At 36.5% G+C, this 133,556-nt stretch overlaps 3 protein-coding genes across 6 annotated transcripts; 2 read left to right on the top strand and 1 right to left on the bottom strand.

The window, feature by feature from the left end:
- The first annotated feature begins 11,924 nt into the window (after window positions 1-11,924).
- LOC140160006 (uncharacterized) lies at window positions 11,925-14,117 on the top strand. The gene is made up of 3 exons (XM_072183273.1): window positions 11,925-12,040; window positions 12,359-12,466; window positions 12,997-14,117. Exons 1-3 carry the CDS (start codon window positions 11,932-11,934, stop codon window positions 14,115-14,117), a joined length of 1,338 nt encoding a protein of 445 aa, XP_072039374.1. The 5' UTR covers window positions 11,925-11,931.
- Window positions 14,118-45,613: 31,496 nt separating this feature from the next.
- On the bottom strand, window positions 45,614-94,297 carry LOC140160721 (exosome complex component RRP45-like). Of its 2 annotated transcripts, XM_072184018.1 has the most exons (13): window positions 94,149-94,297; window positions 72,887-72,981; window positions 69,843-69,962; window positions 69,177-69,279; window positions 68,153-68,290; window positions 61,446-61,528; window positions 59,727-59,859; window positions 58,192-58,280; window positions 56,975-57,121; window positions 52,985-53,169; window positions 51,795-51,879; window positions 48,779-48,906; window positions 45,614-48,748 (listed from the first exon to the last, which is right to left on the bottom strand). In XM_072184018.1, coding segments are annotated over exons 1-13 (1,374 nt in total). In that variant the 5' UTR covers window positions 94,215-94,297; the 3' UTR covers window positions 45,614-48,746. The 2 variants fall into 2 exon arrangements, with proteins under 2 accessions (XP_072040119.1, XP_072040118.1); XM_072184017.1 differs by having other exon boundaries at window positions 45,614-48,906.
- Window positions 94,298-94,562: 265 nt separating this feature from the next.
- On the top strand, window positions 94,563-115,232 carry LOC140160719 (5-hydroxyisourate hydrolase-like). Of its 3 annotated transcripts, none has more exons than XM_072184014.1 (4): window positions 94,563-94,721; window positions 109,501-109,667; window positions 110,348-110,483; window positions 112,481-115,232. In XM_072184014.1, the coding sequence occupies exons 1-4, from the start codon at window positions 94,668-94,670 to the stop codon at window positions 112,568-112,570; spliced, it is 447 nt and encodes a 148-aa protein (XP_072040115.1). In that variant the 5' UTR covers window positions 94,563-94,667; the 3' UTR covers window positions 112,571-115,232. The 3 variants fall into 3 exon arrangements, with proteins under 3 accessions (XP_072040115.1, XP_072040117.1, XP_072040116.1); XM_072184016.1 differs by lacking the exon at window positions 94,563-94,721 and adding an exon at window positions 106,545-106,645; XM_072184015.1 differs by lacking the exon at window positions 94,563-94,721 and adding an exon at window positions 107,651-107,770.
- Window positions 115,233-133,556: the final 18,324 nt, after the last annotated feature.

Genomic DNA, 133,556 nt, shown 5'->3' with positions numbered 1-133,556 from the left:
CGGTATAACAGAAGAGTAATACCAGCGCATGTGGTGATGAAGATCGGGGATACATTTCCAGAAGAGAGCAATGACAGCTATGTGTCGTACAGAGATGTGGATGAGGATTCAGGGCCTATACATACTGGATCCCCAGTGCCTCTAGAGGGCGGTATAGTAGAAGAGTAATACCAGTACGTGTGGTGATGAAGATCAGGGATACATTTCCAGAATAGAGCAATGACAGCTATGTGTCGTACAGAGATGTGGATGAGGATTCAGGGCCTATATATACTGGATCCACCAGCGCCTAGAGTGGCATAACAGAAGAGTAATACCAATACGTGTGTGCACCCTTCTCAGTGCACATTCCTGTTTGCTGCCTTGGTTCCTTCCTTTTGCTTATGATCTCCAAGCTGTCTACTTTGCTTAATGGTAACTTGGTCCTTGGGGTTTATTGATTGGCCAAAGTTTTGAAAATGACTTAATTTTCAATTTCAAGTAATCAATAAAAAGATTTTTTTTGAAGTTATACCGATTGATTGATCTGAAATTTATTTTATGTCAATTCAAATTTATTGAATCATTATATATTAGCGTGAGGTAGAAACATAACAAATGTCACTCATCTTACATGTCAATGTCAATGCTCGTATTTAGATCATGGATGTGAAAACGTCTAGCAATGATCGCTCATCCACACAGCACTGGACATTGCGCACGGTTCAACCTCATCCGAATCATCCAGTCCAACTACAAGATTAACTAGGCCTACACCAATGGCCACATCAACCCCAAGAAGAAGTCAGCAAATTTGAAGTAGACCTAAGCATGTGGCGAGCTCAAGTCAAACAACACCTTCGCTCCGCCAAAGAGTGCGGGCGTTGACTTTTGTTGACATTAATGCGAAGAAAGGGACTGGAAGCAAAGTGGTGAAGGTAATGTAGAAATTGTGGACAGCCATGACTACAACATGTTTGCTAGGCTGAAGAAGGCACTTGAATATGCTAAAAATATTTGGCCCTTAAGAGTTCTCTTTGCAGAAATCATAGAACCACCAGTAGTTCCTCCTACCCCTGTCCCTGCTACAGCAAAGAAAACAACAGTCGTTCATATCAGTCATTGGTGGAGTTCATAGAAAACTGCAGCAGAGTAGAAAGGAAACCACTGGAGACAAAAGACTCTTATCAGCAGTGTGGACCTATGTTACAAAGCTTAACATATTTCAGTCACATTAGCCCAACTGGTGGGTCAAGCAAAGTTGTTACTGAAGAGTTGATAGCATACCTGGATGAAAAAAATGTTGACAAGAATGCTATAAAAGCTGTTGGTTGTGATGGTACAGCCGTCAATACAGGATAACGAGGTGGCATAATTAGATTACTCGAAGTGACCCTACATAGACTACTACAGTGGTTCGTATGCCAGCTCCATGCCAACGAGTTACCGTTGAGACATCTGTTCCAACATCTCGATGGGCCTACCACCGGTCCACACAAATTTTCCAGTCCTATCGGAAAGTCACTTCCGAAATGTGAGAAGCTTCCAATCGTGGATTTTGAACCGCTAAATTGTGTTCTACCGCCAGGTATCAATTCTGACAACTAAATGGCTAGCTGAAGAATAAGTTTGCCTACTTAGGTGGTCATCATCAGTCGGCTGCGGAGCAGGCGACTACAAGCTTTCTCCTACTAATGCGATCTTGGGCAAGCGAAACAATTTTGTTTGGCTGCAGCATCTTAGGTGGTAGCGGAATGCAATGTGATTGTTGCATGCTACATCCTTTTCAACATCAACAAGGATGACTACATACATGTATAGAAGGCTTATGATGATTTTAGAGCTCATAAAAGAACTAGAATTCTGATTGAACAACTAAATGGCCAGCTGAAGAATAAGTTTGCCTGCTTAGGAGGTACCTGCCCTACAGTAAAAACACCCAATGCGGAATGCAATGTGATTGTTGCATGCTACATCCTTTTCAACATCAACAAGGATGACTACATACAGGAGGCTTATGATGATTTTAGAGCTCATAAAAGAACTTGAGTTCTGATTGAACAACTAAATGGCCAGCTGAAGTATAAGTTTGCCTGCTTAAGGTGGTACCTGCCCTACGGTAAAAACACATGCTACTGCTTGCTATATAATTGTTGCATGCTGCGTCCTATTCAACATCAGCAAGGATAACTACATACAGGAGGCTTATGATGATGTCATCCAACCAGACAATGATGGTGCCGGTGATCTGGAAGCCCCTGATGCTAATGAATTACTTGGAATTTATATCAACAATGAGGAGATCTAGGACCAGGGATGAAGATACTGTGGACAAGCGGCTACAGGATGCCAGGTAACCTCGGTATTTTCTTGTCAACCTAACCCTAACCCCCCAATTAGATGTCGATTGACAGAATAGCAGTCAACGGATTACTGCTTACTGTGTAACAACAATAGGTTACCTGGCGTCCACGTAGCCACTTCTTACTGTGGTGGTGCCAAACATCAATTTCGTCCCAGCTATTTGCTATCACACCGTTTTGCACATTATCAACATGCCAGAATTTGTTCAAAGTTCAGACAATGTCAAAAGAATTGACAAGGACATTAAGGACAAATTTCAGTGGAGGTGGCTGGAGGAGAAGGATGCAAACAAAGACTATTATAGCTGCTACGTGCAAAAGGTAAAAAAAACAGGTGAGTAAAAGCTTCCGAATTTGACTAACAGGGCATAGTTTAGTGTCATAATTTTGCATAGCAAATAATTACTGTAAATCAACTTAATTTCGCGTGATATTTAATTTCGCGAATTTCGCGAGGAGGCAAAATTCGCGAAATTAAATATCACGCGAACAGGCATTGAGTTTTGCAATGTGACAGGTGTGCTGTAAATCGCACGCCTGGATAACCCGAGGTGTGCTTTTAGGTGTGCTGCAAATCGCACACCTAAATAAACCAAGGTGTACTTTTGTCAAAACTGGTGTATGACTATGATTTCATTTTCAGCTAAAACTTAGCAATTGTGACAACATACATGTACTTTTTTAAATGGCCATGGTAAAAGCTCTGGGGTAATGAATGGTGTATACTGCATAGATGTCCCTGGACTTTGGACTTATTGCTAGTGTCATTTGTAATTTTTTTTTTTTTTAATTAGTTTTTTTTTGGATTTAGAATGTCCCTAGAATGTCCCTGGAACTTTAGAATGTCCCTGGAATTTTTTTTAATTTAAAAAAAAAAATTACAAAAAAGATTTTAAAAATTATAAATTCTTGTTTAAAATAGGCAAATTTGTAAATTATGTTCACATAATAATCTATGAATGATTTTAAAATGCATTTGTTTTGTATGCTTCTTTACTTCATAAATAGGTTGTAATGTGAACATCAATTATAAATTTGCCTATTTTGAACATAATTTATAATTTTTTAAATCTTTGTAATTTTTTTTCAAGTTTAAAAAAAATTAAAAAATATTTCCAGGGACATTTTTAAGTTCAGGGACATTCTAAATAAAAATAAAAACTTAAAAAAAAAAAAAAAAAATTTTTTTTTTTTTTTTTTTTTTAGGTGTGCTGAAAAATCGCACCTCGGCATATTTTCAGGCGTGCGGCGCGTGCGAATCGCACTCGCACGCCTTAAAACTCAATCCCTGCGCGAATTTGAAATAGCGTTTGAAATCATGCCGACTAGCCCATAGTGCATGAAGCTTCCAACGTCTCACACAGTTCACAATACAGCCACGATCGTGCAATGGAAGTTGTTTAGCTGCACGAGCATCGACTCTCTGTAAAAATATTAAACTTTACTGCCCAATTTATATAGTATTTCATGTCAATAAAGTATTTTCTATTGTAATATTGACAAAATTTTACCTTAGTTATTAATTTTGGTGCATATTGATGGCATATTTTATGCAAGGTTTCTGTCCGACCATATCTGTGACATCGTTTGCCATGTAGCGAAGGCCACAGAAAAGTCACAACATGTTTGCTAGTCTTGATCCCAGATGTCAACCTGATGTCTTTTATTTCCCTATTCTAATTCTGTTATATTTTTTTTTCTTCCTTTTCTTTCCTCTCCATCTTTCAATTTCTTTATAACTTCTGTAGGCAAATTATTAAACATTTTCCTTTCACCAAGTAATAGAATTTGTTCAAACTTTACTGCCTCACCAGCATCTGATCCCCCGACCCGATCTATGCGTGCCAATTAAAGTGTCAGTAAAGTGAGATTTAGAATAAGACTACGAGCACATCCGGGCTAGCTCACAAAACATGTGCTCAGCTCAGGCCCTGGCTCAGCTCATCGAATTGATTGAACACACCACTCGTGCCATTCTTCTTGGACTTGTGTTACTATAATAAAGAATTGATCTGCTTTCCTATTTTGTGACTATAAAATGAAGAGCCGTTTAGGGAATTCAGAAGTACTAATGAATTTGCAACAGTGGTGTAGCTGTCAGCTGTCAACACGATCAAAACATCGCCGAAAAAAAAATGATCAGAAGAGCAATTTTTACGATCACCAGCTAATTCATGGAATCATTATTCAGCCTTGTGATGGAATATATTACTAGTAGTAGGCCTACTCAAACCATGGAACTGCATGTTTTATAGACCCAGTACAGCATGCTCCCATTAAGGTATTTTTGTAATATTATTGGCGTGGAAATTGAAAATTAAAATGCATAAGCTTACTGACTTCAAAATTCGGAAGACTAAGATTCATGTCAAAATTTTGAATTCGCGAAATTAAATCTCCGCGAAAATGTTGACAATCCCCAATTCGCGAAATAAAGTATCCGCGAAATTAAGTTGATTTACAGTATGTATATAGCAATGATGTTAGTTTGTGTGATTGCATAGCGATTTGGCTAGATTGTGTAGCAAAATGCGATACCGGTTATATTATGTCCTGGTGACTAATAGTATGCACTACAGAGCAATGACGGTAAAAAAAGCCAAAATCACACAGCAATTGCAACAGAAGAAACAGGCTAAAAAACTATGAGATAAGGCAAAGCGGCAGAACTAAAGGTAAGCAACTCATATGCTTGAATGGGATTCAACCTGATAGTGAAGTATCACTCTTGGATTTTTGAGATATATGCACTGTAAGAGTTACATACCATTGTATAAAGCTTTGTGGATTAAAAATTGAATAAGCATCAAGTACATGTTTGTAATAATCATGACATCCATATGATTTTGTTTTTGATTAAAATTATCCCTTTTCTGGTTGCAGACTCGAGAACTGTTTAATTTGTCTATGAGTTTGTAACCAGAAATTGGTGTTTTCTGTTGAACAGGGGGTAAAGAGGCCAATGTATGTCAAAATGATGGGCAGGGGAGGTTCATGGAGGATGGAAATATTGGGGTAGCGGATGACATACCGTATTGTTTGTAATAAACGCCCCGGGGGCGTTGCATTTTTCCAAAAGGGGGGCGTTTATTGGAAGTGAATTGTCAGTGAAAAAGCTTAAAAATCGTGTTCAATTTCCCGATGGTGCTCCTATTAAAAGGAAGGATTTCCACTATACATGATGGCGGCGCCCACGGAAAATGATATTTTCGTGGGGAATACAACAAAATTACACCTGTAAGTGCATGGAATTAGTGAAATTCTACCATAATTAGGCAATCAAATGGATGGGAGTTGAGTCATAATAGGTTTTGTCCATTCAATTTAGCGATCGTGACTGACATGATGCAAGTTTTAAGCTTACCTACACGATATGTCATGGAAATGTTAGCATTTTTGTCAATTTTCACAGACAAATTGGAGGGGGGGGGGGCATTTATTAGAGGGGGAGCGTTTATTACAAACAATACGGTATGTGCTCTTGGAGCCATCAACCACAGACCTGCCAGTAGAAGAGGTAACAGCACAAGAGAAAGCAGGACCGTTTGGACCTAAATTTGGGAGGCATTGGTTGCAGCTCCAACCTTTCTACCAATGCCGATACAAATTCATTCAATGTGATCAATTTCATTTGTATTATCAATTTTAATAATATTAAGAATTTGTACTGCTCAGATATTAATTAATGAGACAAATCATATTTTATAGCTTATATATTTCATTAATCTTCTCTTCCAGATTAAGCCTCTAACCTTGGTCAAATCACTGTCAATGGCATAGTCCCTCAAAAGAATGAAGTTCAACTTAAAATTTTATTTATTTATTTATATTTATTTCTTATTCAACCTGGGGTGACCAATCAATGCACTGGCACTGTTCTCCCTTGGTTCCCAGGTGGAAAATACTCAACTGGCAATATCACTAAGTGTTGGGGGGGGGGGGATACAACAGACTTGACTTCAAAGTTATCTATAGGAGACAAAATTTCAAAGAGCTACCTGTAGATGATTTTGCAATGCTTTTGCAGCAATTTTATTGAGGTACGTCCCTAAAACAAATGTAGAACCATATTCAAAATCAAGTCTTATATAACATTATAGGTCAGGCATCTAGAGACATATTTCATCTCAACATCATGCATCATGTATAATGAACAATTCAACAATGCCAATAACGTCTTTGATGGATCGCTTAAAATAATGAAAAGAGAGGGGAACGATGTCACATGCAGCAATTTCTGAAGACCTGGACAAGCTCTTCGCAGCTGACACCCTGTCAACAAAAACTCCATTACCGATACAGCATCTGGTCTTCTTCAGCCTGCAATTTATGTTTTTTAGCGAGGCAGGGAGGGCCTGCGGGATTTGAGCAAAGGGCAGATGGATCAGGCAATGAATATCTGACACCAACATGTAACGAGCACAAGAAAAACCACCCAGCCACACTGAATATCAATGTAAGAAAAAAAAAAATGCAACAAATGATGAGCAATGTCCAGTACAGGCCTATAAATTGCAAAACTTCATCCAAAGTGCCACTACCAACATCCCAAGAAGCATGTAAATTCACATGATCAAATATGGTATAATAATTGCCCTCTAGGTGCAATACCATCGGTAACATCATGAAGGAAATATCACTTGACTTAAAGCTGTCCCAAATGTACACAAATCACTCCATACGAGCAACAGCCATCAGGGTCTTGATTAAAAGAATCAATAACAATTACGTCCCATACAGAGGGCAGTGTTTTAATGAATATTCATGATGATGCAATACATCACATCTGTTTTGCGTAATCTCTGATATTTCATTCACTCTTTCTATAGCTGCTTTTGAAACCAGCATGTATAACTCCATAAAAACTTGTGTCTACTGTATAAATGAGGAAAGTTTAAATTTTGTTTTGTTTGTGGAAAAACAGTTACTAAGAAAGGTGTTTTTGAAAAACATCTGAAACTGTGCTGGGAAAAGTTTGGCAAGGTGAAAGTCCATTTAGTTCATCGGTTATTTTTTCTCTTATCATTAAAACTTGTTTAAGGCCAATATCGTTGCATCCAAGAACTCAAAAAGTGTTCCTTCTCGGTCCACTCAACCCAATCCTTATGAAAAGGATACATCTCCCACATTAAATGAGATTGACGGCGAACATTCAAGTCCAAAAGATTAAATACAAGAAAGTGAAGTGTCCACAGTGTGCATCATCAATAACTTAATCTAATCTTACAAGGCACTTGCCGACCCTGTTGAATCCATCTTTATGGTTCAACAGAATTTGAGAGGAAAACACACGAGAGCCGAGTTGGGAATCTTGTTCACTCAACCGGTACGAAGCAGGCTGTCGGTGATTTGCAGACAGCTGTTATTTACCACGGGAAATAAAAAACCGAGTACCAAACTCACGCATGCGCATATCGCTTCGGCGCTGATTCTAAAAATAACCCGGGGAAAAGTCGCCATTTTAAATTGTAATATTTTGAGTCGGCCGTGTTTTTAATAGCAATAATTTCATTTTATTGCGATCGGAGTATAATTTAATAATAAGGAATTCAAGCATTATGTAGCGGACTTATTTCTTCACTGTGATGTGAGTTCTGTTTGAATTATGTAGGCCTACGAGGCCGGTTTGAGAGTCGAAACTGTTGCTCATTGCTTTCGAACTTCGTTTTCGTGTGTACAGTGCATGCAGTATCATAGTATGTAAACACGTTAACGTCACGTACCATATCGCATTTGCGTTCGCTGTTTTTGAATCATAAGCTTCCTTATAGAACACAAACATGGGGTTAACAATCAAGCACGTGTAAGACATGTTGTATATGCGGGAATTCTGTGTCAAAGAAGAAAGCGAGAAAAGAGATTTTATCAACATGGCGGCCATCCAAAACATACGAGAAGGACTTTGAATTATGCTTTGGAGCTGCAGCAGAAAACAGAACTGGGGATTTATGCCCATCGTGCAAAAAGCAAAAGTAACGCGATACCGTGGAGACCGCGAAAAGACCTTCGCAGATGCTTTAGATAGCAACGTATCATCCAACAAAAAGTTGATGGGCAGCAGCAGCAAAACACTCTCACTTTCCATTGATTCACCGACAACTGCAACTCTCACACCAACTTCAACATGTTCAAGTAAGCTTACTACAAGTACAAGATCCTTTGGTGATATAACCAATACAATTCATCATCATGAACTTGTGCGTACTGAACATGATTATGCACAGCCACATTTACCGACAAGTACACCATCAAACCAGGATTTTGTGAATACAACTTCTCTGACACAGTCGCCATCTTCTTCGGTACCATCAATGACAATGCCTGCATCACCAACAAGTCCAAAGAAAAGGCTTCGAGATGAAAGTCCACCACCTAGTCGGTCCACTCGACCAAAAAATATGCCTTCAACTTCCCCGTCTACAAGCAACCAACACAAGCACATGAGTTATTTGCCAGTGTTGTTTTTGGGATGTAAGTTACCTGGTACGGTAGTGGATAACATTTTTTCATTTTTGGATGACCATGATATTGTGATGCTAACTGTGAATTTTATATTGCCTGATATGCAAAATAATATGGCAAATATGGAACGGCAAAGGAGGAAGGATATGTCCGAGTTGAATAATGTATCCGATGGTGAACTAACTAGACCACAAAAACAGCTACTCGGAAAGCTCATCAAAAATAGAGAAAAGAATGTAGACTGTGATGGGTGCATAGTGATTCCACAGGTTGGAGCAGGCAAAGGAAAACGCTTCTTAAAAATACCGAAAGTGCAATGTGGAAGTGGAAGTGCGGGAAAAGAACAAAAATAAAGCGATCTCAAATAATTGAAAAAGTAGAAAAAATCGTATCAACACCTTCAATCAATACCGGCAACAAAAAAGATTCAATTCACCCCCAGCGAGTTAACACAATCGCCAGAGACCGAGAAGGGTATGCCTTGGCAGCTGAAGAAGCTGGGTTGAAGGTTGTGGGCAAATTCAACAAAGACACTGTACTTGCTCTTGAGGTGTTATGACACCGCGCATGTGGCGGGTATTGAAGCGGGTGTTTAAATCAGAAGTGGGGTGGGATGTGTTCGGCAGTGTGGACAAGATGCAAAAAGAACTAAAGACTATAGAATACCAATACGAGTGTGGTACTGTGACATCGTCAACTGGTGACATTGTTCACTACGTAAGAGTTGCAGATATTTCCGAAGTCGTGACGCAAATTGTTGGTGAATTGTATCGTGCAAATGAGCTAATTTACTTGGACAATCTACAAGCCAACAAATTATGGCTTCATGTTGCTGCAGATAAGGGGGGGAAAACAACTAAACTAATACTTCAAGTTATCAACCAGAAGGACCGTCATAGTATTGACTTTGCTAAGCTTATAGGGTACTTCGAGGGGAAAGATAATCGGGCCAACTTGGAAGCCGTATTTGGCCCAGTACTTACAGCCTTGCAGGAGTGTGTTGACAACATTGCCGAGTTAAACTTGCAGCGGCCTTTACCAGACCAACCAACAGAAGCATGTTGCAAGGATTATGTCAGTAAATGTGATGGTGAGTAAAATTTTACATTTTATGATGCATTCTATTATCTCATGAAGGCCAAATATTACGAAAAAAGGTTTGTCTCAGAAACAACGTATAAAGTTTTTACACTCAAATTGTTGTGCCACAAATCTATTGCATGAAGTTTTTTAAGAAAGCTCAAATCGTATAGCAATTTATAATTTGAGACCAACCTTTTTTTGCCTGATTGTAACTGTACTTATCATGTTGAAATTAAGGCAGTGACTCAAGCCGGATATTTGGGTACCGCCCGTTTTTCCCTACCGGATTACCCGAATTAAATTTTTTTTTTTTCGGCTATGTGGTGTCCCAGGACCTAGAGCTAAATGCTAGGATCATTCATTGTTAACTTATAAAAAAAAAAAAATTTTAATTGTGCTCATGTCATACTCTTTTAATGATTTCAAAATGCATTGAATTTGTATCCATTTTGAAATCATTAATAGAGTAGGACTTGATTTATTCAGAACACATAGGCCTACAATTTTTTTTTTTGAATAAGTCAACCATGAATGATCCTAGCGTTTAGCTCTAGGTCCAGGGACACTACAAAGCCCCGATTTTTTTTTTGATTTTTTAAACGTTTGATACAGGTACCCGGTTACCTGCCTGAAATTTACCTCGGGTACCCAAATACGTCATTACCCGATAGGTCACAGCCTTAGTTGAAATGTAACTGCGCTGAATTTTTTGTCAATGAAACCTTGTTCTTGTTATACAATTCAAAATTTCAAATAATACAAAGGTGTGCAATTTTTTTTTCCTGAATACAGACACCATAAAGTGGAAGCCTCTTCAACCATTCAACCAAGCCAATGCAACTCAGGCGAAGACTGCAACTACTGTGCGAAGAAGTGCTGTTCATCAATTGAAGACAGAAGATCCATGGCAAATTCATCCCCTATGGACTGTAGCCCTCTGCATAGACCAAGTGCCCCTGCAGGTTGGTTGGTTTGTTTTGTTGAATTTTGATTACTTGTAAGCAAAAAATAGGTTTCAATTGACTCGCAGTAATTACTGAATTCCTATATATGTTTAATAAATCTCTGGCATCCGCATGATATACGATTGTAAACTACAACCGAAAAAAGCTAAAGAAAAACAACAAAAGTATGATGTTAGGTTTTTACTAAGCAGCTGTTACTAAGCTTGAAGCTCCTGCAAAATATGCACACATATTTTACACAGTGCTTGGTAAGTACATGTATTTGTATGTGAAAAAAGAGAACATATTTTGTAATAAAAGATTGCATTTTTTTTTTTCACAGATGTGATGATTCCAAGCCAGCTACAGCCTGCACATACATGTAGTAGTACATGTACTGCCCATTCACCAGACTCCAACTCTCCTGTATTGCTTGTAGACCATACAAGTCCAGTCTCTCCCAAACCCCAGTCAACCCCTTCACCAAATTGGAATTTAACGCCATGTAAGTAAAATCAGTGTTTATTGTTGAAATTGTTTTTTAATATTGTGTGCATGTGTAGTTTTTTTTTTTCTTTGTCATTGATTGTTTTCATCTAGTCAATTTGCCATCAATTAATTGAGCACTGTGAGAAAAAAATTCTCCCACCTGCCACCCAACTATGATGTAAAATTTGATCAATTGAGTCCATATTTATTGGTCGAGCTTACTATGAGTTTTAAAATATTGGACGAGTCCAGTCCAATATTTTAAAATTCATACCGAGACCAATAAATATTGGGCATAAAAATCCAATTTTATCATTATTATGTTTTGGATCATTATTCACACACTTGGATTCATCAAAACATCAACAAAAAAATGCTGGCTTTGGCGGTGAAAAAAGGAAGCTCTGCTTGCACATATACATGTGTAGGCCTATTAACAAAAATACAATGTATGCATTTCCCAATCCCACATATCTTGAAATCTGCCTGCAGCGCTTCTTGTTTTAATTAATTAATACTAACAAGCATTAAACACTGTTTTAAATATACATGTAATTTCTTGATTATGCTTAACAGGTCACACTGAAAGAGCGTTGATGCCAAATCTGCCAATGCCTCAATCCAGTCCACCAAGCCTGACAAATGATGAAAACCAGTCATCTTTGAAAACTAATCATCCATCTTCAAAGCCATCAGAAGTCCAGTCCAAACCACCTACATGTAAGCTGATTTCTGAACTGACATTTTTAATACAATTCAAATAACCTTACATGGACTGTTTTAAATTGCTTTTAAATTTGCAATCTTAAGCTTCCATGCTGTGTACTATAAACAAAAGGAATATTTTCTCACATTGCTTGAAAGCATAAAAAGCGAAAATAAATGCAGCATAAAAATTTCCACATTTACAATATTCATAGGCTTTACTAAGTAGCTGTTTGATGAATGAAACCGCAAAATTGAACAGAAAAATTAAATACCGCTGAAATATCCTGCTACACAGTACCATTAATTGCATGTAATATTTCTTGCCTTCAGGTCTGGAAACCCCACAGCGACACCATTCCAACTCATGTAGACTTCAGCCTCGCAACCTTCTGTCCCAGTTGAACTCCACCAAGGAACCACCATCACCTCAAAAAAGTGGTAAGTTTTGTTTTGATGAACCATACTTCAAAGCTTGATTATTTGTATTTGATTGCAATCAACCAGTGATATGCATGGTCGGACAGGAGGGTCTCGGATACTTTAGTTTGTTTTGACATCAACACTGCATTATTATACATCGGCCTACATGCACTGTATGCAAATATTTTCATGTGTGTGCACTACACATGTATGTGAAGCAGTGTGGCTGTTTGTACATGTACACAGCTCTCAAGCCTATACAGCTGCACATGCACAAACAGCTGTATGTGGCATATGGAATGTATCTAGTCACACAAAAATAATGTAAAAGTGGAAATAAATACCGAAATTTATTTATTTTATTTTATTTTGGCACAATTTTATTTCACACTTTTTTCTCTTTCAATAATGAAGTTTAAAAGCACATAGCGCAAAAATAAATAAGGGTAGTGTGAAAATTCCCACTTAGTTTACATGTATGACATACATGTAGGCCTACTTTATGAAACATTGGAACACTTTTTTTTTTTTTTTTTTTTTTTTTCCAGATTGCAACCTGTTCTACACTGCCTGCTGTCTGACCACGGGAGGTGATTGGGAAGGGCTAGCCAAATTTGTTGGGCTCTCTGGACCTAATGGAAAGTTTTTCTGCAACCACTGTTTGGCGACGCTTGATCAGGTACCCAAAGGAATGCCACATGCTGCCCACATTTTGCCTAAGTATAACCAGTATGCTCAGGAGTGTGAATATACGTTGCGGACGTTTGACGGGTGCAAAGAGAAGAGCACAGAGTATGAGGCTGCTCTTGAAGCTGCAGAAACAGGAAGTAGAACAAAATCCTCAGTAAAAGCAATGAACTTTGAAAACTGTGTAAATTCCCCATTGCTTACCGGTGGCAATGTAATAGATACAGTGAGCACAACACCACTGCACATCAGTTTAGGCTTAGGTTTGCATATCCTTAACATAATTGAAGGCGAGGCGATAAAGTTAGATAAAGAAATTAAAGATAGCGAAGGACATTATGATGCATTTAATGTAGTGTATGAACGCAAGAAAGAAATCCTTCTTGGCTGCCAGGAACAGAAACTCAAAATTGAGGAAGTTGAGGAAGAGATCAACCAAGTCAACGAGAGGAAGCGCAACATAATCAAAGAAAGAGCAATCTTCTTCAAGCCTGACAAAAAGGGTAGACTAAACAATTCAGATATAGCAGTTGGTGTAAGAGAAAGATTCGCACAGCTGGGCAAAGAGAAGGATGCACTACTCAAAGAGAAGGAAAAGTTAGAAAAGAGTCTGAAAGCTCAAGAAAACAAACTTTCAAAGGTGCTTGCTGAACTTGATAACATTAAAGGTCCATTTAAAACCAGAGTTGATGACTTGTTAGACAGCATGAAATTAAAGAGAGCTGCATACCACAGTGGGGCCTTAATAGGACCCGATGTAAAGAAACTTATTGAGAATACCAACATACTAAAGTTCAGCAAGGTATTTGAGCCAATAGAGTTAAAGGTACATAAACATTTGTACTCAAAATCAATCAGAGCAGAGGAAGAATTTGAAGTGTTACACAGATTTGGAAGTGAACAATTACAAGTCAAATTGGTGGCTCTCCTGAAAAAGTTCAGTCAGTGTTACAAACTGTACACAGCCAACAGACCTTTTTAATGTCGACACGAAATAGAAATCCTTAGCGCCCGATGTGCCAGTTTGGGAAACTGGTTTCCTGTTAATTTTCCGAATGAAAATCTGAAACGGAAATTCCACTTGTTGACAGTTGACGTACCAAAACAAGCGAGGCGATTGAGAACAGTTGGCATGATCACGGAGCAAACCATCGAGAGCATTCACCCTTACATTAATGAATTAGACAGACGGTTTGCCAAAGTATCTGACAAGACACAAAAAGGTTTGATTATATGCAAGCAGCAGAACATGTACAGTCAGCCAAAGTGGAATGCTGTTAAAAGGCGTGGACTTGGAAAGAAGGTGTCTAGTTCTTAAACTATTTTGATGTTTGTTTTGGCACTTACTGGTCATGTGTACAATTAACAATTTTCAGGTGTTATGTCCCCAATATTTTAATGTTGGGCAACCTGTTGTAGATTTTTCTACATTGATAAATAATGATTCAAATGCTCAGTACACTGTAACACTGCAAGTTGTTTATTGAATTGAAAGAAAACATTTACATCAGGAAAAATTGCTTCCCATGTGTCATGTTCAAATTCAAAATTACCGTACTGACAATTATTTTGTTGTGAAACCTTATGTAAAATGTTTTGTAAATAACTATTTGAAATGGCTCTGTCTATCTTTGGAGAAAGGCATCCTTGGAGGGTACAACTTGAATCATTCTTGCTTGCTTGTCTTTCTATCTTGAGAAATCTTGCCATTTCAAAATGGGGATCCTGAAAAAAGGAAACACAGCACAAAGTAGTGGATAAGTTACATAAGATTTTATTTTTATACCAAGAATAGCATTGAAATAGGCGGGTCATGTTTTGCCAAACAAATTTGGACTTGCAAATTTTTTAGACCAAATTGCATGCAAAGCTGCTGAATTCGCAGCTATTTGCTAAAATTCAGAAAAAAATATATGCAAGTCCAATTTTTTTTTTTCGTAAGATTTTATTTTTGTACCAATGGAGTAGCATTGCAATAGTCGGGGCATGTTTTGGAAGAAAAAATTGGACTCGCTAAAATTTTAGATCAAATTTCGTCCAAAGCTGCTGAATTCGCAGCCATTTGCCAAAATTCAGAAAAAATATGAAAGTCCAATTTTTTTTTTTTTTTTTCGTAAGATTTTATTTTTGTACTAATGGAGTACATTGCAATAGTCGGGGCATGTTTTGCAAGAAAAAAAATTGGACTTGTAAAATTTTTAGACCAAATTGCATGCAAAGCTGCTGAATTCGAAACCATTTGCCAAAATTCAGAAAAAAATATGCAAGTCCAATTTTTTTTTTTCGTAAGATTTTATTTTTGTACCAATGGAGTAGCATTGCAAGTCGGGGCATGTTTTGGAAGAAAAAAATTGGACTCACTAAAATTAAATTTAAGATCAAATTTCGTGCAAAGCTGCTGAATTCGCAGCCATTTGCCAAAATTCAGAAAAAATATGCAAGTCCAAATTTTATTTTTTTTTCGTAAGATTTTATTTTTGTACTAATGGAGTACATTGCAATAGTTGAGGCATGTTTTGCAAGAAAAAAAATTGGACTTGTAAAATTTTTAGACCAAATTGCATGCAAAGCTGCTGAATTCGCAACCATTTGCCAAAATTCAGAAAAAAATATGCAAGTCCAATTTTTTTTTCGTAAGATTTTATTTTTGTACCAATGGAGTAGCATTGCAATAGTCGAGGCATGTTTTGGAAGAAAAAAAATTGGACCCGCTAAAATTTTAGATCAAATTTCGTCCAAAGCTGCTGAATTCGCAGCCATTTGCCAAAATTCAGAAAAAAATATGAAGCGTCCAAATTTTTTTTTTTTTTCGTAAGATTTTATTTTTGTACTAATGGAGTAGCATTGAAATAGGCGGGTCATGTTTTGCGATAAAAAATTTGGACTTGTAAAATTTTAAGACCAAATTGCATGCAAAGCTGCTGAATTCGCAACCATTTGCCAAAATTCAGAAAAAAATATGCAAGTCAATTTTTTTTCGTAAGATTTTATTTTTGTACTAATGGAGTACTTTGCAATAGTCAAGGCATGTTTTGGAAGAAAAAAAATTGGGACTCGCTAAAATTTTAGATCAAATTTCGTCCAAAGCTGCTGAATTCGCAGCCATTTGCCAAAATTCAGAAAAAAATATGCAAGTCCAAATTTTTTTTTTTTTTTTTTTTCGTAAGATTTTATTTTTGTACTAATGGAGTAGCATTGAAATAGGCGGGTCATGTTTTGCAAAAAAAAAAAATTTGGACTTGTAAAATTTCAAGACCAAATTGCATGCAAAGCTGCTGAATTCGCAACCATTTGCCAAAATTCAGAAAAAATATGCAAGTCAAATTTTTTTTTTTTTTCAGTAACATTTTATTTTTTATACCAGCGGAGTAGCATTGAAATATGCGGGTCATGTTTTGCGAAAAAAAATAGAGGACTTGTGAAATTTTTAGACCAAATTTACCAAAATTCAGAAAAAAAATATGCAAGTTCAATTTTTTTTTTTCGCAAGATTTCATTTTTATACTAATGGAGTAGCAATTTTTTTTTAATTGGTAAAAATGTAAATACACATAGTTGAGAATAAATGGTGCTCCATATTGAAAGAATGTTGGTATTGGCACATCGACTCGTATTTTAACTGGGGAATATCTTTTTATGATTATTATTAAATGTTCATGTGTTATTGTGAAATAAACATTTAAATTTACCTACATGTTGTCATGTGACATGCTGTTATTGTGTGATCTACTATCATCTACAAATGTAGTGTTATTAAACAAGTTATTAAAAACAATTTTTGTTGAATCTTGTTTGACATGTTCCCGTTATATTGAGGATTTGTTTAGTATGTTTAAGCCCAATTAGGCCTGCCTGCCATTACATTTGACCTTGAGTGAACTCATTTTGATTTTGTTCATGCTCCCGTGATATGGAGATGATTACTTTCACCAAACCTAATCGAGTGAAGTTTAAAATTATTTAAGCCCTGGATGACTTCTGACCTTGATGTAATTTTTTCACGTTCTGAAATGAAAGATTCCACCCACAAAGTTTAAGCCCAATCGGGTGAACTTTAAATTTAGCCAGTATCCGAAGTATTGGCTCAGAGTGTCGAACCACAGCGGAATGCATAGCTGGACAGACAGACAGAGGTCATTATTTTATCAGTATAGTTAGCTAAACATGTATCAGTCCAGCTCCATTCAGAATGCTTGTATGCCAATTATGAAAAATGCACCCTATTTCTAATTTTTTAAATGAGCACAAAATATTATTTTTTCATATTGACCAGGCAGTGACGTCAATGTGTCGCAATGTACATGTACCTGTTTCATGTGCGCATCCATGTGGCGTAATTAAATGTGTACATCAGAATTTTCAGCGAACATGGCGTCAATTGATGTGCGCACTGACGCTACTGCTTTGAGACGTCACTGCGACAAGGTGCAAAACATTCGCTCCAGCATCTTTTAATATGTGTGTGTGTTAAACGCTGCGTCCAGTGATATGCGCACTGACGTCACTGCAGTGTCAAGGTGAGAAATAGTATATAAATTATAATGAATTCTAATTTCTAAAAATGTTTTGTATCAATAAAAACTACAGGCCCCAGCATATTCAAATTAAATTGAACCTGTTAAATAGGATTCATTTCACAGACTATTCTTGACTCCATTCATGCGTCGTGAAACTTCATACCTGCAGTTTTCCGATTGAAGTGTTGAAGTGGGTCATTTTGTTTAAAATCAAAAATGAATTATTTTTCGATTTTTCTACTCTTTGAAAGAAAAGTTATTTAAAATCAAATTTAGCTTTGTATGCAAATCACATTATCACAAGGATACTAGACTGAGTGATTGTAAACTAGTATAGGAAGTTGCTTTTTTTGACAAATAAGTTTACTCCCCCCATCTACGAAACTTTCTTCCAAATGTCATGAATTTATTCCTTTGCCTACAAACTCGCAAAACACGAACAACGGCGTTCATATGCTATAATACAGGCGCACTGTACTCCCGGGACTGTACAATGGGCACCGTGCGTCTAGTCCATCACACGCAAAGTGATCAAAATTCGGCAGTGTTGCAACGTTCTATTCGCCAAAATCCTTTCTTGGAGGACTTGATTTTGATTGCAAAGTACACATCTTTCCTCCCCACAGCCCCATACAGCGTTTCTAATATTAGAAAAAGAAAGGCCACAGCCATTTAATGGCGAATAAAAAAGTCCGGTTCATCACTGGTAAAAGCCATTTTTTCGCCGTCAAAACTGATCAAAAATCGGACATTTTGGTACAAATTCACGCTAAAATTCTTGTTCACAAAATTGCACGTATCTTGGTTAAAAATTGATGTTTTTTATTCGGGTTTTCGGTATTTTTTGGGAATCAATTTAATAAAAAACGATTTAGAAACTATGCATCTCTATCAGCCTCATAATGCAGTAAAAGTCCATTTCTTTGCTGTTTTACCAGGCCGATGACGTCATCATGGGGTCGAGAAAAAATACTGCCCCCGCACGGTGATTCACGGAGAAACTGTAATGTCAAAGGTTAAGTGTGTTTGGATTCGCTCTGCCGGTCACGAATAAGAGTGCACAGCGAGATAGGAAATCGGCCTTCGTGAACAAAGCCCTATCCATGTTCAGAAAAACATTCACAGAATAACTACAAGGTTGCATATGAATCAGCCTAATTTAGGTGGTATTTGAGTAATATTCCACATTATTTTTTATCATTATTTACTATAAAGATTTGTTACAGATCTTGAATGGTAAATGAACAGAAGTCCTGTAAATTAATTTGTACAAAAATTTACCAAAAAAAATATTGTCATTTATTTCTTCATTTCAACGATGTTCTTCTTTCAGAAAGCAGGAATTGATGGCCCAGAAAATCATTGTGCCTATCCACCAAATTTCTGGAATTTGTAAGGAATGCGAAGGGGGATTGGGTATTTTATTTTTCATTATATAATTAATATTTTTCATTATTATAATGATGTGCGCCTGAAGACGTTCAAGAACCATAAAATACAGCTGGTCTTGGAGGATGCCATATTTCATAATGTGGCTCTACTCGCGATGCATCTGACCCATCATAAATTCAAAGAACAGCAACCTCTTCTTCCTGAGTCGGGAAGGAACGATGATCAAAACTTCAGACACCCTGACCAGACACTGGCAGGGTGTCACTGGGTCTAGCAAGAAGAAGTTCATCCTTACACTAAGCCAATGCCAAATTGTAAGATTAAAATTTATACATTTAGACCATTTATTTCTGGAAAGTCAAAAAAGGTAATGGTTTGGAAGTCAACGGCTGGCATCTGTTATCTGTATTCAAAACTCTACCAACATGCTGCTGGACCGAAAAAGTCAAGAATTTAATTTTTCGAAGAAAAATCTTACCTGGTTGACTATTTTATAAGAACTTAAATACTTGCATAGCAATTTTATGTGATGCATATACTAACTACATGCATGATGCACTAGTAAATATTTGCTCTAATTATAAAAACAAAGTAGCAATAAAGGTACTCGCCTGCTAACTACGCGGACTGACCAAGCCGACTACGCGTTCAACAAGGCTTGCACACGAACGCGTTGAAGTGGAATTATTAATTTGTTATGATGGATGCAATTGCTTGTTACACAATGCAGTTTTTCCGTACGCCGGCGACAGTGTTATTAATCCCGTTGTTCTTTTGTTTTCTGTTTGTTCCATTATGAAAATAACACTTTAATTTGTTAATGATACCAAATTACGCTCATCATTGTTATTTTCAATGTTTTAATAATACCGTAATTAAAATGTTACTTAGGCCTATGTTATGTGAAGATCTTTCAGCCTTGTTCCAAAACCTGAAGATTATATTATTTATTTTCTTGTGTTTTGACATGTAGTCCAACATGTTTGTTTACTTTGTTCTCTTGTCTTTGCTTGTTGTTATAACCTGCAGGCTTATTGAAGGTCTTTCCAAGGTAAAGGTGCTGGAATTTATACGAACAAATGTGGATGAATTCAGGAAGGTACTCGTTTACTATCCACAGCCTTTGACTGCCAGTGATATACTGGATTTGTTTGAGATCCAATATTCCCCACGTCAGGCAATGGAGGAGCGCAATAGGCTAGAAAGAGATGTTTTTACAAATCTCATCAACTTAAAGAATGAGTTGGAAGGTAAGTAAAATAAGAATCAGAATGGATCCATGGCAGAACATTCCAAAATGAGGTGATTCACAATGAATTATTATTCTTAACTTCTCTGAAGCATGGAAAGAGATGTTCAAGGCCATTCAAGGATTCAATACACTTTGAAATCAAAGAAACCCCAAATTATGCTTTACACATTAGTGTCCAAGCAGCTTCTGGGTTGCAATACCTTCATAAAAGGCACATAGAGACCTGAAGCCAAGTAACGTGTTAGCAAGCAATCAGCACTATGCAACCAGCACTATGGAGCTTCGTGAGAACTTTTGAGAAAGACCCAATAAAGGTAAAACTAGCAGACATTGGGGGAGTCTCGATCTTTTCTGTATCATAAAAGTACCCACATACAGACATGAACCCATAATTTTGGTAGAGGTACACTACCCTGCATGGCACCTGAAGTTCAGGAAGTTTTGCATATCCTGCATAGTGGAGCAACGGTTCAGGATCTGTGTTTTATATTATTTATTTTCTTGTGCTTTGACATGTAGTCCAACATGTTTGTTTACTTTGTTCTCTTGTCTTTGCTTGTTGTTATAACCTGCAGGTTTATTGAAGGTCTTTCCAAGGTAAAAGTACTGGAATTCATCAGAGCAAATGTGGATGAATTCAGGAAGGTATTTGTTTACTATCCACAGCCTTTGACTGCCAGTGATATACTGGATTTGTTTGAGATCCAATATTCTCCACGTCAGGCAATGGAGGAGCGCAATAGGCTAGAAAGAGATGTTTTTACAAATCTCATCAACTTAAAGAATGAGTTGGAAGGTAAGTAAAATAAGAATCAGAATGGATCCATGGCAGAACATTTTAAAATGAGATGATTCACAATGAATTATTATTCTTAACTTCTCTGGAGAAGCATGGAAAGAGATGATCACGGCGATCAAGGCTTCAATACACTTTGAAATTAAAGTGCCATAAGAAACCCCAAATTATGCTTTACACTTTTTTTTTAATAGCCCAATATTTGTGAGATGTCTTGCACCTGCCCTGGCCACTAGGGTCTGGTGGCCGACATAGGGACTCGAGTCGAGAGTAGCAGCGCTGCTAGCCTGCTACTCTCATGAGAATCCTGTAGTGTACATGTAGTCAAACATGTTTGTTTACTTTGTTCTCTTGTCTTTGCTTGTTGTTATAACCTGCAGGCTTATTGAAGGTCTTTCCAAGGTAAAGGTGCTGGAATTTATCAGAACAAATGTGGATGAATTCAGGAAGGTACTCGTTTACTATCCACAGCCTTTGACTGCCAGTGATATACTGGATTTGTTTGAGATCCAATATTCCCCACGTCAGGCAATGGAGGAGCGCAATAGGCTAGAAAGAGATGTTTTTACAAATCTCATCAACTTCGTTATTGCGTTGGAAGGTAAGTAAAATAAGAATCAGAATAGATCCATGGCAGAACATTCCAAAATGAGATGATTCACAATGAATTATTATTCTTAACTTTTCTGGAGCACCATAGAAAGAGATGATCAAGGCGATTCAAGGCTTCAATACACTTTGAAATTAAAGCGCCATAAGAAACCCCAAATTATGCTTTACACATTTTTTTTAATAGCCATGTAGTTGCCTGATGAGGACCATACTTATTATTACGAAGTACAAACACAACTCTTTGTTACTATACACCATATTGTGATTTTATAGTTTGGATGCCAAATGGGCTCAGAGTGGACAGAATTTTGCGTAAGGAGGAAGACTTTTACAAGCACTTTGAAAAGGTGTCAGATTTCTTTAAGTACTCAATTCTGCCGGAGCTTGTAGGCAACCAACTTCGAGAAAGACCCAATAAAGGTAAAACTAGCAGACTTTGGGGAGTCTTATCTGTATCATACAAGTACGCACATACAGACAAGAACCCATAATTTTGGTAGAGGTGCACTACCCTTCATGGCACCTGAAGTTCAGGAAGATTTGCATATCCTGCATGGTGGAGCAACGGTTCAGGATCTGTGCACTAAGTAAAATAAGAATCAGAATAGATGCATGGCAGAACATTCCAAAATGAGGTGATTCAAAATGAATTATTATTCTTAACTTCTCTGAAGAAGTATGGAATGAGATGATCAAGGCGATTCAAGGCTTCAATACACTTTGAAATCAAAGCGCCATAAGAAACCCCAAATTATGCTTTACACATTTTTTTTAATAGCCCAATATTTATGAGATGTCTTGCACCTGATTGATTATATAAAGTACTCAAAGTGGTGGCTTAATCTCTTTTCAAATTTGAATGTTCCTTAATTTTCCTCACAAACATTTAGCATGAAGAAAGATGTGAATGGGGTAGTGCTACTATTGACCATGCACCGTTGATTATGAAAGAGATGAAAACACACAAGCTTAATTATTCCAATGAAAAAAGAGATTCTTCTTGCTCTTTCTCACATTAATCAGCACATATTTTCAGGTTATAGTTAATGATCTTTGCACTCTTTCTCTCTCTCTCCAGAGTTGGGGAAGATCCTGGAGTTCCTGATCTTTGTGACAGGCCTAGCCACCCCTCCAGTGATTGGGTTTGACATCATAAGAGTCTCGTTTGGCCACCCAGAGACACTGTGCATAGATGCCTTACACACAAAGGAGTTTCCTGTGGCCAACACATGTGGATTCACCCTGAGAATACCCGTCATCGAAGACTATGAGCTTTTTAAGGAGCAGATGATGGCTGCCATCTCCCTTTAATTATCGTTGCACTCTCTCTCTCTCTCTCTCCAGGGTTGGGGAAGATCCTGGAGTTCCTGATCTTTGTGACAGGCCTAGCCACCCCTCCAGTGATTGGGTTTGACAACATAAGAGTCTCGTTTGGCCACCCAGAGACACTGTGCATAGATGACTTACACACAAAGGAGTTTCCTGTGGCCAACACATGTGGATTCACCCTGAGAATACCCGTCATCGAAGACTATGAGCTTTTTAAGGAGCAGATGATGGCTGCCATCTCCCTTTATTTATCGTTGCACTCTTTCTCTCTCTCTCCAGGGTTGGGGAAGATCCAGGAATTCCTGATCTTTGTGACAGGCCTAGCCACCCCTCCAGTGATTGGGTTTGACAACATAAGAGTCTCGTTTGGCCACCCAGAGACACTGTGCATAGATGACTTACACACAAAGGAGTTTCCTGTGGCCAACACATGTGGATTCACCCTGAGAGTACCCGTCATCGAAGACTATGAGCTTTTTAAGGAGCAGATGATGGCTGCCATCTCCCTTTAATTATTGTTGCATTCTTTCTCTCTCTCTCTCCATGGTTGGGGAAGATCCTGGAGTTCCTGATCTTTGTGACAGGCCTAGCCACCCCTCCAGTGATTGGGTTTGACAACATAAGAGTCTTGTTTGGCCACCCAGAGACACTGTGCATAGATGACTTGCACACAAAGGAGTTTCCTGTGGCCAACACATGTGGATTCACCCTGAGAATACCCGTCATCGAAGACTATGAGCTTTTTAAGGAGCAGATGATGGCTGCCATCTCCCTTTAATTATTGTTGCATTCTTTCTCTCTCTCTCTCCATGGTTGGGGAAGATCCTGGAGTTCCTGATCTTTGTGACAGGCCTAGCCACCCCTCCAGTGATTGGGTTTGACAACATAAAGAGTCTTGTTTGGCCACCCAGAGACACTGTGCATAGATGACTTGCACACAAAGGAGTTTCCTGTGGCCAACACATGTGGATTCACCCTGAGAATACCCGTCATCGAAGACTATGAGCTTTTAAGGAGCGGATGATGGCTGCCATCTCCCTTAATTATTTTTTAACGCAGTGAAATACATGTACATTTTTTTGTATAACTGGTTGCAAGTGGTTGGATTTTGTGGTCTTGACATACACAGGGATGTCAGTTCAACATGTGTCATTTGACACACAGTGTTGGGGTAATATAGTGCAACAAACAACAGACTTTTATTTCAAGCACTGTACATGAGAAAGATGCAGCCAGCGCATATGGATAGGAATTGGACATCAAATGGGTATGCTCAGTTCTGGGACATCACAAGATTGCTTAGAAGTTTATTTTTCAAAGATTAGACTATAAAGAGGCGGCTGAACAGCAATCCAACCACACTGCAATCTACATATACTATACGTAAGACGCTTATAGCACAGGAGAACACTGAGGCTAAGAAGTTTTGCATGAGCTTAGTTGGTAACCAGTGGAAACTGGATGAGGACCATACTTATTATTATCAAGTACAAACACAACTTTTTGTTACTAATATACCATATTGTGATTTTATAGTTTGGATGCCAAATGGGCTCAGAGTGGACAGAATTTTGCGTTAAGGAGGAAGACTTTTACAAGCACTTTGAAAAGGTGTCAGATTTCTTTAAGTACTCAATTCTGCCGGAGCTTGTAGGCAAATGGCTCACGCGACAACCAATAATCAATGAGGACAGCATTGTATATGATTGGTGTGTGTTTTTAGCCATAAGTGGGAAACTTCCAGTTCTGCCAAACATCGGCCAGGACGACCTGAAGAATAGACAGGGAATATCAAAACTAATAGCAGATTTGCTGGAAAAGACCAATGAGAACATCATAGGAAATGGCAATATGAAGCCGCCTGATGAGGACCATACTTATTATTACCAAGTACAAACACAACTCTTTGTTACTAATACAACATATTATGATTTTATAGTAGTTTGGATGCCAAATGGGCTCAGAGTGGACAGAATTTTGCGTAAGGAGGAAGACTTTTACAAGCACTTTGAAAAGGTGTCAGATTTCTTTAAGTACTCAATTCTTCCGGAGCTCGTAGGCAAATAGCTCACGCGACGACCAGTAATCAATGAGGATGGCATTGTATTAGAACCTGCACCAGCACCAGAAGATGTCCAGAGCACCAGCGAGCAAACGGACAGTGTACGTACACGGGAAGAGCCCATGTGATGACAAAACATCACAAACCAAGACAAAGTGGTCAACAAGAAAGCGTCAACTCCTGACAGCATGAAACCTGGGACGGCGGATGTGGCGGCACTCGTTCTGAACAGCATGGCCGATATACAGGAACCTGTGGCACCATTAGAGGAGGATGAAGAGCCAGATGTAGTGATCTTATTTACAAATATGGCTACTCAGACAGAACTAGAGGAAAATAAATCGCCTCAACCCCCTACAAATTAAAAGGGATTGTTTTTGCTGACCTCATAGCACAGGCACTATGCCTTTTATTGGATGATAATTAAATGTATTGCCACACATACAGAATTTTGGTAAAGTGAAAAATAGTGAGTAATTTCTTTTAAATTTCTTTTATATATATATATATATATTATTATTAGTGAAATTACCACATCGTAATACAAATTTGTTTCAGTATGGATGGTTTCACCCATCCACACTCGTCAGTTGCAATGTGTAAAATGACAAAGAATATGTCTTGAGTTTTGATGCGCAAGAAGAGGAATTAACGCAACCGCGTATCTTAAAGTTGGCGCAACACAACACTGGCGTCTTAAGTGCGTATCCATGTCTGGGCCTACTTATTGCTAAACATGCTAAAAGAGCGACTTATTTATAGTTACACAGTAAATGTTTTTTTCTATGCCTGCAGCCACTTGCTAGTTCGTTTCTGTGGTTCAAGGTTGACATTTGTGGTTTAGTTATAATAAAGTATTTCTCAGTAATGCATAGATTGCATTTTTGCTGCTGGTAGAGTACGATTTACTTGAGCAATAATTCTCCATTTGATGGAATATGATACTTTCTTATCATTAAGGTTCCAGATGTAGTTGCTCAGAGCGGTGGCGTATCTTTGATTTACATTTTTGAAGGTACTGTTATGGACATTGAATCTTGTTTTAAATGGGCCTTCTGTAAGTCCAACATATGTCTCTTCCTTGCGGTTGTCTGCCCTTGTAACCGTCGCTTGATATATTACTCCCGATATCAGGCAATTTCCATCAAGAGGGCACAATTTGTTTTTGCAGTTGCAATTAGTGGTGGTTTGTGTCGAAGCCAAAGATGTTTTCGCAGATTGCATCACATATTTGTTGTGTCCTGATATAAGTTGCTGCATGTTGGGCATGCAACTATAACTTATCTTTACGGTGTTTCTATTTAGAATCTTGTTGAGCTGGTGATCTGGAGGGAAACATTTATCTAGTAGGCTGAGAAACTTCTTTCCAACATTGGTAGAAACGGTTTCGCTGTACAGCGGATTGAACCATGTAATGTTCTGTTTACGTCTGCGTTTATTTGTTTGCTGATTGCTATTTTGGCCAGCAGGGTTGTATTTCAGTTCGTAATTGTATCCACTCTTCTTTAAGGCTTCCTGGTATGGTGGAGTTGCGGCGTTAAAGATATCTTCGGTGGACGATATATTTGACAATCTTTTGCTGATGCTTTCGGGGATATTCCTTATTACGATGTGGTAATTTCACTAATAATAATATATTTCGCTCCTATATTTTATAGTTGAGCACTTTATCTAGTGATGGTTTCACTATAATTTCTTACTATATATATATATATATATATTTTAATTCTTGCATAATTTAATTTAATCCATCACACATATATCAAATTTCACTACTCATTGAGAACTACTCTTAGCATCATAACATATCATCCCATTAACAGCATGGTTGTGAAAACATTGCAGAGTAATTTTAAATTACTTCAGGAATGCAGAGATACCAAATAAGTCTTCAAAGACTTAATACTTATTGCCTACTATCAAGACAAAACCCTATCAAACATCTTAGTTCACTCTCCTGACCCTAACCAGCTAACCAACCAGGCACATGTGACAGATGCGTTTGCAAGACATGCTCTCACATCAACTACGTCCCTAGCATCAATGGTACTACTGGAACAATCAACATCAATGAATCCTTCAACTGCACATCTAGAAATACCGTATATGCAGTCACATGTTCTAAGGGTAACAACATTGGGGAAACCAAACATCGACCAAGCCACAATGAATCCGTTGAAGCATAACAAAGTCATACTACTACAGAGCTTGGTAGAGTTCAGAAAGTCACTAGAAAGAGAAGGATAGTCACAGCATCGGATGCGAAAACGCGAGTGGTACCATATTACATAACCCCAGACTTTGTATCAGCTGTGGAATCGGGTCAAATCGAGCTCACCGCCAGAGAGGTGGCTGAAATATATACTTTGGCTGAAATATATACGAAAAAATAAGTGAAAAATAGTGAGTAATTTCTTTTTAAATTTCTTTTTATATATATATATATATATATATATTTTAATTCTTGCATAATTTAATTTAATCCATCACACATATATCAAATTTCACTACTCATTGAGAACTACTCTTAGCATCATAACATATCATCCTATTAACAGCATGGTTGTGAAAACATTGCAGAGTAATTTTAAATTACTTCAGGAATGCAGAGATACCAAATAAGTCTTCAAAGACTTAATACTTATTGCCTACTATCAAGACAAAACCCTATCAAACATCTTAGTTCACTCTCCTGACCCTAACCAGCTAACCAACCAGGCACATGTGACAGATGCGTTTGCAAGACATGCTCTCACATCAACTACGTCCCTAGCATCAATGGTACTACTGGAACAATCAACATCAATGAATCCTTCAACTGCACATCTAGAAATACCGTATATGCAGTCACATGTTCTAAGGGTAACAAAGTGTACATTGGGGAAACCAAACATCGACCAAGCCACAATGAATCCGTTGAAGCATAACAAAGTCATACTACTACAGAGCTTGGTAGAGTTCAGAAAGTCACTAGAAAGAGAAGGATAGTCACAGCATCGGATGCGAAAACGCGAGTGGTACCATATTACATAACCCCAGACTTTGTATCAGCTGTGGAATCGGGTCAAATCGAGCTCACCGCCAGAGAGGTGGCTGAAATATATACTTTGGCTGAAATATATACGAAAAAAATAAGTGAAAAATAGTGAGTAATTTCTTTTTAAATTTCTTTTATATATATATATATATATATATATATATTTTAATTCTTGCATAATTTAATTTAATCCATCACACATATATCAAATTTCACTACTCATTGAGAACTACTCTTAGCATCATAACATATCATCCTATTAACAGCATGGTTGTGAAAACATTGCAGAGTAATTTTAAATTACTTCAGGAATGCAGAGATACCAAATAAGTCTTCAAAGACTTAATACTTATTGCCTACTATCAAGACAAAACCCTATCAAACATCTTAGTTCACTCTCCTGACCCTAACCAGCTAACCAACCAGGCACATGTGACAGATGCGTTTGCAAGACATGCTCTCACATCAACTACGTCCCTAGCATCAATGGTACTACTGGAACAATCAACATCAATGAATCCTTCAACTGCACATCTAGAAATACCGTATATGCAGTCACATGTTCTAAGGGTAACAAAGTGTACATTGGGGAAACCAAACATCGACCAAGCCACAATGAATCCGTTGAAGCATAACAAAGTCATACTACTACAGAGCTTGGTAGAGTTCAGAAAGTCACTAGAAAGAGAAGGATAGTCACAGCATCAGATGCGAAAACGCGAGTAGTACCATATTACATAACCCCAGACTTTGTATCAGCTGTGGAATCGGGTCAAATCGAGCTCACCGCCAGAGAGGTGGCTGAAATATATACTTTGGCTGAAATATATACTTTGGTGATAGATTTAGAGAACACCTCCGGTATACCACCAAAAACAGAATCGCCATTGGGGCGTGAAACTCCAAATAATAAAATCATGCTGTAATAACATTACATTGTTTGTGTATTTTATTTATATATTTAGATATTATATTTACTTTTATTTTATTTTAAATTAAATCTTATCTTATCTCATCTCATCATTGCAATTATTCTTGTGTCATTCTCTGATGAGAGGTAGGCCTGCCTACCTCGAAACAAATTTGTCGGAATAAATGTAATAGACTTATCAAAACTACATTCGTGTACGATTGCTCCTTTACAAATTGAGCACTTTCTTGAGGATCATATCTTCAAAAATTTGATCTATAATATATATCTATTTATATATTCAAAAACCGCTGGAACAACCACAAGTCCTCTTTCAAACATGAACACAAAAGGAAAGAAACTGCTCTTAGCAAATACATTTGGGACTTAAAGGACAAGAAAACAAAATACAGCATAAACTGGTCGATCCAAAAGAAAAACAACTCATACACCAATGTTTCCAAAAGGTGCCATCTCTGCCTATGGGAAAAGTACTTTATCATTACCGCAGACAAATCTACTGCATTAAATTCAAAATCTGAACTCATCAGCAAATGTAGATATGCCAATAAGTTTCTCTTGAACAATGCTTTCTAATTAGTATTATCCAATTTTATGTTTATATTATAATGCCATTTATTGTGGATCAGAACTTCCTTTAAAATGCATGCCCTATTGAACTTGTGGCTTTATGGCCCACTTGACATATCTGACCTATGAATTATGAATCTCAAGTCTGTACTTTGATGGTATAACTCTATATTCTATTGTTCTATATTTCTCTCATTCACCTGAGGAGCCTTAGGGCGAAACAGTCTGTAGTGAATCAGCATGGAATAATTTGTTTCTTCTAATTTTATGTATATATTTATTTATATATTTATTTATGTTTTTATATCCATTTATTATTATTTGTTTTCACATCATCGCATCGCTCTGGTCCAAGTGTCCACTTCCTTTTAGATTTGCCTGATGAAGACTTTTGTCGAAAGTTAGCATTATTATTTTTTGGCTCCTTTCAGATGTTAAATAATTGAAGCAAAATCAAAGTCAAGACAGTGCAAATTTAACTAGGTTTGGGTGTTATTGGTCCAAGCAAAATACTGGTTTGTCATTTTCAACTCACCTTGAAATTATAACATTGTTAGTTAGGATATTTTCGCAACAATCCCTAATTTCATCACCTTTATGCAGATTTGTTTATTATCTACATTCGTATTCAGCAGATATCACAACAACTCATGAATATCGTGTCGTAATTATTTCATCTGCGCAGCCGATAAAAATGGTGTTCTGCCGGTCTACTGCACAGTTCGCAAAAATCCTTTAAAAGTGGTTGTGCAACCACATTTGGGTCCAAATTTTGCATCCCTATCGTTGCTTGAGAGAATATGTGTACATCCATATCAAAACGATGCACTTGTCGGCTGCTACATGTATCTCATTTTACATAATAGCTAGGAATAAATACCAGACTCATCTCAAGTGGAGGTCACCTCAAATCATACCGAAGTCACTTGATTTAGGAATACAGAGAACATATTCCTAAACCATGTGACCTGGGGATGATTTGAAGTGATGTCCACTTGAGATGAGTCTGGTATTTATTCCTAGCTATTATGTAAAATGAGATACATGCAGCAGCCGACAAGTGCATCGTTTTGATATGGATGTACACATATGTACAGCAGTTATTACTGCTAAAAGTTATCTTCAATGATTACAGCATCTTGACTCTTGTCAGCAACATTTGAGAAAGTTCTGGTTGTCGATCAGTAATCAGAAAATTCACCACAAGAAAGTTCTTTGCGAGTTCCGGTGTCACTCTATGAATTTATCCGTTAATTAATTAATGCACGGAGAAATAAACTATTCCACAAACTTTCCCAAAATACTGAAGGGCACATAATGATTTCATACAACGGGGGTTCCAAAGAGGAAGGCTTTCATGCCAACAACGAGTCATGTGATGATTTCCTACAACTGGGGTTCCAAAGTGGAAGGCTTTCATGCCAACGAGTCATGTGATGATTTCCTATAACTGGGGTTCCAAAGAGGAAGGCTTTCATGCCAACAACGAGTCATGTGATGATTTCCTACAACTGGGGTTCCAAAGTGGAAGGCTTTCATGCCAACGAGTCATGTAATGATTTCCTATAACTGGGGTTCCAAAGAGGAAGACTTTCATGCCAACAACGAGTCATGTGATGATTTCCTACAACTGGGGTTCCAAAGTGGAAGGCTTTCATGCCAACGAGTCATGTGATGATTTCCTATAACTGGGGTTCCAAAGAGGAAGGCTTCCATGCCAACAACGAGTCATGTGATGATTTCCTATAACTGGGGTTCCAAAGATGAAGGCTTTCATACCAACGAGTCATGTGATGATTTCGTATTATTGGATTTCCAAAGAGGAAGGCTTTCATGCCAACAACGAGTCATGTAATGATTTCCTATAACTGGGGTTCCAAAGATGAAGGCTTTCATACCAACGAGTCATGTGATGATTTCGTATTATTGGATTTCCAAAGAGGAAGACTTTCATGCCAACAACGAGTCATGTTATGATTTCCTATAACTGGGGTCCAAAAGAGGAGAGCTTTCCATGCCAACAACGAATGAAAATATTTGATTTGTGGATTAAGCTCGTGCAGTAACATAAAACTAAGGAAAAGTGCTGAACCAATTCCTGTTGATTACAATGATCAGGAAAAGGAAACAAATTGATGCACTCTGCTATTGAGAGTGCCTTGAAGGTGCACAGAGAAATAAACAGCTGTACAAAGTGGAGGAACTTAACTTTAAGGACTTAAGTGACTTCCACAAACTTTCCCAAAACACGGAAGGTCATATGTGATGCGATCAAGCAAAATCAGTCGGAACTCGGCAATAATAAATTTTCAGTTTCCTATAGGAATGTAAAAAGTATTTATAAAGCTGGATTTGCAGAAAATCCCATTGAAATTGAACAACGAGTTCCAAAGATATGAGCAATTAAAGAGTTATCAAAACAATAGGAAACAAAAGGAAAAATGTCCTTTGTTTGGCTATATCTCAAAATCAATATTTCCGAGTTCCGACTGATTTGGCTTGATCGCATCACATATGATGATCTCATATAATTGAGGTTCCAAAGAGGAAGGTTTTCAATTCCAACAATGAATGAAAAAAGATGGTTATCCTGTATGGATGGACGTAGAAGATATGAGTAAAATGTAGACATGTATCGACATCATAATAATTTTATTTTGACATGTCGACACCAAAAAAACTTGCTGGCGACAGCACGTTTAAAACGTCCACCAGTATCATAATAAACAAAACTTTCAGATGAATTATTTTCTGATAAAACACAAAGGACATATGATGATCTCATATAATTGAGGTTCCAAAGAGGAAGGTTTTCCATTCCAACAACAAATGAAAAAAGATGGTTATCCTGTATGGATGGACGTAGAAGATATGAGCAAGTAGACATGTATCGACATTATAATAATTTTATTTTGACATGTCGACACCAAAAAAAATGTGCTGGCGACAGCACGTTTAAAACGTCCACCATTATCATAACAAACAAAACTTTCAGATGAATTATTTTCAGATAAAACAAGTAAGGACATATGTGACGTGTCATGTCAAAAGGAGACACTTTTGGGCAGGATCGTAAATGGAGAAAAAGCCAAAAATATGCCCGGGGTGATTTTTTTCACAATTTGGGTTTGTTGCGAATTTGTGATGTTATTAATGTTAAAAATATTGTCTGATAGTTTCAGGCCAGAATATAACTGGCATCTTGTATTTTTTGAGACATTTGTCAAGGTAATTCCTACTCTCAACATTGTCAATGATATTTTTAAAGGCCGATATCTCAATTTCCAATTTTATAATACCATAACTTACAAACTCAATATCTTCACTTAGGAATGTCCGATTTCATTGGGGGAAAAAGCATTGTGGAGCAAAATATCTCTTTATTTAAGATATGTAAAAACTTCAAAATTGATAACCTGCCCAAAAGTGTCTCCTTTTGACATGACACGTCACATATGATGATCTCATACAACTGAGGTGCCAAAGAGGAAGGTTTTCCATTCCAACAACAAATGAAAAAAGATGGTTATCCTGTATGGATGGACCTAGAAGATATGAGTAAGTAGACATGTATCGACATCATAATATTATTATTTTGACATGTCGACGACAAAAAATGTGACGGTGATGGCACATTTGAAATGCCCACCAGTATCATAACAAACAAAACTTTCAAATGAATTATTCAAAGCCACACCAATAATGGGACAACCTGGCAATGCAGGAGGAGGAACCTGGCGTCAATCACTCAGCAGCTGCAAAAGTTCTAGCAGTTTTGGAAAATCCATATGATGAGAGCCTATTTCAATAGCTAAGAAGGCAGATTTGATGAGTCTGGTGACAAGTGGGGTTGTCCCTGAAGACATTCTACTCACCATTACCTTGCCGTACTGAAGTGAAGGCATGAGCTAGCCACCTGTCCACCCATCATTTTAGACAGGCAGTTTGCTCCTATAGGACAGGCAATGTCTTTGACATGTGCTGAATTCTAACAATAATGCTTGAATGAGTTCAGTGAGCCCAAAACAAGACCAGACAAATAATTCACATTTTTAAAATTTTGCATTCATAGGTGAAAATTTCAACAAAAGCTTCAAAACTTTAATGTGTTTATTGATTTGGTTCCCCATTGAGAATGATACAAGCAGGTTGCACTCATCACCTGTGTATGTCTGCAATCATAGATGGAATACAATACCGGTCTTTTCAAAGATACTAATCTTACAGGTGAGAGTGATCAGCATGATATGGTTCAATGCAGAGGTACCGCGTGAATGTACTAGTGCAGCGCCGCCGCGGTATATTCAAAATTGTTTTCACCTATTGCTATGGTAGTTAATCCGATTTATTATGTCACTTCGCCAGCGTATATATCCAGATGTTATTTATTCAGGAGCGTCAGATGAGTTTTCGCAGGGGAATATAAACCCAAAGGTGCCCTTGAAAGTACAGTAGAAGGAAATAAAATCAGACTGGTTGACTTAAAGAAACAGGTTGATCAATGTAACACCCACATTATGTGAACAGGAACAATTGAACTTGCTCCTGGAGGATGACATGATAGGGACTTCTGAAGATGGAAAGTAAACTGCTCAAATGAAGTAAGTCCGCAGTCATGTAACCCGTCCTACACCAAAACCTGACCTTGTTATGACAATTTGATTGATACGGTCATGTGCAGAATCTTGTTAGCTCAATTTGATATAAAATTTGCTCCCAAACTCTAAATTCAGAGAGATTGATATCAGTATATGAAATTTGGTGCATTTTCAAAAGTTGCAAATTGAAAACGGACCACACGGACCTGCAGAGGTGAATAGCAGAGCGCGACCATTAACATAGCCCGAAACAACCGCTAGGTCATATCGATCGCATCATGCCCTAGTATTCATCAGTAAAGCACTGTAGCAATCAATGCATTTCAAATTAACAATTGAATAAAGCGCGCACTTATGATAGTTGACAGGGGACCATCGTGGGCAAGCAAGCTTGACAACATTGCCACGCTAACCAATTTCGACCGCATGCATTGTTTTGATTTGCAATTTTTGAAAATTCACCAAATGCCATAAACTGGTATCAATCTTTGTCACTTTTGAGTGTTTGGTAGCAAATTTGGTATCAAATTGGAGATAACAAGATTAAGCACCCGACTGTATCAACAAATTGTCATACCAAGATCAGGTTTTGGTATAGGACGGGTTACATGACTGCGGACTTTCTTTATTATGTGCATGGCTAATATGCATGAAACCATCATGATCTTATTAACCAAATGTAATATCTGCATGTGCAAAGTAGGAAAGGTAATTCATATCCAAACCCATACAACTTGCCTATGAGTATGTCAGTTAAAAATTGTACTTGGCTCAGGCATTGAGTTCCAGTGCAGACTTATTTGAACTCAATAACTGATCACTGTTAATTCACAGGTGACCGCTGTCAAGCACAGTATGAAGATCCCGAACCCAAAGTACACATACAGAGACATTTTGAGGAGTGGGGTGCGATCACGTACCTTAATGCAAAATTAAAACACTTTTAGAGGCACTGAGTTCCGTTAATTCACAGGTGACGGCCGTCAGAGTATTTGACGTAGTGAACCACAATACATACTGAGGAGTCATTTTGAGGCACGGGGTGCGATCACTCACCATCATGTACCTTAAAATGTGAAATTAAAACACTTTATTCCGGATCGTATATTACATACTCTTTATTGTACTTTTATTTTGCTGTAACTCAATTATGGAATCAGTGATTTCCACAAACTTTTCCAAAACACGGAAGGTCATATAATGATTTCATACAACTGAGGTTCCAAAGAGGAAGGCTTTCTCTTCCAACAACAAATGAAAAAGATGGGTACCATATATGGATGGATGTAGAAGATATAGGTAAGTACACATGTATCAACATCATAGTAAATTTACGTGTTGACACCAAAAAACATGCTGTTGACGGCACTATAGGACATACACACCAGTATCCTAATAACGAAAACTTTCTGATGAATTACTCAAAGCGAAATTAAAACACTTTATTCCGGATCGTATATTACATACTCTTTATTGTACTTTTATTTTGCTGTAACTCAATTATGGAATCAGTGATTTCCACAATCTTTCCCAAAACAAGGAAGGCCATGTAATGATATCATACAGCTGAGGTTCCAAAGAGGAAGGCTTTCTCTGCCAACAACAAATGAAAAAGATGGGTACCATATATGGATGGATGTAGAAGATATAGGCAAGTACACATGTATCAACATCATAGTAAATTTACATGTCAACACCAAAAAATATGCCGGCGACAGCACTACCCACCAGTATCCTAATAAAGAAAACTTTCAGATGAAATATTCAAAGAAACACCAATAACGTGGCAACCTGGCATTGCAAAAGGAGGAACCTACCATCAATCACTCAGCAACTGCAAAAGTTCTAGCAGTTTTAGAAAATGTGTTTGATAGTCTACTCCTTATTTCAATAGCTAAGAAGGCAGATTTGATGAGTGTGGTGACAAGTGGGACAGTCCCTGAAGAATACTAGCCATTCTACTCATTATTACCTTGCCGTGCTGAAGTGAAGGCAAGGTATTAGCCAGCCACTCATCCGCCATATCACTATGGACAGGCAGGGGGATGGAAAAAAACTTTCACCATTGTCACGGGACAGTATCACAGATATGGGACATTTTTTCTGAAAACTGCACTGCACGTTCTGGTCAACTGGGCAACAGAAGCGGAAAAGACACTCAAATTAAATGATGCATATGCAGTTGTCCTCATTGTATTATCATTTTGTCATAAAAGTTCTTGTAATAAATCAGCCAAATTTGATCGGATTTAAAAACTGATCCTTTCTATTACAGTGCAATACGGGATTGGAACATGCTTCCAAATGATATCAAAAATATCCCCAAACTTATTTCAAGGGTGCAATAAAAAAAACATCTCAGTAACAGCTAATTTCCAGTGGAGTCTGTTGTCCATTTTGTGCTTGTTGTTTATGCTCTCTGCCCTTTTTTACCAAAATCTTTCTATTAAGGACCACATTGGAAATGAGCCTGAAACACTGCCTTTATGGGTTATCCCGGTTCCTAGTGTATTTTTATCTTCACATGATTGTATATCTTTTAATTTCTTATTTTGTCATATGTTATGTATTTTAAACTTGTTATAATATATTTATGTATTTTGTATTTTTATGATGCTATTTTATATGGAACCAAATAAAATCAATCAATCCTTTGGATCAACCAATTTCATTATCTTGTGATAGTACCAACCCTTGTTTCCGATGTAGTCACTCTACCGTAGTGACTCAGTCAGCTGCCAGAAGGTAAGTTATTATGGAGTGACGTATCTGTGCAACCATCTGCATCTAGCTGCTGAAAAGGGTGCAGCAACATTGCTGTTCACTCCTGTTGATATGCTTGTGGCTATCTATTACTATCTAGAAAAATCTTCCAAACGACACAAGGAATTAAAGGGGGTACAAATACTAACAAACACAGCACAACACAAGATTTTGAAGCATGTGTGTACCAGATGGCTTTACGGCATTGGTGACTGCAGAGTTCCAATGTGATGTAGTCACTCCGCCACCAGGAATTTTGAAGTGTATGCAGTAACCCAACAGTAACTGTGTTGAAGCATCTGTTTGTGCAACAGTTTTGTTTCAGCGATGCAGGGTTCACAGTTTGTGTTTTTGCGTCCAGGATGTATTTTGTACTCACTGGACCCGGAAAAAGTAAGATTATGTAACCTGCCCCCCCGATTGCATTCCTGTGATTATCTGCTACTATGACTGGTAACAAGGGCTTCAAGTTCTTCTTAATCACTACTGTGAAAACAGGAATGGAACTACAGGTTGTCTTTTAGTATTTGGGGTGTTTTTTTAAAAGAATCCAAAAACACCAATTCAACATTGTGATGTGTGAAGCTTTTTATTTAAAAAAAAAAAATTTACTTGCATTAATCATTTTTTACTTATTTCAGAATCATCAATGAACAGAGAGAAGGCAATCAATGAGTGGAACGAGTTCAAGCATCTGATAAGAGAGTACAAAGCTCATGCAAGAGAGCTTCATCTTGTTAGCAATATCGATTACTTTCTATATTGCCATGGAAATATTGCACATGAACTTCTCCGGTAATTATTTCCCTGATGTGGATGATGTGTACTGAAACTAGGCCAATAATGAATAATTCCCAATTATCCATTTTCAGATCCTGTTGGATAATGTTTCCATGTGATGGCTAGGGAGGCGGGAAATGGCCATCCGGCTGATGCGTGCGTTTTTTGGTACTCCAGTGATTATGGAACGTGTGGCTCGGGGAGAGCAGATTATAATGTTGTTGGTAAGCACCCTTCAAATGATAGTCATAATCATATAAAAATCAATAGATAAATGACTAACTATCATTGAAGACTGAGTTCCGCAGTCTATTATCACCTGGGAATATATTTTAAGTGAGACCTCAATATCAGTATGAAAGGGACCAAAGAACAAAATGGGTTAGAGTTAATTAGCCAGTGATCCAAGAATTGAAGATGAACCCCTCCCACTTTTATTGCTTTAATTAGGGATGACCATCATAATTTCATGTTGCCCCTTTTGCTACAAAAGATTATTTTCTGGAAAGAACTCATCAACAGAAGTATTTTGGTGGTTAAATGGTCAAAATCGGTCAAAAACTTTTCGAATTATGAATTTTCAAAGTTTCCCATTCTGACCGGTCATTGGAGCGAAATAAATTGACAAAGTCTAAATATAGCAATGTGAGCAAAATTGGTATAAGCATATATTTACCCTTTTATATTTCTTTATTTTAATATATATGCAAACATGAAACAAGCATATTGTGAAAGTATCAAAGGGGTTTCTTATGAAATGGCACTTTACTAGTCAATAGCATTAAGTATTTCTTCAAACCGAGGCACTGAAATCATGCTTTTAGAAAACATTTGCCAAAAATCATCCATAATGGCCAAAGTGGCACAAAATCAAAAGTCCAGTGTGAACTTTTTTTCCACAACAATATACACTACACATAAGAAAAATACTAATGTACTACAAGGGATTTTCAACATAGGAATCCAAACAATCAAGTACCAACATGCACAGCTTTATCCTGATATCACTTCTGGGGTTTTAACAAAATGTTTAACCTCGATTGTGATTGGCAGCAGCATAAGGTATCTCTTTGATAGCTGATAATGCCCAGCCATTCAGCAAATGGCTAATAACAGACCTTGATAGGCTTGAATGAATACTGTCATGTGCTACAAAACCATCACATCCAGGGCCTGGTCACACCATATGCTACAGAGAGCACAGTACTTTAACAATGGAGTGAAAGACTCATTATTGATTAGGCGCAGTATTTTAAAAGTACAGCTCCTGTGCGTGTATAGCAGCAAGTCAGTGCAGATGGTATAAATATAAGAAAATGTTTAGGGTTGAGATCAGGTGAATAATACAACAAATGAGCATGAAACTTCGCATTTATGTTCAGAAAGGTGTCTATTTAACATGATTGAAAGGTGTTTGGAAATTCCAAAGGGAAGCTGGTGATTTAATTTTTAACTCGAGATCTACTTGTCCGCTTTTTTTTTCCTTTTTACAGAGGGTATGATAGAGGTAATAACAACAACTCTGCCAAATTACAGCTCAGTAGGTCAAGGTGTTCACCTGATCTTTTTCATCTGAATATTTTGTGCCATTCTGAGCAGTGCTGCACTGGGCCACTGGCAATTAAAGCGCACTGTGGCGATTGACCAATTTTGACTCACACTTACAGAAAAACCAAATAAGTTATGATGCTGTAATTTGCAGGATAGTTACAAAACATAATTGGCATTAACATCTCCAATTTTTACAGAAAAATTATGAAAAATAAAAGAATGAGCTCAATTTAGAAATGTCTGTGCAAGCAGTGCACAGTTGAGCTCCCTGCATGTCTATGGGAGTGTTCTAATCAAGTTGATGGTTCATTGGTCATCCCTACTTTAATCAGAGAAGATGATAAAAGAGGAGGTCGCTCGCTGCCCACATCAAATAAATAATGTGTGCATCCGCCTATTGATGGAAACAATGATCTAATCCGATTGATCAACTAATACGACAAGTGGCTGTGCGAGTCACGACTGTCTAGCTCTAAACGACGCATGCCCTGATATCAATTTGTTACGTCAGTTGACCGCGAATTATAATTTCTGTATTGTTTGGCATGACTGGCTGCTAAGTTTGACCCGATATCCCTGTGAAAAAGACTCGCATTTTGGATCCAAATAGCATTTTTGGACACGTTTGGACACAAAACGGGAGTATATGGAGAAACTGACACGAGTTTGAATTACTGATTACACTGGTTTTAAGTTTCCGTAAACTGCCGCAAATATTCAAATAGTTATCATTTAAATTTCTTTTCCTTTGACCTTATATTAATTTGTCTGGAAAATTAATTATGCTTGACTTTCCATAACTTAACAATTTTTTGATTTTTTTAAATGGCAGTTGCGATATATATAATGCTTTTTCACTCGTTTAAAAATCATGGTCACCCTGGTTAGTATTATTTTTTTTTAAGAAAAAAAGCATGATTTGACTGCAAAATTGGGACTTCAACGATGTACTTCCGTGTGTGGAATATTTTCTCCACTAGAGAGAACTACCAAATCAGACGAGCGTGTGGCGGATGAACAGATTACCACAAAGGAAGTTTCAAGTGGTGTTTTAAGTACCCCAAACAAAGAAAAGTGAATAGAGGTTAACTGTGGGTAATCGGATTATATGTTCGAGCGATCTCCTCTTTTCTCATCTTCTCTGCTTTAATTTAGGAAATTGCATAGAAATGATATATATATTCACCCAAACATTAATTGAAATGTGGCGTATATTTGAAAAAGATATTGTCAATCACAGAGTAAAACATTTTGTATTCAATCTATAGGCAAGTCTCGACTAGTCTCTTCCCTGGCTGCAATTTGATATACTTTTGATACACCACTGTTGATACGTATGAAAAATGTATGAAATAAAAAGTATTTGAATTGGAACCCTCATTTCATACACTTTTATGTATCAAAACTGTATCAAATTAACATTGCATACACATTTTATACATATAAAAAGTGTATCAAATGCCAAGATAATGTATCAAAAAAGTATCAAATGAAATGTATCATTTCATTTCATACATATTGATACATAATTATATCAAAAGTGTATCAAATATGTAACTGTATCAAATCAGGGTTCCAATTTAAACTGTATCAAATTAGTATTGAAATTTTTATCCTTTCATTTCATACACATTTCATACATAATTTATATCAAAAGTGTATCGAATATGTTACTGTATCAAATCAGGGTTCCAATTTAAACTGTATCAAATTAGCATTGAAATTTTTATCCTTTCATTTCATACATATTTCATACATAATTATATCAAAAGTGTATGAAATATGTAACTGTATCAAATCAGGGTTCCAATTTAAACTGTATCAAATTAGCGTTGAAATTTTTATCCTTTCATTTTATACACATTTCATACATAATTTATATCAAAAGTGTATGAAATATGTAACTGTATCAAATCAGGGTTCCAATTTAAACTGTATCAAATTAGATTTGAATTTTTATCCTTTCATTTCATACACATTTCATACATAATTATATCAAAAGTGTATGAAATATGTAACTGTATCAAATCAGGGTTCCAATTTAAACTGTATCAAATTAGCGTTGAAATTTTTATCCTTTCATTTTATACACATTTCATACATAATTTATATCAAAAGTGTATGAAATATGTAACTGTATCAAATCAGGGTTCCAATATAAACTGTATCAAATTAGCGTTGAAATTCTTATCCTTTCATTTCATACACATTTTATACATAATTAGGCCTATATCAAAAGTGTATCAAATCAGCGTTCTAATGCTGGCCAGCCGGACCGCCCTATTTTTGATACATGCCGTTTGATACACTTTTGATATAGTTTTCTGATACACTTTTGATACAGTTTTTTTGATACACTTTTGATAGTTTTTTTGATACACTTTTGATACATTTTTTGATACACATTTGATACAGTTTTTGATACACTTTTGATATAGTTTTGATACACTTTTGATACAGTTTTTGATACAGTTTTGATACAGTTTTTATACACTTTTGATACAGTTTTTCAAATTTCAAAATTGGTCCAATCAAGCTCAAATTCAACAAGAATTATTTTTACATTATCTAAACATATTTGCAAACATTAATGACCCCAAAGCTTAAAGTGAAGAGGTCAAAGGTCAAATTTTGAAATTAGTCTAATCAAGCTCAAATTCAACACTGCCCTCTACTGCCAATGCTGACCTCTAGCACTTTCCCCCATCACGGAACAGCTCAATGCACTTCCCCCTATCAACGTTCAAAATTACAACGCAATAGGACAAATGTGTGAGAATGTATTGCAAAAAAGAAGCAAAACCCAACCAAAATGGAACATACATACATCAGAGGGCCTGCTTGGAAAGCAGTGCTTGTCACTGAAGTTGTTACCCTCAAAAAAGAGACAAAAAGGCTACCAATAACAACAAGATTCAGCAGGGTTTTTTACTATACAGGCATGTGCTATATTCATGCTTAATAATATATACATAGAGGCCCTATATATAATATATAGTAAGCTTACCTTATCAGAACAAAGTCAATAAAATATCCTCTTTAATCACAGTCCCTGATTACAACTACATTGTAACCTAATGTGCAGTCTACAAGCATGTTTGTATCTTCATCATGAACACCATAATTTGCTCTAAAATACAGTACATTTCCAAATGCAAATCCTGGTGTTAACTGCATGCATGCCACATGGGCAAATTTGAAAATGATGAGTCATTATCTAGACATGTGATCAGTTATTGATACAGTTTTGATACACTGCAAAAGGTCAGTTTATTAAAGCCCAATTTGATACACTTTTGATATACCTCTAGCCACCCAAAATAAACTAAGTCCAATTTAATACGCTTTTGATACACTGTTGGCAGCCAGAATTTGACTAAGTCCAATTTGATACACTTTTGATATACATCTAGCACCAAAAATGAACTAAGTTCATTTTGATACACTTTACATATACTAAAAAACTGCAAAATCCAATTTGATACACTTTTGATACACCACAAGCATGGCCAAAATTAACTAAGTTCAAATTCGATACACTTTTGATACATTTTTGATACAGTTAGGTGGTATTTGATACAGTTTTGATACCCTATATTTTCAGTTGATACATTTTCAATACACCCTTTGTATATCAAAACTGTATCAAATTGCCGTTTGATACAGTTTTAATACACTTTGATACACTTTTGATACACTTCTTGCTGTATAGAATTTCTGCTAGGGTTGCCAATTACAATGTACAACGATAGTGTTAAATCAGTGATTTCAAAACAAAAGATATGCCTAGTCCACAGAAATACCATGGTAAAGAGTTCTTGTTTTGATCAGTTTGAAGTTTAAAAAAAAGTATTATATCCATCGAAAATAGGACAAGCTAAGCAGCAAAAATGGGTCGATGCTTTGTTGAAGAATGCAATCATTACTCTACAAGAGAAGAGTAGAGTTATTGACCTTTAGTACCATAAAGTTTATTTGGTAGGCCTGCCAGGCTTTGAAGACTATTTTGTCTTTGTGCTACTGGTGCAAACACTAAGCATCTGTGGTGGTACAAATGTTAGTAACCCCTTTCTTTGATAATACATGATGGCACACACAGGTGATGATTGCAACCTGCTTGTAGTGCAGTGCAATATATTCAAAAATTGTTTGCACCTAATTGATATGGTAGTTAATCCTGTTACATCACTACTTCTACGGCAAATTGAAAAAGATATCGTCAATCACAGGACGGAAAAGGTGATCCCAAAGGATTCAAAACCTTCTTAAGAGACAATGATCTACCTATGGGTCTCATACCAAGATATCGAGGCAACCGTCTTCATGTTCTATTTCACATCTGTGGAAGTTTATTGAACGCCACCAACTGTTTCTCAATTTCTTGATTCAAAGTATTAAGAAAGACTTTGACAGTGAGATTGGAATCTTGGAAATGAAAGCACTTGGCCTGATTGGAAAGTTACTTACAGGTCCATGGATGCAGGTGTTTCATGTGTCTGCAAATAATTGGATTAGCCAGGTGGATGGAATTTCAGTGGTGAAAGTGGTGTTATCCAAATTGAAGGAAGCAGCAGCTGATCCAAAATCTCTTTTGACTCAAACTTCTTTGGTAGGCCCCTTAGTGAAAGCGATCCTGCTCTGAAAGAGTTACGGGCAGAACCATCAGATATGGATCTGTTTTGTAAGATGATTACGGCATGCTTATCAGCCACTGTGGTGGTCTTGGAACAACAGTATCAGCGCTACTTCGTGACAATTGTCACAGAACAGTTGCCCAAAGAGACCCAATCAGCCAGGGCCCATAATATAGATGCCGAGGAGATCATGGGATGTTCAGCGCTAGGAAAGAAAGGGCCAAAAAATGCCAACATGAACTTTCTTTCTGCCAAAATGAGGACAAGAAAGAACAAGGTTGCCTGTTGAAAAACGAGACTTAGGTAGAAAAGGTAGAGAGCGTAAAGCAAATGTGTAGGAAGGCATTCTTTTTCCTCAGCAACAACAATGATACAGAAGAGAGTAAAATTCTCAATAAAATCAATATATTTTGAATATGCTATTTTACGTTTTGTAAGTCTTATCTAATTCTTGGAATCTTGGATTGTCGTTACTATGAAAATATGATGATGATGATTTTTATGTAATTTAAGTTTCAACATTAAACATCATGTTGTAGCTCTTTTACTTTAACGGTCATTTTTGAACAATCTTAGCATCCTTAACAACGGCAACTGACTGCACTAAAATGGAGAACATTGAAGGGGTTACGGAAATATATTTTCAATCAATAGCTAAGCTAACGATTTGCATAAGAATGTTTTGCAAGGTATAGGAGGTGTGATTGGGAGGGGAGTTCAGTCTATCAACCGAAGCTCGGTGCTCCCCAATATATGTGTATATTAATGTTTTATTGCAGGTATGCAAGGAGGGGCGGGGCGGGATTGAAAATGCTTTATTCACGGTTGAGTTCACGAATTAGGGAATAAGAGATCATCTCTGAAGTTGCAGCCGAAATAACAGGCTTTAAGCTGCACAAATTTCAAGTAGCCACCTTAAAAGGTATACTGGACAGCAAAGATGTGTCTGTTGCAGTTCCAACGGGTAAAATTTCATGCAGTTTAGTGTAGAACTAGAAGATTAAATTTTAACTTACAAGTAATACAACAAATAATGTTACAGTAACTTACATGAATCTAGGCTAGGCCTATACTTGCTGACTGAGAAGAACAGCACTTAATAATTTTAAGAGTGTACACTGCATAAAAACAGAAGTGGGGTTCTAATTAAATAATGCAATTGCCTCACAATCCTAAAAACAGACCGGTAATCTGATTAGTGAGGCAGTGATGTCATTGTGCACATAGTTATTGACCGCAGCTTCAAACAGGTCAAATTGCTGTTGTACACAGACATGCTGCATAGCATGTTCGCACAAATCTAGAAATCTGATTTCCCCAATATGGCGAAGTTAATCTCAACTGTCATGGCTGTACCTGTGGCTAGTGCAGCCTGTGAAAGGGTCTTCTCGACACAAAATTGTGTCAAGACGAAATATAGGAGCAGGCTAACCCCTCAAAATGTACAAAACCTCATGCTGCTAGCAGTTCCCCAAATCGTCATTGATAAATATCTGTTCAACCAAGCTATCCGTGTGTGGCATAACAAAGGTGTGATGGGTATACTACATGATAGTATAGGTACAAGGTTTATCAAAATTTATGTCTGGTAATTTGGTAAATAAAAGTTACCAACATATTCGATTCAATTCAATTCCATGTGATTCGTGCTTCATAATTATTTTTCTATCATATAAGGCATAATGTTGTGATTACTGACGGGTTCCTTTAAGTGTACACAGTACATATGAGTTATATTTGCATTGTATTTGTCTTCCATTTTCTTTCATAGTCGCCTTCAATCCTGGGGACAGGAAACAGCCACTGCTGTGGACAAGTTCTCACGATACACACATCTGTAGCACAAATGATGGAACACACTAACATTTCTGAAGAAAAATTGAGGCGTGCTTTAACAGACTTCGGAGGAGAACATGGGAAAAAGATTCTGTTGTTGAAAGACAATGGCAAAAAGGGCCAGAAGACAGGGAGCCACATTAAAGTGGTTACTGTTAAGAAATTGCAAGCATTTAATCAATTTTGGAAATGCGACAACAACAAAAAAAAAACACAGAACCAGCTGAAAGACAATATGGTACAACCCACCGTATAGTAAAAGTGTCAAAACCAATATGGGTGCACAATTCTTCTAACTTGTTGGCAAGCATTTCCCACATGACCACAAGTTACATAGGATATTCAATAGAAACAACATTAAAATTAATTATAGCTGCATGAAAAACACTTTTTATTGTATTTTTACTGTTTTCCAGGAGTGTATAAATTATGCTACAGATATGTTGATTTGAACACATCACAAATCTCAAAGCAATCTCAAGAAATATGTAAGATATCCCTGTACCTCAAAAAAGTAATGCTTCCCTATCTAAGAAATAAGGCCTACATAAGAAAAGGTCAATCGCATCACAATTTGCAACTTGGTCGCAGCAGCAGCACAACGCAAGATCAAGAAAAACCTGAAAATAAAATGAAAAGGCAGAGGCAGAATGGAAAGTGTCTCCCAAATGTCTTTCGTATACTTTAATTCATATCTTTTGTCTATCATCTCAAAAATCAACTGGCCCATGGGGTACGTCCACCGCTTAAATCTCAGGCCACCGCTTAAATTTATTGGTTCTGGCTAACAGGCCACCGATTAAGTAAAACCCTGTCATACATCACTGAACTTCAATTAGAAATCAGTCAACAGCATTCACATTGAAGTACATGTTTGTGTTAAAAATCAGTTACTGAATATTGTCTCATTACCTTCATCCATTGCAAATAACTTCCCCATTTTATGCAAGTCAAGATTGCAATGGCTACCTTACCTTGGTTTGGATATGGTATTTTCATAACAGACAATCCCACAGTCTGTCATATGTGCAACTCAAGAGCGAGTTGCCTTTCATATCATTTGCGAGATGACAAAAGTTGTTCTACTACATGCAGGATCTCCTAAACCACTAACTCCAGACTTAAAACTGTGATACAGTACATAATAGTTGGAGTTCCAACTTATATGCGTAAATAATATGACAGTCTGATCCAAGCGGACTAAAGTCGGCATTAATGAAATTGAGATATAAGCAAAAATAAGGAACAATAACAACCCTTTCTAAATCAGCAAGGTAAGGTACTGAGAAAGTTCGTAATGATAAAAACTCAATTTTCAAAATGTCCGACTTTTGGTCTGAATGGATCAGATCATGCCACATATGACAAAATCTTGATATAGTCTATTTGGCTTCCTTGAGAGAGTGATGTCAGTACTGTTGATAACTTTATCGGAGTTACTTCATGTGTGTACAAGTGTACCTTAAGCACATGTAAATATGTGCACGGGGAGCACGTACTTATGTCACTTTCTCGAAGAAGCCAAATGGACTGTATCCAGTGGTATCAAAAACCCACAGCTGTTACCTGTAGGTGTAAACTCCTGTTCAGTGAATTCCAGATGAACATGCATCTCAGTTAATCACCAGTGATGACCATACTCGTGTGTTTGCAATAAACCCTTTATTGACACTAGAGAAAATATAGCACAGTATACTAGTATACCGTAAACATTCGCCTAATGGCGCACCTGGGTTCCTTTGCCTTGGGATACACTTCATGTACAAATAGAGAGCTCCCTCCTCTAAAAATCCCAACAAGAATTTAAGGTACGTGCCCTTGTTTGTTGGTGGAATTTTTATGGGAGGACACTTTTAGTTTGTGTCTAAATTCCAGTTATGTCAAGGGAGTCCATAGCGCCATTAGGCGAACGTTTACGGTATATATCATTATGATTGATGGAAATACATTTTCACTGGAACTCACTGTAACTAGTTCTAGTGCATGAAGAAACACAAAGTAAATCATTCTGTTAAATTACTATTGCCATGGAAAAGTTGGTTGCTTTCATGTGATTCTCTGCACTGGCTACGGAAAGTGCGCAAGTTTACCCTGTGTGTGGAAAGTTTAAAATTAAAGCATTCTTCTTCTTAGTCTTGGTCAACAGAGCTACTTTATAATATGCCACATTTCGTAACACTTGATCCTGGAACCTAGGATTGATTGCAGATATCAGAACCGGGATGGTCCCCTTCTCTTTTCGAATAGCTCTGACACTTAACGTGCACAGGGTTTGACTCTTCCTGTACACGGGACCAACAGCTTTACGTGACTTCCGAACCACGAGACGAGCACACACACTACCTACTTCTGCACGTGCTAAGAAGTGTATGGGGGCGAGAAGAAATTCTACAATTTTATTCTGCAAAGTAACTGAACAAATTTATAGGATTTCCAACCTCATAGGAACATTTAGGGAGAGGAAGAGAATTCTCACCTAAGGCAAGCCCAAGGCTCAAACCCTCGCCGATCGTATTCTCCCGGCCGGCAGCGCAACGCCTTAACCGCTCGGCCATCTCGCCCTCTGCGAGCAATTCTTGCTTGATTCCACAAATGAAAGGAATAATGAATCAACCATCTTTATTGTGCTATTCCAGTTGAAATCCACACTACCCCTGTGGAAGATTTGGAAATATCTTCCAAATAGGGAGTATGTTTTTCAAATGTAATTGGTCAGTGTTAATCATTTTGAAACCCTTACTCCCCCTGTATTATAGCTTTACCTATATCTTCCACAACTGGAGAAAGTGTTTGAAATGGAAGTTACCCTAATGTCTATTCTACTTGAAACTCATACGCCCTCTGTGGAAGACTTGCGCTAAATCTTCCATGGGGGTAGTGTGGATTTTAAATGGAATAGCACATTCTAGACTGGACCCAATTGAATGGTTAGTTTTCTTGCTTTGTAAAAACTTAGTTGATAGTAACAATTACAACATCTACTACTTTGCCTTCTTTCCCTTCCTCTTGGTTTTCTTCTTAGGAATGGCTCCTGATGCTGCGGTTGGTTGTGTTGATGACTTCTTGAGGGCTAAAGACAGGTCAAGATCATCGGATGTTTCTGTTTGTTTACTGTAAAAGAAATACAGAGATTCCCATCAAAAATGAAATATATACAGGGTGTCCCAGAAAAAATTACCGGGCAAACTAATTTGGCTATAACTTAAAAATTAAGCAACCAAATCGTAAAATTTAAAAAGCAGCGTGTAGCCCATTTTATTTTGCATCTTATATGTCAATTTTATTTGAATCGGTTGACTAGTTGCGAAGAAATGAGCGATTACATAACACATGCACAAATTCACTTCATTCCAAGTTTGCAAGAAAGTTCACTCAACACAATGCACTAGTGGTTAACATGCTTTATATTTTGTTTGGTGAAATCCTTCTTGTTCATCTTGTTCAATCTGTTTCTTACAAACAAACTTTACAATATTAAAATGAAACCTTACATGATACTCAGTACTTGTAAATATCTTTCTTCGTTTAGAAAATATTAACATATTGGACAACATAAAGAATGAATTCGAGCTGGTTAAAAATATCGGTTTTCTTTCTTATTTTTGGAATATTTCCAATAAAATGGTAATACAAACTTCTTAAATCTTGTAGGGATGGAAGGAAATGTCCAGACGAGTAACCCTGATAAATGAGGATTTGGACATTATGTTGTTCCGCCTTGCACTCATTCTGGGATTGCGTTGGAAGGCTTGTCTGATAGCGGCTATGTTGTGCAAAGTACGTACAGTTCTTGGTCTCCCTGACCTGCCCTTATTCAGTGACCTGTCCTTATTCAGGTTGAGGCTTGCACCTTTCTCCTGATACTTTTTGAAATTGTTCCTGATTGTTTGTTCACAAGGAGGCCTTCTGTGATATAGCCGTCTGAAATCTTGTTGGGTCTGCACAGCACTGTGTGTTTCTGCATATCTCAAGACATTAGGAACTGCATGCAGAACAGCGGAGTCCGACTAGACAAGTCGACATAAGCAAGCAAGTAAGCAAGTAAGACAACGAAGGCCCTTTGACGGGCAGTAAACTGTTCGCCAACCATGTTTGACAAGAGACATTGAAGCAATGGGCATAGACTGCACTGCTATAAGTGGAGTACAATCTGAGTTTGACAGCTAGGTCTATATGCTGGTTGTCCAGTTATTATCATGTTAATTAAAAACCCATTGTTGAACCATCATTTATGAAAATAATGTCCACTCCAACCAACCTGTCGGAATATCAAAAACCATTGTTGGAAGACGGGATGAGTTGTTGGGCTTGTTGTTATTTTTTGAGATGTAATGTCTTCATTCATCAGCTTTACCCTTATTCATTGACTGAATTCAGGTCGTCCACGTTCAAAGGTGAAAGCATGAATAACAAAACATTATCGATTATAAAATAGATACGAGGACTAGATTTAATGAGATACACAGCACTTAGGAAGAGGTGAGCGAATATGAAATAGGGCCTGTTGATCAAACTTGGAATGAACTGCATTGACGCATGCATTATGTAATCGCTCATTTCTTCGCAATTGGTCAACCGATTCAAGTAAAATTAACATGTCAGATGCAAAATAACATGGGCTACACGCTGCTTTTTAAATTTTTTGATTTAAATGCTTGATTTTCAACTTACAGCCAAATTAGTTTGCCCGGTAATTTTTTCTGGGACACCCTGTATATGAAAACCATTTGTTTGTTTTAATTCAATTTGAACCAAGTTTGACACTCTCTCCATATGTGATGCGATCAAGCAAAATCAGTCGGAACTCGGAAAAATTAAATTGTCAGTTTCTTATAGGATAGTAAAAGGCATTTACAAAGTTACATTTTGCAGAAAACTCTATTGAAATTGAGCAACAAGTTCCAAAGATATGAGCAATTGAAGAGTTTCCAAAACAAAAGGAAACAAAGGGAAATACTTCCTTTCTTTGGCTATATCTCAAAATCAATATTTCTGAGTTCCAACTGATTTTGCTTGATCGCATCACATATATGAGAGAACATAAAATGCAATTCTCTACATTAGTCTACATTTCCATCATGGTACTCTAATTTTACTTACAGTTCTAGTGCGTAATTAGTAACATATATGTGACCATCCAGCACAACTGAGCCCTGAAGTCGCCAATCATCATTTTTGAGATATTCAACCAAAATATTTTGCTTGAAATTAGCTTTAAAATGATGTATATCATGTCTATAGTACTTGACATTTAAGTAGTGAAAAATCAATAAAACAGTCAATAAATCCTTTGTTTCCTATTGTTTATTGTTAAGTTCAATGGAGCATATCTCAATAGTGGCACTGGCGACATCCGGGCTCAGTTGTAGAGGATGGTCACATATGTCCAAAGGTTATAATGCCTAAGATAACTTTTTGTTGGGACTTAAGATGAAGTTAGGAATTTAGAAATGGTTCACAATTATGCTTGGCACTGGACAGTTTTGGTAACCTTACACACATCTGGACATTCAGATTTAAAACGATGTAATGAAATGGGATGAAGTGAGACAGTAAGTGCTTCGAACATCCAGGCCTGTATACATCATTTCAACTATCACGTCAAGGTCCTTGACCCGATTGACAGCTTCTTCCCCCATTTCTCTTCATCAAAACTTGAGATTTTGGTATCAGAAGAAAGCTCATATTTTTCTCATTATCCCGAGATATTTTTTGTTTGAATGTTGTGAACAAAAACGTAGAGATACGTGGCAACCACGCCAGAAGTGTGTGTAGTATCCTATGGGCATTGTTATACACATTTTTGCTTGTCACATCAAATCTGCTGGAGCAATACAACTTAAGATATGGAAACATTTTTTAATGGTAGACCTCTATCTAAGATATAGAAAACAGAACATGAAAAATTGGACCACACCTCTTTAACAACACTTGACAAACACAAATAAACAGACAATTATTACAAATGTGACATGGTACTGAATGACTCAGGTTTTTACCTTTTTGTGAAGCCACCTATTTCAGTTTGGTCTATTGTAACTGTTGCTTCCTCCTCACTGTCATCATCATCATCATCTTCATGACCTACAAGGTGCAAAGTTGCATTAATCTTCATCAATTGGCTACTTTTGGGCTATTCCTTTTTGTGCTAAACACCCCCTGTGGAACACACACCTTGATCTTCCAGAAAGTGAATGCAAATTTCAAACACCCCCTGTGGAAGACATGACCTCAATCTTCCAAACAGGGAGTGCAAATTTCAAGTGGGGTAATACCCGAGTGTGTGACTCCATTTGAAATTCACACTCCCTGTGTGGGAGATTACGGTCACATCTTCCATGTATGGACTTCAACTAGAGTAGCCTATTACAACAACAAGATCCTACAGCTTATAAACTTTATCTTCTGGTGCTTATTTTATCAACTTTAGTCTGCCTGCAATTCTGCAAGTACAACATTTGAGTTTCTTGGAAGCGCTCTCTACACAATATGTTACCTGCTGCCACAAAATAAGCGTAACAGCCCGCCACAAATAAGCGTAAACAGTCGCCAGGGCACTTAAAAGGGCATTTCGTGATCCACAGCCTCATGCCCCCACTTTTCTCAAAAAAAATTGAGATTTTTATACCACTGGAAACCTCTGGCTACATAATGTTTATGTACCAAAAATTTCTTGCAGATTAATTCGTTTAGCAAAAATATTGTCAAATTTGAATTTCGTTCTGGTATACCAGAACGAAATTACTACAGTGGCCTATGGAGCAGTGTAATACACATAATCATGCATAACTCGCAAGTTTACGCAAAATCAGAATCAACTGAATTTTTGGGAATATAAGCTTTTTTCATGGATATCTACTTAAAATGTCATAAAAAGAGGATGCTAGGATCACAAAATCCTCCTTCAAATAAGACAAGACCATCAAACATGGCAAATTTCAATGGAAAACAAAACAAAAGAACTTCTGGAGGAAATGCTGATTTTTGGAAAAACAACCCCTGTGCTGTAACATGTTTGGGATGCCTTTTAAAGGAATTCAAATCTGGAATATTTTATTTTGTCAACTTCATGCTCATTTTAAGAGGTCACATATTTGTGATACTATTAACACCACTATTATTTATTATTCTTAAAAGTTTAGGGAAAGAAATAGAAGCAATTTAGCAAATCTAATATTAAAGTTCATACCCATTGTTCTCTTTGGTTGATTTGGTTTGCTCTCATCCTTCTCCTCACCGCCATTTTCATCCATTTCCCGTGGATCTTCTGCATCTCTATCCATCTCTTGTTCTTCATCTGGTATTGCCCAAGAGTTCTGTCCACCTTCACCAATGACGCCAACACCTGATCCCAAAGTCTCTACCTTAACTTCACTGATGATATTGATATTAAGGAGCATATAAAGAAAAGGCGGTTCTCGAACCACGAGTCTCGCCTGCTTTTGTGACCGCCTGCTTTTGTGACCGCCTGCTTTTGCGATAACTGTTGGTAGAGAGGTAAATGAATTTGGCGGTTATCGGCTGGGCACGATTATCTGGCTGATGGTAACTGTACTGTACCCACCAAGTTTCATGCCCATGCAACAGTTTTTACTAATATGACCTCAGATGACCCCAGGTGGCCCTGAAATGACCTAAAATTTTGGCTCTAAATGTTGACTGTACCCCTTGTGCTAAGTTTCATGCCCATACGAGTGTTTACTAATTTGACCTCAGATGACCCCTGGTGGTCTCGAAATGACCTTCAAAAATTTGGCTATAAATGTTGACTGTACCCACCAAGTTTCATGCCCATACGACAGTTTTTACTAATTTGACCTCAGTTGACCCCTGGTGACCCCGAAATTACCTTCCAAATATTTGGTTTTAAATATTGACTGTACCCACCAAGTTTCATGCCCATCGACAGTTTTTACTAATTTGACCTCAGATGACCCCTGGTGACCCCGAAATGACCTTCCAAAAATTTGACTTTAAATGTTGACTGTGTACCCACTAAGTTTAATGCCCATCCGACAGTTTTTACTAACTTGACCTCAGATGACCCCTGGTAACCTCAAAATGAACTTCCAAAAATTTGGCTTGAAATGTTGACTGTACCCATCAAGTTTCATGCCCATACGACAGTTTTAATAACTTGACCTCAGATGACCCCTGAGTGACCTCGGATGACCCCGTAATGACCTTCCAAAAATTTGGCAAAACCAAACAACTATTTCATCAAAGTAATAAATCAAAACAGAAAGATGCTTCCTTTACGAGTTATCACTCATTGAAAGTGCTACTTTGCTATAGTTTACATGGAAAGCGACTATCTTAAAGTCGTCATATTTAGTTAATTACATGACCGATCAAGCTGTTATTTGGATATGTGATACACAGTTGAAAATTAATTATTAAAAGATTTGGTGACCTCAGTTGACCTTTGACCTTGTATGTGACCTTTGACCTCACGAAATTGGATAAAGTATGTTGCGCTGGAAAAATCAAATTTGGCAATACCAAAGAACTATTTCATCAAATAAATCAAAACAGAAAGATGCTTCCTTAACGACCTTTGACCTCACGAAATTGGATAAAGTATGTTGCGCTGACAATCTAATCAGGTCGAGTACCACTGGCCACGCAACTCCCCACCAAGTTACATCACTGTACCCCATACGGATCTCCAGATAATCTGTTCATAAGGTATTGTGCTTATTACGCATATATTATGCAAATTAGGTACTTAATTACCATATTTTACGCTCAAAATCTAATCAGGTCAAGAACCTCTGGCCCCACTACTCCTCACCAAGTTACGTCACTGTACCCCATACGGATCTCCAGATAAGCTGTTCACAAGGGTTTTTTGCTTGATACGCATCAAATACGCATAAATTATGCAACTTAGGTACTTAATTACCATATTTTGCGCTGAAAATCAAATCGGGTTGAGATCCTCTGGTCATACTACCCCCTACCACGTTATGTTGACCGTACCCACCAAGTTTCGTGCCCATACAACAGTTTTTAGTCATTTGACCTCAGATGACCCCTGGATGACCTCGGGTGACCTTGACGCACTAACCAATACAAACTTGTTCTGTCTGGGGTGAAGATGCACCCACCCACCAAGTTTGAAGAACGTACGACCCCTAGTCTCCGAGAAAATAGGTTTTGCATTTTATGCATAAATTATGCAAATTAGGTACTTAATTACCATATTTTGCGCTGAAAATCAAATCGGGTTGAGATCTTCTGGTCATACTACCCCCTACCACGTTTCATCATCATAGGCCTTATGGATCTTACGGATCCCCAGATACAGCTCCATAAGGCGGATTTCTTCAGATTTCCAACCATATTTGTAGAATCGTTCCGCATAAATTATGCAAATTAACAACTAAATGCGCATACTTTTCGCCGAAAAACTAATCAGGTGATCAGCAGGTGTGTATCATTCCTGTCACCAGGTTTCATAACCATGCGCCCGACGGGTCTTGAGATAGTCTGTCCACAAACTCCGCTATCAATTTGCGCTGATTTTTGCATAAATTATGCAAATTAGCTATGTTAATTTGCATATTTTTCACGAAAACATACTGTTACTGAGCAAACTTGGATACCCTTCCTCCCACCATCTAGCGTCGCCGTAAGTCTTACGGTTCCCCAGATACAGCTCCGGACGGACACACATACATCCACACACACACACACCCACACACACGGACGGACGGACGGACGGACGGACAGACAGAAATAGTGATTACTAAGTCCCATCCTGAACAAAGTTCAGGCGAGACAAAAACTATTGGCATAACAATACACTTATAATATCAATAACACTTTCAATGAACAATTGCTCCTTCATACTTGTCAGCCCTTATATTCCACTTCGCGGCCTTGGGGCAGGTAACATTATTATGTGCAATATATTTTCTGTTTCTCTCATTTAATATGATCTTAATATGCTAAGTAATTCATTTTTGAAAGTATGTGTGTGCCGAGAAGGAGTTTGAGTATGTAGTTACTAGTGCATGAGTAGAGATAGAGTTTGAATAAGTGGTGTGTAAGGTCAGTGGGTGTGATCTTGTGGTAGTGATAGTTTATGAGTGAATATGGGATGCAGGGGTGTGTGTGGGGGTGTACATGTGGATGAATGGGTAAAAATGAATGTGTGGATGTTTTACTATGTAATTTGCTCTTTTCTTCATGTTTTTGCTGTATTTATATGTACATTGTATTTTAGCATTTATACTTATGTATTTTAATATTTCGCTAATAGCCCTAAGTGCAGGCTAATAAACCCGACCAAGTCAGAAATAGGTAAGGCCAGCAAGATCATGCTTGATCGCATCAACTCGACCATAAGGGACAAGCTAAAAGTAAACCAATGGCGTATACTGGCGGCAGTGTTGGATTGGTTTATCAAACTCAAAGACAAAAGCAAATTGTCTTTCCTTTCATTCGATGTCGTGGACTTCTACCCATCGATTTCCGAAACGCTATTAAGGAACACACTCAAATGGGCCAAACAGTTCACGACTGTCTCAAAACTGGAACAAGACACAATCTTACACGCGAGAAAAACACTCTTGTATTATGGTGTAATAAACCTTTAATGAATGAATGAATGAATGAACTTGCATCCCAATGATCATCTCCAAACTGTCTGTTCCAGAACAAAGACCTATGGTGAATGGGCCTTTGCTGTTGCCATCCCACTGTGGAACCCACCTCCAGAACAGATTTTGCAAATCGCCCACTCTTGCTCAATTCAAATCACAGCTAAAAACCCACCTGCACAGAATTGCTTTTCTTGTGTAACTTTTGTCATGTTTTTTCCACATTATTTTTAAACTTGCAATGTAACAAGTACTCCTTATTGTTGCTTTTGTTAATTTGCTTGTTAGCGGATCGATGTTTTTTATTTTACATTTATGCACTTTATAAATATGTTCTAATAATAAAAATAATTTGTTTTACCTCCAGTTCGGTAGTGGAGTAGGTGTGTACTTTGCTGGTTGCAGTATCAAATCGGTGTACACTAAAAATCCTACAGAGTGTATAATACATGTGTACAAGGGTGATTTGTTGGCACACTTACAGCGAAACCAAACACAAAGTGGAATAAAGTAAACCATCAATGTCTATCTCAAAGAATACCCACTGGCAAATTAATCAATACAAAGGATACACTTTTGCAGGTAAATCAGCTGCTTCTACTATTTGTTGTGCCGTTTCCATGGCATCTGATGTGTCTATCTCTTGCGATTCTTCTTTGTTAGCTGTTATTCTGTTTACTGGCAATGATTCGGCAAACCCAAACTTCTTCCCCTCGGACCTGATTGGGAAATAAAATAAATACGTAACTATAATTACATGTAATACCAATTTATTTCAATTTGGAAACGTGACACGATCAAGGGAAATGAGTCTGATGTCGCTAATATTGATTTAGGGATTCAATCATGTTTCACCGTTGTTCATCACGGTTTAACAATGATGCGTCCACATTCTGAACAACGGTGAAACATGATTGAATCCCTTTGAAAAACGAAAACAAGCTAAAGATTGTATAATTCACATTATTATTCCATGAGGAATGTCACTCATTGCCACATGCACTCAGGCTTACAAAACGATTGGTGATTTCTCTATTGATATCAGCAATAAAAATTACTGCATAAAACGGCTTAGCTGCTACCTTCACAATACTTGTACTTGTAAACAAGAAAACACACACATGTTCCAGGCAATGTTAGGAGTATATTTGTTAATTCTTATTAAATGGGAATGGTCTAGTTAGTAGGTGCATAATGCAATGGTATCCACTATGATAAAATATTGGACCTGCCTGGCGTTTATCACACAGTAGAGAGCAAAAACAAAAATTCCTATCGTTTCTTCTCCGATTCCAATATTCCTTACCAAATCTGTTTATTTTTCTTGTCCTGCTCAAAGAGATCAAGACTCAAAGAGAACCGACTCTGCCAAGTTTGTGTGTTGCTCAAGTAGTGCAAAATAATGAACCACATGATAAACTTAGAATCAAAGTGCATTCTTGATTGCATTTAATGTCTGAAGCGTTGTGCATCAAGTCCATTCTCTTTGGGTCTAACCTTTTTGGTCCTGTTTGATAAAGGTCCAATGTTAAGGAGCTGGACCCAGGGTTGTAGCTACAGTGGGCGCTGGTGGGCGGCAGCGTCCACCACTCGGTTTTGGAGCCCACCACTCAGCTGCAATTTTGGCATTGGAGCAAACCACTCCAAAATTGCACAATTTTGTTGAATTAGTCAAGAATTTGATAAATTTTGACAACAAATGGCCAAATATGCAAGATTTTTTTCATCAAATGCCACCCAGCACTAAAAATGTCCTAGCTACAATCCTGGCTGGACCCATCAAGCTTACCTTGCCCTTGTATCGTTCTCCAATGCCTTCTTGATGAGTTCTGTGATCTCTGCAACTTTCACCGTAGAGATCTGAGCACACCTTAGTATCTGTACAAAAGATGCAGAAAATAGAATTTAATTAGTACAGTTGAATTTACACCTGATCGCTGAGTAAATTGCGATGCATCATTTTTCAGTGATAGGCAATCACTTGTTTTTGCAATGCATCATAGATTGCAAAATGATAAATCCATTGGTAGGAAATGATTTTAGGTCCTTTGGGGAAAATGTATATGAATACAAAATTTTCAAATGACGGTCGGCTTTTCCTCCCAGCTACATACTGACATACATATCATTAGATTTAAATAAATCCAAGTAAGGTAAATCATCCACAGTAAAGTGCTCAACCAAGAAGGGAGCTGGAATACATTTAAAATAGACTTGGTGATTTATTAAAACATTATTTACAATATTGTTTCATGCAGGCCAGCCGAAGCCGACCTACACACTCGTCAGAATATGCTAATCACTGGAAACTGATTATGATGCCCTGATTTCTAGCGCGACACAACAGATCAATTTTGCGCAAAGCAGAACCCAAGGAACCAGATGGAAAAACTTGTAACTGTAAAGTGAAACTTGACTGTCCCCTCCAAGGCAATTGTTTAGCTACCAGTATAATTTACCAAGCGACGGTAACTCGACTTGACAATTCACATCATGAAACATATATTGGACTAACCGCTAACTCGTTCAAAACACGCTTTAATTGCAGAGCGACTTTAATAACAGCGACAAAAGGCATTCAACAACATTGATTCAGTACATTTCGAAATTAAAGGATAAGAAAATATCTTATTCAACTGAATGGAAATTAATTAGCCGGGCTAAGGCCTATTCAACTACCAACAAACTATGCAGACTTTGTCTAGAGGAAAAATACTTCATCATATTTAAGCCTCATCTCTCTTCACTGAACAAAAGGAATGAGCTAATAAACACTTGTAGACACAGGAAGAAGCATCTCTTGATCAACTACAACTGATCAATATATCAAGTATTGACTGCCTTCATGAACTTGAATTGCTTATATTGTGTTATGTAACCATTTTTGACTGTAAATTTATGCCAATTAAACTGTATAAATATCTAGCACTTGCTCCGTGCGCTTTACGCTCGGTGAACGCGCTTCGCGCTTGTCGTCGCTGCCACCACTTCGCGGCGTGAGCACTCCGCGCTAGAAATCAGGGCATCATAATCAGTTTCCAGTGATTAGCATATTCTGACGAGTGTAGGTCGGCTTTGGCTGGCCTGCATGAAACAATATTGTAAATAATGCTTTAATAAATCACCAAGTCTATTTTAAATGTATTATTAGATTTATAAAGTTTACTTTAAAGACTGTCAACTCAAATGTCAAAAATATCCAAAAGAAATTATCTTTCTACTGGATTTTGTTCTGTGAAAGCAACCTGAAATTTGATTTGAGGCATGCAATGCAATACTGTGTTTCCTTACAGACTTCTAAAGTATTAAAGTTGACATGATTACCTGATCTTTTAATAACAGCATACCGCCACTCATCTGTACCGTACACACCTCTCTATGGACGTTCATAGCCATTACCATATTGCCATCCATCACAGATTCCTCCTTCTCAGTAGGATCAACTAACAAATATTTCCTGCAACAAAAGAGATATCATCATTCATCAATAACAAACAAAACAAAAATTTTGAAGTTACAAGATCTACTAGAGGTGGTCAACAAAGAAATAGCATTCAAATGCTTCAAATAAAATAATAAAGGGATGCATTTGACACCTGCATTAGAAATCAATACAACAGTGTTCTGGTGCAAAGAAGTTGAACAGGTTTAACTAACAATTAGTGGGTTTTTAGCGGGTTCGCCGTCGGACAAGTTTTGAACTGTCAAGCTTTCGTCAGGAGTAGCTCTGACTTCTTCAGGACAAAGTACCTAAGATTGAGACATGTAGACCGCCCCTTGTCTACTGATGACTCTGAAAAGAGTCGTTCACTGAAGACTGCCCCTTGTCAACAGAGAACAAGCAGATCTCGCCTATCTGCTAATATAAAGGTTTTGGTGGCTCTGAAAAGAGCCGTTTGCTGAAGACTGCCCCTTGTCTACAGAAACAAGCAGATCTCGCCTATCTGCTGATTATGTAAGTTTTGGTGGCTCTGAAAAGAGCCGTTTGCTGAACGCAAGATAGGTAAGGCCATCTCTGAGTTGAAGGAACAGAACAAGGTTGATAAGAAAAAGGCATCACATTTAACACCTAAGCATACTGTGTCTCCACGTATATGGTCTACCGAAGATTCACAAAGAAAACATGCCACTTAGACCTATTGTTAGCTCAATCAATTCACCATGCTACAATTTAGCGAAACACCTAGCGGATATATTGACACCCTTATCAGGGAAAGGCACTTCCTACATCAAGAACTCAACCCGCTAAAAACCCACTAATTGTTATGAATTCCCGTCGTAAAAGCCTATCCCACAATAGGTTTAACTAAATGACCAGGCAACACAAATGCCCAACTCCACTATTTTGCAAATTAGTGCTAGAAATGAATGCAAGATGGCTAGCGGACATATGTCTTTGTGGCCATATGTCTTTGTGGCCCTGAGCTATCTAGATGCAATCACACATAAGGCCGGTAATGGACAAACTTCTTTGTACAGCTGAGCCCTGGGCTATCTATATGTAATTACATATACAGCAGGCAATAGCCGTAATGTCTTTGTGTCACTGAGCCCTGTGCTATCACTGAGCCCTGTGCTATCACTGAGCCCTGTGCTTTGTGTCACTGAGCCCTGTGCTATCTATCTAGATGCAATCAATTATAGAGCAGCTAGTGGACATATGTCTTTGTACCACTGAGTCCTGCGCTATCTAGTTGCAATCATTCATAGAGGAACTAATAGACATACGACTGTGTCACTGAGCTCTGGGCTATCAGATCCAATGATTCAGAGCACCTAATGGACATACTGCTTTGAGCCGCTGAGCCTTGTGTTATCTAATTGCAAATTCATTGCGCAGTTAATGGACACAAAGTCTTTGTGCAACTGAGCTATCTAGATGCAATCATTCATAGAGCAGCTAATGGACATACGTCTTTGTATTGCTGAGCCCTGGACTATGTAGATGCAATCACACATACAGCAGGTTGATGGATACACCTGTGTATCCTTGAGCCATCAAATAACTATATGATTATGAAAACAAATTAAAGAGTTTCTTACCCTTCTAAATAAAATGCAAATGTAATACACACTGGCATGTGATGTACACTAAGAGGCACAGGGTCTCTGTCTTCTGGTGGATGCTGTGTAAGAAACAACAAAGTAATACATGTACTAAGCACTCAAATATTGAGCAATATCTTCTATCCAAATGTGTACATATTATGAATTTGGCAAAGACGAAAACCAGTTTAATCTAAATCGTCCACTTACAAAACTGTGTACAGAATTTCAGAACACCAAATAAGGCAGATCGTATCCAAATAAGGCAGCCCTACTGATTTAGATAAATTTATACGACACCATTGATGTTTGGGAAAAACCCAAGCGCTGGGCAAATCAATTGATCTCATGATTGGCAAACATAGAGTTGCCATTGCAACCAGATGGTGATACCCTTCCGTTGTTGTCTTTCCTTGTACATGTGAGCATAGCTCTACATTTGTTGTACAAAATAGTTTTAACCCCGGCCAATTCTGATAAATATTACCCAAGTTGTATTTCTTCATTGCTGTTTCGAGCTTTCAACAGCCTACGCAATCCAACTGTGATCGTATATCGCATATTTCAAACTACAACAAGAATGCACAACCTTGGATCAACTAGCCAATCACGAGTGTGTTGACATGGTTGGATTCACTTCTGTGTTACGCAAGCAGTCGCACACACACGGTGGCGTACATCATGCAGTGAACGCAAAAAATTGTTATGCTATGTCAGGCTGTTTTCATTCAATTGAAATTCCCACTATAGTGAAAAGTTTATACCTGAATTCTATTCAGCCATATATTGTACACAGCAATATATGTTGTATGTGTTCAACCAAAACCTCTTTCCGAAAGTATATTAGAGAAATCCAATGTGGAAACCTCACCAGCTTTATTGGGTACCCAAACCAGAGTAGGCAATAGAACCTCCCACAGATTCACTGTTTTTGGAGAATCAAAACTGACTTAAACATTTTGGATTTTTGTTTGACAAAATCAAGTAAATTTTTTATTCACTACAATATTTCGTCCTACTCATCGGAGGACTTCAGAAAAAAAGTTCCGAGTGGTTTCCGGTGTTCCTTAGTCTCTTTTGCAGACTTCAGAAGCGGATCATAGACATGACTTAAGACTAAGGAACACCGGAAACCACTCAAACTTGTTTGCCGGGAAAGTAGATTACATACATTGTAACCATATCAGTCATACCTGATGAAATCCTCTGATGAGTACGACGAAATATTGTTGTTGTCAAACAAAAATCCTAAATGTTTATTTACTGAACACACCGAGTTATGTAAGCTATCCACCAGTGGAGCTTCTGCGACCCCTGCGCAGAACTTCCGATAGTGGATTATCTGCGCACGGTGGACGCAAGGAATCCACAGTCGGATTTTCGGCGCACGTGCAACGAAAATCCCCTCCGTATATAGTTCCGGTGGAGTAATTCTGCGCACAGTCGCAGGGAATCCACGGACGGATTTTCGGCGCACATGCTCAGAAACTCCCCTCCGTATATAGTTCAGGTGGAGTAATTCTGCGCACGGTCGCAGGGAATCCACGGACGGACTTTCGGCGCACGTGCGCAGAAACCAGGGATGCCAGTTGCCTCCTGAAGTTGGGAAGGAAAATAATATTTCATAAAATACTAAAGGCGAAGCGGAGCGGCGTGAAGCAGTGGAGCTCTCGCCCCTCACGGCGTGGGGTCCAGGGGCCCGCTTAAGGGCCCCGGGTGGGGTCCAGGGGCACAGCCCCTGGTGGGGGTCGAGGGGGCGAAGCCCCCCGAAGCCAGATAGTTTCTGCACATTTTAAACCACAGGGGAGGCTATTTTTAGGGGAAGTTACATGTCAACAGATTAAAAATTAAAGCAAATGATTTACAAATATACAGCTAAAATTACAACTTACCTATGGTTTCCTGGTAGCAAAGAGCAAATCCGATCGTAATTCGGCCCGTAATTCAATACCACACACGCAAGTTTAAAGTTTAAAGTTTATTAATATTTTATTGTCAAAACAAAACGCACGCGTTCATACGATCAAGGCTTCGAATTTGCAGCCACAACAAGTCACATTTTTCGTGTTTCCGTGATTCCGTCTCATCCCTAGAGGTGTACAGCTACAAACACTGCGTATTGTACCATGCATAGGGCCACGTGCTCTTGAGCATGAGAGTGATTAGTTGACAAATACTTGACAAAAGAGGGCAGTATATTTTATTTTATTTCTTTCAGAGCCGGGCGGACGCGACGGTATTTTTTTTTTTTTCCTTCCAACCGGAGATTTTTTGCGGCGGAAATTTTGTAAAAAATACTCATGGTCCGGATTTCGGAAATATCCGAAGACTGGCATCCCTGAGAAACTCCCCTCCGTATATAGCTCCGGTGGAGTAATTCTCGCACGGTCGCAGGGAATCCACGGATGGATTTTCGGCGCACGTTTTAATCATCTCATGAATTGTTATGATTTAATATTATTAAATGGTAGAAAGTATGAAATATATTTATATATAACTCTGGTGGAGTAATTCTGCGCACGGTCGCAGGGAATCCACTAGCGGATTTTCGGCGCACGATTTAATCATCTCATGAATTGTTATGATTTAATATTATTAAATGGTAGAAAGTAAGAAATATTATTTTAGGGCCTATATGTTTAGAGTCAGTTCTATGCATCAAGTTTCATGTTTAAAAACATAACTTAAAAAGTAAGAAATATTATATATAGGCCTATATTTAGAGTCAGAACGGTGGATTTTTTCTGCGCACGGTCGCAGGGAATCCACAGTCGGACTTTCGGCGCGCGTGCTCAGAAACTCCCCTCCGTATATAGTTCAGGTGGAGTAATTCTGCGCTTGCGGGTCGCAGGGAACCACAAAGCGGACTTTCGGTACGCGTTTTAATCATCTCATGAATTGTTATGATTTAATATTATTAAATGGTAGAAAGTATGAAATATTATTTATATATATAACTCCGTGGAGTAATTTCTGCATGCGTCGCAGGGAATCCACGGACGGATTTTCGGCGCACGTTTTTAATCATCTCATGAATTGTTATGATTTAATATTATTAAATGGTAGAAAGTAAGAAATATTATTTTAGGGCCTATATGTTTAGAGTCAGTTCTGCGCATCAAGTTTCATGTTTAAAAAAATAACTTAGAAAGTAAGAAATATTATAGAAGGTGGAGTTTTTTTTCTCACGTTCGCAGGGAATCCACAGTCGGACTTTCGGCGCACATGCTCAGAAATTCCCCTCCGTATATAGTTCAGGTGGAGTAATTCTGCATGACGGTGCAGGGAATCCACGGACGGATTTTCGTAGACGCGATTTAATCATCTCATGAATTGTTATGATTTAATATTATTAAATGGTAGAAAGTAAGAAATATTATTTTAGGGCCTATATGTTTAGAGTCAGTTCTGTGCATCAAGTTTCATGTTTAAAAAAATAACTTAGAAAGTAAGAAATATTATAGAAGGTGGAGTTTTTCTGCGCACGGTCGCAGGGAATCCACAGTCGGATTTTCGGCGCACGTGCTCAGAAACTCCCCTCCGTATATAGTTCAGGTGGATAATTCTGCGCACGGTCGCAGGGAATCCACGGACGGATTTTCGGCGCACGTTTTAATCATCTCATGAATTGTTATGATTTGATATTATTAAATGGTAGAAAGTAAGAAATATTATTTAGGGCCTATATGTTTCTGCTCCAATTTCGGAGTTTTTGCTGATGCTACGCAAGCGGCGGGCGCGAAACCTCCAAAATCGGAGGGTTTGCGTCCGTTTTAAATATTGTTAATAATGTTCATACTCCAAATTCTGAGTTTAAAATTATAGTAATATTAATACTTTCCAAGGATTTTAAAGGTTATTAATGGATTGACTGAATTTCCCAGTAGGCGCTAATGATATGGCCTATTTCACCAGAGGCGGTAAAGATAAGACGGCTTATTACACAATAGGTGGGATATAGATGAGATGAGATTAGGCCAACTGCTAAGGATCTAAATAATATCAGGAATAATCCGATTCATGCGGTAATTGTTAATTAGTCATTGAACCAAAAGATCAAAGGTGTCGTGATGAGAAGAATCCGCAAAAATTGTTAATTAGCCATTGAACCAATAGATCAATGATGCCGGGATGAGCAAACCCCGCTGTTTTGCAGCATTGAAAATAATTTTAAGAGGTATAATGATGACACCAAGAATAATCCGATTCCGTGAGAATCATTTTTCATTTTCATACGCATATATTAATATGTATTGATAATTCTTGTTTTTGTACTTTTACTAAGTCTTCTTTTTTTACTTATGCTTATTGTCTCAGCTATATTCTAACTATTTTCATTATATTTCCTACGCGATAAAGTTTGATTTCGTTCGAAATTCAGAATATGGACTATATTAAAAACATCGAATGCCTGGATCAGGAAAGTTCCTAGATTTATATTTATTCGATTGCCCATGTTGTGTATAAAATATGATATAGAGTCAGAACGGTGGAGTTGTTCTGCGCACGGTCGCAGGGAATCCACAGTCGGACTTTCGGCGCATGATGCGTTTTAAGGGAGTGTTCATAAATACTTTGGTAGGGGGGCTGGAAAATATGTAGGGGGGGTCATAAAATTTTAAGAGTTCTGAATAGGGGGGGGGGGGTTAAAAAAGTTTTTGGTGTATGAACAGGCGGGGGTTAAAAAGTTTTTGGGCACGTAGAGGGGGGGTGTAAAAACTTTAGCAACATTAGTCCTGAAGCAAAAACTATAAAATAGCCTGAAATTTTTTCACGCGCTACGCGCGCAAATGTTCCACTAAAACCAGAACAAAAGTTCATTCCAGATAAGGGTATTTGATCAGGTCCTTTATGTATTTTGACAAGTCATTCAATAGTCAAAGATATATAAGTATGAAGTGTTAAAAATTGTCTTGTTGTCTACAAGTTTGAGGTTTGTGTCAGTTCCTTCTGGTCTGCATGCTCTTTAAATCACTAAAAAGGTGCAATATCTTTGTTCTTCTTTAGTGTTGACAATTTTACAGTAATGTTTCATGCAGTACAGATTATTTATTATCACTGATACAACTAAATCATGTTGCTTTACAATCATAGGCGGAGGAAGCTTGGAGAACCGGGGTACACGTTTCCACCCCCTAATTTTTCCATGCATAATAAGCATAAGTAAAAAAAGAAGACTTGGTAAATAGTAAAAGTACAAAAACAAGAATTATCAATACATATTAATATATGCGTATGAAAATGAAAAATGATTCTCGCGGAATCGGATTATTCTTGGTGTCATCATTATACCTCTTAAAATTATTTTCAATGCTGCAAAACAGCGGGGTTTGCTCATCCCGGCATCATTGATCTATTGGTTCAATGGCTAATTAACAATTTTCGCGGAATCTTCTCATCACGACACCTATGATCTTTTGGTTCAATGACTAATTAACAATTACCGCGGAATCGGATTATTCCCGATATTATTTAGATACGTAGCAGTTGGCCTAATCTCATCTCATCTATATCCCACCTATTGTGTAATAAGCCGTAATAAGCCGTCTTATCTTTACCGCCTCTGGTGAAATATAGGCCCTAAATAATATTTCTTACTTTCTACCATTTAATAATATCAAATCATAACAATTCATGAGATGATTAAAACGTGCGCCGAAAATCCGTCCGTGGATTCCCTGCGATCGTGCGCAGAATTACTCCACCGGAGCTATATACGGAGGGGAGTTTCTGCGCATGCGCCGAAAGTCGACTGTCAGGATTCCCTATGCGACCGTCGCAGAAAAACTCCACCGTTCTGACTCTAAAAATATATATAATATTTCTTACTTTCTAAGTTATTTTTTTAACATGTTTTTAAACATGAAACTTGATGCATAGAACTGACTCTAAACATATAGGCCCTAAAATAATATTTCTTACTTTCTACCATTTAATAATATTAAATCATAACAATTCATGAGATGATTAAAAACGCATGCGCCGAAAATCCGTCCGTGGATTCCCTGCGACCGTGCGCAGAATTACTCCACCGGAGTTATATCATAAATAATATTTCATTCTTTCTACCATTTAATAATATTAAATCATAACAACTCATGAGGTGATTAAAAACGTGCGCCGAAAATCCGTCCGTGGATTCCCTGCGACCGTGCGCAGAATTACTCCACCTGAACTATATACGGAGGGGAGTTTCTGCGCACGTGCACCGAAAGTCCGACAGTGGATTCCCTGCGACCGCTGCGCAGAATTACTCCACCTGAACTATATACGGAGGGGAGTTTCTGACGCGTCGCCAAAAGTCCGTCTGTGGATTCCCTGCGACCGGCGCAGAATTACTCCACCTGAACTATATACGGAGGGGAGTTTCTGAGCATGTGCGCCGAAAATCCGTCCGTGGATTCCCTGCGACTCGCAAATCCATTTTTGCAGAATCGCTGCAATTAAGGCTCAATTCCCTGACATCCTGCAAACTGGACTATTCCACTTCTAATCCATACACTACCTATGGAAGACATGACCCCTATCTTCCAAACAGGGAGTGCAAATGGGGTTACCTGAATGGGCAACTACAATATGGAATCTACACACTCTGTAGGAAATTAAGGTCATGTTTTCCATAGAGGGTGTATGGACTTCAAATCCAATAGCCAATCCACATTCCAGACAGGTGTTAATTTTGAGGTTCATCAACTAGTACTCACAATCGTAACACTCTCTCCTATGACTGTGACATCGGGTCTTCGAAAGTGTGACAAGGCAGCTATGGTTGCAATGCTTGCAGCATCTATCAGACTGCCATCATGATTCAACACATGGGTATCGATGCGGATGTGCCAAACCTGTAACAAACACAGAACTCAAAATGTGTCATAAGGCAACTATGGAGGCTGTACTGGTAACACAGAAAATAATCATGACAGGTTTAGACTAAAAATTAGATGATGTAAAACAATTAGTCGTACATATGCCACAAAAGAATAGATTTGTGTAATTGGGTGTTTGTTGAGTAAAATTGTCATTGGTGCAATAAATTCCTGTTGATTTGAAAGGGGGTTCCTTTTGTTATTGGCCCATTGCGTCAATAAAAAGCCGAGCAACACGTGAGGGGTCACAAGCTGGTTTTTTTTTTGGGGGCGTTGGCCAGCCTTTCCAAAATTATTCCTGGGGAAACTCACAAGCTGTTTCGATACCGTCCGATGATGTGATGTAAAATTTTAAATCTCCGGATTCGGACAGATCAAGAGAAATTAGTGCAAGGCTTGTAAACTATTTGGTGAAGCTTGGCATCTTAAACTTTGATAACATTTGGATTAAGCCTCTTTAACTGTAACTGCAGTAATTTTCTACGCAAACAACTGTAAGCTTACAATTGGGTGAAGCTTGGCATCTATTACTTTATATAATTTTTGTCAGTGACGAACAGTGCAAAATTCTGTTACGGGTTGCCTAAGAGGCACACACAGAGGGGCTAGAAGAGGTAATCATGTATGCTCAAATCATACAAGGGCCAAACAAAAGTATAGCTAACCACAACAACACATCAGGTAAACAGTGCCATAAATGCAACTTACTATAACCATTGCAAAGGGTGAAGAGCCAATCAGTGCAGCTAATGTGGCTACCACTAGGGCTATAACGAGCACATTAAACATGGTATATAACAATATAACTGATACAGGGTGAAGGGATAGCTATGGCCAGATTGCAAAAGTTCATGAAATATACCTTTTCCCCTGAAACAATACATAAGGACTCCAAGTCTAAAGCTCTTGTTTCCCTAATGCAGCGTTCCAATAATCTGTTGAGTTCGACTGCATACTCTGAAAACCTATAAAAAAAAAAAAAGAAAGAAAATGACAAAGAATCACATTATAGTATGTCATAAGTATTGACATTTGATATCTGATTGAGCTGGGCCTTGACAAATCTCACATTATCTACTGGGTATTATGATGTGCCTTTTACAAACTTGAAATCTGCAGCCCGCTCAATTTTGGTACATATTTCTGGCTCGCAAAAGGTTGCACACTTCTGCACTACCATGTTCATGTAATTGCCTCTATAATCTATGCTAACAAATGTTTTGCCTTATGTTGATACTGAAAATCATTGGCATGTAGTTTTAGATGTGAATATGGACATCTATTGGTCCTCTGTCCATAATAAAAACTGAAATTATACTATTGATACCCAACTGAGGTCTGTTGATTTCAAGCTCGAAAGATGTAAATATGCTCAAAATGGCTGTGCGATGCAAAATGGGACAAGTTCAAGACACATGGCCATATTATATAGTAAAATATATTTTTTATATAACTTTTATTAATGAATTCTAAGAAATCCTGATGAACCTTTTCAAAGATTGATCAGGATAGAATTGATAGTACTTACCTGCCAGCTTCAAACGATGGTGAAGCCATGGGTGACAGCTCCAAATTCACAATCAGACTGCCTTCATTAGGCCTGGCTGCTCTTGGCTGGGTAACCTCACATGACACTTGGGATAGCACTCTGAAATAGCAAGTTGAATCTATTACTTGGCTACAACCCTCCTAATACAAATTAAAGAGGCTATGAGATACAAAATATTCCAGAATCACCAAATCAAATAACCAACTGCACCTTTGAATTAGAGGTAAACAAGAATTTTAACACATAAAAATAGTGCTAATAATGTTATACTTAGCGATTACCTTTTCTGCAGAAATTGGTATAGTATATAATACCAGCAAAGTGGTAATTCTAATATCAATAAAGCAGCATGAAGTCTTGCATATTCACAAATAATGTCTCAGAGGTAGTCAAACTTCTTCCAGATAATGTAATTTCATAGTTTCATATAAAACTCTATCAATTAAAATCAAATTCAGGGCTACGTACATTTCATGTGAGAGTAGCCTATGCATGGAATAATTTATCTCCGGTAGTTAGAGCAGAGTTGGAGAATATTTCAATAGGCCAATTCAAATCAAAAGCTTACCAAGCTCCTGTTTGAAAAGTTTATCCTTGTGTACATTGTAATTTTCATTCAATTTCAATATTATCGCATAACTTTATTGTTGTATTTCTAGTTACTTGATCCCATTTTGTTTTTGAATGTGTACATCTTGTGTAAGTTTTAATTATGATGTTTTTATATTATAATGTACTTTGTATGAGGGCCTGCTTGGAAAGCAGTGCTTCTCACTGAAGCTGTTTTACCCTCAATAAAGAAAGATTTCTATCTATCTACCCTGCGCACACATGTACACTTTGATACATGCACAATACAGAAGCTGTGTATTTTATCATATGTGCAGGCCTACATACAATGCACTGAATGGTCTATTGTTCTATTGTGTCCGATTTGAGTGCTGACATATTGGAAAATGTTGCCAATCAATATTCATGAGAGTGTACATTCAACGTCCAATTTTCGAAATTGGGTGACTTGTGCTTGGCAGGTGTAAAATACATCCAACTGGGCGTTTTAAATACGTAACACATAAAGGCATTGACATCATCGAATGGCTGCCTATAGTGCTGTTAGTGTTAGGCCTATGTGGGGGGGGGGGCTGTGTTTAGTTTCTATAATAATTATTATGGCCTACATTTATTTGTCATTCCTTTCTTTTCCTTTCTCTGTACTTAGTCTTTCCTTGCTAAAGTATCACTCCCTCTTCTTATCTCCCTTCCCTTCCCCATCCCCTCTTACTTTTTGTCCCCTCTCATTCTTATCATTTTTCTTACCTTTCTATTTATTTACTTCTATTTATTTATTTCTCTTAATTTCTTCCTCTTTCTCTCTTCCTCCAGTCCCCCTCTCATTCTTCATATCCCCTCCTCCACCTCTTCCTCCCTCATCCCTCCCAAGACCTCTCACAGAAGAGCTGCCCCCTTCAGTACGTCATGACATTCTCCTTCTTAAAATAAAATAAAATGTCAATTTGTGAAACAACTTTTATATAGGCCTATACCGGTATACTTATTATATGTTACATGTATATGTAGCTACTACCATTATACAGTACTATAGACTAAAGCCAAGAATTTTCTGCTTTACAAATGCTAAATTCCGCTTTTCTCCGCTTTGTAATTTTAGCACATTTCTGACATAATACAATTTCACAAGAATCTTGTGACGATCATTGCGATTTGGAAAGTTGGGATGGGTGATTGGGTATCATGGCTGCAATGAGAGGTAGGACAGGCGTTGTACGGTAAATCTATGACGGATTTTACTTATTTTCTTTTCAATGGTATTTCTAGGTCATTTTACTTATTTTTTTATATTTTTTTCTCAGAAATGCGTTTTCCGCTTTACCTCCGAATTCCGTGATTTTCGCGGAATTTCCGCAACGCGGAAAATTCTTGGCTTTACTATAGACATGCAGACATGGCAGCCTTGATGTGTAATCATTCAGCAAGCGCATTCAATTTATTTAAGGGCTGGGGTATGAACGTTTGGACAGTATTTATTGTGGGACATTAGAACACATCAGACATACCGAATTGCATTCTGAATACGAAGAATGTCCTTCTGATATCAAATAATTTTGAATTTTGAAATTGAAATGTAATACACATTTTATGGCAAATGATTAAAATTGATATTTTTGATATTTAACAGTACTAAAGTAAACTTTATAAATCTGATGATTCATACTTAAAGTGTATAGATGGGATGAAAAACTGACGATCAATTGAAAATTTTGACCTTTCGTATTGAAGATATGGATTTTTTCCCCAAAACACCAACAAAAATTAGGCCTTTTTGGGAAAAAAAAATCCATATCTTCAATACGAAAGGTCAAAATTTTCAATTGATCGTCGGCTTTTCCTCCCAGCTACATACACTTTAAGAATATATCATTAGATTTATAAAATCTACTTCGAGGACTGTTATATATCAAAATGTGAAAATATCAAATTTTAATAATTTGTCATAAAATTTGTATCATATCGTGAATTTCAAAAATGAAAATTATTTGATATCAGAAAGACATTCTTCAGATTCAGAATGCAATTGATATGTCTGATGTGCTCTCATGTGCACCAAAAATACTGTCGAAACGCTCATTCCAGATCCCTTAAATGAAGCACCTAAAGTCAGTGGGTGACAACGAACTGTACATCAGCGGCTAATGTGTGCCTTTTGTGCTTACGGCTACTCAATCACACCCTTGGGTTTTATGGTAACAATAGGTACTTTTCGTTCCAGTAAGCGCTTTCACGCGACTTTCGTTTGATCACTTATTGACAGTAGCCTGCTAGGTAAAGCGTTAATACACTGTCGGGTCAGCTTACTGATTTAATGGCGGAAGCCCTTTGTCCCGAACAAAAGGTACCTTTCGATGAATAGCTTGTCAGATTTCAAATCGGCACAAGTGAACAATGCGTTACATAATCTATTGCTTCTCCATCTCTAATAGCTCCATGCCTACATACATGTATACCTTGTTTGTCCAAGTTGTACTTCACAGCATCCTCTCTCAGCACCAAATGTTATCTTGATGTTTCGGTAGTCATAGGTTTGCCGACCATCCAACCTCTGAAATGGTAACAGAAATTAATTTATGAAAACATCAGACTCTCATTATGCACCAATAAATACAATGTATACACTGTACAGTGTCCGAAATAGAGGACAAAATTGACAATGTCCACGGTAAAACCTTTTTCCTGACGACTCCATGTTGACATTTGCTAAATAAGCTGTATTTCCACATACAAGGGTGACATGACGTAGACAGTTGTCACAATTTCACCTTTTTTATTTTCACAGACGATTTGACCTTTCTTACCAGTCGTCGTTGTTATCCTAACTACATGTAAAGTTCACCCTTTGGTAAGTGAACTTCGACGCAAGCTATGCAAAAATTCTTACCAACAGCTGCCATAGGTTTTCGTGATGGTTCCCGTTTTTTTCTGATCGTATGATTCAGTGATGTCTAAAAACAGGAAGAGTAATGACACAGGGTAGTAGCTTAAAACTGCCTTGGTCAGTGCTCGAAAAAAATGTTAATTTCCCGGGACAATTTATAGCATGTTTTTATACACTTTTTCGAGCCATGGCCTTGATCCCTATACATGTACATGTACATGGATCATCCTAACATGAATCATTACACACAGATATACACAGGAAGCCAGTCAGCCACTGATTGCACTGACAGTGAAGTTTGTACCCCGGTAGCTCAATTTTTCTCTTCACCATTGATTTCTATGGGGCCAAGTTGTAAGTTAATCAATTAGCACAGATCTTCACAGCGATCGATTTTTAATCTTTCAGATCATATATACAGTTCCTGACATTTAGAAGCGTTCCATGTATTATTCCAGTTCAAAAGAAACCTGTCATTTCATGTTTGAATGATTTCTGACCTGTTGCTTTCACATCTACAATGTAGATTCCAATGATAGTTTGTGAAAGGTTATCATGGTTGAGTGGTTATGTTGATGACTATGCTACAAGTTGTAGGCTTGAACATGTAGCTGCACCAATGCTAATTTGGTCATGCTGGTAGGACACTGTTTTTTTCATTTTTTATAGAATCTGCCATCAACACCAATCAGCCGCATTTGTTAAGGTGGCTGTATACTCTCAACTTTGTAATTATTTACGCAAGAAGTATAAAAGTATACATTTTTTTTAACGGCAAGACATCAAGGAGTTTTGGCAATTTTTTTTGGTACATCATAACAAAAAAAGACTCTTTCCAAAAATTTTTGGTTTTTTTTTCTTAAACTTGAGATTTTATTGATATTGGCCTTATTTTTTGAGATATTGACCATACATGTAAGGCATCAAAATGAACTTTTTAAAATCCACAAATGCCTATTTGCATAAAATGATGCCTAAAATCGGAAATAGACCAAAATATAAAAAACTGAGAAAACATTTTTTTGAGTCGATCATGCTTTCACGATGAGCATAGTAGCTTACCTATAATTTATTGAGTTACCGTGTACCCAATTCGTCATTTTATCGAGAAAATGAACAATGAAATAATGGACGTTGAAGTTTAAAGTGGTCACATTTTGCACTTTCATTGAATCTCACAGTAACAGGACAATGCGGCCGTTCTCGTTTTTCTACCTTAAATGTGAACATCGGGTAAATCTACAGCCACTTGAGAAGTTTGAGTGAAATCCATTCAGAACTTGATATTTAAATTGAGGAAAGAACTTGATATGAAAAAAAACCCATATTTTAGCAGCTTAAACCGAGCCATTTGACCACTTAAAATTAGTACTTCCATCGGACATCTCTTCTATGACCTTTATTAACCGAGTTATGGCAATTTAAGTGTTCTTCAATTGGGCATATTTGCGGCTTTCGTCTTATGTATTTAAAACTAATTAGGGCACAGGATTTGAATTGTGACTGTTCTGACACATTTTGAAGCCAAATCTAAAAGATGTAACTTTCTTATTTCTGATTCCTTTTTAAAAAGCTTGATGTCATTGTAAAGCTGAAAGAATGCTGAATAAGGCGAATGAAAGTCGATTCGAGTTTATCGTCCCCCGCCCGCGTCACTTTTTGGACACCAAAACACCAGCGTCAAATTTTCAAAAATGCCAAAATAATTCATTATTTTCAAAGTATCAGTGTTTTCACCAGTTTTAGCAATTGGAAACATATATTTTTGTTTGTAAAACATATAAATTTATAACTTGGAACCAAAACCAGGCTCTTTTCCAACTTTTCTAGTCCCTACCCATATAAAAACATGTTTTTAAATAACATGTATGAGTGTGGCTTTAAATCAACACGCACTTTAGGTCAATAATGAAATCTGATGATATAATGAAAAATGAAAAATGAAAAAGTCACCTCACCAACCTGGGGAAAAAAAGGGACGATAAACTCGGAATTGACTATCATTGGCCTAAGACCAAGACACATATTTTTAGTTTCTGCCTCCTCCCGTCAGTGCTTGTCCCCCTCCCATCAGTGCTCCACCCCCCCCCACACACACACATGAAAGTGTCTGGTACACTACTTGACCGGGGATGTACAAAAAAAATATTGCCCCGCCCCTAATAGCCAGGACTGTTACATGTTTGTAACAGTTTCAAAAATTACGTCCCCGCCTAAGTCCCCGGGTCCCGGGGCAGGGACTACAACTGACAACCGCATTATATATAAAATTATTTTATTTATTTTTATTATATAGATTTTTTTTTTGATTATTTATTATTTTAATATTATTTTGTTATTTTAATATTTTTTTAACCATTTCATAAATACATGAATAAATTTTGCTACAGAAAGTGCTATGACAAAACGGTTTTCAGTTTTGGCTTTCTTTACTCAAGGGCTGTAATTTATATAAAATGATGTGGTTTGATGGCAAATTTGAATTCACCTTTCATACCTAAGGCCAAAAAAAAAAAATTGTTGTGTTGCCCTCCCAAGCCTAAAATCTGGTAGTACACCCGGCCGGATTTTTTTTTTTTTTTTTTTTAGCAACTCAACCATTTGATACCTACTATTTCACAGTCACATGAGTGAAGAGAGGCATATATGCTTAATATTGGCTGTATTTTCTACCCAATGTTGAATATTTTATTGAAGTAAATATTAATAATAAGGCCCTTCACAATTAATTCTTAGTTTACTATTTAAAGATTTTAAAATAGGCATGAGGTAACTTAATTATTAGTTATTTATTACTTATTATTTTCTTCATTTTGAAACAAGTGGTCACAGCCAAATATCAACATGAACATCCTACATGGTACATTTTGGCACTGCAGATCATATTGCAATTATGGTTGATTTTATATATTGATAATTAATAATATGGGGTCAGTCCATGTCAAAACATACTGAGTGTACACCCACCCTCTTGGATTATGCTCTCCTTTGGCTCAGGGGTACCTTTCATGGACCCCTAGGTGAGGTCACAAGAAAAAAAATCAAATTCAATATCGTCTCCGAATGGCGGGCCATCTAAGTTTGGCGACCTTGACCAAAATTGGGAATTTAAGGTGTCCAAATGACAAAGCGCTCTCTTTGAGAGGCATTTTCTTCTTACTTAAATCAGTTGTGACCCTCTTTTTGAATGTGGTCACTCACTGGCTGTGTCTGAAATGCCTAATGCCAAAAAAGATTGATTTAGGAATTTCGTTGGGATTTCAGAGGGGGTCAAAATCAGCACTTCATACTGTTCAATCAAATTATCTTTGATTTTGAAGGACCCATGATAATGCCACAGTGCACTTATAGGTCCTAATTATGTTCAGAATGGATTAACCATGTGCCAATGTCTATGAGCAATTCAAAAAAGAGAAATTTCTAGACCCCCTACAGAATTTTAGGCCCCCTAAAGTGGTTCAGCCACAAATGGCGCTTAAAATCGGCAAATTTTGACACCTAATAACTTTAGGTGTACACCAGATATGAATTTCTAGTCTTTTGCATCTGAAAGAATGTAGTCTTATGTTACTAGGAACATAAGATTTGTTTTGTATTTTTTTGTGTTTTGATACTTTCAAAAGGTCGTTGACCTATGAACATTTTTAAGTCATAGCGCCCTCCTGAAAGGTCTGACACATAACAAACTATACATTTTGGAATCCTCATGACCATACGAGTAATTTGATATATTACTTGACATAATTGGGAGCATTCTGAAAATTTGACCCCCATAACCTGTACTTTATGTGCATCGTTGCCAGGAAGTGCATTTTTAAAAAAAAAAAAAAATCCATACAGAGGATTAGAAAGTAGTTTTTTCTTATTACTTGACTCAAGAGCAACTTGAAATATCAGGATAAATAATACAAATGGCTATAAAGTGATCAAAAATATAAAAGAATATCATACTAAAATTGGCATTTTGTACCGTATCCTGTATGCATGGTATGTTAGGCAAAAATTACTATTTTTGAAAGCGTCAACTTAATACTAAAACACAAAAATACAAAACAAATCTTATGTTCCTAGTAACATTAAACTACATTCTTTCAGATGCAAAAGACTAGAAATTCATATCTGGTGTACACCTAAAGTTATTAGGGGTCAAAATTTGCCGACTTTAAGTGCCATTTGTGGCTGAACCACTTTAGGGGTGGCCTAAAATTCTGTAGGGGTCTAGAAATTTCTCTTTTTTTAATTGCTCATAGACATTGGCATATGGTTAATCCATTCTGAACATAATTAGGACCTATAAGTGCACTGTGACATTATCATGGGTCCTTCAAAATCAAGATAATTTGATTGAACAGTACGAAGTGCTGATTTTGACCCCTCTGAAATCCCAACGAAATTCGAAATCTATCTTTTTTTTGGCATTAGGTATTTCAGACACAGCCAGTGAGTGACCACATTCAAAAAAGAGGATCACAACTGATTCAATTAAGAAGAAAGTGCCCTCAAAGAGAGCACTTTGTCATTTGGACCCCTTAAATTCACAATTTTGGTGAGGTCGCCAAACTTTGATTGCCCGCCATTCATAAGCGAAATGGAATTTGAATTTTTTCTTGTGACCTCACCTAGGGATCCATGAAAGGTACCCTGAGCCAAAGGAGAGCAAAATCCAAGAGGGTGGGTGTACACTCAATCTGTTTCGACATGGACTGACCCTATGTGTTATTTGTTTGTTCAGGATTCATGATCAAAGTAAGAAAGTAGCAAATTAATGTAACAAAAATGTCATTTAACAGAGAAAATGACAGAGAAAAATCAAATAATTAAATATTTTGCAATTTTCAATTTTTTGATGCGGGCGGAAATAGGAAACTCAAAATCAATTGTGAAGGGCCTAAACATCCATGTTGTTGGGATTCAATGAGTCAGTCCTACTATCCAATGGGGGTACATGTATGATAAAAAAAAATCATTTGTTAAAAAAAAAAAAAAAAAAAAAAAAAAAAAAATTTTTTTTTTTTTTGAAAAAAAAAACAAAAAACCGGGCCCAGATTTTCGCGATTTTGACCCGGCCATGGAGGGCAACACAACATTTTTTTTTTTTTGGCCTAATTATTGATTGTCAATATGACAATATTAATATTTTGCAACATTTATAATGAAAACAATTAACACTGAAGACACCCTATGGCACCTGCTACAACTTGAGAACAAGTCCTCAAACGTTCAAAATTTGTAGTAACTACAACTGACGTGGCGCACATATTATGACATCAGTATTGACGCAAATTTTATGGTAAACATGGTAAAAAGCAGTCATACCTGTAGAAAGGATAAAATTCAAATTGAGAAAATATTCTAGGTACAATGTATGACTTATTGTAGGGCCCGGATGTCCTATCTTTACAACGTTAATTTTCTCAACAAGGAAAGAATTTTCTCAACAAGGAAAGAGATACGACAGGGCCTGAGACTTGTTGGAGTCAGGGTTCGCAGGTTTTTGCCGGCAAAAATGGCAAAAACTAAAAAAGTGATTAATAGTTCATTTTTTTCATCTCAAAACAAATTATTAAGTTACAAAAATAATTTCCTGAACGTAACAAGACCAGGTTTTGTAATTATAAGTAGGCCTACCATATTAAGAAATTAAAGGCATGCGTTTTATTGCTCAACCATTTGACTTGATGAAACAAAAAAATATGTTAAATGATTCATTAAAAGTTTTGTGTTACTGTTTATGAGCTTTCTGTGTTACTTTATAATATTTGAGTGACTATACGCGAGTTTTTCCCAGTTTTTGTCGGTTTAAACCAGGCAAAAACTGGCAAAAACAGATATTTGCCAGTTTTTGCCACCTTTGCCGGCAAAAACAGGTTTTTGCCGGTAAAAACCGAATTGAGGAGAATCAAAGTTGATTCTCCTGAAAATATTTTGCGCGAATCAATTGATTATCACTAAAATAGAGAACATAATACATGTATGTGCGCTTCGCGCTAGTGTGAAGTGCCTACGGCCGGGGTTCTAGATGCTCTCTGGTGCAATCTGAGCCTTATTTGGAGCTTCAATTTCATAAAATTTTAACCAATATTTCAAGAGATATACCGTATTTAGTCAAATAGTCGCCCCCCTCAAATAAGCGCCCCCACCACTTTTTTTCAACCAAGATGTTTCAAAAATGCTGATATTTCCATGCTATCTTGTGTAGTAAGCTTACCAAGTTGCGCACATGGTCGATAATAGCGTCAATAATTGGAGAAAATCTGGATCAAAAACCCGGAAGTGAGCCAGAAGTCAGTGTTTCTAGTTCATAGTTCATCATTTTAGCACATGTTTTTAGTTTACCTAATGATTTTAACGGGAATTATCGTTCTAAAATTGACCTTGAATAAACGCCCCCCCCTCCCCTTGGGAAAATGTGACGAAATACGGTATATCTAGAAATGTTCAAAATCTTCATTGTGAAAATGTGTCTCAGTAAAATTTTTTTTCAAAATGGCAATATGACTATTGTCAAATGGGTTTTGTCAGCCAATTCTACTGATATTATACAGTTTTAAATAAACCAGCAAACTATCAACAAAGGTTTTTAAGTTAGCTTTGGTCATTTCTTTAGCAGAATTCAACAACCATTAATTACAATTGGATAAAAGCTTATGATTTGACTGGATTTTCCAGCCCAAGTTTTCAAAACGGTCCATTTTCTGGCATGTATCTAAACAACAACACAAGTAATATTAATCTTTATTTACTAGTGGCCATGCGTTTTGAGTTGGGCCGGTAATGCGTTACATATTTTTGCGAGATGAAAATTGCATGTTTTTCGTTTAGATATGAATATCTTTCACATATTATACCCAACATATGAAGAGCTTTGTTTCAAAACCCCTTACATCCACTTTTGGCCAAATTGAGTTATTGGCATAATATTATAGTGTGGGTAAAAATACACATTTTGGTGGTTGTTTGACCTTCATACTACCTTCCCTTCGGAGTTATCGCATATTTCCGTTTGGGAAATCTTAGGGAAATTTCGAAATCTGAACTTAAAATGAATATAGAATTGTTTTGTTTTAAATTTTTTGATGCATAATGGTAGCCTGGAATGTTCTTTACCTATTAAAACCAAAAGGAACTGTTTTTGGGTCACTATGTTTGAAAAAATCATTTTAATTAACAAAAGGTGTAGTTTCGGAAATACCCAACAAATGCCATTTTCCCGAATTTAATTAAAAATTCATAATTAAAAAAGTAAATGAGATATTTCAATTTTTCTTTTTGATTTTCAAAGCATTATAAAATTAGTCAAGTTACATAATGTAGTGCAAACAAATGGGCTCAAATTTGATTGCAAAGGTGGTTTCTAGAAAAGGGGTAAATTTATTTTGTTGCAAAACCCGGCCTTACATCCACAAAAGGTGCGATATAAAAGAAATAATAAAATAAATAGGAAGCCTTGAAAATTGTCCCAAACCTATTCTTTTAGTTTCTATTCATCAACACTTCATCCAATCCCAAATTGAATCAAATCGAACAAGTAATACTTGCACAATTAAAAAAAGCTGTTTTTCTCAAAAAGTCAAAAGTGGATGTAAGGGGTTTTGCAACATAGCTCTTCATATATAAAAGTATACATTTTCTGGCTGTAAATGAACCAAGGAATCCAAAAATGCACTTTAAAATGACATAGGGTGTAACACTAAGGAGTTATGAAACTGAAAATACCAAATATTTTAGGGAAAAATGTAAAATTTGACAAATTAAAAAAAAAAGTTAGCTTCACCCCACATATTTAAAAGTTCCATATTTGAATTCCTCTCAGTCAGAGCTTTAAATACATATATGGGTTGTTTTACAATCAGGGTACACAGATTGTCTCACTGGGGGTGAAAAATGAAGTGTCTGGTTTTTCCTCAATTTATTTGTTTTTGTGTTGTAGATATGTCAAATAGGAAATCTGTAAAAAAATTTAGGCGTCAAGTGTTCAGAGTTTCAAGTTATGCCAGAAACATGTTTTTGATGTACATGTTTCTGTATACCCAATTTTTCGGAGAGGACACATTTTGACGGAAACCTGACTTCCAACTTTCAAACATGTGATACATAGAAACTAAGTGTAAGTGGACTAAGTGTTTATTATGAGTTTGTAGGATATATATTAGTGTTTTTCAAGAAAATATAATTTTAGTCTTGGGTCAATTTTAACTATGGATTACGAGCTTGTATTCGGAGAGGACATTTTTTGACGGAATTTTCAACATAAATTTGAAGAAATGGTACAATTAATGAAACAGTCGCAATCTTACATGGTTCTAAATTTTGAACAATCATGTTTCAAACATTACTTCTGAACAGTCAAAATATGTTTTTATGTTATTGCTGGCAGTGATATATCATTTTGCAAAGTTCACAAAGGTCAAATGAGACGGCCATTTTGTCCCAAAATCATACAGAAATGTATATTTTCATCATTTGCTAAGCATTTCAAACAGTTTCTTTGTGGCTGTAGGTGGAACTAATAGGGGCCAATAATTAGGCATGGCAACTTTTAATCACAAGTTAATCTAATATTTGAAACAGGACACAATATGGTGCTCAGCCCAAATGTACCCTGATTGTAAAACAACCCATATAACATCATAGGGTTCAATAAAATTAAAATGATTTTGCGCCAGCCTCTTTCAAGGCATATTTTCCCATTGACTTCAATGTGTAACCCGAACGGAAAATAAAATATGCAAAATTGCTTCTCAAAGCAAATTAAATTACCTGGAATATGATTGTATGGTGTTATAGTATGCAGTTTAAAGTGAATTGTAAAAATGTGAAAAAAGAAATGCACCTCTTGCATCATATGACCCCTGGGGTCACTTTTATTAAATTTGCTCCTCCTGATCCTCCTCCTCCTGATCCTCCTCCACCCCGCACATTATGCTAATTAGATGCAAATTATTCAAATGTTAATAACTTTTTACAACTTTTTTAAGGTTTACTGTATTGGTCTCATCACAAGCTTTAATTTGACACCAAAATTAACTACATATGCTGCATATTAACTGAGAAAATTAAAAAGATGAACCCTAAAATGTCGCGCGCATGTAACATCTCCACCTATTTACTGGCCCAACTCAAAACGCATGGCCTACTCAAACCTTTAAATATTAACCTTACAAGCTGAAATGAGGAAATATTTGGTGTATTTTTGGTCAGTCCAGGCAACAAACCGGCTCATGCAATGTTTTGATTATGGAATCGACTATAGAGGGCAGTATTTTATTTAAATTAATTTTCGCCAATTTTGGGAGAATAAATCTCGCTTTTTCTCGCATTTTGCAGAGTTTGTAATATCGTGCATTTTTGGTCAAAAAATTGTGTTTTTTCTCTAAGCCTACATGTAATTCACCCGAATGAGTTCTTCTTGCTGCTGAAATGGTTATAATATAAATCTCCTGATATTGCACCTGGAGATCAGCTGAATAGGATAAACACACATGCTATATCATGAAAGTAATTGTTGAAGCTTAACAAGTATTCATTTATTGGTATATTTCTTTGAATTAGACTAGTTAAATCAAGCGAAATTTAGCAAAAGAACAAGCTTTGTAGGCGATAAACATATATAAAATCATAAAAAGCAACCGAGATAATCAGGTAATTCCCCGCATGCACATGTACAATTGTAGTTCTTACTTCCGGGTTACACATGTGCGTGTCAGATTGGAGAGAGCTACGGGCCGTGTGCAAAACTCAACACTTCCGGGTTACACACGTGCGTGTGACCAGGGTTCTCCTTCCAGCATAATTTTTGCATCGCAAAAACTGCTATGCACACTAGTTGTTTTGTATAGCAATTCTCAAATTATGCATAGCAGTTCTTTATGCAATAAAATTACATATTTTTGTATTGTCAATTGAAATAAAATTAATAATGATTCTCATCAAGTACCCAAAATAATGTGTCTGTGTCCATGCTGTGTCCTTCATTTGTCAATGATTTCATAAACAGCTAACAGTTTCTTGGAAATTTCACATCAATTGATTGCATAAATTGCCCACAGGCCGAAGATTTAATCGCCAAGAATGTATTGAAGAAAACACTCACGATCGCGAAAACATGGCCAGCTCTCTTTCTTCCATGTTTACAACAATTTCCAATACAACCGATTAATCAATATTAGCTAATAATAATAAAATGTTTCTAACTAATGCAGTGATTGGATCATCACCCATCTACAACGGATAAATCAGCCAATCATGTTCTGGCTTTTATACACGACGGCATTTATTTTCTTTTTGTCATCAGGGGAAATTTCTTCAGGGCGCACACAACCAAATGTCAACATTTATATTTAATTGAAATTACCTACCACGTGGTGTGGTGTAATATGCCAAACGTGATGAGATTTTAGTGTTGAGCTACCTGTACATTAGGCCTATTATGAATTCAAATTGTGCTGCACACGTATACAAACCACGATATATTTATCGTAATTATCGTGACATTTCAAGCTCGATTTACAGCATTTCTGATATCATTTTGCATTATTTATCACAGAATATTAATCAATTGTATACATAACATACAGGTAGCTGTAGCTATAGGCGCCGGCGCCATAAAAAACGGTGAAAATTTTGCATCGCATTTTATGTGATGCGTTTGTAGAATTGATTCGCAAGTATTCAAAAGTGTGGCGCATTTTGCGATGCGACACCAGAAAACTCGAACGCTGTGCGTGTCAGATTGGAGAGAGCTACGGGCCGCGTGCAAAACTCAACACTTCCGGGTTACACACGTGCGTGTCAGATTGGAGAGAGCTACGGGCCGTGTGCAAAACTCAATACTGACTTGAGCGTAAACACAATATTAAAATGGGGCGATCAAATGATTGACGGACTCGGATATCAGGGGAAAAGGTAAATTGAATTTAGAATAATCATGGTCAAATTAAGTATTGTAAATGAGCACGAGAGTGTATTTTTGTGCTCAGAGCATACTAATTATGGTAATACTTTGCGTACAAGAACCCTTTCGACCTACAGGTGAAATTTACTCATGGCGATGGCAGCCATTGTTTACAATTGGGGAATTGGTAATCGGTGATCGGTGATCGAATCGGCAGATCAAAGAGGGAATTGATCGGCCAATCGGCCGATTCTGATAGGGTCGCATGTCACAAATAGGTCACCCAAAAATGGAGGAGCCGTAACATGAAAATGCTTTCTTCCCACTTCAAGATTAGTTTATTCTAAAAGTATGATACCTATTTTAGAAAGTTTGGTGTCATTTTGTAGATAATTATGTTCTTTGTCAAATACAAAAAACCCCAAGTCAATTTGACAACTACTTTGAGATTTATACTTCAATATGTAAGATGTGTCAATGGAGGAGCTGGGGCGGGTGAGCCGGGGCGGGTGAGCCCCATAGGGTTGTACACAAAATTGTGAAAATATGGCAAACTTCAAACCTTTGTATCTTAAAAAGTACAACTAGCATAAACACCAAATTGCACATATATCATCCTAGATTGTTAATCTACCTTATAGTAGATCAACTGTAACAAAATATGTAGCTAATTAATTGCCTAATTAAATGCTAATTAAGACAGTTTTCCCTATATGTTACTGTACAAAGTGTGCACGTAATGCTCCGACATTTCTAAATGGCCTATCTCTTGTCCGAGTCACCCTGCTTATTCAAAAGTACACATATTTTTAAGGAAATTTGATGTCAATTATGCTATTAGTTTTAGTGCCAGACATGGAGGAAAAAAGTTTTGATTGATAATGTCATACAAATTGTAAAATTATTTTACAATTTTTGACCACCCTGTATGTTTAACGCAAGGGATACCGAACTCTTTCTTCCTAATTTGTTGGAAGGGCCCATGCAATGTCTTTCTGAATCCATATTTATTTTGAGCTACATAGCTTTCAGAAAAAGAAAATATGGAGTTTACCATGACATGAAACATGTTAATTTTGTTGATGTTCCACCCTGTATATTTCTTACTCACCCTGTATTATGATATTATACTTAGTTGATTTGGCATCCTTGTAATATAAGCTCTCCAGAAATGTATACTTTTAATGGTCTAAAATGTATTCATAAAAAGTTGTGTTGAAGTGAATCAAAATTGGTGATATATTTATCATAAAACATTATGTTACACAAAAGATGACCAATTCATGACATGCGACCATAGGGACCTGATCGGTCAGACACTACTCTTGATTATTTTTGTTTTATTCTTCTTTCTTCTTCTATTACGCGAATCAACTTAGGCGAAGCAACAAATTAGGCAAATCATGGCGCAAATCGATTCGGTGATTTGCGTCCAAATCGAGACCCTGTACGAAAAGCAAACGTCTCGTCATCATGATCATTTTGAGACTGAGTAATATTAATATGAGCAACTTGCAAGTGCATGCATGTGCTTGTGCAGTCATAGACCTTAAGCATCATATTTCGAGGCGCGGAAAGACACCAAATTGGTGTCGTATGACCTTGACATTCTTTTGTGGCGAGTGACATGGTCTTCAATTCACGCCGAGTGTCCTTGACAGGCGTGACTATGCTTCAGTGGTCATGAAAGAATTCAAAAGATAACCTCTGCCCCAATAATCCTGAAACTGCTCCTCGGAGGATGTATCATAAGAACTCAGTCTTCAAATGATAGTCATGTAACGACCAAAAGATAAATTACTGACTATCATTGAAGACTGAGTTCCGCAGTCTAGTGCTTGTGATGTGAGAGGCTGATATAAGGGCGATCTTTTCCTTTAGACCACCCTCGCTATATAGGGACTAAATTATTACTTTTACATCAAGGTTTACTTTTGCATCAAGGTTAAACAGTTGCCAAACACTTTGAAGTCAAGGTTTAATGTATTGGAAGGAGGGCAGGGCTTCGATAAATGAGGGAAATTATGGGGTAAAAAACAAGGTTAATACAACTTTTTGAAATCAAGTAAAAACGGCTTTTCTGCTAGGAAGTTTTTGTCTCAAAAAACAATTTAAAAATTATCGGAAAAGCGAAAAACATACCTTCATAAAATCAGCATCACTTCCGTCACATAAAAAGATGATCAGATGAGTGGAAAGTGGCAAAGAATTTGTGAAATGAGGGATTTTTTAAAGAAAAATACATTGTGTTTTTCGAGAAATTCGCCATCTTGAATAAAATGCACAATTGCGCCATGCAGCAAACTACTGTCAAACGCACTTGAAAATGCTTGATACGCGAGCGTAAATCACCGTCAAAACGAGCGTACATCAAGCGCTCGTGCTACGCGAAAGTTGCATCACCGGCAGTTGTAGTTCTACAAATTTCGAATGTTTGAGGACTTGTTCTCAAGTTGTAGAAGGTGCCATAGGGTGGCTAGAGTGTTAATTATTTTCATTATAAATGTCGCAAAATATTAATATTGACAATAATTAATAACCTGTTTCACCTCTCCATATATTCATACATTGCTCACCTGTGACTGTTTTCATATCATATTTTGTGGTGAAAAATGATTACATATGTGTAATAATTTGCAATCATTTTTGGAGCAACGATTTCTTAGAACCGACGGCTAAGTGTGTATGTGAATGCACATTAAACACATACAAGCACATACACAGCACCTGTTGGAACTCCCGGTCGGAGCCGGGAGTTTCAATTATTGGAACTGCAATCTGCATGGAAACAGGACGGTTCGCACCCTTTCAATTTCGGACCGTGCACTTTCGCCCCCTTTCAATTTCGCACCCGTGCACTTTCGCCCCCTTTTTAAACCGCGGGTAATGTGCTGCTGTTGATTGATGATGCACGATCGATCGCTTCAACTCCCGGCGGTACAGTGGGGTGTTGTATGTGTATAGTATTGGTTGACTTTTGAGTGTTGATTGTCTGTGTTTGCAGTACCGGTACTGGGTCCAGCGTGTACAAAAGCAAATAGTATGTTGATGGACTCTCCGGTTCGATTGAATTTAATAGGCCTATATTATTACGATATATTAAATGTGCTTCGACTAAAGATTGGTATTCATTATGTTTTTGATTTGTTATTTTGTTTTACTTAGGCCTATTTTATTTTATTTCATTTCTATTTTATTTTATTTTAAGCCTATTAATTATTAATTAATTAATTAATTAATTAATTATTAATTAATTATATTATTATTATTATTATTATTATTATTATTATTATTATTATTATATTAATTATTATTATATTATTGTTATTAGAATTATGTTACCTTATTAGTACTTTATAATAGGCTATATAATTTAGTATTCAATTATTTATGGCCTATAAAGTATAAAATTTATAGGGCCTAATATTGATATGGCCAAAAATATGATGGCTTATAATTTATAATTTTATCCCATCTTTATGTTTCCGAATTGATCTTCTTTGACATGACACTAATGGAAAAAAAATATTTAGCAAATTTCTCAAAGACAAATGCGCACAAGCAAAACAAATGCCTGCAGCAGCTTTGCGATAATGCTGTGCCGACTTTCACCACCAACAACATTTATTTTCATTTTAGACTTTTTTATAGTCTATATTTTCTTCATTTCAGCTTAATTTAGCAGTTGTCATGGTTGTGTGCAAATTCCTATTACTATTAGATACGTTGTAATAAAACATGATTTTAAACATTTGTATATTACTTTTCTCTGAGGGCTTGCAGCAAAATTGATATTTTATTTTCCTTGGTATGGGTTTGTGGCTAGTAGTCAGGTAATGATGATGATATGATGATGATGACGACGATTTATGCGGCGATGATGATGATAATGATGGCGATGACGATGATGATGATGATGATGATGATGATGATGATGATGATGATGATGATGATGATGATGGATAATACAACTGATGTCAGATGATTATTAGAGTCGTGATGGTGACGATGATGGCAGTGATGAGGATTTAATTTTGTATGAAATTCTCACCCCCCCCCTCCGCACCCACCAGTCAATGTTGTTTTGATACTGAGACAAGAACGGACAATTGGTCTAGTATTGGCTCCAACATTGCTTTGGGGGGGTTTGCTAAGCAATATGAAACATTAATGTTTGCCACTCATGTTACTTGCAATGTTTAAACAAAGAGCACGTTTCTATGGTATCAGTCACAGTATATGTTTTTGCTTAACACGTGTGCTATGACCCAAAAATACATCATCTCCAAATACACAGTTCAGTGACCTCGAGGCCTCCATTCAACAAGAAAGTTAACCTGTTGTTATAGAAGGACATGCATTTATACCCAATACACTCAGAGGTCAATTTATGAGTGCACAAACATTATAGGGTCAACAAACTGTGTCTTTATAATCCGAACAACATGTGACATATTTACACCAAGGGCCCGTGCCAAGGCCAAATCGACTTTTACAATGTTTATTGAAGAGATAAGATATGCATAATCTCAGTTTGCGAGTAGATAAGAGGTCAAATTTTTCCATGTTAAAATAGAATTACATGCTAGGCATGTTTGTTCCTCTTTTCGTTTGTGTATTAATCATCATCATCATCATCATCATCATCGTCATCGTCATCATTATCATCTTTGATTTGATTTGATTTGTTCATCATCATCATCATCATCATCATCATCATCATCATCGTGCGTCATCGTCATCATTATCATCATCATTCGCCGCCGTAAGTAAATGCGTCATCATCATCATCATATCATCATCATTACCTGACTACTAGCCACAAACCCATACCAAGGAAAATAAAATATCAATTATGCTGCAAGCCCTCAGAGAAAAGTAATATACAAATGTTTAAAACCATGTTTTATTACAACGTATCTAATAGTAATAGGAATTTGCACACAACCATGACAACTGCTAATTAAGCCATAGATACTAAAAATAAATTTATTTTTAGTATCTATGATTAAGCTGAAATGAAGAAAATATAGACTATAAAAAAGTCTAAAATGAAAATAAATGTTGTTATTACAGTTTGCATATCTGAAGTCAGCTGATAATACATACTAAGCTAGCTGAATATTAAGCATGTTTTCATACTTAAAGGCTTATCACCAAGCCCTAGTATTTCATATTTATAGCAGAAGACAACATTGACCAAACACATTGTAAAATATTATTTCGATCAACAAAATCTGAAATCTATTCTGTAGAAGTAAATACTGAGGAAAAATAAAATATCGGGATCAAAAAAAGGAGCATGTAGGATTCGAGCTGGTGCGGTCAACTTTTCCCGTTTAATTGGTGCGCGCTCTACCAATTGAGATATTTAATGTTACTTGGTTTGTTTGGGATAATTTAGACCATATCAATGTAATGAGTTTTACGGTATGCAGACACAATAAAGATTTTAATACTATGTCTCTATACTGTTTACTCGGCTTGCATACCGTGCATTTTTCTATTTATGTCAAGTTTTGGAATCTAATTTGTGAAGAACAGGTCTGAATACCGTGGTTCTCTATTCAATAAGCCAATTATTATTGCATAAAACAAGTGGATTAGTTTTAAACACTTTTTATTCGTTTATAATGAATCTATAGTACAAAGGTGCACGTAAAATTACAACACCTCAATAGCTCAGTGGATAAGGAGACTGACAGTTAACGGAAGGCGTGGGTTCAATTCCGGCATTTTTTTCCATTTTTCCAAGTATAACGCTAACGGTCGACACAATCAGTTTAAAAAGAAATCAATGTAATTTTCTTTCTTTAAATTTTGTCGACCGTGGGGAAGTTAATTAATCAAAATTCCAATTTTATTTTTACAACCCTAAATACATTGCCAACAAATATATTCGGAGTAAACCGATGAAATTATGTCTGTTTGATACGTTTCAGTTGAGTTTTCTATCACGCCGCCACGGACCATACGTACATTGAATAACTTAATATACATTATAAATCGATTAAATTTTTAGAGAGGTTCTCGTGTTGCAGCGGTAGAGGCTGTGACTTGTGAACTAAAGGTTATAATGATAGCCATGAGTTCGAATCTTCTGTAGCGCTATCTTTTAATAATATTACTTTTCCTATCCTCTTCTTTACGATATGTTTAAAAGCTTTTTACCTCAACTTCTTTCTTTCTTTCTTTCTTTCTTTCTTTCTTTCTTTCTTTCTTTCTTTCTTTCTTTCTTTCTTTCTTTCTTTCTTTTTCTTTCTTTCTTTCTTTCTTTCTTTCTTTCTTTCTTTCTTTCTTTCTTTCTTTCTTTCTTTCTTTCTTTCTTTCTTTCTTTCTTTCTTTCTTTCTTTCTTTCTGAGATTTAAAATACCTCAATTGGTAGAGCGTGCACCAATTAAACGGAAAAAGTTAACTGAACGGGTTCGAATACTACATGCTACCTTTTTTTATTTTGATCCCGATATTTTATTTTTCCTTACTATTTACTTCTACAGAATAAATTTCAGATTTTTGTTGATCGAAATAATATTTTACAATGTGTTTGGTCAATGATGTCTTCTGCTATAATTATGAAATACTAGGGCTTGGTGATAAGCCTTTTGATAAGTATGATAACATGCTTAATATTCAGCTAGCTTAGTATGTATTATCAGCTGACTTCAGATATGCAAACTGTAATAACAACATTTATTTTCATTTTAGACTTTTTATAGTCTATATTTTCTTCATTTCAGCTTAATTTAGCAGTTGTCATGGTTGTGTGCAAATTCCTATTACTATTAGATACGTTGTAATAAAACATGATTTTAAACATTTGTATATTACTTTTCTCTGAGGGCTTGCAGCAAAATTGATATTTTATTTTCCTTGGTATGGGTTTGTGGCTAGTAGTCAGGTAATGATGATGATATGATGATGATGACGTACACTGACGCATTTAATTTGGCGATGATGATGATAATGATGGCGATGACGACGATGATGATGATGATTGCTAAATTAAGCCATAGATACTAAAAATAAATTTATTTTTAGTATCTATGATTAAGCTGAAATGAAGAAAATATAGACTATAAAAAAAGTCTAAAATGAAAATAAATGTTGTTCACCTTTCTTCACCATGAGTATTAGCTGCCACTAGTACGCCGAAAGCGCCAGGCGTGACATGGGTTCAATCATTGCAATGGTAGGTGGCTAGGCAGTAGCACGCATATATTCGTCCCAGAACACACCCGTACTGGATCGATTGCTTGACAAGTCTCCGGCCACGCCGCAGCGCGTGATTGTATAAAGTGTGACTCATTATGTAATGAATGACTGACGCGAAAGCGGCGGGTATGGTGTGGGTCCAATCAATGGTAGGGTACCGTAAACAGACACGCAAAAGTGCCATATGCCTCTTGACGCATTCGATCGTAAAATATTATTAATCAGGAAAGTTTTCTGTTCGTTTTAATGAGAAATGTAAATAAGGAACCAAATGTTTTAACTTTTATGTCTTTTAATGAATGATGTATTTTGTCTGTGTTCTTAATTAATTTAATATATATTTCTACAAGTGTTACGTAAATTGTATAAAACAAAGAAATGTAAATACTTTTAATGAATTTTGATATATTTGATGTATTGATGTTTATGCATTTTGATGTTTTAAAAAAATTCTTACATATATAGGGCCTATGTATAATTCTACAAATTGTTATGTATATTGTTTTTATGACACAGAGCCCCTGTAATAGCAGATTTATCTGAAAGGTAGCCCTGTATAAATATGGTTTTAATAAATAACATAAAGTAAATAAACAAATTTGTGGAAAAATGCTATCCAATTCTGCATTGTAAATGATTGACATTTATGTGTTCATGATTCATTTTGTTTACTGGCCTGTCAATCACGGACTCATTATGACGATGCTTTATTAACACCACGGCACATCTTATATCTTAATCTGCTAAATATGCCGACAATTTTAAGGCGGGATGTTTGAACTCGAAGATGTCAATAATGTAATATAGCATCTATTTCTTAGATAATAAAGATCGTAAAGGAGATGAATTTCTTTCTTTATTTTTCTTTTCTTTTTCCTTTTTTTCGTTTTTATAGTGCCTTTTTTTCTTCTTCTTTTTTAATCAAGAAAGCTGCTTTGTCTTTTGAACCCTGTTTTGTTTTTGGATGTTGCTGCACATAATAAACAGTTTTAAACAATCAATTTATTTCTATCAATTAGATTTGTTCAGTTCATCTTAATTTCTTTGGATTTCGCTTTTTCTTTCCCTTTCTTTCTTTATTTCCTTTCGTTCTTTTTTCGTTTGCATGATCAGGCTATAGGCCTAGGGGTCCGACGCATAGATGACATCTATCTTAAAGGAGTATTTCGTGATCCTAGTATCATCTTTTTATGACATTTTTTAGTAGACATGGTAGATATGCTTGAAAAAATCTTATTCCCAAAATTTCAGTTGATTCCGGTTTTGCATTATGCGAGTTATGCATGACTATGTGTATTACACTGCTCTATAGGCCACTGTTGTAATTTCGTTCTGGTACACCAGAACGTAATTCAAAATTGACGATATTTTTGCTAGACGAATTAAATCTGCAAGAATTATTTTTGGACATAAAATTATGTAGCCAGAGGTTTCCAGTGGTATAAAAATCTCAATTTTTTGAGAAAAGTGAGGGATAATAATAATAATAATAATAATAATAATAATAATAATAATAATAATAATAATAATAACTTTATTTATACACGGTAAAACATGTTCAATACAATATTGATCTTCCACATGTCCGTGTGGATATTAAAACATTACTAAATAATATAAAAGTTTGTTAAAAGATAATTATAATGCAAAAATGTACATAGACTAATACAATATTTCACTAAGAGACAAAATTTATAATAAATGAATATGATAAAATAATCTGCATTCATCCTCATATCATTGTTATTCTTCTTCTTCTTATTATTATCATATTATTATCATTATATTATATTATTAAATAAACTTTGTTTATATTATTAACATTGTTATTATTATTATTATTATTATCATATTATTATTATTATTATCATCATATTATATTATTAAATTAACTTTGTTTATATGTTTTGTGTTACTCCCCCATTGGATGTTGTGTCATACTTTCATTGTTTTTAATTTTATCCATTGCTTGTTGACACTTGTATCCTTTTGGATCCATCCTTTGGTCGTCAGTTGGAACAAATTTTCACTGTTTTTATACATATTATAATTAATAATTAAATATAAATTTATTATTATTATTACTATCTATTATTATTACTATTTTTATCATTGAATTCTAATTATTTCATTATTTTGGGTAAGCCTGCTGCTAAAATATCTGGGCCTGTAATATATACTGAGAAAAAAAAATCGTTCCTCTATTTTGTTATAAAATATCCTTTCTTTCCTTCCTTCCCGGGTTTATCATGACTATGCCCGATGGCCCCAGCAGTCCAGCACTATAAACATACTACGCCGCACAGCCGGGAGTTCAAGCAATCGATCGTGCATCAATCAACAGCAGCACAATACCAGCGGTATAAAAAAGGGGCGAAAGTGCACGGGTGCGAAATAGAAAGGGGGCGAAAGTGCACGGGTCCGAAATTGAAAGGGTGCGAACCGTCCAGCATTCATCTGCATCACCGGTTTTGTATTCAGCTCTTTTACGTCAAATATAATAATATTACGATAAAAACATGGATTTTGGAACAAAATAAAGCTTGTTTGACAAATAAAAGGTATGTTTGTATAGCTAAGAACATGTTTAACCTTGATGCGAAAGTTTAATTTGATAAATTCGTAGTTTTAACCTTATAATATAAAATATTGCTCGGGCATTGTTTTTGTCGGGTGGTCTAAAACTTAAAAGAAAAGATCGCCGATATAAGCTTACAAAATATCTTACCTTCCCCTTTTCTATAGCTGCCAAAAGGAAATCCCTCTCAACATTTGACAGAGGTACATCTCTCATTGTAATGTAAGCTGCTAATGTAAATTTTATGTATGATAAATTTGGTAACCTTTGCTGAGCATGTGAGGGGCAAACAAGCCTGTTGAATTTGGAACGCTGAAATGACATGTGTTGGTGTTTCTAGGTTGACACAGAGTCATAGACATTATTTAGTGCTTCTAAAAAATGGATGAACGTAATAAAGCTTTATTTTAAACAAGGTTTCAATATTCTTTTTACGTAATTGTATAAAAGATCAAAAACTAATTTCTATATTGTACTAAAATGTTGTTAATTTTAGGTTTTATTGTAAATCAAAACACTTTACAAAGCGCCCTCAATATATATATAATCAGCTGATCCGAAAAATGTAAACAAACTGAATCTTGAAGTCGAAAGTTCCCATTTTTTCACCGTGAGCAGATTTGGACAAAAACTTCATAATAGCTACAAATTGTGATAAAATAAATCTCCATGTACCAAAAAAGAAGACTTGCAGTGATCACTGAACATTTACAGTGTAGACAGGTAATTCTTCAAATTTTAATTTTAAGCTTACATTATTTATAACCAGTGCCGTACTATTTATACGCTGACTTTCGTATTCGGCGAGGAGGACGATTTCGACCTCCTGGTTTGTTTACAAACAGAGAGGTAGACAAAAACCGTTCCGCTTGTCCAAACACTCAGGTATCAGAAGGATGGTCCACAATAGCGTGATTCACGTAACCTGAATAGGGATTAAAAAGCTGTCACGTAGAACCATGTGCTTCTATTGTCCAATTTGCCATCAAGATTTCATATGGAAACAGTTCAGACCCAGTACACGATCATGTCAGAAATTAATATAAAAGAGGCCCCTCATTGCGCCCTCTTTTTCTCCTATTTCTGAAAGGTTGATTAATATTTTTTGGTATGTAAAGAAACCTTTAATCGTTAGCTTGAATAAACCAAAACAATTATTTCAATCGGCTCACAACTTTTGAAGATATGCCCTTTTGAATAAAAGTACCCGTTTTGGACTATGTCCACGGATAGCAAACTGGGTGCTTGGGATGGGTCATGCTGTGAAGTGGCCTGCGCGATCACCAGACCTCACACCACTTGATTTTTTCCTTTGTGGCAAAATCCAGGATCTTCATAAACGTATTACTGAATGCATTCGCAAGTATCCGGCGCACAAGGATGGTACGCAACGCAATTGATGCAATGAGGACCAAGGCTGAAACCTGGATTCGCCAAGGAGGCAACCAGGTAGAGGGCAGAGCAGCACAGTAAACTCACTTCAGAAGAACCAAAGACAAACCAAACAGCCTTTTAGGGCTACCTTTTATCCTAAAAAGAGAAATGACTTATGTTGTAAATAAAAACAAGAAAGCAAGAAACAACAAAGTAAGAAAGTAAGAAACATAATAAAACAAAAAGGCCAAGAAAAAATAAGTAATTGCAAGTAAAGCAAAAGAAGTCCCATTCGGCATCCATTTTACCCACAAATTAATGACACTATATGTAGGGGCAAACTTGGATTGCTCCCCTGGTTAGCAGAAGCTTGGTACTAAATAATACAATCTTCGATGACTCGGAACCAACAACAAAAAGTGACACAAATCATCACAAATCCAAGGATACACTTTAGCTGAAACGTATCTTGATGATGTTTATTATCTTCACTTGCTATTCTTCTTCTTGTTCTTGTCACAAATACTAATTATGTTGGTTTAGGTAAAGATTAATTGTGTCTTTACCGAGAGCTTCTACACTACAATACTTCAAAATACAAGATGACAGCCTCCAGTGCCAAATTCGGCACCAAATTACATGTGATTGATGGGCTGCAGGCTATGTTTAGCTTATACTTCAAAGGCGCTCATCACATAAACAAACATGCCATAGGAATGCAATGATTAAGGATGCACAACACTTAAACAAACTTTGATTTTGGTAAATGGCATCAACATTCCGGCGCCTAATTGTCTGCTACCAGCAACAATTACTTCATAAAACATAGTTTTGGTGTGCCATTTACTGACAAAACTGAACCTTTTACAAGAGGTGCCTTTGTGACCCCTTAAACTTCAAAACGTCAAACTTGACTGATTTTGAAACATGAATAAAGTTTATGAAATCAAAAACCTTTATCTGATTCACTTGTGTGATAAAAAACTTGTATCAATGCTATGATTCAAAACAAAAAAAACATTTCAAAAATTTCAAGTGATTTGATCCAAAAGAAAAAATAAACTGAGTTTTGGACATTTCAAAAAGTGATTTTAACTTTAAATGAAAGAATTATTTAGCTTCATTTTACATTCAAGATAGATGATGCTGCACTCAAGAGATAACTGCCCATGCCAACCAAAATTACGTGAAACAAAACCAAACAAAAGCCCACACAACAGGCACATTTTGGTGAGATTGGAAAAGCCAACTGAACACATGGGAGATACTATTCAAGTGCAACATGATCACAACATATCAACATGAACACAACAATGTTTAGTTTGTAAACTAGAAATGCAGTCTGTTGCTGTCCATTAGATGAAAGTACAAAAACTCCTTGCATGCGAATATCTTGTTTGGTACACCTTATAAATGAGAATACAACTTGATATAATATGACTGCCTGTGCACAACCATAGCAGCCATGAGAAAAACACAACTTGATATAATATGACTGCCTGTGCACAACCATAGCAGCCATGGCCCAAATTTGCAAATTCAGTCAATCCAGGTTATAGTCAAAACACCAGATGCTGATAGGATGCATTGCAAAGTACATGTAGATACATTGTAGGAATACACAATTACAAACTTGAGTGAAATTATTTCAGACCTCGATCATGCATACCTTTGATTGATAGCAGAGCAACAATTTCAAGAGAAATCAAATTTGAGCATTATCGAGATTCCAAAATACACGCAGAGAACATTACTTTCAAATGTGTATCCCAAATATGGATTACATGTAGATCACTGTACACAACCAACAAATTGTGCACACATTGCAGTAGAATACGATGTAGAATCTTGCAAATTAAAACTCCATGGGCCTGTGGTGTACCAAACTTTAAACAAACTTGCTAATGATGCACACTGGTTCCATCGGTACAAATTGCATGCATAGGATTCTTCTTTACAAAATCAAATTCACAGATGTGGTGATGTAGGTGTAAAACATGTTCATTCTTGATCTTGACGATGAGTTGTATACGAATCTGGCAACTTCACACTAAACGCAGACACGCCGCTGTAGAGCGAATCACCAGTCTTCACATCTGTAGTACAGGTAGGTTCATCCGTCATCACATCTGGTAGATCTCATGATGAATTTGACAGTTTGCATCAGTTGTTCCAAAGTGAAAGCAAGGTGTCAGCTTGCCTTTCATGGCAATTTAACGTAAACTGATGTTTAGTCTTATTTTATATATCAGCTGATCCGTAGCTTAGCCTCCAGACTAAGTGGCAATTTAGCTTAGCTGATACCTTTTGGTTATAACGGTTTCAGTGACTTGTTGTTATAACACTATTAGTTCTTTAGTTCTTTACAAGTCCAGGCGTTTCACTGGTTTCAATGTTCGTCTTGGTCTTGCTTCTGGAGTACCTGACACTGATACAGTTTCATTGTTGGTAGCACTGGACGTAGTTTTAGGCTTGGTACTTGGGTTACCAAGTGCTGGTACTGGTGGATGAGCTGAAGTAGAATCTTTCTTCACTCCTATATCTTGATCTGGGACTTCTGATTCCAACAGCAAACACAGTTTATCAATGGGTCTGGTGAGAATGCTTGTCCTAGTTTTCACTCGCACACGTCGAACCAGTCCATCACTTGCTGGGAGAGTTTCAATCACCCTTCCTAGCGGCCAGACGTTTCTGGGTGTAGATTCATTTACAACCATGACGACATCTCCCACATTGGCATTTCGCTGTGGGTGAATCCACTTTTGTCTTTGTTGTAACTGAGGAAGGTATTCTTTGATCCATCTGCGCCAAAACAGGTCTGCCAGATACTGGACTTGCCTCCACCGACGCTTGGCATACTGACTCAGCTTTCCTGCAGCGGCTGGTGGTAAGATCATGTCACTCTTTAGTTGAAGAAGGTGATTTGGTGTAAGTGGCTCTAAATCAGATACTTCTCCAGGAACATTGGTGAGTGGTCGGCTGTTAACTATGGCTTCTATCTCACACAGTAATGTATGAAGAGAGTCATCTGTTAGTATTTGTTCCTTTATAACAGAGCACATCACTTTCCTGATTGTCCGTATTTGACGTTCCCAGATGCCTCCATGGTGACTTCCTGCTGGTGGATTAAAGGTCCACTCAATCTCTCTTTGCAGAAGGTAGTCATGGATTCTGTCTTGCTTCCAAGCTGCAATTTCTCGGCGTAACTCTCTTTCTGCCCCTATCAAATTGGTGCCATTGTCAGAGCGGATCTGTTTCACTTGGCCTCTTCTGGACACGAATCGTCAGTATGACATTTACGCGAGGCATCGGTATCCAAAGACGCTGCCATTTCAATGTGTATGGCTTTGGATGCAAGGCAGACGAACACTACACCATATCGCTTGACTATACTACGGCCTTGTTTAACTTCTAGTGGACCGAAATAGTCCATTCCGACTCTTGAAAATGGTGGCTCTCCTGGAGTGACTCTGTCTTTGGGAAGATCGCTCATCATCTGCTGTTGTACTTTTGCATTCCTCTTTCTGCAGGTGATGCAACTGTTGATAACCTTTCTAGCTGCTGCATTGGCATTTGTTATCCAGTACTTCTTGTGCAGATGAGCCAACATGTGGTTTCTGCCCCCATGTCCAGTTGCTTCATGGACGTCATGTAAAATCAACTTTGCCATGTGGGACTTCTTTGGTATGATTGATGGAAATTTTGTCTTTTCAGGTAGAGCTGACTTAGCCAGTCGACCACCTACTCTGATTACTCCATCTTCTATAAATGGATTAAGTCTGTAGAGAGGACTTGCTTTCTTAATCTTGCTAACTTGTCGCTTAGAAGTCGTCTTCTGGCTGACTGTCATTACTTCTCAATTGCAGCTCTTTTAGTGTCATAATTTCTTCTGGATATGCCTTGGTTTGGACATATACTATCACAGCTCTTTCTGCTTCTTGCATGTCAGCAACATTAAGCAAATCTGTAATGTTGCCATGCTCTTCATTCTCATCATTCTTTCTACCATCATCATCTCCATTATCAACTCTATCATCATCTCTATCATGACAGATCTTACGGAGATATTTCTTGACTCTGAGGATCCATGCAACACAACGACCAAGTTGATACCATGAGGAGAATCGTGTAAGTAGTTTCTCCATTGTATCTGTTGCTTCTTCTGTCAACGCTGTTGTTGACTACTAATTTCTTTTTGACTTCTGGATCATCAGCTAGCTCTTCAGCGCTGTTTCCAATGGTAGTCTTTGGCCACTGGTTTTCTGCTTTGTGTAAGAAGTCTGGACCATCAGTCCACCTTCTATTCTTGAGGAAGCAATCAACGGCTAAGCCCCTTGAGCAGTCGTCTGCAGGGTTTGAGCTGGTTCCTACATACTTCCATTGGTGTGGCTGGGAGCCATCTCTAATCAATGCGACTCGATTAGCCACAAAGGTGTGGAATCGGGCGGTGTCATTGTTAATATACTTGATCACGGTCTGACTATCAGTCCAGAAGTATGTGCTTTCGACCTTCAACTGTAGTTCCTTTTGCAACATGTTGTTGACCTTTACTGCCATTGCAGCTGCAGTTAACTCTAGGCGAGGTATAGTTATGATCTTCAAAGGAGCAACTCTTGCCTTGGCTGTCAGGAGAGTAAGATGCACTTGACCACTCTCGTTAACGAATCGTAAGTAACTCACTGAACCATACCCTGCTGACTTGCATCACAGAAGTGGTGCATCTGAACTTCACTTTCTTCAAAGTCCTTGGGCTTGAAACATCTTTCGATGGTGAAATCTGACCATTTCGGTACTTCATCAAGCCATCTTTCCCAACGGGGCAGAAGCTCACTAGTAATAGACTCATCCCAACCAAGCTGCAGCTTGCTTAAGTTCTGCAGTATTTGTTTTGCTGGCAGGATTGCTGGAGCAACAAATCCTAGCGGGTCATAGATGGAGCTTACAGTTGCTAGGATGCCTCTTCTGGTAGGAGGTCTCTCTTTTACTTTAATATGGAAGTTCGAACCTGTCGGGTTTGTGGTGACCATAGCAACCCCAGCACCTTTTCTGATGGTAATTCTTCATTCTTCAAATCTAGTGTCTTTGTAGTCTCAGCTCTATCGTCTTCAGGGACTGACTGCAACACTTCTCTTGAGTTACTCAACCACTTTGTCAACTTGAAGCCACCATCCTTACACAAATTGGTGAGATCACTGACGAGTTGAATAGCTTTGCTTTCACTTTCGAAAGATTTGAGGTAGTCATCGACATAGAAGTTGGACAGCACTGTGTTGCATACTTCTTCGCTGTATTTCTCCTTACCATCATCAGCGGTCTTTCTCAGTGCGAAATTTGCACATGAAGGTGACGCAGTTGCGCCGAACAAGTGCACGTTCATCCTATATTCCTTCAGAGGCAGACTCAGGTCACCGTAGGGCCACCATAGAAATCTTACTAAGTCTCTGTCTGGTTCTGGTACACGCACTTGATGGTACATTGCTTTTATGTCTGCTACAACTCCAACAGGGTGCTCTCTAAACCTCGTCAACACACCTACCAAGTTGCTTGTCAAGTCGGGTCCTTTTAGTAATTGTGAGTTTAAAGACTGGCCCATGTACTTCGCCGCACAATCAAATACAACTCGTAGCTTGCCCTTGGTGGGGTGAAACACCCCATGGTGGGGACATACCACACCTTGCCATCCTTTCTATTGCATGCATCTTTGGGCACTTCTTCTGCATAATCATTTTTAAACATATCATTCATGAATGCAGTGTATTGGTCGTTGAAAACCGAGTCCCTTTCTAACTTCCTCTTCAGATGGCATGCCCGCTGTTCGGCTTGATGTATATTGTTCGGCAATTTCATGTCATCATCTTTGAGCGGAAACCTACTTGGTAGTGCCCATCTACATACTTGATTGATGCTTCTACTCTGTTTAGGAATTGTCCTTCACTCACGCTTCTCTCTGGTTTATCATCAATGATTCGCTCATTGAACTCAGCGTTGTAGAGTTTCTCTAATTGCTGGTCAATAGTGTCATGTGCCTTAATTCTGTGGATGACTGATGTCCTTTTGTGTTCTTTATTTTTGACACCATACACTGTCCATCCGAGTCTAGTTTGGCAGGCGAAAGGTCCTTCACCTTGGCTATTTACTACATGTATTGGCTCAAATGCTTTAGGCACATTATTTCCTATGAGGAGACCAATATGGCATTGAGATTCATCATTTAATCTTCCTAGCTTAACTTCTTCCATATAAGGAATTGCATCAATATCATCCTGGTTGATGATGTCAGCCAAGTCACCAGGGATCTTATCTTGTGTATGCCTTTGGAAGAGAGATGATATTATTTCTGTTCATGTCAGAAACTTCTAAATCTTGGATGATTTCACTGTCTACTATGATATCATCTGTTATGGTTTCAATTTCCAATTTGGTTTTCTTGCCTTTAACATGCAGTTCCTTTTGCAGCCTTTCAGAACAGAATACAGCATCACTGCCGTTGTCGAGATAGGCGTAAGTTTCTACAGACATTCTGGAAACTCTTGAGTAGACTATGACTGGTATTATTGTGGGATATGATTCACTAGATTTAACTCCGGCGCCTGTAAGCCCACATGTCTGATTGGCAACTTCACCAGACTTCTTTGTCTCTTCCTGTTTCACATGCAGCACTGTTGGATGGCGCTTTTACATGTCTTGCAGGTAAGCTTGTATTTGCAGATTTTACTGTAATGTGTTGCTTTCTTTAGGCAGCCAAAACAAACTCCCAACTCTCTTAGATACTGCAACCGGTCACTTATAGGCTTTTCCTTCAATTTGTTACACATTTCCAAAGTGTGATCTTTACCCTTGCAATATGTACACGGCTTGTCGGCTCCTGGGCTACTTGACGACACATTTGGCCTGGCTCCTGGACTATATGACATTACATTTGGTCTGGCTCCTGGACTATTTGATGTCACACTTGCCGACACAGCTTCTGTGTTTGTTGCTAGATTTCTTCTAGCTTTATAAGTCTGATAGTTTGGGTTTTTTACCCTTTCTTCCTTCTTAGTACTATCTTCCTTCTCCGTCACACTTCTACCGTAGGCAGCATTAGTTGCGATTCTAGCCTGTTTTTCTAAGAAGGAGGTGAAGTCTTCAAATGTTACCACTTTGTTTCTTTCTTCTTCTACGTAATCTACTTGTCTCCTCCATCTGTCTCTCATACTATATGGTAACTTCATCATCAACATTCTAATGTTTGCTGTACTTTGCAACTCATTAGTATAGCCCAGGCTGGTCATGGTATTTTTGCATTCCAACAAAAATAATGACAAATCTTGTAGCCCTGAACTATCACCTTTCACATTCGCCACTGCCTCATCTTCGCTAAGTAAGCCTCTGCAATCTTGTGCTTATTACCATATTTCCTTTCCAACAACCTTTTTGCTTCCAGGTAACCAACCTCATCATCCATGTGAATACAACTTTTCACCAAACTGTTGGCTTCACCTCTTGTGTACTGTTCAAGATAGTACAGACGGTCTCTATTGCTTTTGCTCTTATTTTCGATTATGAATTCGAAGGCTCGTATGAAAGTAACATATTGAAGCGGGTCTCCAGTAAATGTCTGTAATGTCCGCTTTGGTAGACTCGCTTGTTTATGTTGTTCCACCAGCAGCCTTGTTAAGTTGTCTTGGTTGCGTGCCAAATTTTCTATACTGGTATCTTTATCTTCTTCTTTCACTTCTGTTGTATGTTGCCGTGGCAACATGACTTGTTTTTTCTTCACATCAGGCTCTGGTGACGAAGTTACTCTATGACCATACTTTACTGATGAAGGCCCGTCATGTTCATACTGTTCACTAATATTTTCATATTTAGTGGCAGACAAATAATGTGGGGGTATTCTGTCCCCTGTACTCTCTGATTCCTCAGGTGCTGCTGCAGGAAACAAGACTTCACTTGGTGGTGGAAAGTTGACTTGCATAACTTGACTGGTTGTTAACCTGCTTCTTGGTTGAACTTGTTGACCTAAATCAGTATGTACTTTACCATCAGTAGTCATGCCCACTGCTGGCTGCTCTTTTGCAGGTCCCAACTCCACATGTGTGTATTTTGGTCTTGCCCCTGGATTTAGACCTACAGCACCAATTGTATCATATTTAGCTAGGAACTTGCCATCAATTTCTTGACCTTCTCTAGTGTTGTGGTTCAACCACTGCCTCACTGATGTGTTTGTATCTGGTTGAGCTTCTGTGAGGTCATCAAGCACCGATTTTGGTCTACTTCTTAAGCTCTGGGATTTATGTTCATAATCCTCCAATACATCTATTTTAGCTTGCTCTATGTTTATTTCGGTCTTCATTTCCAACCACTCTCTTTGTTGTTGCAAGTCCCTTGCCCTGGCTTGCATTTCTTGTTCCAAGTCTCTTGCCCTTGCTTGGATATTAAATTCCTCACTTTCTAAAGCTTGTTTTTCCTTCAATGCTTTGGCTCGACATTCTAGTTCAACCTTTCGAGTTGCAGCTTGCAATAATGCATATTCTGTACTTTTTGATAATGCATCACTTTTATAAGATCTTCTGCTTCTTAATTCGGAACTGCTTTTATGACTCGACATGATGTTTTCGATAGTATCAAACGAACGAATTAACTAAACGACGCCGATGCAAGCAACGGCGTTTAATACTTTTCTAAAGTGAACAACGGTTCACAAATTTATGTGAGAAACTATAATGAGGACCTGTGTAAGGTGTGCTTTGTGAGGCTACATGTGTGAAACCTGAAATAAATGCGAATGTCAGTATACACGAAACTTCGCTTGAATGCAGGCCCTACGTTGCTTACCGACGGGTGGGAGAAAGCTCGATGCACCCGTTTATTGATAACAAAATACCACAAAACTCTTTTTTAGGTAGAAGTCCTGTGTCAGTGTTGTATGATTCTATGAGTTATTCCTGCATGCACTAGCTGTGCAACTGCAAGATTACTAATGTCAGTATTAGAGGCGTACATGCAGGCACTTTACTACCAAACTTTATTTGAATTGTCGTAGCGACTCATGACGGGTGGGAGTAAACTTGTTACCCTTTATTAGATATTTATCAAAAATACCACAAAGCTATTTTTCAGTAGTAGTCCCGTGTCAGTTTGTGCTTGTGTTGTCGGAAGCGACTCGTGGGAGTGTTAGAAATGTACATGCAGGCACTACTACTGATATCTTTATTTGATTTCTACGATTCGGATTCATAGGCCTTGATAACTTCTTTGAAGTTCTAATCTATAAGCTTCTACCAAGTGTGCATTTATCTACATGCACACTCATTAATATTTGCTATATTCAGTGACGTCTGACATGACTGGAGGCTGTGGTGACTGTCTGTGCCAATGCAATGTTTATGTTTACACTGCTGACACGACCTTAAGCTTTTAGCTATTTTTAGGTAAGCTTACAAACAGACGCTCAACTGAACCTTTATTTGGTAACTATTTACCAACTATAGCATCTTCTTACAGATAATTAATCTTTACAAATGTAGGGGCAAACTTGGATTGCTCCCTGGTTAGCAGAAGCTTGGTACTAAATAATACAATCTTCGATGACTCGGAACCAACAACAAAAAGTGACACAAATCATCACAAATCCAAGGATACACTTTAGCTGAAACGTATCTTGATGATGTTTATTATCTTCACTTGCTATTCTTCTTCTTGTTCTTGTCACAAATACTAATTATGTTGGTTTAGGTAAAGATTAATTGTGTCTTTACCGAGAGCTTCTACACTACAATACTTCAAAATACAAGATGACAGCCTCCAGTGCCAAATTCGGCACCAAATTACATGTGATTGATGGGCTGCAGGCTATGTTTAGCTTATACTTCAAGGGCGCTCATCACATAAACAAACATGCCATAGGAATGCAATGATTAAGGATGCACAACACTTAAACAAACTTTGATTTTGGTAAATGGCATCAACACTATATTTACAAAATCCATTGCCCATAAACCCACCGGTAAAGCCCAATCCATAAGTAAAGTTATTTTATAAAGTTATCATTGAGGAATGTTTGATATTCATGCATGGTATGTGTACTCCTTTTCAATCTTTGAAGTAGCCAAACCTTCTCCGTGGACAGAGTGAAAAACAGGTACATTTCTTTAAAAGAGCATATCTTCAAAAGTTGTGAGCCGATTGATATAATTGTTTTGGTTTATTAAAGCTAACAACTTAAGGATTTTTTACATACCAAAATATATTTGATCAACTTTTCAGAAATAGGAGAAAAAGAGGGTGCAATGAGGGGCCTCTTTTTTTTGGGACACCCTGTAGATAGGAAATTGTGTGAAGTCATTTGGGGAAATCAAGAGCCTACCCCATCTCCCCGGGCATCTCTCATGGGGTCTCCCTCTACTTATGAAATTCTGTGCACGCTACTTCCTGGATACGGAAGGGATTAAGCAAATTGTATGTCAAAGGCTCCAACTTTTCCACCACCCCACCCCACACACTAAAGTATATTTGAACACTTCCTATTGTAAGCTCAGGCCTGACTGTTCTGTAAGGGCAGGGTATACCTGATGTCAATCACAGAACGTGTATCGCCTATTGGCAGTCTACATGTAATAATTATTCAAAGTTCAAAGGAATGCACAATGCATTTATCTAGTAACCTATTCAAGTTGTGCACCAACCGAACAATTTGTATGTCAAGGATTAGTGCATTTCTTGTTTTTCTTCAGTAGCAAGTCAGTTCTTTCTGCAGGGTTGCCACACCTACAATTTGACAGCCCAATTGGGCAACTTTAAACTTTCGTCCAGCGACTTGAAAATGGGTCCCACGATTTCTTAACTTTTTGCCTACTCTCGAACTTAAGCAGGAAAATATGATTGTAGCGATATGTAGCCCATGCATTTTCATTGAATTTTGCTACAAAAACAACAATTCATGATGTTTTTAACATGATTTTTGGATCAAATTCACAGGAAATAATACAGTATGCCCTCTTTATTTATTTCTGACAAAGTGTCATGCCTGCTACATGTATTATGGACTAAAAATGTGTGGCAACACTGTGTTTCTGTAAAGACACTGCTGTGTTGCTTTGCTAAATATATTTTACTTGCTACCTAGGACTGGGTTCAATTGTAATTATTTGGTAATTGCTATAGGATATCTAGCTTTGCTCATGCTGTAATAAAGTTTTGTAGTTTGTCAACCGAATCTCTGTAAAATAATCGAGATGTTCAAGACGGTGATTGCCCTACTTCTTTTAGGGGTAGTTGTGGCTGAAAAGGTAGGTTCTTCTAGTTCTACTGGAATTGTAGGTATAGACAACTTGTATGTTGTATTGCACCCAGTGTGTCCTTTTGAACCTAGAGGGCCCAATGGGGTACATGTACAGGTATCAGAACCAGGGATGGTTTGTATTCTCTTTTCGAATAGCTCTGACACTTGACATGCACAGGGTTGACTCTCACATACACAGGTCCACCAGCTTTACGTGACTGAACGATGAGATACCGCACAAGTATTACCTATACCTGCATGTGCTAGGCAGTGCATGGGGCGAGAAGAAATTCTACCTTATATTCTCTTAAGTAACTGAACATATAAAAGAGGAAGAGAATTCTTACCTAAGGCAAGCCCAAAGCTTGAACCTGGCCAATATCAAAGACCAGCTGACTGACATGGATTCAAAATGTAGCATTTAAGATCATTATACAATTGAAAATGATTGGTATGTTCTGAAATCTTTGAAATACAAGGTAGAACTAGTCATGTAAAATGGACCTTAAGTTGCTGCCACCACTTTTCATCATTTATTTATTTATTTATTTAAAATCATATTTATCCAGGGTAGCCCAATTCAGCCAAATAGCTGGTCTAACATGAGGCCCTGCTACACATATGTGACACGATCAAGGGAAATGAGTCGGATGTCGCTTACATTGATTTTGAGATATTGGTTGTTGGACATTGGCTTTTTGTGTATAAGAAAACCTGTTGATTAGGTACTGTGGAGCCATATCGTTTAGACATTTAAACATCATCATCATCATCATCATTTTCCATCGTTGACCAACTGCAGGGTGAAGGCCTCTCCAAGGTGACACCATTCTGATTTATCCCACATCTTTCTCATCCAGGTTACATCAAGAAATTTTGTAATTTGATCCCTCCATCTAACTTTTTGTCTTCCTGGGTTTCTGTAAAGACACTGCTGTGTTGCTTTGCTAAATATATTTTACTTGTTACCTAGGACTGGGTTCAATTGTAATTATTTGGTAATTGCTATAGGATATATCTAGCTTTGCTGTAATAAAGTTTTGTAATTTGTCAACCGAATCTCTGTGAAATAATCAAGATGTTCAAGACGGTGATTGCCCTACTTCTTTTAGGGGTAGTTGTGGCTGAAAAGGTAGGTTCTTCTAGTTCTACTGGAATTGTAGGTAGACAACTTGTATGTTGTATCGCGCCCAGCTTGTCCTCTTGAACCTAGAGGGCCCAATGGGGTACAGGTATCAGAACCAGGGATGGTTCGTATTCTCTTTTCGAATAGCTCTGACACTTGACATGCACAGGGTTGACTCTCACATACACAGGACCACCAGCTTTACGTAACGATGAGATACCGCACAAATATTACCTATACCTGCACGTGCTAGGCAGTGCATGGGGCAAGAAGAAATTCTACCTTTCTCTTAAGTAACTGAACATAACGAGGGGGTATCCAAAAGTTTTTGACATCACCCAGAAGCGAAGGAGCTATATCGATGAAATTTTGTCAGTGTAATTACTGGTCCTTCTCTACATTATGAACAAAAAATGGTCTCATAAGTATGTTTACTTTTTTTTACAGGTGGCGCTTAGATGGGCAGTAGGCGCATAACCTGTAAAATGGTGAAAATTGAGGCACATAGCGTGATTAAGTTCCTGCATTAGAAGGGTTAGGCCTACAATGCTCAGAAAATCTATGATGAAATGAAAGCTATCTACAGTGATGATTGCTCATCATATGGCACTGTTGCTTTTTGTAAAAGGAATTTCCAAACTGGCCACATGTCCCTCACAGATGAGCCAAGAAGTGGACGTCCATCACTTTAGGATGATGCGGCCACAGTGAAGAAATTCAAGAAAGTGGAGGATCTTATCATGAAAAGGTTATGCGCCTACTGCCCATAGCGCCACCTGTTTTTGTCAGTGTAATTACTATAGTCCTTATGTACATTATGGTCCAAAAATGGTCTCATAAGTATGTTTACTTTCTTTACAGGTGGCGCTAGATAACTTTTGGATACCCCCTCGTATAAAAGAGGAAGAGAATTCTTACCTAAGGCTGAGATTTTGGAAGTAGACCCATAAATATACCAATTTTTCAAGAAATTTGGACCCATTGATATACCAAAAGTCAACATTTTCGGCCGAATTTACCCAAAATTGTCTTAGTTTTAACAAATTTTCCCAAAATTTTGAAAATTTTGAAAAATAAAAAAAAAAAAATTGGGCTGTTTTCCGAAAAAATTGAGAAAATTTTGAAAAAGGACCCATTCATATACCAAAATAGGCTTTGAAAAAGGGGTCATTGATATACCAGAAGGCTGAAAATGCTACCCATGTTTGCATGCGTCCCCGTATGGTCATTTGTACTGAGTACCCCGGATGAGAGATTACTGGTGCAACATTCTTCAAGAGTTTGCTGAAATTATGTGGATCTATAGGACTAAGTTTTTTAAAGGAGCCTCTCAATCGATAACAACTTCCGCGGACAGCCTATAGCTGTAGGACAATAATTGGAAAACCTTGTTATGTAACCAAAGCCCTGGTTGATGAAAAAAAAATTCAAATAAGGCCAAAAAAAAAGGGTTTGTCTCAAATCTTGCACACGCATTTGTAAAATTGTGTGATTGAAAAAAAAAGAAATGCAGAATTTTTTGTTAATTTTGAAAAAAAAAATTTTTTTAATTTTTTCCGAGAAAATTTGGCGAAAATCAGATTTTTTTTTATCAAAAAACAATAAAGTCTGGGAAAAAACCACCACATTTCGCGTTTGTTTTCAAACCACTCATGAGCTTTGAGACAATCCTTTTTTTTTGCCCTAAGCACTGCTATCATACTAATATCTTTCATTTGTTTGTTGTTGTTTTTCAGGAGCGTAAACACAACCCAAATCCAATATCAACCAATCCAACAATGTCATCATACAGTCCACTAACCACTCATGTACTTGACACAAGCAAAGGTGAACCTGCTAGAGCATTGAAAATAGAATTATACAAAAGCACAGGAGAGAATGAATGGACATCTATTGCGAATGGGTAAGTGTAGTTTTTGATATAAATTTTGGCAGAAAGGGAAGAAAATTTGGTGATTCAATAAACTTTATGACTTTTATAGAAAATAGGCTCAATGCAAAGTATTTTAATTGTAATGTAAGTTTCATCTGATATTGGGTTTTTTCAAGCATTTGATTCTCCTGTAACAAAAATCCCTTTTTGATCTAGTAAAAGGCGATATAGCAATACGCTTTTGTATTGTCAAAAATGAACTTGCAATACTCCTAATCTATCAATAACTTATTTTTAATGAAATATTTTACTTGAAGTTCATTTGAATTTTATATTAAAAAAGCATCAAAAATTGACAAAAGATTGATTTCAAAAATGTGACATGTACCTTATAATGTGAGAATTAGGTATATAAAATAACACAATTGTTTTACTATTTTTAAATAGTAAAAAATTTAATGTTTAACATGTTAGTAACATAAGTAATGTAAGTTATATAGAAAAAACAAGGGCACTATCGAAATTGAACAAGATTTCATTGTCACATTCTCCAGAATGAAACTTAGAGCACTGCATTTGATTTGTGAATAATAAGGAGTAGTTTTGGGATACTTTATTTTTGCAGATTTTTCAATTGCAAATACTGAGCTGATTTATCCAAAAGTAATATCTCTATTTTATACTGTAAACTTATTGTTTTATATACACAGTGAAACCAACAACGATGGTCGATTACCTGCACTCCTAACACAAGCAGATTTCACCAGAGGCATCTACAAAATTAAGTTTGATACAGGAGATTATTTTAGAAAGAACAGCGTTGAAGGTTTCTATCCTTATGCAGAGGTAAGAGCAGTACAAATATTGTCTGATATGGTTTACATGTGTCCAAATGGGCTATTCCCGTTGAAATCCACACTACCGCTGTGGAAGATTTTGGAAATATCTTCCACAAGGGGGAGTATATTTTTCAAATGTAATTGTTTGGGGTTTATCATTTCGCAACCCATGCTCCCCCTGTATTATGGCTTTATGTATATATCTTCCACAACTGGAGTGGGTATTTCAAATGGAAGTTACCCAAATGTGTATTCTATTTGAAACTCATACTCCCTCTGTGGAAGACTTTAGCAAAATCTTCCACAGGGGTAGTGTGGATTTTAAATGGGATGGGCATATCATAATAGCAATTGCAGTGTGTGATTAAAATACCAGCGTCCAGTTGTGGCCAATGACATAGCAACAAGGTTGCCATCAGGTCAACCACTTGCAACTTGGCACTAGGGCGTGCTAGCGACTTATCACCAAAGCTTGAAAATAAGAGCTTTTATATCAGAACTCAGTTTGGCAAAAAGTAAGTCCTGGCTCACCTGAATTTAGTCGGGACTAGGACTCGCTTTAGTCTAAACAGGACTCACTTTTTTTAGCAAAGGTTAGAATTTAAGCCAAAATGGTTTAATATATGTAATGGCACAGTTCAGTAAGTCTACTTTCAACAACAATAATAGCTCATTCTAACCTCACATTGCAGAAAAAAACCTTTTTGGTTCACCAAATTCTTATTTCTTGAGTATCTTAATATGGCTCAGGACAAAAAGTGTTGCCTGGTGTTGTTATTCTTAATCTCAGTGGGCTACAGTAGGAAACTCATGCCCCCGAAATAAGTCCCGTAGCCTGCTTATTTTTAACCTTGCTTATCAATAATAATTAGTGATATCAGCAATCATTTTTCTGAAAAGCAACAAAAGTGGCTCAGGACAAAAAGTGTAGCCTGGTGTTGTTATTTTTAATCTCAATGGGCTACAGTAGGAAACTCATGCGCCCGAAATAAGTCCCGTAGCCTGCTTATTTTCAACTTTGCTTATCAATCAGATATCAGCAATCACTTTTCTGAAAAGCAACAAAAGTTAAGTTACAAAAAAAGCTATACTTCTTATGATTGCCTATATGTTATGGCCTTCACATATGTGACATGATCAAGGTGAATGAGTCACATGACGACCCTGGTCGAAAATGAGTTTTAAATATCTTTCCAAAGAGTACATTTATAGCTTTCAGAAACTGAAAACCCCAAGTTACGTCAATTTATCAATCACTGAAAACAAAATCAAAATAAAACAAAAAGAATTTTAACACTTTCTTTGCCAATATCACAAAATCAACATTAGCGACATCCGACTCATTTCTCTTGATCGTGTCACATATGATGTTTTCAAGCTCACATTGAAAACCACCACCCACATTAAATTGCTCTAATTAAAATGTGTATGACAGTGATCCAGAAAACAAGAGTGCACAACTGATCAGGAGTGGTACAGGAATTATCCAATGTAATTTTGGAATGATATACTAGCTGAGTAGTAATGGTATAATGTGCTTGTAATAATATTTGTATACCATTGAGAAAGTGTAATTCAAATACAAGAATGGTTTCACATTCACCATGGATTACCACAATGGCCTTTTGAAAACTGTCTATAATGGGTCCAAGTAGTCATTTTATCTGTGTTTAGGTTTAAGGTCCTCTCTCCTGATGTAATCACTCCAAATCCCTTAATTATAATCAGCTCGTAATAGGTGAGAATTATGCGGTTTTTCGTGTGAGTCAATACAGTACCAACTTACGCCCATGTAAATACACAAAAGTGCGCATCTAGCACGCTATACGCAGTTTGAGTAGGTGCTGCGCCCAGGTGCATGTACACCATTCTATATCAATCATTGACGTTATGAGCCCCGCCTATTACGAGCTGATCAGTATAGTTTACATTCTCCAACAAATTAAATGCTTAAATATTGTTGAGGAGATGCTCACTAATTTTATTTCTTTGATATGCCCACAGGTTGTGTTTGAGATTCAGGATCCAAATCAGCATTACCACGTGCCGCTCCTTCTGAGCCCATACTCATACTCAACGTACAGAGGAAGCTGAATACAGCAAGAAGATGTACATTCTCAGTCGTCTTGGGGGGATATGAAATATCTCAATGAGAACCAAAGAGTACCGACTCCACCATGTCTGTGTGTACATGTAAAGGGCAAAATATTGTACCTCTGGATGGATTTTTATGTTCTATGTGTAACACGTAGTGCCAAAAACAGTGTGCTAAGTGTGTTGGTACTCTTTGGGTGTATTAAAACTCTTTGGAAAAATCACAATTTGGGATGAATTTAGAAGAGGAATTCATTTGACTGGTGGAGGTACTAAATAAATTACCTATGAGACTGGTGAAATAAGCAAACTATAGTTTGTCTCATCTCAATTTGAAAGTAACGCCATGTTAGATTTCGGGGTGGTTGATTTGATTCGGTGCATTTACATCGCCAGGGTACAGACAAATTGTCCATTTGTGCTTGTGCATGTATCTCGTTGAATTAGGTTAGTGCATACAATTCGAATCTGCCACCACGAAATCCAACACGGCATTATTTGAGAGGAGACAAGATGTATCATTATATTTTGATCTCTTAATTTCACAGAGCTCACATCTTTGTATGAGCATGTGACATTTTTTGGGATTTTTACAGTTTGTAAACAAGTAATCATTACGCTCATTTTGAAGTGCAAGACTTTAAGAAATTACTTTTTAATTAAGAAAAAAAGATGGAAATTATATAGTAAGATAAAACCAGTTGTTCAAGTTCTCCAATCCAATTCAATAGGGACATTTATTATCCTCCCATCAGAGTGCTTATTTGTGAGGTATTTTGTACTCATTTTGAATATAATTTGGTTCATCTCAAGTTTGGTAGTGACGTATGTGCGTATCAGTATCGTAAATTTAAACGCCCTAAGTTTAAGCGCACACGTACACGAGCGATTTGTTGGCACGCTTGTAGCACAACCGCGAAGTAGCATTGACGTCACTATCGAACTTGTGGTGAACCAAATTATAGTTGTGTATGTTTTGTCAATTGGTGACTCATTGTTTGTGTACGTGTTCCTCTGAGGATAACCTTTAATTAGAATTGTGTGTGTATTTTGTCAATAAATCGGTGACTTTAATATTGATCAATAATTGGTGCTATATACATTGATCATGGGACCAATTTTGCAAAAATGTTCCCTTTTCTTCCCATTGTTTGTAATTTTGCTTCTAAATTTGGTTACTAACTGTTAATGAATTCCTGTAGCTCACAGTGCCTTAACCCTCTCTGCGTGGGTGTCAATTGCAGATGACAAGTATTATTTTAAAAATCAAAAATTCTGAAAATTTGGAATTGTACATTTTCATGACCATTATCAGCTGATTATCAGCATGAAAAATGCATTAAAATAAGTAAGTACAAACAAGCTCAGTATTGGTTCTTAAGATAGCTCTTGATATTGTGAGAAAATATCTCAAAACTTAGGACTTCTTATGTTGAAGCCTACACATGTATACGCCCTTTGCATGATCGGCCACCTTACTACCAAAACAAGGTTCTCCCTGCAAATGCATGTGCAAAAGGTACATTTAAAACCTCGTTTTGAGATGACAGTGCGATCGGCGAATGGCTATCAAACAGAGCATATCTCAAAACTTGGGACTTTTATATTGATACCTATATATCTCAAATTGAGAAAAATTGATTATTGCTTTTTACCTCTGAACATCATCCCACTACTTTTCACAAAAAAAGTTGAGATTTTTATACCACTGGAAAGTTTCCTCTGGCTACATAATGTTTATGTACCAAACATTTCTTGAAGATTGATTCAAAAATATCATCAAATTTGTATTTTGTTCAGTGCATTGCACTGTAATACACATAATCATGCATAAACTCACAAGCGCAAAATTGGAATCCTCAACTGAAATTTTGGAAATGAGCTTTTTTTGTGGATTGGCCTATCTACTGAAAAATGTCATAAAAATAGGATGCTAGGATCATAAAATATTCCTTTATTAATGGTAATAACTGAATTTTCAAAATATTTTGGTCTGAATGGATTAGATTATGTCACATAAGATCATGTTTCAATAGAAGGCTGGATAACCCCTCCCTGCCTGCATAAAGTATTATTGTTACATATGTAAAATATTCCTTACTTTGTGCAGTATAATATGTGACGTGAACAAACAAAATCAGTCGAAACTCGGAAATATTTATTTTGAGATATAGTCAAAGAAAGGAAATATTTCCTTTTGTTTCGTATTGTTTTGGAAACTCTTTAATTGCTCATATCTTTGGAACTGGTTGTTCAATTCCAATGGGATTTTCTGCAAAATGCAGCTTTGTAAATGCTTTTTCCAATCCTAGAAGCAACAGAAAATTGAATTTTCCGAGTTCCGACTGATTTTGCTTGATCGCATCACATGTTTTACTCTTTTTTAAAAACAATAGTTACCAGCAGATGTTATAAACATGTTTAAAATATTTAAATAATATTTAAATGCAGGGTTATAAAAAGGTTATGAAAACGAAAATGTTTTTTGAAAAAACACTGCAACATTTTTAAAATGTCAAAATGTTGTTACAAAATATTTTGGGGGCAAACATTATGCAAAACAGTTTGTCAACACTTTAATAGTATGTTAAAATGTTTTGCCAGGTGGTGTAGGACATGTAACGTATGAGGCTGACAAAACTACAAGGCTGACAGCACGTTCAAAATAACATGCTTATGGTTTAAAATAAAACAATTTTGCTTTGACACCACAGAACACATTTAGAATTGTTTGTGACGATTTCATGATTATGTGTTCATCCAATGGCGATGTCAAAAATAGAGATAGCGCATTTGACCTGTGTTTTGTAATGTTAATGAGTGTTCAAAAATAATTTTGAATCTATTAAGAGATTTTATACTCCTTGTAATCAATTATACCCATTGTATAACCTAACATTTAAACGTTTTCTGTAAAACATTTTGCTTGGTATTACATTGACCCTTCAAACCTAAGAAATAAGGAACGGTTTGTCAACCCAGAGTGTTATAATTAAACTAGACTACAAATAAACACAAATCCCAACCAGCACACAACCCAACTTGATAAAAAAAAAGGCATGGGATTCAAACCCACAACATTCCAGTCTTGATTCAGAGGGGTTCGAATCCCATGCATGTACATTCCCTTGTTTGTGTTTATTTGTTGTCTTGTTTAATTGTAACACTTTGAGTTGGTAAGCTGTTCTTTCTTTCTTATTTTAAATTATATTCAGTTTCCTATTGTAGCAAGTAATCATTCCAGATTGTGTTTATTTCTTCTTGTGCAGGATGTGTAGCCCCATTTACTGTCTGTTCAATTAGCTTAGATTCTTGTATTTTTAAGATATTTGAAAAAATACAAAATTGTGGTCAAAGTCATCAAAGAAAAGTGTTAGCACATCCCTAGACCCAACGTGATTTATACTTTTCAAATTCCAAAGTTCAATTTGAAACCCCATTTCTTTTCAATTTTGGTCTTTTCCCGCGATATTTTTATAAAAAGCTGTAGGACGTCGGGTACCATAAACTTTTTTGAATCAATCCATTTAGTGCAATGGGGGACGAACCGACGAATGTCCAGTTATAATAATTAGATGCGCTGAGATAGTATTTATTCGTCCATCCGTTCAAGAAGTATTGTCCGGCAAAATAGTAATATTTGCCAGTAATTCGTGTTAAAACCACACGTACTGTTGAAACATTAGGGGGCTATCAATTTCTTTAGCAGGGGGGTCCCAAATATACGGGGGTCATAAACTTTTGGGGTACAATATGGGGGGGGGGGCCATAAAATGTTTGATGACCAAAATGCAGGGTTTATTTTGTTCAAAAAGTATCGGTGGTGGAGGGGTCATAAAATTGTTTTTGCCGAAATAGGGGGAATCGCAATGTTATTGACGCCGACTTTTGACAATTTATTTATTTATTTATTTATTTATTTATTTATTTATTTATTGTGTGGATAGGTCTGAGAAGGTGTGGGCCTATAGGCCTATTATAAAACTATTGACGGACGTGTTGATACTACGCTTTATTCGGCACAGCACGCGTATTGTTATAGAGGGCAATACTATGGGCTGTATGCATTGTAATGTACACGAAGTAGCCTGGGTTCGGATCAGTAGTACAGTACCCTCCGGTCGTGCACTGTCTATCAGCTATACACACGATCCAATAACCAGAACGGTATAACAATTGAAAAGACAGATCTAATTGTCAGAGGGACAGGTCGATTCCACAATCATTCATACCTATCACTTGATTTTTAACTTTTATTGTATTATCATGCAAATTCCCCGCGGTGGACAGAATTTTCTTTTTAATTCGATAGGGTCTTTGCCCTCCCTAAGTTCAGAATGGCCCGTCCCACTCGATTTGTGAAAAGGTCGCATGAACCCTTTGGGTGGACCCAGGTAACTGCCAAAAATGAGGCAAAATTGAAAAGAAATGGGGTTTCAAATTGAACTTCGGAATTTGAAAAGTATAAATCACGTTGGGTCTAAGGGTGTGCTAACACTTTTCTTTGATGACTTTGACCACAATTCGTCGGCTGTATTCCATAGTGGCGTATAGTGATTTTTGGTCATTTTTTTGAAAATTGGCACATATGTCTTTAATGATGTTCTCTTTCATTTTTTCTAAGTCTCATCAGTCATAATTAGCTAATTAATTAGTAATCAATTAATTAAATGTGGTATAGTTACAAAGTGACATTTTCAGTATTCCATAGTGGCGATCGACCATACGCCACTTTTATACATTTTATAATTATGAAATATCGGCAAAATGAAAAACATCGTATGTCATAGTGGCGCACGCGTATCGGACCTATACGCCACTATGACATACGATGTTTTTCATTTTTGCCGATATTTCATAATTATAAAATGTGTATAAAAAGTGGCGTATGGTCGATACGCCACTATGGAATAAAAAAGGTTAGGGTATTGCGTTTTGTTCGCTTTTCCATGGTGACGATAGTTTTATTGTCAGTTTGCCAGCAAAAGTATGTATTTATTTCTTTTGAAAAATATATAACAATAAAATCTATTTAGTTTACTACAGAAATTTCACATCATTTACAAAATATAATGAATGTCTGATTTACACAACTCGATTTTAAATTGGCATTTCTTCAAACCCGATTTTCTCGAAAAGTTGTTTATTCGCGGCGCCCACTATACGCCACTATGGAATACGGACGACGAATTATTTATTTTTTCAAATATCTTAAAAATACAAGAATCTAAGCTAATTGAACAGACAGTAATACCTACTTCACTAGCAAACTTAGTTTTATTTATATGATGCCATTGATCTTTTGGATTATTCCATTATAGCATTATAACAGTTAATACAATGTGTGGTATCACTTCATCCTGTAGATGTATTTTTGATATTGGCAATCATGATTGATAAATAAATATAGTAAATGAATATAGTATTTCTGTCCATCTTTTATAGTTGTAGCTATGGTAAGAGTCCTGCGTATAAAATCCTTGCACAGATGACAATTCCCAAAATGGTGCTGCTTTCACCAATTACTCTCTTTCTCTCCATGAAACAGGTTTTTTCTGCGCTAATCCACTTTATTGACAGATGTCAGTGTTATTTTGATGCATTGGAATCAGAGTGAAATTTAAATTGATTGTGATAATTTTGCATTTAATTGAAATTGAATTTAAATTATTTTAGTTGATCAAGAATTGAATTGGAATTGAATTGAAGTAACTTCAAGTGTTGAAAAATTGAATTGGAATAGCATCAAAATGATTTTGAAAAACGGAGAATCAAATTGGAATCGTATCAAATTACAATTTAGGCTACTACGGAAGAATTGAATTGGAATCAATATTTTTAGTGCATTTTGATTCCAATTCAATTCAGTAGATTACATAGTTGCAACTTGCAAGTTATCTTAATTTGCAAAATCAATTAAGGTAGAAACATCGGCTACGGTGTCATGCACAGATTTGGTTTAAAATGATACAGGATGTGTAGTTGGGTGAGAAAAACTTGCCTGCCAAGTTTTAATTTTTGCCAACAAAGCGTTTTTGAGTTATGCCATTTTTTATCATTAGAAAGCCCCATTGACTTTGCACATAAAGTGGTTTTGACACTAAGCCTCGTTCACTAAAATTGGTAAAAGTTTGAAAATGGATACTATGTTTAAATATTATTGTTTCTCCTTTCTATCCCATTTATAGAACTGCTTTTTGGATCTTTTTATTACAAAAATGTTACCAAATAATATTAGTGACTTTTTTCCAATATATTGGTCAGTAATATAGGCGATATTTGAAGGTAATGTTAGTACTTGCTCAAATTTTCTTGATTTGCTCTAGAAACACTGAATGACCCAATTTCATAATTATTGTCTGAGCTAACCATAGGGCCAATTATAACAAACAAGGTGTCATATGAAAGGTTATTAAATTTAGAAACTTTACTCGCCAGCTTTTTTTAATGAAGTGTTTCTATTTTAAGTTATGGGTGTTTCTAGATTTCCCTAATTTAAAAATAGAAAAAATGATTTTTCTCAAAAAATAAACACTTTATCCAAAAAATCTGGCGAGAGAATTTAGGTATTAGGCTTATTAACCACCCCACAAACTATGGAGACCATATCACATTCCCTCTAGGCTAGCAATAATTATTAGTAGAAAAAATTAGGGAATTTTCAAAAAATAAAGAAAAACATAAGAATTGTTTAAATTTTCATGAAACATTAAAAATCAGTGGAGTAAAGACTTATCTTCAATTGGTTATATATTTGAAATGGATACATAATTCTGATTTGAAATAGTGGCTATTTTCCTACATGGGTCTATTATCCGATGCTCCTACCTTAAATCCACTAAATCTGTCAAGTTACTGCCAAGCTCTAAAAGAAACTTGTCACTCAGTACAATTATCCATGACTGAACAACATTTGATTTTGTAAACGTGAATATTCTTGTAGACCTACTTTGCAACAGGTCAATAGGTCGTTTTGATAGTATTTTTTTTATATAAAATACAACGAAAGTAAGAAAGGTTGACAATGTTTTGTTATCTACTGATGATACCATTTGGAATCGTATGAACTGATTTTTAGCTCATTGCGTATTATTAAACGCTATGAACTATAGGCATAGTCCAGATTTCTGTATGTTTTTTTATTTCTCTTGCTACATCGTTTGAGCAATGGATCTGGTAATTTGAGGCGGCGATCTTTGCATGATTGTTCATGATTGTTACTTATTTAGCTAGGAAAATTCGGACGGAAAGTGTCATTTTTGGAGCATTTTGTTACGAAAATTTTTACCAAATTTCATGGAATAGTCTCCTATGCAGACTGTTTGTGGTGCTTTTCATATTACAAACACTGTACAAACTCCTTGATCTGGCGATTTTGTAAAAGAGATGTTGAACTTTACTGCTTCAGTGCGGCTACAATGTTTGCTTTTCAGTGTTGCTTTGCCTTACATTCGGCAAGTCAATAGATAAAGCACCAATTGGGCTCGTGCTGTCTATAGGCCATTACTTCTGTGCACGAGCCATGAGCAAATAGTGTCTCAAATTCTCCCAATTTGGGCTACCAAATTGTTGGTTGGCAACCCTGACTATGAACAAACATCTCACTCATTTACATCTATCACACATCTTGACCAGTCACTAAACCAAATTAGTTATGTAAACATTTACTCAAGGTGAAATGTCCTTTTGACTAGCACTTTTTCAGTGCCTGGTATATCAGTATATGGGACCATGACAACCCCTCTCTGACATTACAAAACAGACAAACAAAAAGTCTGAACAGGGAAGTGCTGGGGGTAAACACTAGGCTAGTGGCCTTTCCCTGTTCTGAAGATTGAAGGGAGCACTTGTTTGAAATATGAAGTCAGGAAAATTAGATGTGTGTTTATTTTATTTGTTTTAAATCATTTCATTTACCATGAAAGTGTTGTAGTTTTTAAGTTTCAAGTTTTCGCCAGCCCATACGCGGGGCTGGTATCTATTTCTGAGATTGGGTTTGTATGCTCAAGAGATTAACTTTATTGGCACTGGTAAGAATTTTATTTTACTTTTTGAGGTGGAATGTTTTAAAATTATTGTTATTCGATTTGTAAGGAAAAGTAAGTATGTTTTGCCGTTTCAACGAATGAAAACGAGTGAGTATTACCAAAGTTATGTTTGAACTAATTATGACTTTAAAAGTTCTAGGTATATGCCTAAATGTAACAATAATAGTTAATATACAGCATCATATGGTCAGCAGAAGAAAATTACATCACCTATGATGTCATATCAGTGTCCTTGACCGGGGTCCTTACTCCTTGACCACTGAACAGCGTGATATCATGTTGATAACAGATCTATAGAATCAAAATCTTCATCATATCACAGATTCTCAACAATCTGTGATCATATGGACCCTATTGATGTGAAAGTAGTTATCTATCATATCCTGTGTCGTTTTATGGATAAAAATGACTCAAAATGTTATTGATGAAATGGTTGCTATCATAAACATCAGTTTTCTCTTTTCAACGGGAAAAATCCGATACAAAATAAAGTTTTTAGGGCCTAGCTATAATATGGGCATAATTTATTCATGTAGGCCTAATAGTATTGAACAATGTACCCCATTTGACATGCACTTATAGATAAATAAATTGTCTTACTTTATTAATTTAATAACTTCTTTATTATAAATAAAATGACACATAACTTATGTGAAGTCACTTTCTATCTTTTTTTTTTTTTTTTAAAATTACATTCAACAAAATGATTGAAGTGTTAACACACAAGGCACTGGGCAGACTGTTATAGAATGGAGTAGGTAAGATGCCATGTCCATAGCTTCGCAGGAGTTTCCGACTAGCAATCAACATGATCAGCACATTCAGAAAAACACAGTTTAAGAGTGAAGATTGTAGTGAGTAATCAGTCCTTTATAAATGTGCTGGCCACTATCTATTATAATATAGTCCCGGGGGGGGGGGGGAGGGACACACTTTAGAAGTGACGGGTATGTGCCTACCGGCGTCGCGAAGTAGGGGCCTATCAGGTACAAAGCGTCATTTAAAAAAGGGGGTCATTGGGTACAACCAAAATAAAAAAAGGGTGTCATTGGGTATAATATTTTGAAAAAAAGGGGGTCATTGAATATTAGATTTTTTAAAAAGAGTCATTGGGTAAAAATATTTGAAAAAATGGAGCAATGAGGTTTGAGAATACTGAAATGTGTTTTTCAAAGTTGGCAGCCCTGTATACATAGCTATACATGGCTAGTTTCAAGTTTTTATTTGGAAATTGCTTTTACATCAGTGGCACTCATCTATCCGATGGTGCATCCAAGGCATTAAATATACAAACAAAACTGTATTAAACAAAATAAAATCAAAGGATAGGCCTACTTGACAAGCAAAAGGTTGGCAGCCCTGTATACATAGCTATACATGGCTATACATGGCTATACATAGCTATACATGGCTATACATGGCTATACATGGCTATGACATGGTTACATATGGCTATACATAGCTATGCATGGCTAAACATGGCCATACATAGCTATACATAGCTATGCATGGCTATACATAACTATGCATGGCTATACATAGCTATGCATAGCATTTACCATGAAATTGTTGTAGTTTTTAAGTTTCAAGTTTTTATTTGGAAATTGCTTTTACATCAGTGGCACTCATCTATCCGATGGTGCATCCAAGACATTAAATATAGGCCTACAAACAAAACTGTATTAAACAAAATAAAATCAAAGGATACTCGAGAAGCAAAAGGTATAAATAAATAAATGCCTTGAATAAATATCTTGAGAACCGTAAGTATATTTTCAAAATGCTGATTTGTGCTTGATCACAGCACTATGGTGATTTTGAGGTTTGAGAATACTGAAATGTGTTTTTCAAAGTTGACAGCCCTGTATACATAGCTATACATGGCTATGACATGGTTACATATGGCTATCCATGGCCATACATAGCTATCCATGGCTATACATAGCTATGCATGGCTATACATAGCTATGCATGGCTATACATAGCTATGCATGGCTATACATAGCTATGCGTGGCTATACATAGCTATGCATGGCTATACATAGCTATGCATGGCTATACATAGCTATGCATGGCTATACATAACTATGCATGGCTATTATATACATAGCTATGCATGGCTATACATAGCTATGCATGGCTATACATAGCTATGAATGGCTATACATAGCTATGCATGGCTATACATAGCTATGCATGGCTATACATAGCTATGCATGGCTATACATAGCTATGCATGGTATTCCTGACCATAACCCATAACAAATGAGCTACAGCACCAGTGGTGCTCTTGTTAAAAAATCATAGAAGTCAGAAATTCATTTGGTATATTTTTTTTGTTACTAGGCCTACATGTTGCTATTTGTTTGTTTGTTATCTACTCAAGGTACGGTATATAGAATTTTCGGTGTGATTTGCAAATCATTATAGCCCCTTTGCGACATCACGCATCAAAAAACGCGCCCAAAGCCTACTTACCGGTTGCATCATTTTTGTCGGAACTCACAAGCGGCTTTACGGGCTTAATAAAACAACACAGAAAATATTTCACAAATTTAAAAACGTCTGTTAGGAAAGTTTGTTTTGATGTTTTTTGTTTATTTGTTTGCTTGTTAGTTTTTCCGCTATCTACTCAAGATAGTATTTATTTGTAAAATACAAAGAAATTGAGAAAGGTTGAATATATTTTGTTAGGCCTATCTACTGATGATAGCATTTTTGAACCTAATGAAATAATACAAAAAAGAAGGAAATCATAAGACTTGGCATGAGACGAGCCAGAAAGATCATTTGGTGTATTTTTATATTTCATGTTTGTTTGTCTGTCTGTTTGTTTGTTTTTTATCTACTCAAGATACCATTTAAGGTGCAATTTGCAAATCACCCGTTGCGACATCCATCATCTTCTGTGAACACGCGCGAGCCCACTTAGCCTACGACATGCATCATTTACGATCTGCATCATTTTCTCGTAACGCGCGCGCAAACGGCTATCTTCTATAGCATTGCGGGCCTAATAAAACAACAGAAAATAGGCCTATTTCACAAATTTAGAAAACATCTGTTAGGAAAGTTTGTTTTTGATGTTTTTTGTTTGTTTTTTGTTTGTTGTTTCCGCTATCTACTCAAGATAGTATTTATTTGTAAAATACAAAGAAATTGAGAAAGGTTGAATATATTTTGTTAGGCCTATCTACTGATGATAGCATTTTTGAACCTAATGAAATAATACAAAAAAGAAGGAAATCATAAGACTTAGCATGAGACGAGTCAGAAAGATTATTTGGTATTTTTCTTTTATATTTCATGTTTGTTTGTCTGTCTGTTTGTTTGTTTGTTTTTATCTACTCAAGATACCATTTAAGGTGCAATTTGCAAATCACCCGTTGCGACATCCAACATCTTCTGTGAACACGCGCGAGCCCACTTACGACCTGCATCATTTACGATCTGCATCATTTTCTCGTATAACGCTCGCGCAAACGGCTATCTGCTGAAGATATCATTGCGGGCCTAATAAAACAACAGAAAATATTTCACAAATTTAGAAAACATCTGTTAAGAAAGTTTTTTTTTTATGTTTTTTGGTTTTTTGGTTTCTTTTTTGTTTTTTCCGCTATCTACTCAAGATAGTATTTTTTTAAAATAAAATACAACGAAAGTAAGTAAGAAAGTTTGACAATATTTTGTTATCTACTGATGATTAAAAATGACTAAAAATCATAGAAGTCAGAAATTTCATTTGGTATATTTTTTTGTTAGGCCTATCTACTGGAAATCATGTTCTAGATGGTAAGAAAATAAGAAACAAAACAAAAAAGCAAAACAAAAGCAAAAACAAAACAAAAAACAATGATGATTCAGTTCGGAAAAGTTACTTTTTGTCTCAAATAAACCCGCCGTGATTGCTATCTTCGGCAGACAGTCAAAATGATATCATTAAAAAAGTAAATAAACATAAGGAAAAAAGTAGAGGCATGAATCATTTTCTTTGTAGGCCCTAAATACTATCTACAGAAGATAGCGAGGAAAGCAAAAAACATGCTAACAATAATTTTCCAAAAAACATTGCCTAACAATAATTTGCCGCGCGCCTAGAAAAAAAATCGGCATTAGGCCGAATGCAAAACTATAAAGAAATGTTAAAATGAAGAAGCTGACCAAAATTTAAAACGGCACTTATATAGCAGAGATTATTGGGAACATGAAGGAAAGAAAATAAGAAACAAAACAAAAACAAAACAAAACAAAACAAAATTAAAACAAAATTAAACAAAAACAAAACAAAAACAAAACAAAAACATAACAAAAACATAACAAAAACATGAAGGAAAGAAAATAAGAAACAAAACAAAAAAGCAAAAAAAACAAAAACAAAAAAAAAAAAAAAAAAAAAAAACAATGATGATTCAGTACGCAAAAAATTACTTTTTGTCTCATATAAACCCACCTTGATTGCTATCTTCGGTAGACAGTCAAAATGATAACATTAAAAAATCATTAAACATAAAGAAAAAAGTAGAGGCTTGAATCATTTTCTTTCTAGGTTCTAAATGCTATCTACAGAAGATAGCGAGCAAAGCAAAAAAAAAAAACAAAACAAAAAAAGCAAAAACAAAACAAAACAAAACAAAACAAAACAAAAACAAAACAAAAACAAAACAAAAAAAAAACAAAAAAAACAAAAACAAAACAAAAACAAAACAAAAACAAAAAAAACAAAAAAAAACAAAAAAACAAAACAAAACAAAAAAAAAACAAAAAACAAAAACAAAACAAAAACAAAAAAAAAACAAAAAAACAAAACAAAACAAAACAATAAGAAACAAAACAAAAAAAAAAAACAAAACAAAAAAACAAAACAAAAGAAAAAGCAATGATGATTCAGTCAAAATGATATCATTTAAAAAAATCATTAAACATAAAGAAAAAAGTAGAGGCATGAATCATTTTCTTTCTAGGCCCTAAATGCTATCTACAGACAGTACGACGGCAACTTCGTGACCTCTTTTGTTCGATAGAAAATTGTTACGGGTTGGTGAACACGGGTTACGTAACTAAATGTTGAAAATTTGGCCGGCAAACATGTTTTAGCGAAATAGCTCCAGAAATGGGAGACACGTGTCTTTTTTTGCTTAAATTGCGTACCATGATCACAGATAAGATACCAAACATTTGTGCAAAGAACAAAAAACGAGTAAAAGTTGAATAATATTGAAAATAAAGAAGCTTGAACATGTCCAAAGTGGCCGCGAAAATGAGAAAAATTGCATGTCACGATCACCAAAATGGTTATATCTACAACTGTGAGTAAACGCCGGTCGTATGCTTTTCTCTAATGATAGATATTAACTAACGTTAGCTTGTATTAAATTTTCAGCGAAAATGATTGGTGGAATAATCGAGTCGTAGGTTGGAAAGTTACTCTCAAAACAAGCCCGTGTCGCAATCTTGCGTGACCCGTTAGTGACAAGTGTCACTAGCAAAATAGCAGCCGGCCTTGTCATTATATCGAATAATAATCGTCAGAATCGTCCAGTTGACACCAGTGATATTTATTTATTCAAGCAAAATACTGCATTGACTTACAAAATATCGAAGTCAATCTAAAAAGTAATATCACCTCATTTGACTGAACTTATAAGCAGTTTTAAAAATATTATTGTTGATCGAGTCCCTGAATGAGAAATAAGATTGCAAAAGATACGAGTATGGTACAGCAGGTTGTGATGGTCTAGTGGTTGACGCCGCGGTTTGCAGTGCGAGAGGTTCAAGGTTCGAATCCTACAGCATTTCGATTTTTTCTCTCTTGTTCTGTTAGGCCTGTGGTTTATGTGTGTAGGCCCGCGTTATGGTCATTTTGAAAATATTTCTATGCAACACGTTTGCAATGTTTTTAGGCCTACATATTAAAAAATGAGATAGCGTCAGCCAAAATTTACGAATTTCAAACCTGATATTTTGGCATAATATTATTTGTAATTTTTACACCGTTCTTACACCCTACCCAGACATACACATAATTGGAATCAGCGTTTCGTTGTCTAGAGTAACTTTAATTATCTTCAATAGACCACCGTGCACCATACGGCGGTCAAGATAAAAAAATGCTTTCTTTCATTTTACCTCATTATTTCTGCTTCAAATGATCAGAAACCCTTCCTGAAAGTTGTTTACTAATATCATAAATATTAAAAAATAAAAAAATAAAAAAACCGCTATGGTAGGGTTCGAACTTCCAACCTCACGCACTTCAGGCACGGCCTTAGCCACTAGACCATCACAACCTGCTAACTTATTCTCCTACCTTTTGCAATGTTATTTCTAATTCAGTGTCTCGTTCAACAATAATCTTTTATAAACTGTTTGTAAATTCAGTCAAATGGCTTGAAATTACGTTTTATATTGACTTCGATATTTTGTAAAGACAGGGCAGTATTTTGTATGAATAAATAAATGTCACTGTAGGTCAACTGGACGATCCTGACAATTATTAATCGATATATGGACAAGGCCGGCTGTTAATTTTCCTGCTGACACTGGTCACTATTGGTCACGTACGATTGCGAGAAGAAGCCGTTTTGAAAGCAACTTTCCAACCTACGACTCGATTATTCCACCAATCATTTTCGCTGAAAATTTAATACAAGCTCAAGTTAGTTAATATCTATCATTACAGAAAAGCATACGACCGGCGTTGGCTCATAGTTGCAGATGTAACCATTTTGGTGATCGTGACATGCATTTTTTCTCATTTTTTAGGCTACTTCGCACACAATAAACATTTATTTTCTCCACAATAATTAGACTTTTACACGTTACTGTGCTCCTTATACTCATGTTTCATATCTTATCTATGGGCTCAATATGGAAATGAAGGGAGAAACGACTCGTGTATTCCATTTTTTTGATGTTTTCTGAAAAACTGTATTTGCCACCTGATTTTCAACATTACGTTACGTAACAGCAGAGGTAAAAATTACCGGAAGTGAGCTAAGTTGCTGTCGTACTGCAGAAGATAGCGAGGAAAGCAAAAAACATGCTAACAATAATTTTCCAAAAAACATTGCCTAACAGTAACACGCGTTCTATAATATTTACAGTATTTTCTTGGCCAAACTGGAACATGTGCGTTGCGTCCTTGTAGCGTACTAAGCGTGTACGCAATGTAAGGCGCGTGTATGCTTTCTTCTGTATCACGCTATATTCGCGTGTGTTTATCGCGGAGCCACTAGCGTTTATAGTGTTCCAGTTTGGCCAAGAAATTACTGTAAATTTTATAGATGATGATGATTCAGTACACAAAATGTAAGGATTCATTGCGCAAAATCCCGGGACCGGTAAAACGGCAATAATTTGCCGCGCGCCTAGAAAAAAAAATCGGCATTAGGCCGAATGCAAAACTATAAAGAAATGTTAAAATGAAGAAGCTGACCAAAATTTAAATGGCACTTATATAGCAGAGATTATTGGGAACATGAAGGAAAGAAAATAAGAAAGAAAAAAAAAAAAAAAAAAAAAAAAAAGGAAAAGCAATGATGATTCAGTACACAAAAAAATACTTTTTGTCTCATATAAACCCGCCGTTGTTTGCTATCTTCTTTAGACAGTCAAAATGATAACATTAAAAAAATCATTAAACATAAAGAAAAAAGTAGAGGCTTGAATCATTTTCTTTCTAGGCCCTAAATGCTTTCTACAGAAGACAGCGAGCAAAGCAAAAAACATGCTAACAAAAACATTGCCTAACACGCGTTCCAGATGATGATGATTCAGTACGGCGAATGTGAGGATTCAGTGCGCAAAATCCCGGGGCCGGTAAAACGGCAATAATTTGCCGCGCGCCTAGAAAATAAAAATCGGCATTAGGCCGAATGCAAAGCTATAAAGAAATGTTAAAATGAAGAAGCTGACCAAAATTTAAAACGGCACTTATATAGCAGAGATTATTGGGAACATGAAGGAAAGAAAATAAGAAACAAAACAAAAAAGCAAAACAAAAAGAAACTGAAAACAAAACAAAACAAAAAACAATGATGATTCAGTGCGCAAAAAATACTCTTTGTCTCATATAAACTCGCCGTGATTGCTATCTTTTCGGTAGACAATCAAAATGATATCATAAAAAAAATCATTAAACATAAAGAAAAAAGTAAAGGCTTGAATCGTTTTCTTTCTAGGCCCTAAATGCTATCTACAGAAGATAGCGAGCAAAGCAAAAAACATGCTAACAATAATGTTCCAAAAAACATTGCCTAACACGCGTTCCAGATGATGATGATTCAGTACGGCGAATGTGAGTATTCAGTGCGCAAAATCCCGGGCCGGTAAAACGGCAATAATTTGCCGCGCGCCTAGAAAATAAAAATCGGCATTAGGCCGAATCCAAAGCTATAAAGAAATGTTAAAATGAAGAAGCTGACCAAAATTTAAAACGGCACTTATCACGGCTGTGTACTATAGACATTGTTTCTTTCGCGAAATTGAGTTTTTTTGATATTTTTGTACTTTGTTATGTTTTTTATAAATACAAGGAATGAAAATCCAGATTTGTAAACTCCAACTGTAATATTTTAAGGATTTTATTTCACTAAAATAAATCCGCCGTTGTTTGCTATCTTCTTTAGACAGTCAAAATGATAACATTAAAAAAAATCATTAAACATAAAGAAAAAGGTAGAGGCTTGAATCATTTTCTTTCTAGGCCCTAAATGCTTTCTACAGAAGACAGCGAGCAAAGCAAAAAACATGCTAACAATAATGTTCCAAAAACATTGCCTAACACGCGTTCCAGATGATGATGATTCAGTACGGCGAATGTGAGGATTCAGTGCGCAAAATCCCGGGGCCGGTAAAACGGCAATAATTTGCCGCGCGCCTAGAAAATAAAAATCGGCATTAGGCCGAATGCAAAGTTATAAAGAAATGTTAAAATGAAGAAGCTGACCAAAATTTAAAACGGCACTTATATAGCAGAGATTATTGGGAACATGAAGGAAAGAAAATAAGAAACAAAACAAAAACAAAACAAAACAAAACAAAAACAAAACAAAAACAAACAAAAACATGACAAAAACATAACAAAAACATAACAAAAACAAAACAAAACAAAATTAAAACAAAATTAAACAAAAACAAAACAAAAACAAAACAAAAACAAAACAAAAACAAAACAAAAACAAAACAAAAACAAACAAAAACATAACAAAAACATAACAAAAACAAAACAAAAACAAAACAAAAACAAAATAAAAAACAAAACAAAAGCAAAAACAAAACGAAAACAAAAACAAAAACAAAAACAAAAACAAAAAAACAAAACAAAAACAAAACAATAGAAAAAGCAATGATGATTCAGTCAAAATGATATCATTTAAAAATAATAATTTAACATAAAGAAAAAAGTAGAGGCATGAATCATTTTCTTTGTAGGCCCTAAATACTATCTACAGAAGATAGCGAGGAAAGCAAAAAACATGCTAACAATAATTTTCCAAAAAACAGTGCCTAACACGCGTTCTATATCTAGATGATGATGATTCAGTACGCAAAATGTAAGGATTCAGTGCGCAAAATCCCGGGGCCGGTAAAACGGCAATAATTTGCCGCGCGCCTAGGAAATAAAAATCGGCATTAGGCCGAATGCAAAGCTATAAAGAAATGTTAAAATGAAGAAGCTGACCAAAATTTAAAACGGCACTTATATAGCAGAGATTATTGGGAACATGAATGAAAGAAAATAAGAAACAAAACAAAAAAAGCAAAACAAAAAGAAACTGAAAACAAAACAAAACAAAAAACAATGATGATTCAGTGCGCAAAAAATAATTTTGTCTCATATAAACTCGCCGTGATTCCTATCTTCGGTAGACAATCAAAATGATATCATTAAAAAAATCATTAAACATAAAGAAAAAAGTAAAGGCTTGAATCATTTTCTTTCCATGCCCTAAATGCTATCTACAGAAGATAGCGAGCAAAGCAAAAAACATGCTAACAATAATGTTCCAAAAAACATTGCCTAACACGCGTTCCAGATGATGATGATTCAGTACGGCGAATGTGAGGATTCAGTGCGCAAAATCCCGGGGCCGGTAAAACGGCAATAATTTGCCGCGCGCCTAGAAAATAAAAATCGGCATTAGGCCGAATGCAAAGCTATAAAGAAATGTTAAAATGAAGAAGCTGACCAAAATTTAAAACGGCACTTATATAGCAGAGATTATTGGGAACATGAAGGAAAGAAAATAAGAAACAAAACAAAAACAAAACAAAACAAAACAAAATTAAACAAAAAACAAAACAAAACAAAAACAAACAAAAACATAACAAAAACATAACAAAAACAAAACAAAAACAAAAACAAAACAAAAAACAAAAAAAAACAAAACAAAAACAAAAACAAAAAAAAAAAAAAAAACAAAAACAAAACAAAAACAAAACAATAGAAAAAGCAATGATGATTCAGTCAAAATGATATCATTTAAAAAAAATCATTAAACATAAAGAAAAAAGTAGAGGTATGAATCATTTTCTTTCTAGGCCCTAAATGCTTTCTACAGAAGATAGCGAGCAAAGCAAAAAACATGCTAACAACAATTTCCAAAAAACATTGCCTAACACGCCTTGTAGATGATGATGATTCAGTACGCAAAATGTAAGGATTCAGTGCGAACAATCCCGGGGCCGGTAAAACGGCAATAATTTGCCGCGCGCCTATAAAAAAATCGGCATTAGGCCGAATGCAAAACTATAAAGAAATGTTAAAATGAAGAAGCTGACCAAAATTTAAATGGCACTTATATAGCAGAGATTATTGGGAACATGAAGGAAAGAAAATAAGAAACAAAAAACAAAAACAAAAACAAAAACAAAAACAAAACAAAAAGGAATGATGATTCAGTACACAAAAAAATACTTTTTGTCTCATATAAATCCGCTGTTGTTTGCTATCTTCTTTAGACAGTCGAAATGATAACATTAAAAAAATCATTAAACATAAAGAAAAAGGTTGAGGCTTGAATCATTTTCTTTCTAGGCCCTAAATGCTTTCTACAGAAGACAGCGAGCTAAGCAAAAAACATGCTAACAATAATGTTCCAAAAAACATTGCCTAACACGCGTTCCAGATGATGATGATTCAGTACGGCGAATGTGAGGATTCAGTGCGCAAAATCCCGGGGCCGGTAAAACGGCAATAATTTGCCGCGCGCCTAGAAAATAAAAATCAGCATTAGGCCGAATGCAAAGCTATAAAGAAATGTTAAAATGAAGAAGCTGACCAAAGTTTAAAACGGCACTTATATAGCAGAGATTATTGGGAACATGAAGGAAACAAAATAAGAAACAAAACAAAACCAAAACAAAACAAAACAAAATTAAAACAAAATTAAACAAAAAACAAAAAAAAAACAAAACAGAAACAAACAAAAACATAACAAAAACATAACAAAAACAAGACAAAAACAAAACAAAAACAAAATAAAAACAAAACAAAAACAAAAAAAAAAAAACAAAAACAAAAACAAAACAAAACAAAAACACAAACAATAGAAAAAGCAATGATGATTCAGTCAAAATGATATCATTTAAAAAAAATAATTTAACATAAAGAAAAAAGTAGAGGTATGAATCATTTTCTTTCTAGGCCCTAAATGCTTTCTACAGAAGATAGCGAGCAAAGCAAAAAACATGCTAACAATAATTTCCAAAAAACATTGCCTAACACGCCTTCTAGATGATGATGATTCAGTACGCAAAATGTAAGGATTCAGTGCGAACAATCACGGGGCTGGTAAAACGGCAATAATTTGCCGCGCGCCTATAAAAAAATATCGGCATTAGGCCGAATGCAAAACTATAAAGAAATGTTAAAATGAAGAAGCTGACCAAAATTTAAATGGGACTTATATAGCAGAGATTATTGGGAACATGAAGGAAACAAAATAAGAAACAAAACAAAAACAAAATTAAACAAAAACAAAACAATAGAAAAAGCAATGATGATTCAGTCAAAATGATATCATTTAAAAAAAATAATTTAACATAAAGAAAAAAGTAGAGGCATGAATCATTTTCTTTGTAGGCCCTATAAATACTATCTACAGAAGATAGCGAGGAAAGCAAAAACATGCTAACAATAATTTTCCAAAAACATTGCCTAACACGCGTTCTAGATGATGATGATTCAGTACGCAAAATGTAAGGATTCAGTGCGCAAAATCCCGGGGCCGGTAAAACGGCAATAATTTGCCGCGCGCCTAGAAAATAAAAATCGGCATTAGGCCGAATGCAAAGCTATAAAGAAATGTTAAAATGAAGAAGCTAACCAAAATTTAAAACGGCACTTATATAGCAGAGATTATTGGGAACATGAAGGAAAGAAAATTAGAAACAAAACAAAAAAGCAAAACAAAAACAAAAACAAAAAACAAAAACAAAAACAAAAACAAAAACAAAAAGAAAAGAAAAAGCAATGATGATTCAGTACGCAAAAAAATACTTTTTGTCTCATATAAACCCGCCGTTGTTTGCTATCTTCTTCAGACAGTCAAAATGATAACATTAAAAAAATCATTAAATATAAAGAAAAAAGTAGAGGCTTGAATCAATTTCTTTCTAGGCCCTAAATGCTTTCTACAGAAGACAGCGAGCAAAGCAAAAAACATGCTAATAGTAATAATAATTTTCCAAAAAACATTGCCTAACACGAGTTCTAGATGATGATGATTCAGTACGCAAAATGTAAGGATTCAGTGCGCAAAATCCCGGGGCCGGTAAAACGGCAATAATTTGCCGCGGGCTAGAAAATAAAAATCGGCATTAGGCCGAATGCAAAGCTATAAAGAAATATTAAAATGAAGAAGCTGACCAAAATTTAAAACGGCACTTATATAGCAGAGATTATTGGGAACATGAATGAAAGAAAATAAGAAACA

The sequence above is a fragment of the Amphiura filiformis genome, chromosome 9 (assembly GCF_039555335.1).
Source record: "Amphiura filiformis chromosome 9, Afil_fr2py, whole genome shotgun sequence".
NCBI lineage: Eukaryota > Metazoa > Echinodermata > Ophiuroidea > Amphilepidida > Amphiuridae > Amphiura > Amphiura filiformis.
The sequence above is the reverse complement of the archived record's forward strand: the minus strand, read 5'-3'. Positions and strand labels throughout refer to the sequence as shown.

What these genes read in the sequence shown, in the direction of transcription:
- LOC140160006 (XM_072183273.1), top strand. Translation starts at nt 11,932, where the DNA reads ATGCCTCAATCCAGTCCACCAAGCCTGACAAATGATGAAAACCAGTCA. An exon ending in CCAGTCCAAACCACCTACAT is followed by an intron (nt 12,041 to 12,358) that starts GTAAGCTGATTT and finishes TCTTGCCTTCAG; the next exon opens with GTCTGGAAACCCCACAGCGA. An exon ending in ACCATCACCTCAAAAAAGTG is followed by an intron (nt 12,467 to 12,996) that starts GTAAGTTTTGTT and finishes TTTTTTTTCCAG; the next exon opens with ATTGCAACCTGTTCTACACT.
- LOC140160721 (XM_072184017.1), bottom strand. Translation starts at nt 94,214, where the DNA reads ATGAGAGATGTACCTCTGTCAAATGTTGAGAGGGATTTCCTTTTGGCA. An exon ending in CCATCGTTTGAAGCTGGCAG is followed by an intron (nt 69,280 to 69,842) that starts GTAAGTACTATC and finishes TTTTTTTTATAG; the next exon opens with GTTTTCAGAGTATGCAGTCG. An exon ending in GCTGATTTACCTGCAAAAGT is followed by an intron (nt 53,170 to 56,974) that starts GTATCCTTTGTA and finishes CAATATCATCAG; the next exon opens with TGAAGTTAAGGTAGAGACTT.
- LOC140160719 (XM_072184014.1), top strand. Translation starts at nt 94,668, where the DNA reads ATGTACCAAAAAAGAAGACTTGCAGTGATCACTGAACATTTACAGTGT. An exon ending in AACATTTACAGTGTAGACAG is followed by an intron (nt 94,722 to 109,500) that starts GTAATTCTTCAA and finishes GTTGTTTTTCAG; the next exon opens with GAGCGTAAACACAACCCAAA. An exon ending in TGGACATCTATTGCGAATGG is followed by an intron (nt 109,668 to 110,347) that starts GTAAGTGTAGTT and finishes TTATATACACAG; the next exon opens with TGAAACCAACAACGATGGTC.